Genomic DNA, 144,179 nt, shown 5'->3' on the forward strand with positions numbered 1-144,179 from the left:
ACTTTACCATAATTCGGTTTGACCACTAATTCAGTGAAAAGTAGGTGTATTCAACATTGTCATGCTCCATTTCTGCCTTGTGAGGAAAAACTCCAACTGGATGGCGTATCATAGTTAACGCGGCGAGATGGTTCAAAAACCGTACTGGAGTCATGACCTAACATGAGTTTACCATGTTTTTTCTTTTCCAAGTACCGTATTTGCTCGATTATAAGACAAGTTTTTTTTCAGAGCAAATGCTCTGAAAAAGACCCCTCGTCTTATAATTGGGGTCGTCTTACAATCCGACCTCAAATAGCGCTGCATGGGACCTGGATCCTCCTGCCTTATGCCCCCCCCCAACTTACCGGTGCTTCTGACTTCCCGGTGTGTAACCGGGGCAGCGTGTAGATGTCTACGCGATTCGGGTAGACAACTTCCACTGCAGCCGAAAGGAGGTGCGGTTAGCAGCGGGGGTTGTCTGCGTCCATCACGCAGACCTTCCCCGGCTGTCAGTAAGGAGAGTTCCGGTGCGAGGAATTCTCACTGACAGCCGGGAAAGGTCTGCGCGATGGACGCAGACAACCCACGCTGCTAACCGCACCTCCTTTCGGCTGCAGCGGAAGTTGCCTACGCGAATCGAGTAGACGTCTACACGCTGCCCCGACTAGTACACACCAGGGAATCAGCACCGGTAAGTTTGGGGGGGGTTAAATGGGGGGCATAAGGCATTTCTGTAGGCAGAGTGCTCTATGAAATGCCTTTTAACCCCCTTAATGCCACTCTGCCTCCAGAAATGCCTTTTAACCATCTATACGCCACTCTGCCTCCTGAAATGCCTTATACCTCCCTTTATGCCACACTGCCCCATAATATGTCTTTTAACCCCCTAAATGCCAGAGTGGCATATAGGGGTATAAGGCATTTCTGGAGGCAGTGGCACATAGGGGGTCAAAAGGCATATCATGGGGCACAGTGGCATATAGGGTTAAAAGGCATGGGGCACAGTGGCATATAGAGGGTTAAAAGGCATATCATGGGGCACAGTGGTATTTAGAGGGTTAAAATAGTCATATAATGGGGCACAGTGGCATATAGGGGGTATAAGGCATTTCTGGGGCAGAGTGGCAAGCCTGGGGGCAGATGTGCATAACTGGGGGGGCAGGTCGGAAAATAAAAGGAAATAAAAACAAAATATTTTTCTCAATCATAGCTCTTATTTAAAAAAATAGTTTACATAGTTTACATGAATTAACATTTACTGGTAAAACTTTTTTCCTATAGGGTCGTCTTATATTCAGGCTTTTTCTTTTTTTCCTAAATTAATATTCAGATTTTGGGGGGGTCGTCTTATAATCGAGCAAATACGGTACATCACAAGCTTATATATTTTTTTCAATATATTAAAAAGTGACCATGTTAAATCCTTATCCTCACAGTGAAATACAAGTGGTCTTGATTAAGGCAGATTTCTAATAAAATATGCCCAGCAGGGGTCACTGATGCTTAGGGTGTGAATCCACAGACAACATTCAGGACATTTGTTCCCAGCACAGACCTAGTACCTCATCCTAGTTTGTATGTCCAGAATGTTTGGCAGTATGATGTATTTTAACAATCACAAATTGCAAATGATAGGCTTGGGAAATGCTGCATACAGAAACAAGCATTTAACAATACTTCACAATGTAAAGGCTATACTTTTGGTCAATTACTATAATTATTTTCTTAGAAACAGCGTATGATGCATTCCCCTGTCTGAAAGGTAAGCATGTCTATCATATACTTCAATCCACAGCAAGTAAGGCATGATACATGTAGTTTTATAGAAATGGAGTGTGCGATAAAAAAAGAAAATAAATTTTCTAATATGTAAACCTGTTCTTAGCTAGGTGATGATGTCACGCCCCATACCTTCTCACTAAATTAAATGATTCATGGTGACAGGAGCTGGAAAGAGATTTACAACATTAATAGGCATTTATCACAGCTGCAAAATGCATAGCTACCTATTTCAATTCAATCTACTTAGTAGGACTACAATTAAATGAGGCTAGTCATGTAACAGCCCCAAATTAATAAGGTAGCGCAGAAGCAGCTGGAATCCTGGTCAGTGATTGGTCACATAAAGCGCATCTCTTTACAGCTGGTAAACAGGGCTAGGGTAAGCTTGCGAGCAGGGCTCTCTCCACCTAATGTACCAGTTTGTCTTAGTCTGTCAATTCTCGTCTTGTCATACCCCATGAACAGTGGCGACTCTAGAAACAATATATAGGGGGGGCACACAAGATACCACAGTCAAACTGGGGGGGCATTAATAATTTCCACCATTAAATCATACCACTGAAAAAACACACACACACACAATATATATATATTGCCAAAAGTAATGTGCTATGGAATGATACTTTTGTTATTGGACAATACAATACTTGATCATTCAACATGGGAAGCCTGAAGCTTAGTACGACTAATCCTTGAAATCCTTTAAACAACACAATACCTTAACTTTTCCACTAAATGATTTCAGGGCCTAATATTAGTCCCTGCTGCCGATATATATATAAATATATATATAAATATTAGACCCTGCTGCCGATAGCAGGTATAGATCAACACATTAACACACAAACCCAGCTTTGCATGTATAGATCAATTGAAATTCACTTGTGATCTCAGCACTGAATGTATATATCAAATAAACAGAATCAGACATACAAATCCTGTATTTGCAGGTATACAATAATAATATATGAAATGTAGCATTGTAGGTATAGATCAAATCAATACATGGAAACAGCATTGCAGGTATTAATCAACTGAACAAGACAAGACAAACCCTGTATTTGCAGGTATACATAAATAATGTATGGAAACATAGCATAGCAGATATGGATCTACAGAAGAACACACAAACCAAGCTTTGCAGGTACAGATCAATTGGAATTCACATAAAAACACGGCATTAAAGGTATATTTAAAACCCCCTAAATTACAGGGATAGATCACAGGCTGCACACCTCAACCACGCTGCCCACATAGAACCTGGCCAGCACCCAGATAACACACATAAGATTTGCCATCTTTGTCCCATATACACCCTGCCTGTGCCATCTTGTTCCCCAAGGCTCAAACATCCTGCTAGTGCCGTCTTTGCCCTTCCACAATTATACATCTATGATACACACAATCACATTAACTCATGCTCTCCCTCATTCAGACAATTCATCCATTTTAAGAAACTACACCCCTTGGAGCTTCAAATGAGGGGCTACATGTACCGTATTGGTTCGAATATAGGCCGCACTTTTTCCCCCCACTTTAAGTCTTTAAAGTGGGGGTGCGGCCTATATTCGGGGTCTAGCGCCTGACGCCAGGCAGCGGGGTTAGGATACAGATCCCCCGCATCGGTGCAGGGGACCTGCATCCTACTCCCCGATACGCTCAGACAGCCTCCCCTGCCAGCACTTCCCACGGTGGGGGTGCCGGCACGGGAGATTGTCTAAGCACATCGTGCGGACCGTCCGCACAATGCGTTTTACCTCTGCCCCCCCCGACTTACCGGAGCAGACTCCCGGGTGTCTTGCGGGGCCGGCAGGGGACATCTACGCAATGCGTGTATAAAACTTCCGGTGCCGGCACATCCAGTATTCATCCAGTATTGCGTAGATGTCCCCCGCCGGCCCCGCAAGACACCCGGGAGTCTGCTCCGGTAAGTCGGGGGGGGCAGAGGAGGACAGTGGTAGCATATCTCGGGGAGGGAGGACAGTGGCAGCATATCTCGGGGAGGGAGGAGGACGGTGGCAGCATATCTCGGGGGGGGGGACAGTGGTAGCATATCTCGGGGGGGGAGGACAGTGGCAGCATATCTCGGGGGGGAGGAGGAGGACAGTGGTAGCATTTCTCAGGGGGGGAGGACAGCGTGGCAGCATGTTTTTTTGGTGCTTTTTTAAAGAAAAAACTTTTTCTTTAAAAAAGCACCAAACTTTTAGGGTGCGGCCTATATCCGAGCCAATACGGTATTTCTAGGACAAAAGTTGAGTGCACAAATAATGATGGAATATGTCGCTTTGGCTTGAAAATATGTTTTTTCTAACCATAACGACATGTTCATTTGTGTCTTGCACACTCCAGGTTTGTACTAGAAACACATGCAGCCCCTCATTTGATGCCCCAAGGGATGTCGTTTTTGCAAATGTGTACTTTTTGTGCCATAATTTAACTTCCCACGTGAGCAGTAATGCCATGTCAAGGCTTTAACCCTAATTACTGATCATTCACACGCCTTTCATATCTCCATTCACTCACAGAAGCACTCGCCATTCTTTCCATACATTTACTCACAGTAGCACACACCATTCTTTCCCCTTACAATCCCAAAGAAATGATGGTAAAGAGAGAAGAAAAAATCACTTTTACAGCAAAAATAAGTTTTGCAGTAATAATGCAAGGCGCTCCAGGGATGAGATGGTTACTCACGTACCACACAGGCTAAATGGCTGATTTTAATAATATTTGCAGTTCATCAGGATTTCAAAAATTGCCTCCCTCTACCGTTGGCTAAATTTAACCCCATGATCAAAGGGATCATAGGATTAAAAATTAGTATCGGCCATTTTTAAAAAGGGAATGTGACTTTTTATAGCTATATGATCGCTGTGGTAACATTGGCTACCACAGTGATCATTTAGCTAGAATACTTAAACTTTTTTTTTAAAGTTAAAGTAGTTTATGTTTAAATAATTTAATTTGGGGGTCTCTAGGCAATTATGATCTTTTTTATCTGCCTTTAGAGACCCCCAAATCATTTTTTTTTCCATTTTTAACTTAATATTTTTTATTAACTTATTCTTTATTTTTATTCTACAATCTATATACCATTGGAAAGGTGAGGCGATTACCTTTCCAATGGTATATGTTGGGGGTATGTAGCTGCTTAGATGCATGAGATACAGGCATCTAAGCAGCATGCTCCCATACCTCTTTAACTGACAATTGTCAGTTAATAAAGTTGCGCGGTGACATCATCGCGTCATTGCGCGAGACGTCACCAGGCAGAACGGGTGGCCCCGGTGATGCCCTTCAGTGTGAGGGGCAGATCGCCGGGGTAGGTGGTGATGTTGGTCCACAGTGCCGTCGTTAGCACCTGACTGGGACTGCTAGCGATGGCACCATGCCGTCGTTAGCAGTCAAGGACTGTCCTGGGTGATTACAAATTCGGCTGGGGGGCAACAGGGGGGGCAAGGAATAACCTAGGGGGGGCAATTGCCCCCCCTTGCCCCCTGTAGCAACGCCACTGCCCTTGAATATATTTATTGTATTAAGCGCTGCGTTAAATTGTTGGCGCTATATAAATAAAAGATAATAATAATAATAATAATAGGGCTGGTCTTAGAGCTGGGTGTGTGAGGCACCTGGCCAAAGCAGGGCATGGTGGCAAGCACTACAGAATATACCTGCACGTGGAGAAGTCAGTCTGGTACCTGACAGGGGTACAATGGAATCCTTCATAGTGCATCTATTTCTACACTGACATCCCCAAATGCATAAAAAGCACTCATGTAGGGGTGACATAGGGGGCTATTTGGTCATGCTGTGCACCACAACAATTTGAACTTACACAGCCAAGAGCAGCCAAGCTCACAATTTTATAAATTGCAGATCCATTAAGAATTAAAGTGCTTGGTACTGCCCTATTAATACGCTTTAGCTGACAACAGAGAAATAATCAGGCTGACTACTAGGTGACCCGACTGGTTGTATCCGCCACACTCTCCGTTTCTATGACAGCATGGCGGGTGATTTTGGTGCGTCCTGAGGGAGCTTCTCGCATTAGAGTAGTCTCAGACCGACCGTGCCATTAGAGAGTCCAAGTTCCCGCTATCACTGCTCTGCGCAGGAAAGATGCAGCATTCGTACGGAACTCAAGTCCCATCGTGTTAAGCTCTGAGTTCTCCCTAGTCACATGCTCATATACCGCCCTGTACTTGTTTGGTGACGTCACCGCGCATGCGCATCATGTTAAGGAGGCTGTGTTTTGTTGGGGCACGTGAAGAGTGCGACGTCATCATAAACACTCGTAGGCAAGATGGCTTCTCCTGGCACCGGAAAGGTAACGGAAATGGGAAGCCATGGGATTTCCGTGAACTAGAAAGCGCGACTGTCCCGCGGCTGTCGCTAGCACTTTGTTTGACGCGCGTACAGACTGCTTACATGCGTATGCATGTATTAAGCGTGTTCATGTCATTAATATGTACTGTGAAAGTAACATGTATGTCGGTATGCTGATGTCCACAGGCATGTAGTCTATTGAATGCGCATATTTGAGCCTCCCTTCTTTTTTTAACCTGCATTAGAAGGCAATGAACCACGTATTATATGTGAATTTAAATAAAGTTTGTGTAGAAGCACCAAACACAGGTTATGACATCCATGTGGAACACTGACAGGTCATAGAAATGATTGAATTCACATGATTTACAAAAGTAATTGCTTTTTTAGACATCACAGGACAGGTGTGGACAGTATACCCTATTACACAATATTCAGACAAATATTCCTTCATGTAAAAAGTTTTCTGATCCCAGCTCTATAATTACATGCTTCTTCCCCACTGTAGCGATCCTCCTCCTTATTTATCCGTGAAGTGTCTGTGTCTGTGTCTGGTTTGTTTTATTAATGATCTTTTATTTATATAGCACCAACAATTTACACAGTGCTTCTTACCATACATATAGTCAAACGTAAAGAGGGCCCTGCTTGCAAGCTTTTCTCAACCCGCTTGCTCTGTCCATTGAAAATCATTGGTAAGGAAAGCCGTTTGGGTCTGATATCGGATCATAATGCTGTGTTTAGAAACACTAATGTTTCATTCAAACACATTGAACAGGAGCATTAGTATTTATGCATGGCAAGTATTAAAAAAAAAAAAAAAAAAGGAACTGTTAAGAATGTTTTGTTACAATAGAAGTCTGTGTTTTATTTGGTCATTTATTTATAATGGTTTTGCCCAACCACTAATTATGTTTCTGGACACATAGGTGAACTGTTCATGTCTAGTAATCGTGCCTGGATCCCCTCGGCATGCCATGCTTAAGGCACGACTTTGAGCACAGGGCCAACTGCCAAAGTCCTCTGATCGCCGTGAAAACTAGGAAACGGCTTTAAGTCTATTGTAACATTTCTTTGTGTTGTGACATTCCTCTCAAAGGTGTTGCCCTAACTGCTCACATTATGAGAAGTAATGAAAGCTCTTTTAAAGATCGACTTTAGTAGAAGTCATTGTTCTGGTCATTTAGTGCTCATAAACCTTTCTAATATACTAAACTAATGAATTTCAACATATCTGTCAAGTTGTCCCCCCCCCCAGTTTCTATGGGAACAGCCTATCATTGTTTAATAGATCATATGATTCCCAGCAATAATGTTAATGATATTTTTATTACGGTTAGTGGATTCTGTGGAGTGGGTGGTATAGCATCTTTTTTTATTTAACACATTTAATTTCTTGGGAATCTGTCTATGCTGTATTTTCATTCTGCTATCACATGGTATGTTAATGGTTAAAAACCCTTGGCTGAATACCCAAAACCTTAATATTTAAAAGACAAATGTTATTAGTATTGTTGATGTTATTAATTGCTTATAATAACATGTTCACTTTTATAAAGTACAATAAATATTTTCTTTGTAGTTATACATTAGTTTACTTATGTAAAGTAGTATAAAATCTTTCTTAAACAGTAAGGAAATTCTGCTTGTAAATGTATCTTCCAGTACAAACCTACATCTGATTGCATCTAGCAGCCTTGGCAGGAAAGGCAGTACATTTGAGATATAGTTAATTCTCTTTCTTTTTTTTATTTATTTATTTATTTTTTTGTATTTTTATATACTGACCTCTTCTGTTTTCTCTTCACTTTCCTAACAGGTAGTTTATGAACATGAGGGTGTGTTCATTCATTCATCTTATGGAAAAGACGACGCACAAGACAGCTTAATATCTGGGACATTGCGTGTGATAGAAAAGGTATCAAAATGTTTAGATTGGCAGAAAATACTTGCTACTCTTTCAAAGACATTGATAGATACTTGCGTTGCATCTGGCAGGTTTTTGGATAGCTGTCAGTCTTCGTAAAACAAATATGTGCAGTGTATTTCTATGTTATATGCTGCCTAGCCTTTCGCTGTAGTTTGAAGGCGTATTGGCTTGTTCTGCTGGCTATAGCTTGCAATGGGATGGATATGCAACAGCAAGGTTGGATCCTCGAACCCGTTTCTAAAGAAGATTGCATACTGTCTGACAGGAGACAGTTGCGGGTTCCTTTTAAAGCAAATGAGCAGTGTTTCATTGTTCATTTCAATGAAAAAAAAGACATCACCAAAGCTAACACAGATTGCGAAGGCCAAATAAAGATATAAAAATAATCTTGAAATATATTATTTTAACATTCAAAGTATAATCTAGTAAAAAAACCCTCAGTTATCACTACTATTAGATAAGAGGAAGCATACCAAACCTAAAAAACAACCATTCTATCATGTTTGTTTTCTTTTAGGATGCTGACGTTATTGTAGATTGGAGAAGACTGGAAGAAACTTTGGATTCTTCAAATATTCTTTGTGCTGTGAAGGTGGGGCTGTGTATATTATTGTTTTAATGTAACTGTCCATTCTGAGTATTTATGAAAATCAAGCTGAGTACCCATATATGCTATTTTATTCTCACTGGCTCCCAAAACATGCTTCATAGGCATGGTCATATAATTTGTTGTGCAGTAGCGAACACACAAAAAAATATAATTTTCCAAAGGGGAATCAGCATCAGAGTTTCAGTGAAAGAAATAGGAATGTGGCATAGCTCTAGGTATTTTAAAGAGATTCTCTCGCCATCTCGGTTTTACAGTAGCTACATTCATTTAAACTTAAAGCGTTTGTGTAAGGGCTTAACCCCTTATTTAGCATTTTTACATAGTTTCCTTAACCGTGATTCTCCTTTTTAATTTTTCATGTACACACAAACTATATATTGTTTTTTCAAGGACATATAGAGCTTTCTTTAGATGTATAGTCCAACATTTAATATAAGTAATACATTAAAATAATGTAAATTATTTTTTTTGGGGAAAAAAAAGTTTTTGACTCTTTTCCAATGATAATTGTCCTCAAAGCAGTTGACCAAAATACCATAAAATATATTAAATGTGTCTCAACATGTGTAGGTGTTTTGGACGTAACGGGGGGGCACAAAATGGAACATGTCCAGTCACTGTTGAACATAAAATGTTATTTTCTGAGGCTTATGTCTGTTGGACTGTTTATCTGCCTACCAGCTCAAAACGCCCACAAAGTATATATTTTTGGAGAGAAGACACGCCAGGGTGTTTCACTAGGAACATTTGGATACTTATGCAACTAATTGCCAGTCCCTGGCAAAAGGAGCGTAACATTAATTATTTTAGGATTGTTTGCTCAGATTGCATGCAACTGCAGGGAAACTCACCACATGTATTCATCTGCATCTCCAGATTACAGAAATACCAATCATTTATAGGTTTTTGTATATATTTTAAATCAACGGGGCACACTACATGACATGAATAGGGCACACAGAAAATACAACTTCGATCGCCCTTATCATCAGGGAGATGAATCTCGTTCTCGCTGTGATCATGATCTGGATAGACAAAGAGAACAGTAACATTACAATTCATTCATAAAAAATGTTTCACGTAAATGGATATGGTTTAAATAAAGCCCTACTTTTACTGAACAAATATACAGTGCTGTGCAAAAGTTAGGCAGATGTGAAAAAATGCTGTAAAGCAGGGCTCGTCAGCCTGTGATCGCGGGGGCGCTGCTGCTGCTGTCTGCCCAAGAGTCTGGGCAGACAGCACAGCCACTCGGAGCCCTGAGCCTGAGATCACGCCCACGGAGTGATTCTGTAGGCTGAAGCCGCGATTACAGGTTTTCAGCTGCCACAGGCAACTTCAGGAAAGGGGGTTGAGTGTTGATTGGGTCCCCACACAAGTGTGGGGACCTGACACAACACCCCCCTGCTGCCTGATCGTTCCATGAGAGCGAAAGTGCAGCGTTAACCCATTAACCAGCAACAGCAAAAACGAGCCCCCACAAGCCCTGTGATGACTCCTGTAGGCATGGAAGCCTACAGCAGTCATCAAAGAGACTCCCCCTTTAATGGCTGGTCTATAGACCAGCAATTGCATCCCGGCTGCCACAGGCAGCTTCAGGGACAGGGGGAGAGGGTTCTTCGGTCTCCACATGAGTGTGGAGACCAGCCCCAACACTTCCCTGCTGCCTGATCGCTCCATGATAGCGACAGTGCAGCGTTAACCCCTTCAATGCTGCAATCGCGGCATTTAGGGGTTAATTCCCGTTTTGTACGGGGCTCTGCTGCTGGTGGTCTGCCTGGAAGCCCAGGCAGGCCAGCAACAGCAAAAACGAGCCCCCACAAGCCCTGTGATGACTCCTGTAGGCATGAAAGCCTACAGCAGTCATCAAAGAGACTCCCCCCTGCAATGGCTTGTCTATAGACCAGCAATTGCATCCCAGCTGCCAGAGGCAGCTTCAGGGACAGGGGGAGAGGGTTCTTCGGTCTCCACATGAGTGTGGAGGCCAGCCCCAACACCCCCCTGCTGCCTGATCGCTCCATGAGAGCGACAGTGCAGCGTTAACCCCTTCAATGCCACACTTGTGTATGACACATTTGTGGCATTGCGGGGGTTAACATTTGTCCCCACAAGCTTGTGGGGACTAAATATCAGTCAATGCTGTGCTCCAATGGAACATCAGCATTGAAAGCGTTAAAAAAACAAAAAAAAAACAGCAGTGACCTGAAAGTCCAGGGTGCTTCCAGGTCAAATGCTGTGAGTTTAGTAAGTGGGCTGATGATCATCAGATCACTCCTAACCAACTGTTAGTTTAAAAAAAAATCCTGGCTCCTAACTTTTTTAGCTGGCGCCTAGATTCACAACAAATTTGTCAAGCCCTGCTGTAAAGTAAGAAAGCTTTCAAAAATAGATGTTCATTTTATTTTCATCATAAACACGAACAGAAGAAAAATCAAGATTTTGTGTGTTCCTTCAAAACGGCATTAATTCTAGCTACACTTGCACGAAGTCAGGGATTTTGTAGGTATATAGTTAGCTGTATGGTTAAGCAAGCATACCAAATAGGTGCTAATGACCATCCATTTAAATATGAAGGTGAAACACGATCGTTAACTGAACAGCCCGTATAGGATGAATAGCCAAATTCACTAACAAAGTGAGGTTGTTGAAGATAGTTTAATGTCAAATTACATACTCCATGATGAGACTGAGAACAGCAATAAGACAGTCATACTGTATCAGCAAGGTCCTGTTCAGGCAGAAATTTCATACGTGGGTTTCCAGATGTTCTGTCCAAGCTCTTTTAAAGAAGCACAAAGAAACTGGCAATTTTGAGCACCATAGACCTAGTGGTCACCCAATGTGCAGAAGATAAAAGACACTTCATGCTTACTTCCCTTCAGAATTAGAAGATGTCCAGCATTGGCAGAAAACAGACTCTTCTAAACCCATCTGCTGTTCGGAAATGTCTGGTTAGAAATCGTCTTGTGGCCAAAAAGCCTTACCTCTGATGTGGAAACAAGGCTAGTAGACTTAGCTATTCATTCAGGTGTTGTGAACGAAATGTGAAGGCAGTTTGTTTGCCAATGGGCTGTAAAGTGGTACAAGAATGAGTCTGTGGGCAACGGTGAAGCATAGTGGAGGTTCCTTGCAAGTTAAGGGCATTTCTACAAATAGAGTTGGGGATTTGGTCAGAATGAATGGTCTCCCCAATGCTGAGAAGTACAGGCAGGTACTTTTCAATGATGGCGCTATATAAAACAATAAATGTAGATTCATACAATCATTATTTTTTTATATAACAAAGCACATTATGTATGTTTGGTGCTACAATTCTTCTTGTTATAATATGCATATTTATATACAGTATATATGCAATTGACTTCTGCTATTCATTTCAATTGAAATGCTACACAGCATTTGTAGAACTAAAAGTTTACTTCCTGCTTAGTATTTGCAGCCAGGGGGAGAAGGAAAAATAATTAGGTCACATTTTCTTACTTTAAAAACTGAGGAAGCCATGCAAGAATGAAGCAGTCAAGATACCCCCACACACACACACACACACACACTATTCTTTGGATGATATTTTCCTATAGCTTCTACCTGGGGGGGGGGGGAACTATTTTTACTAAGTATAGCACCTGCTGAATTTTAGTAATGGAAAGACATGTACTGAAATAGCATTTGGTTTCTGGTGTTATAAAATCAGTTTTCATGTCCCCGGGGGATGTTTTCACTAAGGTGTGAATGTTGGCAATTTGAGATTGAGGATAATTCACTATTGACTTACTCCTGCAAAAACACCAAGTTTAATGCTTGTCTGATACAGTGTTGGGAACTCCATGGTGACTATATTCAACTAAACAAACTCAGAGTCATATTCCTTTGTCTACTAGTGATCTAGATTTTGTAGTAGCCTGTTTCGCTTTAATTGTTAACCTTTTTGTTTTTGAATTAATTTCATAGGACTCAAGTTCGGTTGTGGAGTGGACTCCAACTCCAACAGTTGGCAGTGTCCATGGGACATCACACCAAAACAGTTATGAAGCTGAATGGGACATGGTCAATACAGTTTCTTTCAAGAAGAAGCAATTTTCAAACGGGGGTCTGTATCAAGAAATAGTTCTTACCCAAATGTATTGCTTTTGCTTTATCCTTGTTTTTTTTTTTTAACTGTGCCCCCTTAATAATCCAGATATTATTATATTTTTTTAAAGCATAGCATTTCTAAAATAAGTGGAGTAGTTAGGAAGGCGGAGAAAGCTGGGTACATATAGCACGCCCATTTACAGAACTCTCAGCATAATCCCGGTTATATTCATTAATCAAATGCCAAACCCGTTTTGTTTTTATGACCTGGAGCTGGTATCCAAAAATGTTGTATGTTAAATATTATTACAGCTCATGGTAACTACGTTAGCCACTGCGATCAATGCTATTTAGTTGTGTTACATTAGTAACACCTGGCAAACAGTCCAGGATTATTTGTTTCCTCCCTTTGACTTGATGACTTTAATAAAGATTGTTTTAATTCAGCTCTTCTGTACAACTACATAGTGTTCATTTTCTGAGGTTTTTCCATTGAAAAACGATTGCAACTGTTATGGGAGATCATCTTCATAATGTAGAAAGCTATAATGAAAGTTATGGACGCATGGCTAGTGGGCTGTCCAAATCACAAAACTGTTTTAGTGGGTTCCAATTAAGCACTTTCATAAATTGGATATGGTTTAAAACCAAAGGTTTAAAAAAAAAAAGGCTTGGGTCAAGCTTGCCATGTGACCATGAGTGGTATTGACAGTGCATTCGTATACTTTTTTTAAGATTTGAGCTGCATACTAGTGTTAGAAAATCATATTTGAATTTACGCTATAACAAGCCATTAATGTTGCCTATTTCTATCACCAAAGTATTTCACATATTGGTTAAACACCCAGTTTCAGCAAAGTTGTCTGCGAAGGTGAAAGGAGAACATTATTTTTTTATTTAGTGCTTTTATCACATTAAAATTAGTTTTTTTTAAAGGTATTGTGCTTTTCATATTGTGGTATTTTTATTTTAATCAGTTCTAGAACTATAGTAATACATAATATAATGTTTTAAACCTACTGCATTTTAGATATTTGTAAATGTTCTAGTTCTATTATGTTGGCCCAATTCTATTAGGTAAACACTCTGACTCCTTATCAATACTGCCTTGTGGTAAAGAAAAGAAAGGCTCTGTCTTTGTTACCCACACAGCGACTGAGTAATAAAGTCTTATGGAGGAAACTATTTGATTCAACAAACAGAACTTCTTTAGCGTTCCCATAAATGCGTGTTCTCTGTGTGTTGCTGCAGTAGCCTATGGTGACGGCCTCCCTGTCTGCAGACAAAGGAAGTTTATTGGAAAAAAAATGAAATAAACCCAAGTTTTCTTCAATGCTAAACTACATTACTGTATACAGTACTGTATTTAATGCTTAAAGAAAAATTATTTGTTTTCCATGAGACTTCCTCTACAAAAGTGAAAAACAGCTATCTCCATAATCAGCCAATCAACTGTGATCCTATTTGAGTCAAGTGAAATCAGATGGCATGCATGCACTTAATGCTATGGTCACATTAGCTGCTGAAATGGTTATTGGAATTACAACATATTCTTTTGTGTGAAAGGTAATATTTATCTTTTTACTGAGATGCCTGTTACTAGTTAACGCTTTGGATATAAGTGGAACAAACAATGGCTTTCCAAGGGTATTGAGTACCTTCCATTATTCCTTTCGCATATACGGTAGTTCATATTGTTGGTACTCACAACTGTTGTTCGAATCATCTTAATAGAGCATGAGAAAACAAATGATGTATTTATGTATTAATAAAGTTGTAATGACTGCATATTTTTTTTATGGTCCGCCGCACTTCCAGAAAACACATGACTTACTGCATACTAATAATTATTATAATAATACATTTCATGGTCTTTGGCCCCTTGCGCTAATTGATATTTTGTTGTTTTTTATGCTTATGTTTGTTTTCTAACTTCTTTGTCTTGCATCTCAAGATGTAATTTTGTTAGAAATTCGAAGACCTAGAAATTGTCATAACTAGAGATATAAGATCTGACAGCAATGAACCTTAAGATTCCTCCTTTTAAATTGGATTTATTAACCATTTCAGATTACCATATGATTTATTCTACTTTTGGGAAGTTTTGTGACGTATTCATTGCACGGGACTGCCGGTATTTATTGTCTCCACTTTGTTTTTAGGTGTTCAGAGTCCTTTGAACATGCAGAGCAAATGGTCATTCCTCTTCAGCCTGACTGACCTGAAGTCAATTAAACAAAACAAAGCAGGCATGGGCTGGTCTTATTTTGTTTTCTGCTTGAAGGATGATGTTGTCCTTCCAGCTCTCCACTTCCATCAAGGAGGAAGCGAACTTCTGCTTGAATGCCTTGAAAAATATGTGGTGCTGTGTGAGTAAGTATCATGAAACACCTTCGGCATTTTCTCTTCTGCTTGAATTGGTTTAACTTTGTTGTTGGAGACCTCAAAGAGTTTTTCATATAAAGGTTTCCATATCTAGCAGTCACTGTCCTCTCTCCCTTCCCCCTCTCTCTCATTCTCTTGCTCCACCAAATATTCTTCTGTTCGCTTATGTTGCGTTTTGTTAAAGGCTAAAAAGGCTAAGAGGGGCACGCAATATTTAATGGAAATCTTAATTAAAATGGATAATGTGAATCGTATTCATCGTGTATTTTGGAACATGTTCTTTGTGAAGGAAATTTGATATATTTATTAATAAATAAAATAAGGTTATTGATACACGCTCATTAAAGTATTGCCCCTGTGTGTATTTAAAAATTACAAAAAGGAAAGTAAAAATAGCGTCAAAAAGATTATACATTTTTTGGAAGGCAATCAAGACACTTAGATTGTTTGCATAATGTCCTTTTTAATATGTGTCACTTGAATATAAATTTTAACGCATATGGAAGGTCTTACCATAGTTTCAGGAGTATGTTACTTAGAGGAGTGTTGGAAGCCACCTGCAGGTGAAATTTTATTCTGATTTCAGCTTTACGTGTGGAAATCTTGTTTGATTTCCTCTCACCTCATAATGTTGTCCCATCCTGTTGTGTTGAGAAAGAAGAGATAAAACTTATTAAAGATCTTATCTTCTGTTTTAATAACACTCAAGGTAGTCACGGTACAAGGGAAATAAGAAAATTCATTCTTTGCCCCTAGCAAAACAATTGCTGATTATATCAGTGTGATTGCGGTTGGTTCAGGAGAGTAATATCTGACCGGTGGAATAGTGCTATGCTCCAGAATAAACATATTGTTTTATGCAGGCAGCCTACTGGGGCCTTCTTCTCTGCTTCTGTTATCTATCATGTCTATTTGCCTTTCTTGGATGAATAATAATAAAGCTTTGTTAGTTTAGCCATTCCAACATTGTGATGCGCTGTGAATTGAATATATTTTTGCAGGTGAGCACTAAGTAGATTATATGCAAGATGTTTAAGAACCTGGCACTTTGTGTATAGGTTGGTCTGTGTTCCTTTCTCGTCAACATTCAAATCCGCAGCAATTTTTAACGGCAAGCAACACAGATATGAAGCATAGCAACCGTGATGAAGTTGTTATTGTTTATTGCTTTGCTGGCTCCTCTGCTCAAGTCTCAGGACTCTAATTTACATTTGAGCAGTAATTCAAATGAATAATCTTTATAGTATTCTTCACTAGAGCAGACAACACATGGTTCATCTGCCTCTTTGTTTGTGTTCTCTGTCTCATTGGTGTCTCAAAACGGGTTTTTATATAGTGTGATAAACTCTTTGTTAAATTCAGTTTGGATTATTAGCCAATAAAAACTTGTAATAACTTCATACACAGAGTGTAGATTTCAATATTTGGAGTTTTAATCCTATATTTATTAGTACATTAAGTTGCAGAAAGTAGTAAATATAAAGTCATGGCTCCTTAATATAAGCACATTATAGTGTAGTTGGTTCTGTATGACTTCGAACAAATATATGGTAGTTTGTGCATATTGGTATATTAGAGCTGCATAATATGTGGTAAACAGTACTGTGCAAACGTTTTAGACAGGCATGTAAAGTAAGAATGCTTTCAAAAATAGTTTATTTTTATCAATAAACAAATTATTATTATAGATTTTCTTGTTAACCACACTTTTAATAAAAGTAAGTAACACACCGAAATCACACTCCTATCATGCCAAGTCAGCCAGTACATGCTGGAGTCTGGGTATGCCTGGGCATGATAGGAGTGTGATTGATGTTAACAATTATATATATATATATATATATATATATATATAATATATAATTTGCATTTTTGTCCAATTTTGCTGTGTTACTTTTAATAAGTGTGGTTATTTTTATTTATTTTTTTAAGGAGGGGGTTCATTTTCAGTTTCGGCCTAGTGAATCCTGAATTTTCAGTTTCGGTTCCAGAATTTGCATTTAGGTGCATCCCTAGTCTTGGTACCATTGTGGTCTTATGGAAAAAGTGGGTCGTTCTGTGCCTTCTCTCAGTTCACAGTACTAAAGCCCAAGCTTTCCCACCTTCTACTTTATTCACGATTATGTACTGTATGCTCTGCAACAAATGATCACATAGGCTTTATGTTAAATCATTTCTAGTGTCATCTAATCCTCCATCATCTTAGTCTAATTTACATTTATCATGTTTGATGGCAACTTGTAGATGCTAGAATAACGAACCTTTACGTCTTCTACTCAGAACTGAATGAGATCAAGAATTGTATTAAATTTTGTATCTGTAGTTTGAGAACCAAAATATATTTTGTTACCGCTTCTATAGATGTGGATTTCTGTGCATTTTATTTCATATGTGATTTTATTTCTTTTTTGCAATTATTGGGTTCTTGCTATTTCTAATTATCATTTTGTCAATTCATAATACTCTCTTTCAGATCTGAACAGGATGGTAGAGTTCTTCTTGTGAATAACCAAAACAAGAGCCTTTCCCAATCATTTGAAAACCTTCTTGAGGAACCAACATATAATTTACTACAAGTAAGTGCAGGGTCTGTATTTTTAAACATAACATTTGCGAGTTGCTTACTTCGATAAGAATCCTTCTGCCCTGCAAGCATTTACTGAAAGCATCCTACAGAAACTTCTTTGAGTTATTCTGGGTTCTAAGGATGCCCAATAGTTTATCAACAGTTGATGAGTTAGCTTACTACATAGTTAAAGGGGAAATGTCACCATCACAGCTTTTAGGATAACTGAACTAAGTCTACTGTATAAAAAACTAGCTATAATGTGTAATTTTTGCTTATCAATTAGCATACTTGACTTGAAGATAAATGGTATACAAGTAAAGGACTTTTTACCTTGTGGAAGCACATAGATCTGAGACAAAAGATGCTCCTTTTTATCCACATAAAGCTCAATTACCACTAGGTAATGTTTTTTGTTAATCTCTATACGCTGTAACATAAGCTCATTGCACAAATATGATACACCATAAACCTTGACAGTAACTACAAATAGGAGCTCGTTTTTGTATTAGAGACTCTCCAGCCATGATATACAGTTTCATTGCATATGGTAGCTGGTCCCCTTAATGCTAAGTCCCTTTATGCAGATGATAAAAAGGTCTGCGTAGATTTATCAGTACAGGAGGTATGTTTATTTCAGAGGCAAAATATTAAAGCACGAGGCCATGATGTAAAACTGGAGGTTCAGAGGTTTAGATGTAATGTAAAGAAGTTTTACCAGAGTGTGGTCTTCCATCAATAGTGATAGATTGTAAAGCTATCTTGAATCTAAGACCTTAATTAAGGTCTGAGTTTCAGGAAAAAATGGACAGACTATTGCGACACAATGGTTCTTATCTGTTGTCAAGTTCTATGTTATGTTTATGGTATTCTCTGGTCATGTAATGAATTCTTGCTTTATTTTGTGTGTTTATTAGTCATTATTCTAACAGCAACCAGGGAATCTGAACTTTTGTGCTTTTTAGGTTGTGCACGCCTCCATTTTTGTATATTGTTTATATTAAAGTACTTTTTGAGTACTTTAATATATATTGTTTGTGAAGGAGGCTCCCTGGGACACTAGACTACCCCTTGAACCCTTTCGCTGCCAACCACGTATCTCATGTATTTTCTGTAGCATAGCAGAGCTTTCTTACCTCCCCAAAAGATTAAATGTAAAATGTGTTGACATTCCTCTTACAGTGAAGAAGATTCTGCAGATTGTTGTGTGTGATTTAAAGTGCCAGTGTGCTGCCAGCTGATCTATTATGAGATTGTGGGGTGCAACATTTTCTACCTAGGGTTTGTGTCTTTACCATGATTATGGAATTTAACCCCTTTCTCTGTGCCTACCCTGCACTGTTTTGTGTACAGTGACCTTCATGGGCTGCATGTGCAATCTACTTGTATATGCAATCACATATATTGGTTACATTTACTAAAGAATCTTGTGGAATCTTTTAAGAAAATTATTTGAATCAGTTACCCTTGTGCCACAACCAGGTTACCTGGAAGACATTCTTATTTTAATTTTTTAAACTAAGACTTAAGGATGTAAAAAAGGTCATCTTAACACAATCATTAACTGAAACTGAAACAGCTGTGTAGGAAGAATAATACTGCTTGAGGAACAGCCAAACTCACTAGCAAGGTGAGACTAAGCACAGCAACAAGACATAAGGCAGTTTTACTGCATCAGCAAGGTCTCACAGGAAGAAATTTCAAAGCAGACATGGGTTTCCAGATGTTCTGTCCAAGCTCTTTTGAAGAAGCACAAAGAAACGGCAATGTAGAGCACCGTAAATGCAGTGGTCGGCCAGGGAAGCACATCATGCTTACTTGCCTTTGCATTCAGAAGATGTCCAACAGTGCCACCAGCTCACCATTGTCAGAAAACATCAGGACCCTGGTACACTTATCTAATGTCAGGAGAAGTTTGTTTTCTGAAAGGTCAGAAGTGGTCTTCATGGAAGGCTTGCGGCCAAAAAGCCACAACTCCAATGTAGAAACAAGTCCAAGCGACTCGACTATTAATGAAAACGCAGGTACTGGGGTGCAGAAAAATGGCCGCTGTTTCTCTGGACTGATGAGCCAAAATTTAAAATATTTGGCTGTAGCGGAAGGGAGTCTGCTTGCCGAAGGGCTGGAGAGAGGTACAAGAATGAGTGTTTGTAGGTAATAGTGAAGCATGGTGTGGAGGTACCTTGCAAGTTTGAGGCTGCATTTCTGCGAATGGAGTTGGAGATATGATCAAAATTAATGGTCTCATGAATGCTGAGAAGTACAAGCAGATACTTATCCATAATGCAATGCCACCAAGAAGGCATCTGATTGGCTCTAAATTTATTATGCAGCATGAAAAATGTTACTGTAAGTGATAGCATGACCCCAACAAAGCTCTGATCTCAAGATCATCAAACCTGTCTGGGATTACATCAAGTGAGAGAAGCAACTGAGGCTTCCTAAATCCAGAGAAGAATTGTGGTTTGTTCTCCAATGTGATTGGATCAGCCTGCCCCTTGAGTTCCTTAAAAACAGTGTGCAAGTGTACCTAGGAGAATTAATGCTGTTCTGAAAGTAAAGGGTGGTCACACTGACTTGATTTAAAGTTTTTCTCTTCACTCACTATTAACATAATATTTATGAAAGCATTCTTACCTTACAGAATTTTTTCAAACCTGTGTAAAAAATTTGCACAGTACTGTAAATACCATCTCTTTATTTTGATTATTAAGATCAAACTGATTTTGCTGGTACTCTCTAGATACTTTCAGGGTATCCTTTTTAACTTAATCTGCTTGTTCTATAAAAGCCTGTTATTGTCATTACAGTTTCTCTTGACTTTCATGAGTTTCTGAATATAATTTTTTTCCAGGGACGATAGGGCCCACCATTAAATAATACATAACTGTTGCGGTTTGATTGTGGCGTACAACGGACTGTGTTAAACGGAGCGTTGGGACGTCTGCTTGAATGTAAGCAGGTTTTTACTTCGTAATAAAATTTGTCATATTACCTCTTAATGTTCTCTTCTCCGTAACTTGTTTTGTCCCGATTTTTCAGATTGAGTGTTGAAGCAGAAATGGAAAGCTTTTTTCCCTTATGAGATTGAAGTGCCCAAAAGCATTGTGCTGTCTCTGCAGTAAAGTTGGAACCAACTTTAATTGCTCCTATAGGCGACGTTATGACATTTAAATAAGAATATTGTTGTGCTACGCTTTTTTAGTACCGTATTTGCTCGATTATAAGACGACCCCCCAAATCTGAATATTAATTTAGGGAAAAAAAGGAAAAAGCCTGAATATAAGACGACCCTATAGGAAAAAAGTTTTACCAGTAAATGTTAATTCATCTAAACAATTTTTTTTAATAAAAGCTATGATTGAGAAAAATATATATATTTTTTTTTATTTATTTCTATTTTCCAACCTGCCCCCCAGTTATGCACATCTGCCCCAGAAATGCCTTATACCCCCTATATTCTACTGTGCCCCATGATATGCCTTTTAACCCTCTAAATGCAACTGTGCTCCATGATATGCCTTTTAACCCTATATACCACTGTGCCCCATGATATGCCTTTTGACCCCCTATGTGCCACTCTGCCTCCTGAAATGCCTTATACCCCTATATGCCACTCTGGCATTTAGAGGGTTAAAAGGCATATTATGGGGAAGAGTGGCATATAGGGAGGTTTAAGGCATTCACGAGGCAGAGTGGCGTATAGAGGGTTAAAAAGGCATTTCTGGAGGCAGAGTGGCATTAAGGGGGTTAAAAGGCATTTCACAGAGCACTCTGCCTCCAGAAATGCCTTATGCCCCCCCATTTAACACTTCCCCTCCCTCCCTCCCTCCTCCAAACTTACCGGTGCTTCTGACTTCCCTGTCATGTAGCCGGGGCAGCGTGTAGATTCCACGCACTTACGCTGCAGCCGGAAGGAGGCGTGGCTAGCAGCGGGGGTTGTCTGCGTCCATCGCACAGACCTTCCTCGGCTGGGGAAGCCTGGCTTCCTCAGCCAGGGAAGGTCTGCACGATGGACGCAACCAACCCCCGCTGCTAGCTACGCCTCCTTCCTGCTGCAGCGGAAGTTGTCTACGCGAATCGCGTAGACATCTACACGCTGCCCCAGCTACACACCGGGGACTCAGAAGTACCGGTAAGTGGGGCGAGGGGAGACAGGGGGATCCAGGTCCCCTGCAGCTGCGGGGGATCTGGATCTTAGTCGTCTCATAGTCAGACCTATTTGAGGTCCGATTATAAGACGACCCCGATTATAAGACGACCCCGATTATAAGACGAAGTGTATTTTTCAGAGCATTTGCAAGCAAATACGGTATTTAGAGTTTTAAAGTACACGGGTAGAACTGTACTGTGTGTGAACAGCCGTTTTGTCACCTTTCTTATGGATCTGAATATATGTGTAGGCCTATGTGATCTATTCTGTTTATGAAGGTAGCTCTTTGCTTCTGGGATGTAGGCACAAGGGAGCTTCTTACCCGCACACTCAAAATAAATATTTTGGCGGTAATACATACTATGCTCCTCAGCAACATGTTTCCATAAACAGGTATGGTTAGTTACTAGGTTACTAGTGTAACCTGATGAGAGTTCTAATCTAATATATCCCAATACAAGTTACTCTTACTGTATAACCAACCCTATGTTTTATCTTTAATATGCAACAGTTGAAGGTTGTGCAAGTTATTTCATACATATTGTTTCTCATAGTGACCTTTAGCTTTCTAATTTAGCTCCATATATTGTCACTCTGTCTGCTGCCCTTGAGTATAGTTTTTATGAGCTTAGCAATGTATGAGTTCAGGGGCAAAACTTATTTGTGCTGATATCTATAAATTAAAGCAGATGTCTCAGGTAGACCACCTGGGTTAATAGGCGTTGTTGCTGGATTCTTCTTAACAAAAGGTGGATACAAATGGGCAGCTGCTCCAGTTCTTGCAGTCAAATTATAGCCCCTACGAATTGAGTCACACACTTTATTGGGGAAGAACTGGAGCTTTTTATTGGTAGTAAAACAATATTATCTCATGGAATACACATAGAAAAGACTGTAAATTGAACTGGGCAAAGGCATCACCGGCCACTAAGAGTTGGATACCTGGGGTGTGGGGGCTAACCAGTTCCAACTCAAAGTAGAGAAGAATAACCTACATAAAACTCAGGTGTCGCTGAAGCTACCAACCAGAAAAGGCAAGGACACTAGGGAGACAGTCATGGAAAACATGACCAGTGAAGAGGGATACATCTTCTGGCAGGCTGGCACGGTGTAAAACATATATAACATTAATTAACAAGTCCTGTTAGTCACTTTTCCCAAAATTACATGTTTACCGTTCTGTTCATGTAACAATGATCTCTATAATTATTTCCCCCCATTCTGTTATATTTCACCTCCTGTTAAGCTGCTGATCCCTGTTGATTAATTTGGGCAGCCTTCATAGTTGATAAGAGAAAATAGAAGGACTACATAATGCTGGTCCAGCCGTTGGCTGCCACCCATCTCACATTTACATAAGGTAACATTTTAAAAAAAAATCTGTAAAATTAATTAGGGGGGTTTAGCTAATGAATTTAGTAATGCTAAATCTGTGATGGTGACACACTTTTAAAGCACCCCAGATGTTTTAGAGCATGACAGGCAGCATGGAACAACATTGCTTTTTATTAATAAATGAATTACCTTTGTTGTTGATGTATCTGCTTAACAAGCCACAAAGGCTCCGGCAATAAAGTTGCAGGCTGTTTTCTGCAAGTAGTCCAGCCCTTTATATTTTATAAAATACATTTTATTCTATTATTATATATAGTGTCACTAGGTGTTTATTTGTGGCCCTAACTTTGATGTGCTTTCAGTGCCATTAGAGTGATTGTAAAGGCTGAGATGAGTAAAAATGTATATGCTTGAACAATAAATGCACTAATAATTCAAAACAACTGCATGCTATTTAACTTTACACATATGTTGTCTAACGTATATTGATGTTTGGCTTACAGAAATTAAAAAAGGATCCATACACAGCCACTATGGTAGGTTTTTCCAAAGTCACAAACTACCTATACGACACCTTAAGAGGCACAGATCTATCGACACACCGCAGACCTCCCCAGGAAATGGCGGACTTCCTTGGAGATGCGATTCCAGATTTAAAAATAAACCAGCAAGAAGAATCTGGATTTGAAGTAATAACTCGTGTATGTATTGACGTCTTTCAGCTTCTCATGCCGGAGGGTTTCTAGTACTGTGAAGGGGGGATTGTGATGCCGCTCTGAGCCATACATCAATTTTCATTTAGGCGCACACGATGATCATTCAGAATGCTGGCATGTATGAGACATGAAAGTATTTTGGCCGACATGCCAGGGGCACTCGCTGTGAAGCTGTGGTCATTGTGTTTTGATTGCCCCTGGCAATGACATATGTCCATTTGGTACCCAACAGATCCAAGTCTACTTTATTAAATCTTACTAAGGATAAGATTTTTCTGATATACAAATACATCTGTTTTATTGGGTTCCCTGAACATATTTCTCATAAGTAGAATAATAAGATCCACAACACAATATCCATTATATTTATGTATATTATCTATGTACATATGTTTGCATCATAGGTTACCATTAGGTATGTACGTACGTAATGTACATTTAGCATTTTGTATGGCAATAAACTTTTTTTTTTGGTCCATTTACCCCCCCCCATGATTTCCCAAACTGCATTTTAGCTTTGCAGGCTCACATTGAAAACCCACAGTAGTTGATTTTGGTGATCTGTTTGTGGCCAACAATATGATAGATTTAACAAACTAACATGAACCAGCCGCCATTTCACTGAGGGAAACATGCTTAGGGAACATGCTAATTTGTGGGAGTAAAAATATTTCACGTGACGCTTTAAGTAGTGTAAATCTGTTCCATGTTGTCAGGTGAAAATAGTGTATGTCTTTCATAGCTCGTCTCTTGGAGGAGGCGGTAGCACTTTTCATGTTGACTTATTACCTGCTGCTATAGTAAATCAGATGTTGGTTTTCACTTTTGTTAAGTCTTGTCTTCTGTGTAATCTCCCATTTAATGGTATCAATAAACAGAATATATAGACGTGCAGTAATGTGATTTTCAAGTGCCTGTATAATAGAAACATTAACTATTTCTCCTTTGTTGCAAAACGGGAATATATAGACTCCATTTTCACACCGATAATGGATATTTTATTTCAATAACAAAAGCATACAATGAAAATTTTTTATATTTATATAATATTAATATGTATAATATTTATACCCCAAGAATAAATGAAAAACATACCGTATTTGCTCGATTATAAGACGACCCCCCAAAATCTGAATATTAACTTAGGAAAAAAAGAAAAAGCCTGAATATAAGACGACCCTAAAGGAAAAAAGTTTTACCAGTAAATGTTAATTCATGTAAACTATTTTTTTTTAAAATAAAAGCTATGATTGAGAAAAATATTTTTTTTGTTTTTATTTTAGTTACGCACATCTGCCCCCAGGCTTGCCACACCAATATGGCACTGTGGCCCATGATATGCCTTTTAACCCTCTATATGCTACTGTGCCCCATGGTATGCCTTTTGACCCACTATGTGCCACTCTGCCTCCAGAAATGCCTTATACCCCTATATCCCATTCTGGCATTTAGGGGGTTAAAATGCATATTATGGGGCAGAGTGGCATATAGAGAGGTATAAGGCATTCCAGGAGGCAGAGTGGCATTAAGGGAGTTAAAAGGCATTGTATAGTGCACTCTGCCTCCAGAAATGCCTTATACCCCTATATTCCATTCTGGCATTTAGGGGTTAAAAGGCATATTATGGGGCATAGTGGCATATAGGGAAGTATAAGGCATTTCAGGAGGCAGAGTGCTCTATTAAATGCCCCTTTAACGCCACTCTGCCTCCTGAAATGCCTTATACCTCCCTATATGCCACTCTGCCCCATAATATGCCTTTTAACCCCCAAGTGCCAGAGTGGCATATAGGGGTATAAGGCATTCCAGAAATGCCCTATGCCCCCATTTAACACACACACACGCACACACACACCTACCGGGCTTCCAATTTCCTGCTGTATTGCCGGGGCAGCGGGTTGACGTCTCTTTCCGCTGCAGCCGGAAGGAGGTGGAGTTGGCAGCGGGGGTTTGTCTGCGTCCGTCGCGGATACCTTCCCCGGCTGTCAGAGATCAGAGTTCCCCGCACCGGTGCCGCACTGGTGTGGGGAACTCTGATCTCTGACAGTCGGGGAAGGTATCCGCGACGGACACAGACAACCCCCGCTGCTAGCCACTCCTCCTTCCGGCTGCAGCGGACGTTGTCTACGCGGATCGCAATAAAGCAGGAAGCACCGGTAAGTGTGTGTGTGTGTGGGGGGAGGGGGACAGGAGGATCCAGGTCCCCTGCAGCGTGCGGGGGATCTGGATCTTAGTCTCATTATCAGACCTCTATTTGAGGTCTGATTAGAATACTACCCTGATTAGAAGACGAGGGGTATTTTTCAGAGCATTTGCTCTGAAAAAAACCTTGTCTTATAATCGAGCAAATACGGTAATATAATATTAATATGTATAATATTTATACCCCAAGAATAAACAAAAAACATAATACTTTAATAGCCCCCCCCAAAAAAACAGTACATAAGACAGTTCAGCAGTTATAATGTAGTTTATAAGTAGTTTTTTTTTTTTTTTTTTTATAGAATTCCTTAATATTAGCAGTGCTAGGCAATTTCTAGTCGAGTATGAACATATGGTAACATTAGCTTACATGACCCCCTTTTCTGCTGTGAACACGCAACGCAAAATAACCATTATAATGCTGTGTAACAATTGATGTAATATTGATTGCGCTCTCTCGTATATCAAGCAAAAAGAGCTAAGGAGATTTTTTTTATTTTTTTTATTCCTTCCTGTAACGGTTTAATCACATAAAAGTGGAAATGTTAAAGCACCTTTTTTAGTTTCTATGGCAACAGCATATCAGTGCCTGCTTTTGCGGCACGTAACATTTAAGGGTTCTGGCAGAAATATGAATAAAACAAAATTGTAGTTTCACAAATACTATTTCTAGGAGAGGTCTGGGCTTTGGATGGTACTAGGGATGATGTTGCTAATGCTCGTTGCATTTAGTTACAACATTGTCACGTTCAGCAGGCTAGGTGGGCTAAAACATTAAATTAACAAATCACATGCAGTTTTGATGTCCCGTTGATTTTCCAGTGGTGAATATTGAGCTTTCACATGTGAAAAATACTTTTGCTTTACTTAAGATCTATACTGCCAAATGTGCATGTGCTTATTTGCTTGTTCTGCTTCAGATTGATGTGGGAACGCGCCCAGAAGTCCATAGGAGAGATCCAGTCTCAACATCTGAATGGGATATTTATATGGACCCTGAAGGAAGAATCACAAATGTGGACCACCTGAAGAATATAACATTTAAAGGGGTAATTTATTTTCTGGAAAACAGCAGTATATGTGGCCTATTTATTTTCAGTAGCTTTACTGCTTCTTTTAGTATTTTAGATTGTTTAAAGGAAATAATTATGCCATGTCTTTGTATGTAATTATGATACCAGGGCTAATATTGAAATCGTATTGTATTACAAATGTAAGTTGCTATGATGTTTTTCAACTAGATGTTCTGAGTGCTGTACTAGCGTGGAGAGGATTGTGAGGCATTAATTTATTCAAGGTTCTCGAAACCCAGGGTGCACGGAAAAAAAAAAAAACATTAGGGAAAAAGAAAAGCTGGCTCCTGATTTTTGGACTGGTTCCTAGATCCAAACTAAATTTGTGGACCCCTGCAATAATCATCTTGTTGCATTTGCATTATGTTCATATAATGGCTACCTTTTTTTATACATGGACATGTTGCAAGAACAGACCTCCACTGCAGATCCCGCATGGCCTGCCCCTCCCTCCACAGCCATGACTGCAACACACAAAATATGTAGAATTATAATATAATGCTTTTCGTCTGGTTAGGGTTATGGTAACCATTTGGTGTGGTCTGTGGTAATGTTGGGCCATTGGGCTCAATCAATCAATGCTTTCTCTGATGGATAGCATAATATTCTTATACTATGTGCAGCCATCTTTTTTGACAACTGAAATCAATTTCTTTTTTGTTTTTGAAATATCAAATGGCATACACGTAGCATCTGAGATCTGACACAACTACCAATAAGCCTCTGCTCTCGTTGACTAATATTCCAAGTGTGCTCTTTCTTATTCAATGCACTGCTGTTACATGCCTGCTGTAGTCTTTTTATTTAACGCAATGATCCTTGATAAAGAAGTCTACATTGTGACCTACTTATGACTCAAATGTAGTCATTCACATGACCTATATTTTGGAAAACTTATTTCCAACAGGGGCTCTGCCATGCACTGAGAAAGGAAGCTTGGAAATTTCTGTTGGGTTACTTTCCATGGGACAGCACGAGAGAAGAGCGGGCTAATATACAAAAAAGGAAAACGTAAGCCTTTTACATTATTTTAATAAAGAATATGTATTTGAATGTAGAGCAGAGTTATATACACGCTATGTTCACAATATAGTCATTATAGAAGCGTTCACCATCACTAATTTAACGTTTTGCATTTTCTGATCAGTCTGCACTGTGCTATACCCTTGACCTGCGTTTAGCATCAGTACCAGGTCTTCTAATTTTAGTGCATTATCAGAATCATGGTGAAAGGGAGTTGAGGGCCGTTTTCTTTATACTTTGCGCTTCTATTCGCTGCCTCATGCACACTGCATTTGTAACTTCATGATACTTGGTGTTTGTTTGAAGGCTGTGAGATGTGTAGTCTGCATGTTGTTGTGTTCATCCGTTGCCCTGACCTCTTCTGCTTATCACATCCAATTTGGTAGCCTTCAAAAGCCTGTGACTGCTTGTAGAGATATCATTATTACTGCATAAAGTCCCCACTGTTTAACAAGTCTGGATAAGCAATCGCTTGGGAGAGCTATTGATTCCTTGGGTATGGGTAGTCTTTTGTGATTATCTTCACACCTGCTGCTGTTGTACAGATGCACTTTTGTCTGTTTATATAGATGTTTTGTCTATGGCATCTGGCCACTAAAAAGTCAGCTGGTTAGTCGAGTCACATGCTAGCACTGACACAGCAACTCATATCTTCACTAACTTTGCTTGTGGGTGCATCTAAACTTACATTTGGTAAGATGAATGACAGTTTGCATACTCTTGCCTGCAACTCGCAAACTTTTGAAAGAAGAAAAAAAAATAAAAATTGGAAAATCCAGGAAAGAAAAGGATGAAAATCCTTGGACGCAGAGGACGTTAATTACTGTTTTTGGTACTTCCCCCATCAACTCCAGTTGTGTACAGTTTATATACATGTAAAACTGAAAAAAATGTGTATTTCATTTCTTACCCCATTTAAAAAAAAAAAAAGTTTAAGCATAAAGGGATTAACCATGTTTTTCTTAGAGATTCCCCCTACCAGATGGTGATTGAGGGGGGGGGCACAGATAGGCTTCATCCTCCTCAGTGGTAAATTCTTTGATTTGCCCCGTCACTGTGCACAAGATGTTGAAAAGGTGGCATTTGTTATCCTACCTCCCCAGGATTCAAAGGGTTCAAGTTGTTTTTTTTAAAAAACATATATACGGTATATTTTTTTATCTTGTTTGATCAGGGCAGCGGTGCTGGTGGATGACTCTCATTTCACCTTATATCCCCTGGAGAAATTTCTAACTAGCAATCATCTTGTTGCTTAGTGAATCTAAAAGTTACTTTTTTTATTATTATAACCCACATAGACATGCGGTCCTGGGGTCAAATGTTTTTGCACGTTGAGAATAGTGATTAGAGTTACTGCCTTGTGGCAGATTTGCATATTCATGATTAAGTTCTTAGACCTCCCCAAACACTTCTTTTCTTTGGTCTTGACATCGATATACCGCTCTGCCCTTCTTCCAAAGTGATTTCTCCGTCTAATAAAAATTTTAGTGAGCGCTAGACCCGCTAAATTGACTGGCAGTTAATGGGAGCTGAACCAGTGGTATCAAAGAGTTTCCTGTTTGCATTGATCAGACCATTAAAAGATCACAACGGAATCTGCTTATTTTGAAAGGTGTTGCAGAACATTGATTTCTCTCGATTGAAAATAAAAATATTTTCTTTTTAAAGCTAAACATGCTGTCAAATTCCCACTCAACTGTTCAATTTGTGTTTCTGTACTATATTCTCTTGCTTTCTCTATCTATGTAATATATGCGAGTATATAACTTTTCCACTCATCAGCAAGCTTATATACAGATATATTATACCACCAGATCCCCAGCTTTTTGGGAATATGCGTGCATGCATGAGTGGAGCGGTGGTCCAGATTCTCATATTTATCTTATCTTGTTAATATATTAATAGAACATACATGTGAAAAAGGCATGCTCTGGGAAATGTTTTTGTCAATATAGTGTAGCATGTAAGTATTTGTCTCGTTATTTCTTATCGTAGCCTGACAAACAATTAAAATGATACAATTAGATATATATTTAGCATCAATGTTTCTTGGGTTACAGAAGATTGCTTAAATTTGTTTAGCCGCATGTAACTGAAATTCCCCTGCCATAACAACCCAGTGGCCTGAACCAAAGCCTTAATTATATTTCAGATAACATCATAGAGTTGCCGTTCTTCACCAGTAGGAGATGCTTTATCTGAAATATCTAATCTGTTATTCTGCTACTTAAAGTACAATTAAATGATCGTGTGTACTGGTTGTGTGATTGAATCGTGCCAATCACACAACCAGTACATACAGACATACCTTTTGTATGTTAATGGCTCATTACATTAAACATTTTTACTCCACATTGGGCAGCATAATCAGATCAGGAAAGGAAGAAAGTTATTTGAAGTTGGATAAAATAGTCCCTCTCTTCCTTAATTTCCCTATCTGTTTTTTTTTTCCTCTTTTATTTTTCTCATGCACAGTACTATATAAGAAAGATGGGAAGTAATCTTTTGCTCCTGACATTTTTATTAGATCTCACTGCTGCTTCATAATTAAAGTGCCATTTTGCAGCAATGTCTATAGTCTTATTTCAGTTTGTACTGAGGAAAAGCTGGGGAAACAGATGAAAGAGCTTTCTCTACAATAAATTAACTGTGTCTAGGAAGAGCTGGCTTCCTTAATGTCATTAATGTTGAGAGTATTCTTATTTATCTGCCTTAAGTGCAGCATTTATTTCTTAATCACCACGCAATTTCCCCCCAATGATTCTTTTTTTTTTTTTTTCCCAGAGATGAATATTTCCGGATGAAACTGCAGTGGAAATCGGTTAGCGAGGAGCAAGAGAAGCGAAACTCAAGACTGAGAGATTACCGAAGTTTAATAGGTACCTTGCAAATTATTTACTTCTGAATTATTATGTATCCTAATTCTTTAATTAAAAACAGAGGGTCAGGCCTGAAAATTCCATCCCCAATTGATTTTCTTTTGCTGTCATGTTCTGAATAATTTCCCTAGAATGTTCTTCATTATTCATAATCATTGTTGGGCTTGGTGATCTTTTCTTCTGCTTTTACGTGTATCTCTGCACTGTCGCTATAAATAAAAAATCTCAATCAGAGAATTACCCTTTCATATGAACGTGGAGGTAAAATGTATTGATTATGAAATGTTAATGTGACTTATGAAAATTGGGGCCAACACACTGGAATACAACACCACGGAGAAACATTGTAGTCTTGCTCGTTTTTCAGATAAACAAACCTGTATGTGGTAACGGGATTTATGTTGAAAGAGTAAAATGGTAGTGTTCTTATTGAAAATGACAACTAGGACAGTCCTTCGTTTGCTAACTGTAAAATGGATGAGGTATGAAAGTCTTGTGTGAGCCCTACATAATGCATGGTCTTCCAAAATATACTGTCCAGTTGTAGTGCTGTGAATGGTGAGGACACTAAGACCTCTTCAGTTTAAATATAGAAACTCCTTAGAATAACATAAAATATGCTGTATGACGTAGGCCAGACGTGCATAAGATCATTAGTACAAATCTAACCGGTCAGCCAAGGATGTTTGATTTCTGTATGTTTAATGTGTGAGAGTATACTCTTGATAGTCTTGGAAACCATTTTTGGTTACACAAGCAATATGTACATTATCATATAGCAAAGTCAGCATGTAGTTATTGCCTAAACTTGGCATGAATTCACAAATAAGTAAAGAGTTAGACCCCTATTCCTTTTCAAAAATGTTTTTTTTATGAAAGTAAAAAATATGGTAATGTTCTTTAAGCAGCATTGCCCTTTTACATTTCTGAGGTGTCATGCAATATATTCCCCAGTGACATTCACTGAGACTGCTGTCATGCTAAGCTCTTCAAAGCTTGCTGCATATAGGTTTGCTAGGATTCTGCATTTGGTAGATATGGTTCTGTTGAAAATGAGCTGTTCTCTCTCTAATATTTAATGTCATTTTCTTTGTCCCTCATGTTAGAAAAAGACGTCAACCGCACAGACCGAACAAATAAATTTTACGAAGGCCAGGATAATCCAGGATTAATTTTACTTCATGACATTTTAATGACGTATTGTATGTACGATTTTGATCTTGGTAAGTAAATGTTCGTATTACTATTAAATATACACGGTTTTTGATTTCCTTAATTCTTTATCATTGGTAGAAGCATTGAAATCAGGTTTTCACCTATATTTTAGCGTGTCTGTTTCATCCTCATGCTATGTTTTTATTTTCTTTGAAATACTGTGGTCTTGTTGTGCGCGCTGGAACACACAATATAGTTATTGATAAACAACTCTGATGCTCCCAGTTCTCCTCAATAAATATCTGTTAAATCACTATAATGTACTAATGATTCATAGAAAATGAATGAATGAGAATCAGAATTATTTTATATTTTCTGTGAAAGTAAAGTTTCAGAAAGTGAACCACATGTCCATGTGATTAGGGCAGATTCTGTCAAGTCCTGAGCAATTCTCCATGAATGCTCAAAATATTTTATGGTGAAAATTTGTCGAGCACAATGGTGTCCTGGCAAACCATATTAGAATGAATTACTGTCTGATGATTAATTTGTGATATGGTATTGGAAAATAACATCTCATTGACTACTAAGGGGTGAGATGTCAAGAGAATTTGCAGAACTCTTCCACTGACCCTACATAATGATTAGTGACGTGAAGAGGTTGAAACCACAAAGATTCTCCAGCAGGAAAAGCTGAGATGGACCTACATAATTCAATGGACAGAGAGACCTTGGAGAAATCTCAATGATTTAGCTATTCATTATCCAGAGACAGCCAAGCTATTTCTGCAACAGAAGCTCTCTGAGGCTGGACCTTTGTAATTTTTAGAGAAGTCAAGAAGCTAAAACACAGCTTTGCTGACAAATCTCCCTTTTTTGATAAAAAACCCCTTCTTGATTTAGAGATGTAAGGAGATAGATTTCTCTCAAGCAGAGGCTCAGTGAAGCGAACTTCCACCAACACACATTTTGCCTAATACTCCACATCAAGGTCAATTGTCAAACTACTATATTTACCAGTTCAGCTGTCCCCGTATTTGCTCGAATATAAGATAAGGTTTTTTCCAGAGCAAATGTTGCTTACACCTAAAAATGCCATTTTGTGCATATGTTCTTTTAAATCTTTTAGTGCAAAGGATGAGCACCACTTTGCTTTATAACAGGTCACACACCTCCTCAGACAAAGAGGTTCAAAATGATATATATATATATATATATATATATATATAAATTGTTGATCATCATGAGTTATATTTTGATTCCACCGACGAAAGAAGATGAATATTAAAAACAATAGTTTTTTAACTTTAATAGTTCAATGCTGTAGCTTGCAAGATTTTCAGTATAGTCTTCCAAACATCATTCCACACTAGGCATGGGCACCTTTTGTGGTTTATAATGACATTCTTACACTTAGAACCCTGTGTGTGTTTGCTACAAGATGTAGACTTGTATCAAACATAAAACCTCTGATCCCAGTATTGTGATGCCACACTGAATACAAATAACAGGGATGTCTGTTCCCAAGAAAGAATGCCATGGCATTTGAAAGGATCACTAAAATATGTGGTTTTGAAAGCTCAGAATATGAACAAGATTTTTTTTTTTATTTTAAAGGACACACAAAAGGAACACAGTGACATTAATACTATCACACAATATTGTCTTGTAAGATAACAAATATTTTCTTATTATTTGTAGACGATTTTTTAAAGAGGCTGTTCGTATTTATTCTGGAAATATGAACAGAAATGAGAGCTGTACAAAAAGCAGTTTAAATGCAGAAGAAAATGTTTGCTTTTGTGTCCCATTAAGAAAAAAACACGTAGCACAAAACCAAATAGTTTAATAAGTAGAAGCAGTACTTATCATGTATGGGATTGTGTCTTTGTGCGTATATGTATATATGTGTATGTGTGTGTGCGTATATATATATGTGTGTGTGTGTGTGTATATATATATATATATATATATATATATATATATATATATTACACGTACACACACTTACAGTACTGTGCAGAAGTTTTAGCAGGTGTGAAAGATTGCTGTAAAGTAGTAAAAAAATGCAAAGTGAGTGAACAGAAGAAAAATATTAAATCAATATTTGGTACAGTCACACAAGTCAGGCATTTTGTAGGCATATACTTAGGTGTATGATTTAAGAATTACACAAAGTAGGTGCTAATGATCATCAATTCAATCCGTACACAATCGGTAAATTAAACAGAAACATCTGTGTAGGAAGAATAAAAATGGATGAGGAAGAGCTAAACTCACTAACAGGCTGAGGTTGCTCACAACAGTTTCATGTCATACACCATGGCAAGATTGAACATAGCAACAAAACATAAGGTAGTTGTACTGCATGAACAAGGTCTCTCACAGGGAGCAATTTCAAGGCAGACATGGTTCTCCAGATGCTCTGTCCCAGCTCTTTTAAAGAAGCATAAATACACAGGCAATGTTGAGGACCTCTACGGGTAGTTGTGCTATGAGTTTTGTTCCCCGGCCAAATAACTGGTGTGATGGCGTTATTCCATGCAAATTGATGGACTGCTGAATTAAAAACTAGGTGTAATGCTTTAAAAACAGTGTAAGTATTATGCATTTCTTAATCCAACATTGTATCTGGTAATCATTTCATTGAATGGGCTTTAATGTAAGTGTTATAATGGTGTACATGACTGATGTTTGTTTCAGCTGTGTGTGTGTTTGTTTAAATGCCACGCTGTGATGACTTATCCAGATTGCTTCTGTTGTAATGAGAAAATGATTGTTCAGATATTATCAGGATGACATTCAAATCTTCCTTTTTGTAAAAATGAATGCAAAGTACAAAAATTAAAGAATGCAATTATAAGCAAAAGCAGCAGCATTATGATTATGAATTCCAAACCTAACAAAATATTAAATGTGCAAAAAACACAAAATGTACATATAATTTGGGATCGTGGAAATGTTCCATTTTAAATGTTTTTTTGAGTTTGCACCCATTTTGTCCTTTTATTTTATCTGCACATTTTTCATTTTATGTGCGTCAAAAAGTTCACTTGTGTTGATACCATTTTTACTTCTGTCTTTGCCACAGTCTTAACAAATTAATCACTGGTATATAAATTTAATGTGTACATATGCATTATATATTATGTGAACCTTACAAAAAGATGTCTTGCGTTGTTGTGTAACATGTGATTGCAAACTTTTCCCCCCCAGGATATGTACAAGGAATGAGTGATTTGCTGTCTCCGGTTCTATATGTGATGGAAAATGAAGTAGATGCATTTTGGTGCTTTGTATCATATATGGATCAGATGGTAAGTGCGACGTTGAAATACTCATAACTGGTAAATTGTGATACTTGTTAATAAACACTTTCAAATGGCATTTGTACGTATTGGCCTCTAAATTAACGTGAAATGCTGCTAAGATGTATATTAACAATTCAGCTTAAAGGTTTCTTGTCGTCTTGGTCCTTAGTGAATGAGTCCTATTCTTCATCTTACCAAAAGAAAATGTGTGAATAAACTAATATATGCTGAATCATAAAATTGTGACGAGCTGACCACTGTATATTTTGGCATATTTGTGAAATTGTCTTTCAGATCATCAAACTCGTTTTAATATTAGGCAAATATAATCCAAGTTAGGACAAATGCATTTTTAAAATTATTACCGTATTTGCTCGATTATAAGACGAGGTTTTTTCAGAGCAAATTCTCTGAAAAATACCCCTCGCCTTATAATCAGACCTCAAATAGGTCTGACTATGAGACGACTAAGATCCAGATCCCCCGCTGCAGCAGGAAGGAGGTGTGGCTAGCGGCGGGGGTTGTCTGCGTCCATCGCGCAGACCTTCTCCGGCTGTCAGAGATCAGAGTTCAGGGGAACTCTGATCTCTGACAGTTAGGGAGGGTCTGCGTGATAGACGCAGACAACCCCCGCTGCTAGCCACGCCTCCTTTCTGCTGCAGCGTAAGTGCGTGGGATCTACACGCTGCCCCGGCTACATGACAGGGAAGTCAGAAGCACCGGTAAGTTGGGGGGGGGGGGGGGGGAGTGTTAAATGGGGGGCATAAGGCATTTCTGGAGGCAGAGTGCTCTGTGAAATGCCTTTTAACCCCCTTAATGCCACTCTGCCTCCTGAATGCCTTAAACCTCCCTATATGCCACTCTTCCCCATAATATGCCTTTTAACCCTCTAAATGCCAGAGTGGCATATAGGGGTATAAGGCATTTCTGGAGGCAGAGTGGCACATAGGGGGTCAAAAGGCATATCATTGGGCACAGTGGCATATAGGGTTAAAAGGCATATCATGGGGCACAGTGGCATATAGGGGGTATAAGGCATTTCTGGGGCAGATGTGCATAACTGGGGGGCAGGTTGGAAAATAGAAGGAAATAAAACCAAAATATTTTTCTCAATCATAGCTTTTATTAAAAAAGAATAGTTTAGATGAATTAACATTTACTGGTAAAACTTTTTTCCTATAGGGTCATCTTATATTCAGGCTTTTTCTTTTTTTTCCTAAATTAATATTCAGATTTGGGGGGTCGTCTTATAATTGAGCAAATACAGTATTTCATGTATAGAAGAAAAAAGCTAGCCAACCCTACCTGGCCCTATGTGGAAAAATAATTGCCCCCTTAGTTACTAAATCAACAAATTGAATTGATAATAGCAACAAATTCACTAGACACATGCAGAAGGATTACTATCAACCCTGTTAGATCTAAACATCAGTTACTAATCAGTTATAATAAAAATATTGTTATATCTTGTTTAATATGGTCTTCCACTACTAAGGAGGAACTGTAAAAGAGAACTACTCCTTTTTAGTTATACACGAAAATGTCCTAGATAAGTGATCTATCTTTTTTTAATGGCTAAGTATAAAAACTAAATATTTTGTAGTTGATTTTATTTTCTTAATTGTACATTAATTATTAACAAAGTTTGTTCCTTGTCCAGCATCAGAATTTTGAGGAGCAGATGCAGGGAATGAAGACACAGTTAGTCCAGTTGAGTACTTTGCTCAGGTTGCTGGATAGTGGATTCTGCAGCTATCTTGGTATGTATTGCACGAAAGAGACTAAAATGTAATTAAGACTTCTTGCTAAAATACATGTGCATGCTAGTGCCTTTTTAAAATCTTTTTTTATGTGCAAGTGTTTTTTTTTTTTTTTTTTTTAAATGGCACCAAAAACCACCTTTTAATATTTAAGGTGGATTGGTCACCTTGCAAAAAAAAAATATACTACTGTCCTTCTGTGCACAGCAACAATGAATGTATGTGACCCACAGAACCGAAAAAATATACCCGTAGGCAAAGAAGAGAGGAAAAAGGGAAAGTGCTTTGTGCTGAAACTGTCATTTAAAAAAGCTAGTACAATGCTGACTGTATTGCTTGTGATCTAATTAATTATCCCAAGACATGCCTTCACAAGTGGTCACCCAGTGATCTCCAGGATGTCTGATACTTGGTCTGTTTGTTGTGGCTTATTATCTAGCACAAGATCAAGAGTTGGGCACATGACTCAGACAATCTGTATTTATTGTTATTGAAGCTTTCTTTTTTTTTTCTTTTTTTTTTTTTAGAATCTCAGGACTCTGGTTACCTCTACTTCTGCTTCCGGTGGCTTCTGATCATGTTTAAGAGGGAATTTAGCTTTCAAGATATTCTCCGGGTCTGGGAGGTAAGAATTTTTTTTTTCTGTGTGCAGTTACAGTCTAAACTATATTGGACACTCTGCAAATAAGGATTGATTGGGCAGCAAACCTGTTTTTGTTTTTATTTATTTGTTTTACATAGATCCAATAAATACAATAGATAAATCTAGAATTTCTTCACTCTCTAATTTGCTTAAAAGTTTTAAGTAGGGGTTTCTTGGTAAATGCTACTATAGTTATTAGCACCCAACTTTTTTTTAAAGGATTTTCAATTATTGCATAAAAGTGTTTATGTAGTGGTTTAAATAAGACTAACTATGTTTTAAAATTTGATAGGTAATGTGGACAGGGTTACCATGCCAAAATTTCCATCTCCTCATTTGTTGTGCTATACTGGAATCCGAAAAACAACAGATAATGGATCGAAATTATGGCTTCAATGAAATTCTTAAGGTACGTTGTTGTTTTTGTCTTTGTGCACCAGAACCAAATGTGATGGCCATTGACTCCTAAAGAAAAGTAAATGCAATAATTTTGGACTATGTCGCAAAAAGAAAAAGGATCCCAAATTTAACTTTGTTATAAAATACTATTATCCACATACCGAATTTACAGAGAAACATATACTAAACTACTTGAAGAATTTGTAATTTGAAACCTACACAGCTTTGTTATTCTATCTCTCTGTCTTGCTTTAAGTTCCTAATGATCCAGATGCTAGGATATGGTGGTACATTTGGGGTTCCTGAGTCTCGATTTGTGTCTTGTCTATTCCTTGAGAAAATATTGCATAATGGCCTACAATATTTGGAACAAGCTTAAACTATTTGTACACAATGTTGTTATGGGAGTTATTGCTTTACTTGCTAATTTCTATTGGTGATAATGAAATTAGATACATGAGCAAGATGTATTCATCTTGCTAAATTTCCTAAATATTACTTATGGAGAATTCAGTCATTTTGTGTAGAAATATAACTGTATAATCAACCTCTACCTTTCACCAGTCTCCAATACTGTTGTCATTCCAGGTTAGTGCATTTAAAATAATGAAATATACAAAACTGTTGCTTGATGGTTACTGATTTACACTTCCACAAAACTAACATACAACTTGATAAAGCTACTGTTACCGCTGAAAACCGAAGGCTAACATGTTGTTTTTTCTTAATATTACGCAGAATTTTGATGTATAATGAGATTTCTGATGAAACCGTATATATGGAGCGAACTGATACCATACTTTAAAAAAAACAAACATCTAAACTTTTACACCCAGCTGTCTCCCAATATACTTGGACAGAATTGAGACTTTATTTCATTAAAGGACACAGTTAAGTTCACATGCACTGAGTGCTTAGGAGCTGTTTTATAGGAGTAAGAAAACATTGTCGATGTGTGCGGTTTGCAATCCCCTGATATATAGGATGAAATAAAACGTGGTTTTTTTTTTGCTGGAAGACACCTTTCATTTCTAGGCTATTTGACCAGAGGTTGCAAGAATGCTATTTCAACAATGTGTTGTGCTTATGAAGAGTTGTGTCCCTCTTTGGTTATATTAGGAGCACGGCATTAATTTCATTCTTTTTTTATGATTAAAAGTCAAAACAGGTGTATCTCAAAATACAGTGCTTTATGTCAAAGATTCAAAACAATAGCCTACTATGAACAATTATGTGAGACTCTAATGTGTGTTTCCCCACCACCCAATTTCAGACATTAAATGTGTTTACATTTTAGGTATGCAATATAATTGCCAATACTCAATTTGACTCCATATGGAATCATTACTTTCTGTCTTTTTTTTTAGCACATCAATGAACTTTCCATGAAGCTAGATGTAAATGATGTTTTGAGTAAGGCTGAAGCAATTTCTTTACAGATGATGAAGTGCAAGGTATTCCAACACATTATGTTAAATCTAAGCCTATATTCTGGCTAGAACTAAAGCTCAGGCTTTGACTTCTGTATGCATGCTAACTATCATTTGGGCTAACAATCTATCCGTACAATAAAGAAACCACTTTAAATTACATGAGTGATATGCACACTTATAAGAATATAAGGATTACATATGTGAATAATGAAGATATAATGCTCTGGGCAACAGGCACCTCAAAACTAGACCTGATCAAACATGCTCCTTTCCCCTTACCCGAGTAGTGACCGTAATGAGCAAGCTGGAGCGTTCATGATTGTTGAGTGTCTGATGATCTACTAGGTATGCAGAGTCCTTAGAATTATACCTCTTTTGAGAAGAGGAAAAATGCTGATTTTGGTAAAGATCTATTGTATTTGCTGTAACTGAAGCTAGATGATCAATTTCATGAATAGTAAAGATAATAAAGTCAGTGTAACCACACTTGATGCAAACCTCTTACAGTTAAAACATTTAGTTATCTCTTCTTTTCTAGGATTTGCCTCCAGCAGTCTGTGATGTTCTTGGACTTAAGAGCAACACTACCCCTTTTGGAGAACTTTGTGATGAAAGCCTTTTGAGGAAACCTCGCCAAAGCTCATCACCTCAACACATCTCTGTGCCTACACCTTCTGCCAATGGGACAAAAAGCCAAACTCTGCCAGTCAGTGTTCACACGCCGACTTCTGCCTGAAACTGCCGTTCTTCTCAAGAGCACTTTCTGATTAAAACATTGACTTGACACTTGATTTAATATGTGACTTTACCTTTTAATCTTCAAGATTAAAAACTAATTGCTAAACAAACATTTACAAATCATTACTTTCAAAAAGAGCTCATGCAATTATTTTTGTAGTTGTCCTGAACCAAACAGCCTTCTAACATCATTCCATAACTTTTCGGTAGTGAACTAAGCAACTCTAGCAAACTGGAAAATACCTACTTTCAGTAGATGGTTATGCATTCAATAAAGCTTGCAACAATTCAGAGATATAAGGTATTTGTGTGTGTGTGTGTGTATATATATATATATATAATATATATATATAATGTATGTGTGTGTGTGTTTATATATTTCTGTTTTCATTTTTAGGCTTATCCTCGCAAATTAATATAAACAAATTGTTTTCACAAAATTGTAACTGCTGTGTGATAATATAATACAGGGTAACAACTGGATTCTAACTGTTTGGATTACTATTATTTGTACTATAACCTTAGTGTTAAATGTATCCTGATTTGACAATTGCTGAAAATGAATGATAATCTAGGTAACAAATATGAAAATATTGACTGATATGTAATCCATTGTGTAGACAAAATACAGTACCATCCGAGTACCAGAATTATACATTTTGCTAATCTAGAGTAGAATCCAGACATGAAAGGCATCATGCTTTAAATCATGCTTTGTATGCAATTTATTTGCATATCTTTTCTGTGGCCAGTCGTGTGGAGGGAGATTTCAGGCAGTAAAACGTGTACAAAAACACATTCACTGTAACAATGAGTACAAGTGAATACTATAAATCCAATCTAAACACTGATGCATTTTGTTGAACCTTATATTTGAGATAAAAGTTTATTTAAAGGGGTAATACCCTTAATTTTCCTTTTTGAAAATTGGGTCCATAATACTTTACCCTGTGTTTTATTCTGTTTTTGGATGATGCTGAATAAATTGTGATGTTTCCAGTAATTTCTTTTTTTTTTTTTTTTTTTTTTTTAAATCATCTACTTAATTAAACAAATAGTTTCATTAACTTCAACGCAAACCTTGAGATGGATTTACTGTGGTGCATGATTTGTAGTTATGTGATCTGTACATAACTAATTCAGTCTATTAATTGTATAGTGAACACTGTAAATATTAAATCTCAAATGTAATTATTTCAACTGATACTTTTAGATCCAGTTTGTTCCTTTGGCAATAAAGTTAATCTTTAAAAGTGTGCTTGTATCTGTATAAAACAATTTATTTGTTTGCTACGCTACACTACTACATTCAGCACAGGTCTGGAAAGGAAAACCAGCCCTGTGGTTCATAGTTACATTAAATCCAGGGTCCTAGCCACCCCTAGCATTTCTATAATAAATACCCCACTACCATTATCATGCTGCCAAGAGATTCATTGTCCTCACCGTTATCATAAGTTAAACAAAAAATTGACATGTTTATAAGACACACATTTGTATTATCAACTAATCAAAACCGAAACCCATTGCCACCTTCAGCTAACCTGACTGCTCGTAGATACACTGATGTCCTCTCAAGCTTACAAACCAAATGAATACACGCATTATTCTCAAGATAATGACGTGCAATCCAGCATACTCCTTTCACATTCACTCACACTAACCATCATGAATGTCCAACCCTCCCCCAGAAATAACTGGATTCTGTCAAATTTGGCTTGTTTTTTAGGGAGTGCTTAATTCTAATGTCATATAAGAGTAAGGGCTGATTTGTTTCTTAAAACATCTTCATTGTTATTTGCTTAACTTGCTAGAAAGATCAAATAAAAAATTGTCTAAATGGAATAGAACCTTCAAACACATACATGGTACAAAAATAATCAGGCTGGTAACCAGTAATGTTCATAGAATAGAATTTTCTCTATCGGCAGGATCTCGGAGACTGCATTGTGCGGCCTAAAGCTAAATGCTAAAGAATACCATACAAGATTGATATTTCTCCCATCATGACATTTTATCTCCATAAGAAGTTCAAAGCACTCTGACTGCACCTTGGTAATGATTAGTGTTAGGAGAAAGAGTCACATTTTTCATTTGAGCCTGCATACATTTAATGGAACTAAACTGAAATATTTTACACCAATTGTTTAGTATCTTGACATCTGAAAAACCTTAAAGCGAAGAAAGGTTAGATATAACATGTATCACTTCAAATAAAGTTGCTCCAAACCTGTAAATACAATCTCCTTGATGTATGATTGCAAAATGCTGAAATTTAAAATGGCTTCACAGGAAAGACTATGCATAGCTCAAGGCCAAATCAATCACAACTATGGAGGTTACAAAATAAATGAAGGAACCAAAATGTGTCGTGACTTAAAAAGCAGCTTTGTGTTTTTTCGTTTTATTTGCTTGACAGCTGTCACATAAAGAGTAAATGTATACAGAAAAGGGTATGCTACTATACCATTAAAAACAGATTAAAAACGATGCAGTGAACAAGCACTTGGAAAAAACAGCAATTATATAAACCCTCTGACCGCTTCTTCGTTGTTGGTAAACAAATTTCAAAGATTGGCGTTCAGTACCACGTCAGATTTACCTATCCTCCCCCAATTCTCTCCATCCCCTTACATTGAGTAACTAACTGTTTCAAACTTGATGTCCACATAATTCTTAAAATTTAATCTCTCCAAAATCAAACTTCTTGAATTCCCTCCCTTCAATACTAACATTCCTCTAACAGTTTGCCTCAATGTCAATGGTTTAATCATCATCCAATCTCCACGCCCTTGGTGTCACCTTCGACCTCTCGTTCATCCCTCAAATGCAGTCCATTTAAATAAACTGCCACCTACATCTTAAAAACATTGCTTGCATTTGCCTCTACTAAACGCAAAATGCAACAAAAATTATTGTTCATGTGTTTATCTCCCATCTTGACTACTGTAACTATGTCTTGGCTGGCCTCCCTCATACCTATCTTGCCTCCTTGTAATCCATCATAAATGCAGGTGCCAGACTTATCTCCCTTACCAATCGCTCAACTAAGACCCCTTCACTGTCAATCTCTTCTTTGGTTGTCTGTACACATTAGGATTCAGTTTAAAAACCTGACTCACTTTCAAAGCTTTTCATGTTGGTTTCCCTAAGGACACCTCCTCACTTTTCTCCAAATAAACTCTTTCTGGTACCTTCTCATCTGATCATCTGATGATCGTTGTCTGTCTTCAGTTCTGATTTCTACTTCTCATGCATTTATACAGTACTTCTCAAGCTAACCTTCCTTTCACCTACCTTTAGCTCACCCTTTGTAGTCTCCTGCTTTCAGTCTGCTGCAACGAGGTACACTTATGTGGCACTTTTACCTCTTGTGTATTATACCCTTACTCATTCTAGATTGTAAGCTTGTTTGAGCAGGGCCTGCATACCTTTTTTTATTGTATAGTGCAGAAGAATACGATGACACCATAGAAATCAATACAAAATAATACAGGAGTGAGACTAGAATTAGTGGTGTTTTTTCATCTCCCTCCCATTACTTACACACATACTAACATGCAAACTTGCTCTAACACCATACACTAACACACATGCCCATGCTAACCCATATACTAAGAAAATTTTACTTTTTTACTGTATGCTGATATATACTCAAGCTAACACCATACACACTTACTGGCCACTTTGATAGGTACACCTGTTCAATTGCTTGTTAAAACAAGTAGCTAATCAGCCAATCACATGGCATCAACTCAATGCATTAAGGCATGTACACGTGGTCAAGACAACTTGCTGAAGTTCAAACTGAGCATCAGAATGGGGAAGAAAGGGGATTTAAGTGACTTTGAACGTGGCATGGTTTTTGGTGCCAGACATTTATTTCAGAAACTGCTGATCTACTGGGATTTTCAAGCACAACCATCTCTAGGGTTTACAGAAAATAGTCTGAAAAAGAGAAAGTATCAAATCAGTATCAGTTGTGTGGATGAAAATGCCTTGTTGATGTCAGAGGTCAGAGAGAATGGGCAGACTGTTTCGTGATGACAGAAAGGCAACAGTAACTCAAATTGAATGTTTCCAGCACCTTGTAGAAAGTATGCCAGGAAGAATGAAGTCAGTTCTGAAAAAGACATAATCACATACTCACCCTATTCTACCTCATACCTACTTCACACTCTTACCTTGCCCAGAGCTTGCAGGATTTGGAGCAGCGAGGTAAGTGTGCTCACTTTTACCGCATTACGTGACCCTGGGGCATTCCTTTCTGCCCGGGAGGCTGGATCAAACCGTCCGTTGTAAACCGGCTCCTTGAGGAGGCAGGAACAGAGCAGGGTCACGTAATGGGAGGTTACATCAACTGGGCCCCCATCTAGCTTTCTTGGATCAACTAGTAAGATTACCTTAGTTTGCCTACTCTGAATAACTAATTCTGTGGATTTTAACATTCAGCCATATGTTTGAAAACAGTAACATACAGATAGATCTGTTTCTATAGATTTCAAAAACCATGGGGAAAAAAACAGCTCAGATACCGATCCAGTACTTGCAGGGCTGAGTTAAAGGTAAATGCAGTAAGGTACCAATGACGCAAAAACACTAGTTACAGAGAAGTCAATGTTATCATTCATCTGTTAATATTTGGTGAGATTAAGTTCCCAGGAATAGATTAAAAATGTGGTTCTTGCATATCTAATTTCCTGGTTTTCAGGAAATTAGTTTAAAAAATCCTGATATTGTTCAGGAATGACTGAATAGCTGCTAGGGCACCTTGTACCTTGGTATCTCAGATTGCCTGTGTGGATGAACTTCCAAAGTCCTGCAACCCGGCACTTTTGACTGCCACTGGGGATAAGGCTTTGGCACACCATTCAGGATCCAAGAGAACACACTTTATTGCGACTGGCCATAGTTTATATAGCCACTTTACCAGGGAAGGGCAAACACAGGAAACAGGAATGGATTAACATAATTAACACATAACACAATGGCCTCCTCATATATTCAACAATGACAAATACACAACAGAGGTGAAGGGGAAGTTACACTTAAAAGATTAGACGATGAGTCATTCTTAATACACATAGAAAGAGGGTGAACATAGAAAATATTACCACTTAACCCCTGTAATTCAATGTAAAATTGCAGTCTCAATAATTTTCATAGAATGGGGGTCCAGCATTCGTTACGCTTGCGCTTTTCACTTATACCATTGTCAGTTTCTTGTAATCTGTACAATATATCTAAATCTGATACATTATGTTGCTACCTAAAATGTGTATGCCTAAAACCAATTTCTTATACTTATTTTTTTAACAATTTTTATAATTATTTTGTATTAAAAGTAGCATCGTATAATTAGATTTTCTGGTTTGAAATGCACTGGGCAAAGAGATGTTATTCAGATGAAATATATTTTACCTACTTACGTATTTCTAGCATGTGTGTATGGGGCATACGTAAACCCATAATACCTCCTACCTGGTGATACTTGACAATGTAGCGTGGGTTTCGTGTCAGCAAGAATTAACAGTGCTTATGTATAAAAACATAGAAATACTTCTTAGGGTAAGGTTTGAAAAGCGATCTTATTATCCTTTTAACGAATTGATTGGTCTTGTGATTGGATGAACCATTCCAGTCAGTTGGTATGAAAATAAGATCTTCAAACTTTACTCCAGAATCACTTTTTTACACATAGCCCCAGGTTTTCAGTAACATTTTTATTTATCTAAATGTTTACTTAGTTCACTTGCCAATATTTACATCTAAAATCTATCCATCCAGCACAACCCTGTCATTTAATACACGTTAAACTCTTTATTTTTATTTCTACTAAGGAATGTCAATTCTGTTTTAGAGTCATACATCTAAACATAAAAGAAGGTTCCAAAGTTCATGTATGTAAATGTAAAAAAAAAATAATGGACAGATGTAGGTAGCAATTTTGAGAAAATGGTGTTTTGCAATCAGAGTGTCAAACAGAATTGTGCATATGAATTTAGATAACCTGTATTGTTGGTAGTGGTGTCATTGTGGGGGACAAGGGGCACTCCACCCCTGGTGCCACTCATCAGGGGAGTGTTCTGGAAATTCCCACTCTCTCAATATCTTCCTGTATTCTTCGCCAACCACTTCCTTGTCTCTGTCTCTTTTCCTGCAGCTCCGCTTCTACTCTTGCCGCTTCTTCTTCTGTCTTCTTTCTTTGTCCACTTCTCCTTGGTATCAGCTCTGTTGACCAGGCCTTCAGGAGTATTTCTGCAAAAGGATGGAGCCACGACACGCACCACGTGGAAAGCCTCTCCCCTGATTGGAGGAACAGGGTGTGCGCGGAGGCTCTGCCTTTTTGAGGAAACACTCTGTGAGGTATGGGAGAAGCGAGCGAATAAAGAAGAAAAAAGAGGCAAGAGAAGAAGCAAAGCTGCATGAATGGAAACAGGGATTTGGGAGCGATCAGCAGAGATGATAGAAGGACACTGAGAGAGCATGAGAGAGTGAGAGAGCGTGAGTAAGAGTGAGTGAGAGTGTGAGAGCACGTGAGGGTTTTTACACTTTAAATGAGGTGCCAAATATCTAATCTGCTCCAGGTACCAAATACAGTATTCTAGGCACGCCTCTGCTTATTGTTGAAGCCAACTATGGAAAATAAAGTAAAATTGGGATCATTCACATCAGTAACGTTAAGATTCCTCTAAGAAAGGCATAATCACTTTATACGGAGGTGTTTGTATTAAAACAAGTATACACATGTCAGTATTGCAATGTTGTGCGACACAGTGGTCACTGCTGCTTCAGAGTTTTGTTGTCAGTTTAAGTGCCAATGTACATGCTATCAGTAAAGACCTACAGCAGTAAATCAACTGGTCTAGAATTTAAATCTCATTAAAATGTATGTCGTTCAATTAACATTTATGTGTTGGAATTAATCAAAGCTTCAAAGGAGCTAAATCATCAATTATACAAAGGACATAATTTTTACAAGAGATTCAGCATATTCTTCTAGGCCACCACCAAAAAGAAAAATCCCAGGAAACCACAATTCTTCACAAAAAATGAGGAAATGTATTTATTGTTGCTGAGCCATAAAATAAATTCTGCAATTAATTGATATATAAAGAAATGTGTGTTTTAATACAGTTCCCTCACCACTTAGTTGAACATTATGAATAGGAAGTGACCAGTAATTAAAAAGCAGCTACATTGGGAAGTGATCCAGTTGTCAACATTTTTGATTTTGTATGTTTTTAATATTTATTGACAGGGAGTGATTTTTGATAAGGGTCATGGACACAATGGACCATTTTTATTTAGGTTTTTCTTCCATCCCCTTGAATTACTTTATACACAAGCCACTTATTTAATGCTCAGGTCAATAATACTGAAACTTTTATGGCTGTGTTCAGCAAACAAGGGTTAATTCATCATTAGATTCTCCACATCATCACTTGCCTCATAGCTCTATATTTACATGACAACTAGGTTTGTATAAGAAAAAAAGAGCTTGAGGGTGAAAGGCAGCCAAAACAGTAATATCCTGCTTCTCTGCATCAGCTGATGTAGCTTGTTGGAGCTTCTCATATAAAGGGCAGTGTCTAGGGAGCAAGGAGTCCTTATAACACACTTTGGTGACTTTGAGTCTAAGCGCAGCGCCCTCTGCTGTTCACGTAAGATAGCTACACCTGCCCCAATGCAACCTGCAATGATGATGTTCTCTTCCAAATACTGGGTCAGGAGGGGAATGTCATTGGATTCTGCAATCAGCCCGGATTTTCTACATACCTCAACAGTGAGTACTGAACCAACAACTTTAACAAATATATTTAAGGAATGATATCACATTTGTTTCAATAAAGACATTGCATCCATAGCTAGACAATAAACTTTGTAACATTTCAGACATCTTATGATATTCTTAACCTGTCTTATGTGTTAGTGAATATTATGTAGTCTGCACTTTAATTACATTGCATATCTTAATATCAAGTCTTGTGAATCAAGTTATTTGCAGTTTTTAACATCTACTTTTAAACGACATTCATAAATTAAGTCTACATTAGATTTATCAGCAGACATATCCCATTATCTAATGCAGGGACAAAGCTGAAGTCATTTTGCAGTGGAAGGAAAGCAGTGCAAAGCTTTGATGAATTAGTTTACTATGTGCAACTACTTGCAGTTTCTGAGATGGATTAGGATGTCCACATTGGTATGGTGGGTGTTTAGTGCACACATCCATCTTTATAAAAGATACACTAGCACAACATGTTATTCTTGCAATGAGACAATATTGTCTTTTATGAACAAATTAAAATTGGGACAACTTGCTTCTTCAGTTTATAATATAACTATATTTTCATTATCATCATCATCATAATAGTTTCCTTTTGACCTAAAACAGTGTGACCCAGACCCATAAACTATTATTCAACTCAATGACATGTCTCCTAACTAAATATTGTAGCAGTTGTTGTTTAGGGCAAATTAAAAGAATTAAAGGCTGTATAGAAATTTTACAGTTAATCAATTTTATATATTTTTTTTTACTGTAGTGTACAGTAGCTAATGAGCTAAAGTTTGCCTTTCCAAGTTCTAATCTCTAGTGCCTCCTGCTGTAGTATCAGAGAATGTTATGATCCTTCACATCATTTCTGTTTTCTGTTGGAAAAAAATACATGGGCTATTGGTGATATTGGAGAACCAATTAAACTGACTTATAATAACTAGAATAAAATCAAAGAAGTTACATTGATTGCTTTGTAAAACATTCAATTAGAAATCACTTTACACAAGCATTCTCAATCCAAATAGCACCAATCATAGTGTCCATTAACACAGCATAAAAGAAGGGATAAATTATGTGTGAGGATGGAAGGTAAATTCACTTTTTATTATACTTATTTACTCTTGAGAGGCATAATTGAGATGCATTTTGTTCATTTTTTAATAATATCTCATAACCGTTTGTAGATTGTGTTTTATAACCATTCCCAAAATTACAGTTTTCTGGACAGTTAAATACAGGCGTCTAACATTGACATTTGTACTGGCCGCTTTATTATGTGCATACTAACAAAAAGCACTGTTGCTTGTTTTACTTCTATGTGTTCTGAAATTTTTATTGCACATTGTATTTGGGTCATGGTGTCACAAAGACGATAAGGACCTGTGAAGTACTGGCCCTTGAGTTTCCTGATAATAGGCTTCCAAGAAAAGTGCTACAGAAAGTTCTGTTAGACAAACAATAAAAGCAAGATACTAAACTATCAAAGTTCTAACTGCAAACTACATGGGAATATAAATTAATTAGATATATCTCTGGGATCAGGCAGAGTGACAGAAGGGAGGAGGATAACAAGAAAGACAGACACGCAGGTGAGATTATCAAAATGAAAAGTAAACAAATCTGGCTTTGCACATTATTACGGTACATTTCTATAGCATTACCATAACTTACATTTTTGACTCAGCTTTATGTTGAGACTAGAGTTAATACAGACTATATAGTAGCCAGTCACAAATATTTTCTTAAAGTAATACCCGAATGTATCTAATTACATCTTTCTAAAAACCAGTACGTGCCAGGAGGGTAAAGATATTCTGCACTTAATCACTTAAGGACCTCCACTGAGAAAAGCACTAGCCATGGCCACTCATTGACCAACACATTATCTTTACATGGAGAATGCCATTGGAGGCACAGACCATATGCACATGCAAGGGCATCTGTTATACTGCTGATGTGCATTAGTCTTTCTTTCATACATTGGGGCCATTTTTTGGGGTAACAGCCGGGCCCTGCCTGATCCAGGTGTGGATGTCGTAGTTGCCTGCAACCAAGACTGGCCCTGGGACAAGCTAATATACTCAAATATTGTTAATCAGAATAGAACATGAAGGATTAAGCTCCAGATTGCTTGATCGTGAGAATCTGTCCATTCACCCTAAGGGTCCCTGAGATGTTTCTCTTAGTATATAATTAGCTATACATACCACAGCTTAACATACGGTCTCATACAGAGTAGACCAACAGAATGTATGTCTTGTCAATGTAAACATTATAAAAAAGGACAACATGCATAGTTTTCAGTTATCAAATCCATTGCGTTATAGCAATGCAGTAAAAGCTTTATCATAGTGGCACATAAAAGGTTAAACGTAAATAATGCAATTCTGAATGGATCATTACTGTTAGGTTCTTGTCAAAGTCTTATGTCAAGCGATTATATATATTTTTTTGAGACTAGTGCTTACTGCCACCCTTCCATCAATGTATATTTCTGCTTCTTTTTTTTTCCAGCGGGACAAATTGAGTGCTGTGAAAATTGATGAGAACAAATGTAGCAAAACTGAGCCAGCTGTTGAAATAGAAAAAACAGCAGTTGTCCTCACATTGAAAAATGAAGTCGGAGGATTATTACAAAATTTAAAAATTTTCAAGGTACATGTCCAGATCTGTTTTAGTTCAGTGTAGGTTGAAAATAAATCAAAGCTTCATCTCACAATACAGTTCTTTATCGGTTTAATGAGTAGATCCACTTCATGTCTAAATAAAGATGTTATTTTTTTGTGTAGATATAATGATTTCCTGAAATTTTACTGTTTAGATTAATTTATTTATACAATTATTGAGCTGCTTATTAAAGCCACGCTTTCTTGAAAAAAATTTCTGAATGTAAGTTCTTGGGGCACTGCCAGCACTTATTCCATCTCCATTTTAGTATTCCGTAAACCGTAAAACGCTATGTACATCTGTCAGTGCCAAATCATTAAACATGTACATACACAAGAAACTCTCTAACTGGTCTCAATTCTCTAAATTACATTGTATACACCTAGGCTATCAGATAAAATTTGCATTTTTGAAAACCCCTGCCCATTGTTAAATGACATGGGTTATTTTATATCTAATATTTAGGAGTTTGCACCCAAATTGCCACAGGAGTAGGTAAAATAAGGTGTACTTGGCAATGCATGAGAATCAATATGACACATAAAAGGTTAAATACAATAAACCATATATTATAATTCTTATTCCTTTTTTGTTCACAGTAATTGCCAAGCTGACTGTGCTTAGAACATTACCAGTGGATGTTTTTGCATTGATTCTGTTGCCTTAGGCTCATCATTTAGAAGTATGATTTTGGTATGAATAGCAGGGAATCGAGACCAGAGCTAAATACGTTCCCACAAACGTTAGAACTATACTTTTATCTGTCTAGATAAACAAATTACATTGATACCACCCATCTCTCAAATGGCATTAATTCAAAACGATTCATTACCTCTGTGGTGGTAACTAAGATTTAGTCTAATTCATAATGATATTTGCAGATCATCTAGATTTTTTTTTCTCTAAATAAAAAAAATCCTTTAATTGGAATGTGTCCTACAGCTCTCTTGGAATTTTACAAAAAAATAAATTTTTTTTGAATATCCATGAGGCTATAAAGGCCTAAACTATGAAAATGCTAAAATGTAAGCTTGTGAATTAAAAAAATCTTCATTCCATACAGTCCATACTTTTTTTCTGGGGACAGTTATAGAACATCTATAGTACAGGGCTAATGTATTATTTTTTTTTTTTATCCTATTGGGTAATGGTACTTGATGTTTTAAAAACACAGCAATCAATCAATATTTAGTGTTACTAAACTTCCCCACTCTAGACCACCAACAACCAAAATAAATATATAAGAAATAAGAGGGGCAATGCCACAAGGTGCCCCACAATCCTGGCACATGGTCCAAAACATATTTATTATGCTTTTGAGTATAGGTGGGTATAGTACATGTTGGCCTGTGAGTTAAATGGTTCTCACTGTAATTGGTCCAGGACCAGACTGTAGATGTTGGCAATGCTTTCTAGTAGTCGGGCACTTATAGCTATCAGGTTTCCATCAGAGAATTGTCACATCTCAGGTCAGGTGGGCCACACAGAGGTTTGATGTATTTGTTTTTTTGCCATCCATAGCTTAATTATGTCATACTGGGTTTAAACCCAGGCTACTGGCATTCCCGATACAGCCCAAAAATGTAATTTCTTGGTACATACTTGAATTGCCGTTTAGACAATATGACCCTGTTCATATGCATTGCTTGATACAGCAATGGTCCCTGATTCACTTGTTTTAGACAAAATCCATAAAGATACATATCTAAAAGTCTGTGTTTGTTTACTGCTTATTCAAGTATCCTTTTTGTGGCATAATAAAACACAGAGGGCCTACAGAGATACAAAACTGCAATGAAAAGTTGAGGGATGTCCTTAAAGTTATATAAACCACTATATGCACTAGAAAAACAAGCAATGTTTTTGTGATCTAGTATATTCCCATAAAATTGCTAATCCCACTTTGTGTAGCAGAAATTGACAGATTATCAGAACTATTCCATGGGAATCAATCCACTGTTCTTCTGGTAGAATAAAATAGATTAGTTTCATGTGTGAAGCCGAATTGTAATTTTTTTTCGCGTAATGCCTCCAACCTTCAAGTGCTAGGTGCCCTAGGACATGGCTAGGACCCTGCTGTGTGCAAGCGTTTCCACAAAACTAAAAAACAAAAATACAGTACAATTGCCCCAGACAGCCAATTAAAATCCAGGTGAACCCCCCCCCCCCACAATTTTCATGTAGCTTGTCACTAAAGGTTGCCTTTCCAATTAAGATAAATAATGTTGTTAAATACAGTAGACTATGACATGTTTTTTTCCTCCAACAGGAAAAATATGTAAACATTATTCACATTGAATCAAGAAAGTCCAAATCAGGAAATTCTGAAGTGGAAATATATCTAGAATTTGAATGTTCCAAGAAAAAATGCCAGGAGCTTATTCATCTGATAAAGCTTCAAAGTAACGTCCTTTCCCTAAACCCAGCTGAGAGGATATGGAAAGAAGATGAAGGCATGTGCATTTATTTCACTTTAGTCTCGGTGTATGTTACCCTGGTCTGTATTCCTTAAATGTACAGTCAGATCCATAAATATTTGGACAGTGACACAATTTCCATAATTATTGCTCGGCACCCCACCACAATGGATTTGAAATAAAGCAATCAAAATGTGATTGAAGTGCAGCTTACATTTAAGGGATTGAACAAAAATATCATATGAACCGTTAAGAAGTGCAGCAATTTGTATACATTGTTCCCCCTATTTTGAGGGGCTCAAAAGTAATTAACTAAACTAACATAATCATAAACAAAAGGATGATTCTTAATAATACTTGGTTTCAAATCCTTTACAATTAATGACTGCCGGATGTCTAGAATCCATGGCCATCGAATCCTGGGTTCCTCTCTAGTGATGCTTTGCCAGGCGTTGAATGCAGCTGTCTTAAGTTGCTGCTTGTTTATGGGTCTTTCTGCCTTCAGCCTTCAGCTTGAGGTCAGGTGAGCTGTTTTTCCTTGAAATTTCTTTGCTTTTGCATCTGTTCTGTCAAGCGCTGTCCTAACAGTTTTGCAGCATTTGGCTGAATCTGAGCTGAATCAAGACCTTTTAACTGCTTAATTGTTAATGAAGTCGTGAGGAAACAGCCCCCACCTAGCCATGAAACAGATTACTTTTGGTCGCTTGAAAAATAGGGTGCTACATAGAAAAATTGATGTAATTCCTAAACCATTCACCAAATCTGGATGCAAACACAAACAGATTAAAACGGTTAAGACTGCACTTCAATTACATCTTCATTCCAAATCCATTTGAAATGCAGTTACATAGAGACAGCATTATGAAAATTGTGTCACTGTCCAAATAAGGAACATGGAACAAAAATGATTTGGACTAATATTTGTTTAGTCTTTGGTCTAATAGTTTTTTGACAGTTTCCTGCCCTTTGGATGACATTCAGAGAGCTTTTTAATTTGGAAACAATTGTTTTTGTCACTCATGCTCACGCACCTTCTCTCATGCTCTCTCAATGTCTCCCTACCTTCTCTTCTGACCGCCTCCTTTTCTGCAGCTTCGCTACTTCTCTTGCTTCTTCTTGTTCTTCTTTCTTCATCAGCTTCTCCCTACTATCCGTTCCGTGAAGCAGGCCTCCTGGAAAGCTTCCACAAAAGGGTGGAGGCTTTCCCTGTGGTGCACGCTGTGACTCTTGTAGTACTTCTACAAAAGGGTGGAGCCACAGCACACCACCACAGGGACATCCTCTCCCCTGTTCCTCCAACTGGGGGAGAGGGTGCACACAGAGGCTCCACACTTCTGCAGAAGTGCTCCAGGAAGCGCAGGGAGAAGTGGATGAAGAAGGGAGACTGAATTAGCGGAGCTGCAGAAAATGAGACAGGGTCACAGAGGCAGTCGGCGGAGAAGGTAGGGAGACATTGACAGAGATAGTGAGAGAGAGTGATAATGTGAGAGCAACGAAAGGAATGAAATGCAGGAATTATGAGCCTTTTGCTTTGTCTTAGCTTATTTTGTTTGCGTTCCTTTGTCCTTTTCAGACATTTTATTCAAAATTAAAATTTGTACAGATCCGAATGCACAAGTCTAGTACAAATATTTATGGACCTGACTACATATGCATAAAGACAATAGAATTGCACCTCAGGCCTGTAACTTCTATGATTGGGGTGGCAACTGCCCCTGATCCCCCACATTTGAGCCACCCTGCAACAATGCTCCTGTACTTTCTTCTCCTTCTGGAAGTGGGTGTGATGTGACCTCTGGGCCTGGGTACCAATGCGAACCCAGCTTTTCAACGACAGGTCACTACTCTATTTAAAATATATTAATATGATATTCTGTTTCTCTTTGCATAGTTTTAGAGTCAATGAGTCAGTATCATCTCTTGGTATATTCTTGGAAGATAATCAGTTTTCAATGTACTAACTTGTCCAGCTATTATGTATTGCAACTAGGCAAAAATGACATTTCATAATCACCCACAAAGCATTAGCGATTTGATTTCTATTTCCAGTAGAGCTTGATGGAGTCCCATGGTTTCCAAGAAAAATCTCAGAATTGGACAAATGTTCCCACAGAGTACTAATGTATGGATCAGAACTGGACGCTGACCACCCTGTAAGTGTCAGACCCCATTGTCTGCAAATTCTTTGATGTCTGTTTGAATGGTTGAGAGTAGATACTTGGGGTATGTTTGATTAGAATGGAGATTTCCAACATTTGCTAGAATCATGCATAGCACAGCACAGCACAGCACAGCAGCATTTTACCTTAAGCCATGCTGCCCCGGTGGTGTTGGGTAGTGAATAGGGAATGCAGACATTGTGTTGAGGAGATAATACAGATAAACATATTCTGTGAAGGAATTCTACCCCAACTGTCAAATGTGGACTTTAAGCTGCTTCAAACAAATACAAAAAATATATTAATTGGGCCTCATATTATCAAAAGAAAATTCCACTTATTATTGAAATATTGTATGTTGTGGAAGTGTTGCATTTGTGACATTCTCTTAGCCCACCTTATAATAATAGTTAAACGGTAGCACTCTTTGTGACAAGCCAGCGCAGAATTAAGTACAGTGTTGCTGGTATGCATTTCTTGTTCAAATATGTCAGCATTTTAAAGTGTACAGGCTTATCAGAATTTAATTTCATCCTCAAAGTGGCAATTTCCTTTTCAACTGATATTCTGGCTGCCTGTAACATCTGGAAAATAAAGGGGGCTCAAATTAAGATTGATATCTTCCATCTTTTGTTGAATAATGAAAAACTAATTTGTATTCAGTGTATAGCACGAAATGTATGCAGAACACTGACATTTACTGCAACGCTACTTATTGTGAACATGCTTTATGACAGATTTTAAGCCCCTCTGTGTGTTTCTTTTACAACTCCACTGTATATGAGCAATAGTCTTAAATAACAAAAAACAGGCTTTTCTGGAATTTGCTGTGATATTTCCTAGTTTATAATGCAGTTAAATCATTTGACATCCTAATCCAGGCAGACATAAAATGTAAAAGATGCAAAGAATCTAGCTTTACTTAAAGTTCTGTTTAAAGTGAGTTCCTTATGTTTTGCAGATGGGTAAGCTTTAATTACAGCAGTGCTTCCAGTTTTATATAAAATACTGAGTTTAAGAACAATTATTAAATACCCAAAATACTGTACACACCACATACACACTAGATTTGTGCATTCGTATTCGGGCAAACATGAAAACAAACATCAAGGGTTCGTTTTCATTGTTCAGCCCAATACCGAACATACGAACATGGCGGCGGCAAAACGTAGACGAAGATGAAGTCACACAACACGAAGAATTTTCATGTTTGTCTTCGTCTTCTTTTACCAATCTCCCTGGTCCCTTCCCCATCTAGCCTACCTTGTCTATGCAGCATCACAGGAGTCAAAGGGAGCGGAAATCCGTAAGTTCGCCGTCAGGAGTTAAAGGGCTGTGCGAACGACTCTATTGGTCGCCTGCAGGGGCTTCCTCTGGCATCAACCAATTGGTTGATTCTAGAGGAGGCCCGTGCCAGCGACCAGGAGCCCTGTCAATACTTGTTAGTTGTCTGGGACCTGTAATCTCTATTACAACCAGTGGGAACTCATTTGAGCTTTACAAGACTAAGAGCAGCTGACAAAGTTGTATATGTAAAGTTGTATATGATAAGTTCTGCTTTGCACCCTGGCTTAGGGATGTCTTTATAACTAATAGGGCCTGGGGCAACGTTATCCACCTAGCCCGCCCTAGCCCAAATATACCTTTGTGTGACATAACTGCCCCTACAGGCCTATCCATCAATGTATTCTTTATAATCTATGTGCCACTTTCTGCTGGGTGTTGAGATATGACATCATATGCCGACACTATGCAATTGCTGGCCATGAGAAAATGTAAGGGGAAAAATTGGTACTTGCAGTTGCACAAACCTCCACCTCGAGGCTATGGTGCCTGAAGGGCCTCCTCTTTAAGTGGATATTAAAAACAACCCTGTCCAAGTTGCTATGTGTTTATGATTGCTGAGTTAAATATCTGCTCAGCGGTAAGGTAATATAGACCTTTTCTCTTTTCTATAGAAAAGAGAAGCTAATGGATGATATATTTTACCATATGAACATGTGCCCTCAATGATTGTACACACAAGCATGTGCATAGATACTCTGATCAGAAGAAGTGCAGAGCATAGGTGATAATGAGCATAGCTTCACTATGCTTCCTCAATTGTCTTCTAATATACCCCCTAAAACATGGTGTTCTAGGTATGTCTGCAGCTGTACTAGACATAAGAATTTGGAAATCGGTCTATTAAGACATGAATCAGATTTTCCTGTTTTCACTTTTCATGCCAAATGATACTGCTTATTAACAGATTATTTATTTGTTTGATAAAGGGATTTAAGGACAATGTATATCGCCAAAGAAGAAAATATTTTGTGGATGTTGCCATGGGATATAAATAGTAAGTTAGAGTTTCTTGTTTTATAATTGTTCAATTACTATATTTTTATTAGTAATAACTGTATATGTATTTATGTATAATATCATATGTAGTGGACAGCCTATTCCAAGAGTGTAATACAACCCAGAAAATATAAAGAACTGGAAAACAGTGTTTCGGCAATTTACAAAATTGTACCCAACAAAAGATCCTTGAAAACATTTTGTTAACAAAATATTGTGGATACTTGTTACCCAAGTATACAGTATATCATGGTGACATCACTTTGGTCCCATTAGTTTTTTTTTAATTTAAATTTAACATGTATTCATTTTTTGTTACTTTATTATTATTATTTATTTATTCATGTATGATCAGCAGCAGGAAGGTCATCATAGATGCCTGCGGGATTTTGATGTTGTTGTCACCACAGGAAGGGAATGACTAAATGGTACATCACTGTTAATAAACACTTTCATCAAGGGGAGATCAGCCTGCTGTTGTGAAAATAAGGAGAACAAAATAATACTTCCCGTGTTCTTAAGTGTCTGTGAGGATGTACTGTCACATCCTTCATCCTTAAGGGGCTAATTACGGGGTAGATCAATGTATTAACAGAAAATAAGAATTTTCAGACTTGCACATTGGTACCACACCTTCTCCTTTGCCCTTGCCTGTACAACGAAAACCGCAGGAAGGTGGAAGTGCGATGTAATAGCAACTACATGATGCTCTATGTTAACAGCTTTGTTTTGTTTGTAGCGGGCAGCCTATTCCTAGAGTGGAATACACCCCAGAAGAAATAAAGACCTGGGGAACAGTGTTTCGGGAACTTACAAAATTGTACCCAACACATGCCTGCAGAGAGTATTTAAAGAACCTTCCTCTGTTAACAAAATATTGTGGATACAGAGAAGACAATGTTCCACAACTTGAGGATGTTTCAGTGTTTCTTAAAGGTTAGTTAATATTTGTTGATATTACTATTTGATGGAGTTTATTAATCCTTAAAGGTCCTGATGATGCAAGCAAATTAAATATGTTCACTGTGTCCCAACCCCAATTTATGTTCAACAACAGCTCATGAGTATAGTAACATTCCATGTGTATATGCTTATTTCACATTTTGGAAGGCCAAAACATCCCCTTACTCACTATAATATATATTTTTTATATTTTTGGGGGTACATAGACCGTGAAGGTTTTTAGATTTACACCAGGAGGCATATGATATGTGTGGACAGTTTCTAAAATAATTTTTTAACACTTTGTTTTTATATCTGTGACATTTTTAAAACTATATTTTTTTTTCCAACTCTTGACAACAATTAATGTAACATGAATCTTTGCTGTCCTGAATGATTACCACAGTATATTATATCATGGTGACATCACTTTGGTCCCTTTCAGTTTATTTTTAAAATTTAACATGTTTTTATTTTTTGTTACATTTTATTTAATTCATTATTTATTTATTTATTACTTATTTATGTATGTATGTGTGATCAGCTGCAGGAAGGTCATCATAGACCAATTTTGATGTTGTCACCACAGGAAGGGAATGACCGAATGGTACATCACTGTTAATATAACACAGCTTTCATCAAGGCGAGATCAGCTTGCTAATGTAAAAATATGGAGAATATAATTATACTTCCTGTGTCCTTACGTGCACATCATCCTTAAGGGGCTAATTACAGAGTAGTGTTCGATGCTGATCCATGTATAAAAAGAAAAGAATGATTTTCAGACTTGCACATTGGTATTACACCTTCTCTTTGCTCTTGTCTGTACGATGAAAACAGCAGGGAGGTGGAAGATAGAATTTCACGCAATGTAATAGCAACTACATGTTGCTCTATGTTAATGGCTCTGGCAGGCTAGATGCTATCATTGATCTGATAACAGATGGAAATTCAGATCTAGTCTATGGCCTGTATTTTAGCTATGATGTCAAATGAGGTAAGCAAGAATATCAACACAGCAGCAATAGAAAGATCAGGTCTACTAAGGTGTCTGTTTTAGAGGCTTTGAGTAAGGCCTCTTTGAGTTTGCTCTCTCAGTAGGTTGGGTTTATTCTGCTACTTGGTATTCAAGAAGGTACATAATGAAGTAATTCCCTGTCTTTCTCACGATTCCAGATACCAGTGGACTATATGTGTAATTATACCAAGCCAGTTTGTGGCTAGATTTGCTACTAAGAAGTTGCTGGAAAAAGGGAGTTGTATCCTCTTTATAGCCATGCAATATTCACATTAGGGCATCCCTAAGTGAGAATCTTTTTGTGGAGCTCCCCATTTCTCAACAACCAAGTGCCCTCTAGGGACAAAAAACAATATGGTCCTTAAAGATCATATGTCCCCATGGACATCTTGGTTATTTGTTATCAGCAACTCTACAGAACACTAATTATACATATGATTTTTTTGAGTGTGTGGAAATTTGGCTTTTTATTACATTTATGCCAATCTTTTCTTTAGTATTGGCAGATTTTGTAATTTGTACAACAATGGAAGTCAAATTAAAAAACGCAAGCTGAGTTTTATAGATGTATATTGGTTCCATATCTGACAACAATGTTTGACTTAAGGTCCCCTGAAGTTCCTTATTTTTACATAATTTACTAACATTTTGTTGTAAGTGCAAAATGTATTATATCTTATGCACATTTTGGTGTCTTTCACACATTTGAGTATCAATTTGTACAGGGTTACTCTTGTATTTTGTCTTTTTTAGAGTCGATGTGAACAAATGAGAGATGTTATGTTTCTGCAAGGCTGGTCTCGTGCCATCAGGCACCCTATGCTAATATGCCCCAAAAAGATGTACATATGTTGAAACATCCGCTCACTTTAGTATGGGGAAGAATGCTGTCACAGTGACCATTTGGCACCTCCCCATCATGGAGTCCTTTACAGGCACTTCTAAAGTTTGAGTTTCTACATGGACTGTTTTTTGTAAAAGCATTAATATAGTAATTTTTTTGAATAACAATGTTCATCCAGACAACAGGCAGCCAGCATCAATGTTACCCTGAGTGAACATATAAACCCTATGGTCGCTCCCAGCCAAGTAACTGAAAAACCACATACAAAATTTGTATGTAAAGGTGCATCCCTGGCCATTGTCCAACAGGAACCTATAAGAATTGAGCCTAATTTAAACTTTGCCCAATTTCCCAACCTTTAACCCACCAGAAAATAAAATTAGGGTCCTCCTACCGGTATCAAAAACAGAACTATAGAATTAGTACTGTTTTTTTAACATGTTTTTACTTAAGATGACTGTGGATTTTGTTGCTGATGCTTAAGTGACAAAGTGATATATAATTTAAGTTCAGAACACTGAAGTCTTATGGTGCAACTTACCTTTAAACTCCTTAAAAATGTTATATTTTTTTTCTTCATTTGTTTTCTAGAAAGATCTGGATTTACAGTACGGCCTGTTGCTGGCTATCTATCTCCCAGGGACTTTTTAGCAGGCTTGGCCTATCGTGTATTTCATTGCACTCAGTATATCCGTCATGGATCAGATCCTCTCTACACACCTGAACCGTAAGTATGCCTTGTTCCTACTGTGTAGCATGATGAAATCTGACTGTGTAGATTAATATGCAGCTGAGGATGCAGCATTTAAATTATAGCACATTCAATTATGCCAAGGTTCCTCTGTGCAGAATACGGCTAATGAACAGCGTCTGTCATTTTCTATCCAAGAAAATCAATAAAGGTTGGGTTCACTTGATTATAGGAAAACGCATGCTTCCCTTTTCAAGACAACCACCTTCTTTTTCTGAAGACTGTTCCTTTGCATTATTGTTTAGGCTATCTGTACTATTGTTTCTCAAAATCAATACCGGGATATTGTAGCACAACCTAAAATAATGGTCCCGTCTCGGAATCCAGCTTTCTTGTTAACTTAATTGTCATTAATGCAGTCAATTATTGGAATATGTTTTTTTTGTGAGGTTGGGTATTAGCCAATAGACAACATTGGAAGAATGCCAGCACAATATTCTGTTATTATCTGATAATCAGGGTTCTGTTTCATAGAAATATGAAGGCATAAATGGAAAAAAACAAAACTAATTTCAACTGCAATGGATTTGCAATTTAAGTCATAAGATGCTAAATAATAAATGCCTTAGTGTAAAAAAAATAATATGTTTAATGACATTGGCTTATTTCTGGTTGACTAGATAGGTTGTTTAAAAAGCTAGAAATATATTTACATGCATATTAGAAATCTTAGGCATCTGATTTGCATTTCAATGGTATAATTACAGAAATACTACAGCAACTGCTGTATAATATTATAAATGCATTAGACATACACTCCTTGCCACTGTGTCAGAGACACCATCATACTGTGCCTGGAGAAGAATGTGGTGAAATACAGTATCAATGAAGAGTCGCATAAACTTTTGAGACTACAAGACAAAAGGTCTTGTTTTTAGTTAAGAGATCTCTAAGGTTTCAAAAGTGTATACGACTATACATTTTTTTCTATGTTGACTGAACACAACATAAATGGTGTTTTTTCCCCCCAGTACTCTTTAAAAGAAATAAAATGTAAATTAGAGGCCTCTCAAACTTTTTCTGCAGTATAAGCCACCTATGATAGACACTATATATATAATTACAGACAAAGTGTGAAAATGAGGCACTGGACTGATTTTAGAAGCATAACTCTCAGGGGAAACTCGCAGTCACCTTTACTGGAAGTTTGTCCTCTTGTCTAGAAGCTTCATGGAATTTTTTAGCTCTTTCTAGTGTCTGAGGTCATGAAAGAACATGCAAATGCCCACCCTGCCCTCTGTGAATTCAGCTCACAAAGGGAAATTTTAGCATTCTTTCATACTTTGCATGCCAACAATTTTAATCTGCTGGACAGCCTCGCCATTTTCCATTATTGTAAATGATTATCAGGACCACCAAGAGCTCAAAAAAAGGCAAAACTATTCATAGAGAGAGTGTGGTGTGACATCATTAGGGCGTTCACATATTATTGTCTGACACACAAGTAATGTTGTGTGCATTCAAGGAGCCCAAATATAGGTAGGTATTAGAATACCTAAAGAGGTCTAGGCATAGTATAAAATTATTGGAAAACTTATATACAGACCCAAAATGTTTATCAAATGCAGATATATCTTAAACAAGATTAATTGAGTTGAGTTAATCTGTTTATTATTGGTTGTTATAAAATCAGTATTTTGAAGATCATTGTTTCTACGTCAAATATATGTTTTTTTGCGATTTTAATTATGTTAAGTTCAGTTACGATTACATTTCTTTATTAAATAAAGATTACTGTCTTGGATTATTTAAATATTTATAAATAAAAAAGAGAAATAAGAGCAAGTAGATGAAAACATAATGTTTGTAATTTTGCTTGTCTACCATCCCTCTTTCTCTATTTCCCTTTCTAGGAGCTCAGAATATTTGATGGACATGATTCATTATTCATATTAGTAAGGCCTTAGAAACACCCATCCCACATGCATATAAAAAGCCTTGAAAAATCCCTGCTTCCAGACACATCTCTAACTACACTCCCTAAAAGAAAAATGGGACATAGGATACTGTAGTAGTGGTAGAAATATGAATATATATATATATATATATATATATATAAATATATATACAATCTAAGTCACAAGTCACTTAGCATCTGCTATTTGTAGCAATGTATTTAAGGAATGCAGTTTTAATTAAATAATAATAATAATAACACACATGGCCATAATGTTAATAATACTGTAATAGGAAGGCCTAATGAAAAGCTAATTATACAGTAAGTCACTATACTAACGAGGCTTGTTTTTTTTTGGTTTACATTATACAATGCTAATTTTAGCAATTAGTAAACACACACAAATATACATGAGTCATTATAGTATACTTGCAAATAGAATTAAGCTTTATTCCTTAGCAGGCCACAATTTTCTATGTTTACACTGGCTGTAAAATATGTTTGGTTAACATAAATTTTGGATTTTTAAATTGCCTTTCAAAATTGAATTTGATATTTGAAAGTTAATAATGAACATCATAGATATTTTTGGTTATACTTTTACTGCAGCATTTTCTAAAAAAATATATTATTTACACATAAAGGTATGTTATAGCATAGTGTTAGCTCAAGTGACCAGGGACCACAGTAGTGTATCTTAGTGTACCTTTCTGAATACACTGTAGATAATTATATAAAAAAGGAAGAGAAAATTACTTTTTTTTTCCATGAAGCCATAATATTCTCATTTGAAACTGCAGACAGCTGCAGTTTAATGTACCAGATACCAGGTAGGCTTCTCATAATGTAGCTGCTTCATTTGATCACAAATCTGATAAACAGCTGGGTTTCTTCATCTTTGGAATAAAATAAAAGTTTGTTGGATTTGTTGGCTTCTAATTTGTCGGAAAAAGTTAGGATTTTAGCAAAATTAAAACAAAATTAAAAACTTTCCTAAAATGATTTTATATTTATCAACAGTACATTGATTAAATAGTTATTTTATTATATGTTTTTCATTAAAACAAGTTGATATGATTTTAAGTATAATCTTAAGCACATGTTAACCTTTGATTTTTTGTGTGCTTGTTACATTTCTTTACTAAGAAGCAAAAGGTGCAGCTAACAGGGCCCAAATCTTTAGGGGTTCATACACATCTGTCTTTTTCCCCACTGATTGTCCTTGGAATAGAACTACCTCCCAGGAGAAGTATAAAAGTTTAATCAGTGAATTAATTTCAGAATGCATAGGATAGACATAAAGCTGTCCTAAATGTAAGACAAGACCAAGGACTGATTAAGGTCTGACTTCTCACATTAAGAAAAATGGACAGACTAGATGACCTGAATGGTTCTTATCTGCCATCCAATTCTGTTTCTATATCATAACTTCCTTATCTATATGATTAGTTATCCCCATTATGCTGTTACTACTCTATTGTTAAGTTACTGGTTGTTGTAGTTTAGGCGGCCTTTATAAGGTTGGGTGAAGAAATGGCAGCAGGGATTGATTAGATGATACTAGCCCTGGGACAGGCTGCTGCCAATCTCAGCTTCCATGAGGTTAAAGGGAGAAAAAAATGTTGAAGCAACATAATTGCAGTAAACGCTAAATGAAAGGATATAGGAAATACCTTTTTTCAGCTCCCACACCCCCACATATAGTATTCTGGGCACATCCATAATGCAAAAAATATCGGTTGAATCTGACTGAAGATGCGCGTCCTCGTCTGTATGTGACGGTTCGAGCATTTCGCATATGCACGAACCGACACATACAAAAGGGGAAAAACAATTAAGCTGATTGAGAAACAAAGATCACAAGCTGTAAGTAGTTTTAATTAATGAATGGTATGTAAAAATGACAGTTCCCATTTAAATTAAAGAATGAAGTTTATTTCACATTTGTGAAATATAGTGAATTGTAAAAGTGGAATCACCTTTATTGCGCATTGTATGAAATGATGTCAGTTCTCAGTCTTTCATACTAAAAACGTAATTTTATTATTCTAGAGATACATGTCATGAACTACTAGGCCATGTCCCTTTACTTGCGGATCCAAAGTTTGCCCAATTCTCACAGGAGATTGGTCTGGCATCATTGGGAGCATCTGATGAAGATGTTCAGAAACTAGCAACGGTAAGTTAAACACAAAATCCTTACGTAATAATGATATGTTTCTTAATTGTAATGTTTTTTTTGTTTTTTTTCACCCAAGACAAGAGATGGGAAGGTTTGGGAAAAAGAAGGAAAATTTGGGAAAAAACTGTGTGGAATATCTTCTTTTACAATGATAAGTAATATGTTTATAACATGGCAGCTAAACTATATTCCATGCAGACCTTTATGAAAGATGCACAAATGATGCCAGTTACTTTTTAATTTGCAATTGGTGCTAAGGCGCAATTCTGATTGGACAATTGTGATCGCTCTCCCCGTCCAATCCATAGAGGAGATTTTATTTTGTGTGTTGATGGTTGATTCATTTATTTTGTTGGATTTGAGGGCAAAAAGGGGGGGGGGTTAGCTGTTCTCAACATATACAGACATATTAACATATACAGACCTTGTTATTCCAACATTTTAAAAAGCAAATTTAGTTTATTATTTACTGAATACGCTGTACTTTTATTTTAAGCTTGATACTTTTACATACACTGCATATCATGTTCCCAGTGTAACCAAATAATGTAAAATTTGTAAAACTACTCCACTCCGCATTTTTCTTACATTTTTCTGTAAATTTCCATTTTATGCAGAAAAAAACAGTTTTTTCCTGTTTTTTTCCATGGCTTCAAAATTTCCCGAAATTTTACATCTCTACTCAAGAGTGAAATTTAAATTTTAATGACTTTTATTTTCAGTTGGTTTCAGCCTGCCCTTCATCTAGGCCTGGGGCAGTTTATTAACTACATTCGTCATTTGCAAACACATCATACAGGTATGATAAAGCGCTACCATATGTGTGTTTTCACAACTCATATAGGTCCTGGAGCATACTACAGTGAAACACTGCTGTACATGTGGCTGCTGTTGTGTTGATAGCAAACACAAGTAGTACTTTAATTAAATGTGCAGGAAAACTCTCATATACATACTGCTGGTGAATATATCCTGAGGCCTCTTTATAGGTGCAGCACTAATAAAAACCTTTGTACGTTTGTACAGACCAATCCCTCTAGATTGGAAGCCATGTCTTAGTCTGTTCATTCTAGGCTTGTCATGCCCTTTGAATATATGTATAAGTGCTGCATACATTGTTGGCACTAAATAAATAATAATAATAAATAATAATAATAAGTTAATATTCCTTTACTTACAATACAAGAACAATATGATGTAAAATGTCCAGTCAAAAAGATGCCTAGGAATGCCCTCAGAAAGATACTACGTCAAATGGGTAACTTATATATGGTGCCAGAGGTGGGGGTGTAGTTTGAAGGGGCAGAGGGAGGGGGTGTAGTTTGAATGGGCAGTGGGGGGGTGTAGTTTGAAGGGACAGAGGGGGGGTGTAGTTTGAAGGGGCAGAGGGGGGGTAGTTTGAATGGGCAGGGGGGGTAGTTTGAAGGGGCAGAGGGGAGAGGTAGTTTGAAGGGGTAGAGGGGAGGGGTAGTTTGAAAGGGCAGAGAGGGGGGGTAGTTTGAAGGGGCAGAGAGGGCAGGTAGTTTGAAGGGGCAGAGAGGGGGGGCGCCAGAGGAGTAGTCCGCACAGGGCGCCACAACGCCTAAGGCCGGCTCTGTCTGGAGCTGTCCTTGGTGCTGAAAAGCATAACAAAAAATGCGAGTCTCTATGATTTTCCTTTGCAGGTCCAGCTTGTCTGAAACCCCACTGGCTCTGTTGCATTACTTAATTTAAAAACACATATCCCCCACTAGAGGAATAGGATAACTCATGTTTAAATTTGAAGCCACTAGTCTAAAGATGACCAAGTTCTGCCAGCCCTCATAGTATATATATTGATGTAAAGGATTATGATTTTGTTACTGATTTTATTTGCTTCCCTGATCAAGGTAACTGCAAGTTGAAATAGTAGACACAGGCAATTTCATTGCTCGCTAACACGTAACACGTTAAATTTGATCTGTCACCTTTAAAAATGGATACATTAGTTAGAGTTGAAAAGTCAACTTGTATTAAAAATTTAAAACTGTTCAGACTATATTAAATAGATTTATAGTAATAGCTTCAGAACGATAGCCAACTAATAACACATTTAGATAGATATCCAATCTCCTTTCCTTGGTTGTTTGTGTGTATGTTTTTATAATTAATATATGTATAATATTCTAATTATTATAATTTTATAATTTATAAATTAATTGGACTTATGCAGTCATTTACAGAGAGGTAGATTGGCAATGATTGTTAAATTTTACACAGCTGGACAGTTAATTTTTTTTGTAAGCATCTAAAGATTTTGTGAATAGTTGTTTCATTTTTAAATAATGCAGTCTAAAGAGAAACAAATTACATATCCACATGTAATATGATTAATAATAGGCTCAGTCTCTAAAGGGCTTATTTCTAATTTAACCTTTTTTTTAGAATATGAGATCAAAATAAATACCCAGTCATGAAAATAAAACATGGAGTAATTTTTATTCGTATTAGTATGGGATCACAGATTCAACTTCCAACCTCTGTTGGATTGAAAAACCGCTGGAGAAATTTGCTAGCGGAAGATAGAACCACAGTATTTTAAATTCGATATGGAACTGAGCACTTCACTTGTAGCATGTAATCAGGAAATGAAAAAATCAAATGTGACAATACTCAAGTGTATCTGTTGCATGGGTGAATTTTTTAATTCATTTTTTTAAGATTTTTTTTTTTTTTTAAATATGCCATTTTGGTATAATGTCAATCAATCAAATATTTTACATCTAAAAGTTATTGAATTCATGTTATTATGCCGTACAATAACAATACAAAAGTCAGTATTTTTAGTGTATGCAATATCCTTGGATTTTGATAAATTACTTATGTGCCAAACCCAACATTTATCCTCAGAGGCCAAGAGCTGCGTGTGCCTTTTTTTCAAAATAAAAATGTATATTACCATCAGTTTCCATTATACTTGGATTGAGTTTTTTGATAATGTTATATATTCTTTTTTTCAGTGCTACATGTTGTTTTTCACTTTTTACAGAGATTGATGAGCTAGTCCTTCAACCCTCTATTGCTTCAGCAAAAAAATATAAAAAAATCCGAAGCTGATTGTGTGCTCTGACTGCTAAAAATAAGTTATGGAAATGTGACTCATTCTAGAGAGAAAATGGCTAGTCTTTTAGCTGTAGATGTTGGGGAATGCTATTTTACTTAAGGGATGCATTTGGCTAAGTATCACATGGCTCTTGCAATTGAAATAAGGGCACAACATGTTAATTTCAAGATTGTTTCTTGAACAATGTGCTCTGTTAGAGCTCATTTACTCGTACTGGATTAATATTCTTCTTTGAAACAAAATCCAAGATGTTATTATAGCGATAACTCCAAAATAGACAACAGATCTAAACAAAACAGTGTCTATAAGAAGCAAGTGATATTGCCTACATTCTTATAGATTGCTATTTACCTTTTTTGTTGCTTATTCTCCTTAATGCAGAAAACACAATTAAACATATTGTTGTAGGACCTCATTAATGAACAAACGATCAGAAAGCTGCTAGTATTATGCCCTATTTGAAACTCTTCTAAATGGTTTTGGGAGAAAAAAAGAAATGAACCAAGCTCAGCAACAGATTGGAGAAGCATAAGCATGTATATGAGCAACACGTTTTTATGCTATAAGGATAATAAAGCTTTTTATCAATCTGTGCTTGCCAGGCCCACAGCCAATACAACAGCACTGTTGGAATGTTCAGCAGTATAAACTGTTACTATTTACAAATCCCAAAGTGCTGTGTTGTACCATGTCAAATAGCTTTCATAATTTAACTGTTTTTCTTTCTGGAACATGATAGACCTGCTTTGGCATAGTCCTCTATAGCTGGTAGAATAAGAAGAAACTAGCTTCCCCTCAATGACCTGCAGGTAAATTGAGATAAGACTAACAAGTACTATAATTATTGGATTAGTTTATTTTGTATAAATTGGCAATACTATCAAACAGTTGAGGAAAACTGGTTGCTGGTTTTTACTTTTGCGACCAGGCCGTTTTGTTTAACCCCTTAAGGACAATGGGCGGACCCTAAACCCAATGCATTTTGAGCCCGTACATGTACAGGCTTGGCCATTAAGGGGTTAAATATAGTTTCAAGCAAATTACATACAGTGCTGCAACATATTAGGGGCCACTTTCAATTTTCCATATAATACAACTTTCAGTAGGGGTTGGTTTGCAAGAAGGGTAGAAAAGCCAATGGACATATATTACTGGGCTACATAACTGGGTTTGCCTATGGATGACAGCCATCACTGTTCTTTTGTTTGTTGCCTTTTGCTATTTACCCTTTTTGTGCAAGAAATATTGTTAGGTAAGCTTCTCTGAGTTAATCTGCTTAACTAGCATCAGTACATAGAGCTGTATTTGTTGCATTAACTTTTTTCTGTGAATTACACTATTAGTATATTTGCACAAACAAATATTTGAAACAGCTCATATATACAACTATTACATAAGTTATGGTGGGTAAAGGTGATGAAAAACCCTTCCACTTAAATTTAAGGGCTAGTAGAAGTATTATTAAACACTCATCTACAGACACCAGAAAAGCCAGGCGGCTTGTTGTTCCCTCAGAAATCTCATGGTGCTGCCACAACCACAAGGCATTCTAGGTAGGCGCATGCAAATATGGCTAACAATTATCACCTTTGCCTCTATATCCATTTTATACATGGATCCCTTGAAAGTAATTGCCCGCTGTACAAGGCAGCCTTTAGACAAAACTCGGGAAGAGGTGCAATAGCTTATGTAATCGTATTTCTTGGCTACCCCAAGCCTTAATTATTAAGTCAGTATCACAACCTCATGCTGACAAGTCCCATTAGTGGTGATCTGGCTACTGCACCTCTTACCCGAGTTTTAGATATGTACAAGGTATACAAGGTATCATCATTTAAAGTATAAGTAGGGAAATTATGCTGCAAAGTGCTAAACAGGCTGTTAAGAAGCCACACGCAAGTGCTTAAATTAAACAAAAACACTACCTTAGGGTTTTGTGATTTATGTATGCGGTTGTGAATATATATTCACACACATATATTAAATAAATAGACACTAGATATTAAATTAGATATTAGATAATAAATATGTTTACTACCTTTACTGTGTTCCTTTGTAATTATAGGACATTTACTGTTTCCATGGTTAATGCTAAAATATTAACAGGTTCCTTTTTTACATTTATTGAAATGCATGCTATGAGTTTTTTGCAGTCGGATTTGTATTTTTTTAAAGCAATCATTGGGTAATTTAATTCATACTAAGGGCACCTTTCAGATGAAGTAGTGCTGCATTGTATCGTGTAATTGAGATACACATGTTTGAAGGATTAGGACACGTCTAGAAAGGACAATGGTTTCGAGCAAATTGATTTATTAATTCTTCCATAATTTGTTGCTGTCGCATGACCTCTATGAGCTCAGCACCTGCTTTCTCTGCACAGATTTTTGATTGCTTATTCTTCTCTTATAAAAATGGCCATTTTTTTTTACTATTTCTGTGACATTTCTTTGGTAATGCAATTGATGCCCCAAGGTACCTAGATTATTTTTAATCTTCCTTACAAATATTTAACCCAAAAATGTAGCTGCCTGCAGAATAATTGCTTTTTTATGACTGTGCTAGTTGCATTATAATTTTTACAGATATCATATTTGTGTAAAATCAATATTCCTATAAAAAGCTATGCAACATGAAGGGGTCTTGGCCTTCCAAATCTCCTTTTTTGTTAAGCTTTGTCTTTTAAGCCTGGTTCATTGAAAATGGAATGGCTTCTTCTTCTTCTAATTGTATTGATTTTGGTACATGTTTTCCAAAAATCAATCTGTTTCTGTATGTTCAATACCTTTGGGGTCTCTGTTGGTGTGTATTATTGGTAGCATCAATATTAGTGTAAGACCTTTGTACAATTGTCAAAACAAGTTTACTCATGGTGGTTTGTCAATATCAAAGCTGAATTATTGCAGTTATTTTTAAGCTATATATTTTAATAAGATAAGCAGCTTTTTCTTCTACAAAAAGCCCCTTTTACTTTGATGAACAACAGGCATAGAACTAAAGTAGTTTGCCTCACATCAAATTATTTACTCAACAAACCAGGCTTTGCCTAAATAGGTAATATTTAGGCAAAGCCAGGGGAGTGCATATTGAATGAACCATCTTGGGTTAAAGAACTAGATAAACATGGAAATTTACATTTTTAACCGCTCGCCACTCTCAACAATCTGTGGCAATGCTGACCAAAAGGCAACGTCATCTAATGAAATAAAGGTGTAATATCTATTATTCAAGGTGTAGCATTTGTCCAAAACAATTTCACAATGCATCTGTATTTTGAAGTCACCTTGACAAGGTCCAGTTTATGAAAGAATACTCTTTTGCTTTTGTGCCCAAGTTGGACACATGGAAATTTTAATATCACCCTACCTGTAAGTATAATATATATATATATATATATATATATATATATATATATATATATATATATATATATATATATATATATATATATATATATATATTGATCATTTAAGCATTATCCCCTATTGCATTTTAATTTTGCAGGCACAGAATGAACAAAAGGTTTTTCTGGACAGAACACTTTTGGATGTTTGCATACCTTAAGATATTTCCATTGGGTTCATTCAATCCTTTGAGTTCTTTTTGTAACTTTGCAGAGCTAAGTATAATAATGATCACAAACAGAAGAAACTCCAAAATACCACATTTCCCACAAATTCTTTCTTGCAATTTTGTTTGCTGTACTCCAATCATTTCCTTTATCTTCACATTCATATTTAGTGCTTGCAAATACCTCTTAACTGTGTAGTTATGAAAGATGTTCATGTTTTTTTTCTTTTCTTTTCTTGAAGCAGGAGACGACAAATTATATATAAACCCAGTGCAAAACTGATATGCAGTCTTATCACTGAGAAAAGCATTAGAACCATTGTTTCACTGCCGTCCAAGCCAGAAGTAGATTAGCTTTAATGTAACTAGATGTATCAACCTTTTGTGTTTATTTCTTTTTTGGTAAACTACAAAAAAAAAGAGGAAAGAATTTAAAAAAATGGCAAAATTATATATATAAAAAAGAGTAATAGCCCGAGACAAAAGCTAGATTAAGATGCAGAGTAGGCAACTTCAGAGTAAATACTGAGATAAATGAACAGACAGATAACATGCATATTAATGAGACTGAAAGTACTTTATTTTAAATAGGAATCTATTATTTTGACTCCTTCTGAAAGCCTGCCGTAGAGCAAATATGAATGAGCCTTGAATAGAAATGTTTCCCTTAGAAGGTAGGGTAAAAAGTAAAATAAGGAAACTAAGGTTTCTTTTGTACTAGCTACGGGGCTCTGATAACTTTCTCTACAAAATAGATGCTTAGCAGGACTACACATTTTCAGATAAGACATAATATGTAACTATTGTGTTGATGTGCCTGTGGAAAGTTTGAGGCCGTATGCATATTATAGTGTAGTATATTTTATATAACTGGGTAGAACTGTGATAAACGTAGTGGTTTGTGATCATTCCTTCATGTTCACATAATTACATTATTTATTTTAAAGCTTTTTTAATAACTCTGTCCCAAGTTGCTCTTGTTCTACACTGCAAATGTATCCGTCTAAAAATATTTTTTTAGACGGTGTTCCCTGATAGTCGAAAAGATTACAAACACTTTAAATGTTGAGAAAGTGTTTTTTCAAAGTTAATCCATGTATTAGGTTTTGTCTCCTTTGCTAAATTACTATAACATACTTTATTTTGTGCAATTTGGCCAACCTTTCCATTATGCAGTCTAAATGTTTGGTCTATGTGCGATTCCTATGAAAAGAATGACACAGTATTATAATAGCAGCAGCAGCAGCATCTCGGCATTTTGAGACAAAGCTCTTGTTTGTTATTACAAGCTCACAAGCCTCTAGTTATTAAGCACTAAATAATGACTATTCATGAATATCGAGTGTAATTAGCATTCATTTACGTGGTGAAGACACCTTTCTTTTGCATGCAGAACCTGAACCACAAAAGGTAATATGAACAGTCTTATCTCAGCTCATGCATCATGCATTAAGAAAGGTTAATCCCCACATTTTTCATCTTTAAGAATGGGCAGTATTTGCCCTTCAGGATGCATTTTTATGATGAAATGAAACTCCATATCGCCACACATCCTACAGATAATAGAGTGGTGATCTCAAAGACTTTTGGAAGCTATAACTGGATGCTTCCTGAGTGAAACAATGTAGGATTACAGGACCCCCATTTGGCACATTAAGTCCCATTGCTCTCAGCACAAGGAGGGAGATAGAGGGGTGCACCAAGCAACATCTCAATTGTTAAGAGGGACCCACATTTTGATGCTAAGGTAAACTTTTTTTTATTTTTTGAAATAAGCCTTTTGTGTATATGATGAGAGCAACATCCTGTTTTAAGGATCTTCCTTGCAATTTTGTTGCTGGTTCAGTCAACCCTTGCAAGAGTTACAGAGGAGAAGGCACACAAAACTGGTATGTCATGGAGTGAACTTCTAAACCACCAATCTCCAAAAGACTTGCAGTAATTGACAAACAAGTAATAATCATTTTCAAACATAAATTTAGTTTGCAAAAGCTGTGAACATGATAATTCCTCTCTAATGATTCTAAGGTTTTTAAAAATAAATTCTGAAGTCATCTCAACCAGTTCTATTGTTACATGTTACTAATATGATTAAATTCAAATGTAAATCAATTCAACATATTATACTGTAAGTAAAGTTAACTTTAGCCTAACCTGGTGAATTTTTGAGGTGGAACTTTAACTGATGCTGCCAGGTCTCTGCTGACCAATATACAACATAAAGTCCAGTTGATTTTCCCAAATATCTCTAAATGTTTACCAACTGAATCAAGAATATAACCCAGTCAGTGTAATTTAGTCTAACTGGAGTTATGATCAAGTATAGGAAAAGAAAAACAGCCAACAAAAAGATTTTGAATGTGTTCCTATAATTATTTTTTTTCTACATCAACCTACGCATAGTTTCACATTTCTTTACTTGTATTCAAATGCATCTAACAACTTTCCATCACACTATTCCCCCCTGTGGATTCAAGCTTGACTTGAATTAAATTCCTTTTAATAGTATGGATTAACTCTATTGTCTTTACTTTATCTAAATCATTACCTCCTGCATGGATAACAATCACAGCAGGAAACATTTACCCTTACATTAGATTTGTTCTGTAAACACACTATTAAATGTGAACTCTCAAACACCATAAAACAAATTTACAATTTGATTTAGAAATGTTTCAATCGAATCAGGTAAGGTCAGTTACTGTAGTAGTCAGATGGTCAGTGATACATTTTACATGTTACAGGCATTAAAAATAGTAGCATACTAATGATCCTGTACATAATGTGCACCTGTTTATCCTAACCTACATATATTTTTTTAATGAAAATATCTCTCCTCCAGTCATACAATGCAGTTTTTTGATGGTTTACATTCTTAATTGCTGATGAGCATTTGATTAGAAAACAATCCCCTACTCATGCTTCTGCCCTATAGTCCATTACTGTTCTGTAGCTGTGACAAACCATCTGGTATAAGAATTAAAACAGTTTATGAAAATTAAACCCTATTTTGCTGTCAGCAAATGTTCCACACTCCAGGACCTGCTCTTGATGCAAATTCTCTTCTGACCTATACAGAAAATAATAGAAAACATAAATATATAATAGTTAAAATTAGACTCATTTAATCAACCCAAGGTGCAGTTGCTGGACATAATTGTCTTTGCCTGCAAATCAGCTAATAATGTCCTTGTGCTTCTTGGCACCTTGTCTTTCATATTATTGTGTGAACTAGTCAGGTGATTGTGTTAAATATTGCTCATGTAATTAATCAGGTAATACAACAGTATTTTTCTCTTCTAAGATCTTGTTTTTTCCCAAACCATTAAAAAAGAAATCCAGTTAGATAGTTTTAAAAGAACTCATCCTCTTCCAGACAAATTTTTGTCAAATAATTTGGCCAGTGATCCATGCATGGATAACAGTGCCAGTTGAAAATCAATTAGTAGTAGATTAACACAAATGGACAGACTAATCTTCCATGATATCCCCTGTAAATTGTAAATCTTTAATTCTCGACTTTTATGTTATACCTACAATCCCAACATTTTGCCCTAATTTCGTTTTTTTCATCCACATTTGTTCTATTTTTTGTTCATTTTGGCATAACAAACTGAAAGCCTAACACTTTTATGAATATCTAATATTCTTCACTACTCTTAATAGTTTGAAAAATTTTTAAAAAATTAATAATATAGTTATTTCCCATAAATTACATGGGATAATAAATGTCTTCAAGTATAATGTTAATGAAGATATTATTTATTGCCTCCTTACTTATTCATCTGTGCCAGGTTGATCGGCAGGTGAGCTACATACTATGAAAGCGGATCTGTTACTTTTCCAAATCTTACATTGGACAGTTCTATACACTGATTATTCAAGAATATCTAGGTATCTTCTTCAGGCATATTATGTCTATTAATAAGTTAGCCAATAAAGGTATCATCTTGACAACATTTGATTTCTCTCTGTTTGTATGGCTAACATGGTACAACTCTATACTTTTATACATTAATATAAACAATATATATGTATTACAAACCAACTTTATGAGTATACCAGCCTTATGTAGAGTCATCTATCTTAACATCCTTTTCTTAGGATCTCCATTATTATTTATCCTTATTAAGTTATCTCTCCCCTCTCCAGCAGGAGGGAAAGAACTTGTGGATAGGAAATTACATAATGTTGCCTCTTCCACTATTTGCCAGAAAAAAACCAGAAAGTATAGGTAGTTTTAGGAAACAAATTAGGTAAGGGTGAAAGCTTTTATGATGACCATTCCTCTTTAAATGACTTACCAGGCCAGGCTGACAAACTGTTGTGCTAATCTGCAGTAATAAATAGACTTGTGCATTTGGACTCCTATGAATTGCAAATTTCAAACATTTTGGTAAATTCTGTGATTTTTATGAAGCCTCGAAAACAAGACCTCCCACATTCACTCATACTCTCTCACACTCTTATTCTCTCACACTCACATTCTTGTTCGGCAGAAGTGGAAGTGATCAGCAGAAAAGGTAGACAAACATTGAGAAAGCGTGAGGGAGTGAACAAGAATAAGAGAGTGAGTGCTAATTTGGGCGCCGGGCAATTAATTTCATTCCCAAATAAAAAATGTTTTTGGCACATGTCTAGTAATAATACAGATTTTTAACAATGAACGTATCTGCCTGTAAAGGTTGTTGGTGCAGATTTGGGATCCTTAACTTGAAAATATACAGTCTAATGATGTTGACTAATGCCCTGTGAACAATTCCATGGGGGGATTCTATGTGTGACTCCCATGGGTGACTCCATGAGAAGAGGTCCAAACCAGCTGTCAATGGAAAGAAAATGCACAAATTATAGACTTGCAACGGACAGTGACACTGGGTTTCTTGTATGTCAAATAAGCTAGTGCTTAAAAGCAGAGAGATATAGTTCTTGGTTGGGGCACTTGTTTTGACTGTAGAGGTGCCTATATAAATATATATATATATATATATATATATATATATATATATATATATATATATGTGTGTGTGTGTGTGTGTGTGTGTGGTTTTATGTGCAAATTAAATTTTTACTATTTGCTTGCCATACTAATCAATTCTTAACTTGTTTCAGGATGTAGGTTTATTATTTAAGTAACTCACACTAAGGTGAATTACGATATTTTTAAATGGACAGATGCTGGTTAAGCATAATCATTATTATCACATCTGGAAATGCCAGTCAATGTATGCTAATGTGACACTAGAAGAGAAAATTATTGTTTTTTAATTGATCACCTAGATGTTGCACTTCTGTAAGCCATCCGCTGCTGCTAGAGAGAATTAGGATCAGAGAGGAAGAAATATTGTGGTTTATTTATCAAAGATTAAAATATGTACTTAAAACACAAACGGTCCTGTTTTACTGAGACAGTTTAACACGTTTACATTTTTAAGACTTTTGTTTTATTTCACCGAAAAGGATTCAAGTCTGTATTGTGAGTCAAGTATCACTACAAAGCATAATTAGGAATACAATTATTGTTTACAAGGTTCACTTGGCAGATTATAAATTAATTGTGAAAGATTTCATAGATTTAAAGCAGAAGATCCACATTAATTATGTCTTTCACAGTCTGCACCTCTTATGGGCAATGCTAATATATATCAATCTAGTTATTGATTTATTTTCATTGCAGTGAATACTCGTGTCACCTGCAGATAAAATTAGCGCTTTCTGATTTATAGCCCAAGCAGGTATTGCTTTTTTGTAATGTTTTTCTTTATGTTTAGTTTATCATTATCAGTCTATCCCAGTCTCCCAATGGTTTGCACAGTGAGAAGTCCCTGGTCTGTTAATGACATGTTAGTCTGATCCTCAAGATGTGTGTAATTGTGCTGGATGGGTGCCAGCAGGGTTCAATCTTAAACCCTGCATCTAGAGAATGTATTGCGAGCATACATGCAGACACAGTAGACGTAGAGGCGGTGCCATTTCTGAGTATAACACAGTTTATTTAACAAAAAAAGGGCAATAGCAATGCAAACACTCTGTTGCTCAGCTGTGCTGCAACTGAACTTATTTGGGTGATTCTTACATTTCAGGTGATATTTTACTCCCTTTACACTGGTGATTCAATTCATGAATGTGGTCAAGACTTACCTGATAGTCTGGACTAAAGCCATATTACAAAAAATCATCAGGATATAATAACCATAGAATTTATTGTCCAAAAAATCACATGACTTCCAAAAATTATGCATACAGGATAATAAAGAGCAATTTAGGTTTTGCATAGGGGTTTGCAAGAGAGCTGAACACTCTGATTTCACTATGCATTATATCATTATATCAGGCCAAAGCTAGTGAACTCCTCTTGTGAGTGGCCCTGCACAGTGCATAGTTAAAGTGTGTGTGTGTGTGTGTGTGGGGGGGGGTAATCTCACCATTTAAACAGGATTATCTCAGGCCTTCTTTACACTTTAAATTCCAGCATATTATGCTATTATAATAGGGGGATAACAGTGAAGTTGCCAGTGTACAACATTGCAAATACCATGACCATACTGTACATTAAAAACTACTGATACAGAAGGAGAAGAGGGACCTGCCCTTGCACGTTTACAGTCAGAACAAGCTCACTAGGGATCAGTCTGTCTTAATACAAAGTTATGTCTGGGAGTTTAAATATTGTCTTACAAACTCCCAGTTTAGTGAATAAGCCAAACTATGACTTCAGTCTACTTGTATCATCATTCTAGGAACTTCTGACATTTTACATGATACGGCTGTTTTATTGTATGTTTGTATGGTTAAGCATTTCACATTTCTATTATAGAGTAATACATCAAATGAACACTGATACAAAGAAATATGGCATAATATTATGGATTTGACACAATGTTAATGTGAATACGTATTTGGTATTGATAGAAATCAGAGGAGCAATGTGCAATTTTAAATCATTATCTTACAGCTCGTATCTCTATGAAATGATGAGTGTGGTAAAGAACAATAGAGACAAGGATAGTGAAAATAATCTCAAAGAAACAATACTTTCATACAGATAATGTTCTTGTCCACAATCCAGTTAATATTTATTAAGCAACTAGGGTTAGTGTTCAGGTGTCCTTGGAAGACATGAAAAATAAAACATAGGAAGTATGATACTGCTCAAATAATTTATGGAACATAATCTCAAAATCAGTGAACAAAACAAAATGCAAAATACTGTTGCTGGCCAGTGATAAACTCATGGGCACAATATTTTATGCCTGTGTGCAATCTCTAAAGACTCTCTAAGTATATTTTCTTATACTATAATTCCCTAAAAGCATAATATGTATTTACCTTACTTAGTATCTACCTAACATGCATAGCTCTAATTATGCCCAGTCTCTACAGATGTGCTCTATGAACAGTTATACTCAACGCCAACAACCGTTCCCAGGAGGTACACTCCTGGCATTATATGCACTTTAACGCATACGATGGCTGTGTGTAAAATTTAAATTAAGATTAACTTTTATTGTCTATTAGTAGATACATTCAAGCGAACACACTTCTTGCTTAGCAATGTGTACGCATGGGATACTCACGCGCTAGCCATCTCCAGTAGTGGCTGTACACACATGCGCTTAAAGCACTTTCATTGATTTCAATGAAAGCACTTTCCTCTTAGTAGTAAGAGGAGGGAGCTTAAGAAGGTTTAAGTGGCACTTTTGTTGAGTTATTTCCTTTTGTTCAAAGTAAAAATAAATACAGGAGAATCAGGGCAAGCATTTTTCCAGTTGAATGCAATGAGGACAAAAGCAATACAAAATATATCATGTAGTTTATTATCTGATAATTGTGATACAGGGATGCATACAAGATGTACTAATGGAATAATTTTGCAGTGTAACATAAAACTTGTATTGGGGACTCAAAGTGCTTTTTAGCACACGTTTGCCGGCAGATAAAACCCATTCAGCATATCTAGTCTGCCCATTTTTGAACTCTCTCACAAGTTCAACTATCACTTTTGGGGATGTTCCCCGATGGTTTTGTAGAGGGTCAGAATTTTAGAAGTAACGTAAAGTGCTCGTAGTTTAATGGAACAGCCTCTCATTAGAAGTCGTAGAGGCTAGACTTGTGCATTAAGATTTGTACAAATTGCAAATTTACAGAATTTTAGCAAATTCTGTATGAATCGATGAAAATGAGACTAGACGCCTCACTAAGAGGATGAAAACAATTTTGCTTTCACTCTCATTGTCGTTCAATCTCTCTCTCAAGTTCTCAATGTTTCTCTACCTTCTCTGCCGACTACTTCACCTTCTGCATTGTCTCATCTTCACTCTTTCATCTTCTCTCTTTTATCTTCATTTGCATCTCTATGGACATAGCCTGGAGCAAGCTTCCACCAAAATGGTGGTGCTATCCGTTACATCCTCTCCCCGATCCTCCAATCAGGGGAGAGGACGTTACTGAAAGCATCGTCATTTTGCCCTAAGGTAAACTTCTGCCCAAACCATTGTCCTTTCAGTGATCTTCTCTCCCTCGATTGGATTAATGGGGGAGATGACTTCACCGAATTGCACCAGGTTATGTCCATGGATATGCATACGAAGATAGAGAAGAGAGGATAAAAGAGAGAAAATTAAAGAGAGAAGATAGAAGAGAAAAGAACAAGAAGATATGGAAGTGGAAGCAGAAGCAAAAGTGGTTGGCAGAGAAAGTAGGTGTTACGCGCGCCGCCGCGGCTCCCTCTCCGGCTGCTAACGCCGGCTCGCCGGGCGCCGGCAACCCCACCTCCGTCCCGCACGCGGGTTGCCGACAGGTAACACGCACCGCTGCTGCACTTACCTTGGCCGCTCACGCTGGGTCCCCCGACGTCGGCGGCTCCACCTCCAGTACTGCCGCGGTCACTCGGGAGGCTTGCGGTCCTGCTTCATCGGGGGCGCGCACCCGCTCACGATCCAGGCGCGTCGCCACGCGCACACGCCGGGAAAACGCCGGAAGTGCGCCATTTGGTGGTGGTTCCAGCCAACGCACCTGAAATCAATCTAGGGCGCGACACGCTCTACGGCGCGGCTGATGACGTGAGTGGTTCCTTTTCTATTTAAACCCCGTTTGTTTGCCTTGTCTTTGCCCGTTCTAAACGTTCTCTAGCGTTGGGTGTGCTATAGTTCTCGTTCTATTTGATCTCTGCCTTGTGTACCGACCTCTTGCCTGTTTAAACGATCACGATTCTTCTCTGCCTGCCTACGAACCCGGACCTGTTTACCGTTTTGCACCTGATCTACCTGCCCTGACCTCGGATTGTTTTTGACCTTGCTGCCTGCTGTTGCCCTCGACCTCGGACTGTGTTCTGGACTTTCTTTAGCTGTGCTTTCCTGCATTGTTGGATCCCTCGTCTACCTGACCGTAACAGTAGGAACGGGCCATACATGGATCCCGCGGATATGGCACGGCTGCAAGCCCGGCAGGACCTCCAAGACCAGCGTCTTGCCGCGCAGTCTGCACAGCTCCATACGGTGGAACAAAAGGTCGACGCCATGACTGATCTCCTGCGTTCTCTGACCGCCCTTCCGTCGGTTCATAGGGAGGTCTCCCACGAGGGCATGGGGGCTGTTGCTAGGTTCCCGCTACCCGAGAAGTATTCCGGGGACCCGAAGGAATGTTGCGGTTTCCTCAACCAGTGTATGCTCCACTTCCGAAACCATCCCCAGGCGTTCCAAACATCATCCAAGAGGGTATCATTTATCATATCCCTACTAAAGGGTGATGCATTGCTGTGGGCCTCACCTCTGGTGGAGCAAGAATCCTATCTTCTTGAGGACTGTCCCGCTTTTATGGAATCCATACGAACTGTTTTTGATGCTCCGGGTCGTAAGGAGACCGCCGAGTCCTCTCTGCTTGAACTCCAGCAAGGCCGTAAAACCTTGGGCCAATACACCGTGGAGTTTCGCACCCTAGCCCATGAGACCAACTGGGAAGAAGGCGCCCTCAAGGCCGCCTACAGAAAAGGACTCAACGACAAAATCAAAGACGCCCTCGTGTACCACGACACACCTACGGATCTCGAAGAGTACATCGCCCTCTGTCTCAGGGTGGACAAACGGATCCAGGAAAGGACATCAGAACACAACAGAGGAAAACGACCTGGGTCCTACACTCCAGTACCCTCTTCCGTCCGTCTCCGCTTCGGATGAGCCCATGGAAATAGGAACCGTCCGCAAACTCTCCGAGGCCGAGAAAAGATACAGAAGAATACAAGGACTCTGTCTCTATTGTGGTCAAGCCGATCACCTGTTGCCTACCTGTCCTCTCAGACCGGTAAAAGAGAACGCTTAGGGATCACAGATGGAAGCTCCCTAAGCGCATGCCGTTTCCCTATTCCTCCCACTACACGCATGACAGTACCCATAACGCTCCGTTGGGAGAACCACTCCGTGGCCACTCGGGCCTTCCTCGATTCCGGAGCGGCTGGCGTTTTTATGGACCAGCAATGGGCACTGACACATCGCATACCACTCCGCACCAAGGAAGCACCCTCTCTGGTGGCTTCTGTCGATGGCTCTCTTTTGGGAACAGGAATCGTCACTCAAGAGACCGAACCATTGACCCTGCGAGTAGGGGTCACTCACCAGGAACGACTCACGTTTGAGTTAATCAAATCACCTCATGCCTCTCTTATCCTGGGATATCCGTGGTTCCGTCACCACAACCCGATCATAGACTGGCAAAGAGGCGAGATCCTATCTTGGAGCCACCAGTGTCACAAGCACTGCATCATACCCTGTCGACGCCTCAATCTCATACTCGAGATCGCTCCTACTGACCCCAGGTCTCTTGTCCCAAGACACTACTGGGACTATTTGGATGTGTTCTCCAAAAAAGACGCGGAGAGACTACCTCCACATCGGGCCTATGATTGCGCCATCAACCTGTTGCCAGGCTCCGATCCACCACGGGGCCGTACCTATCCGCTGTCTGAACCTGAGAACAAGGCTTTAGAACAGTACATCAAAGAAAGCCTGGAAAAAGGCTTCATTCGTCCGTCCTCATCCCCTGCTGGTGCTGGGTTTTTCTTCGTGGCCAAAAAGGAAGGTTCATTGCGACCATGCATCGATTACAGGGGATTGAATCGTATCACTATAAAGAATCGTTACCCGCTTCCCCTCATCACGGAGATCTATGACCTCCTGAAAGGAGCGAAGATCTTTACCAAGTTGGATCTCAGGGGTGCGTACAATTTAATCCGTGTCAAGTCCGAGGACGAATGGAAGACGGCGTTCAACACCAGATTCGGGCATTACGAGTACAACGTTATGCCCTTCGGGTTATGTAACGCCCCTGCTATATTTCAGGCCTTCGGCAATGACGTTTTTAGGGATATGCTCCTGTCCCACGTCATCGTGTACTTGGATGACATCCTTGTGTATTCTCCTACACTTGAATCCCATCGACATCATCTGAGGGCCGTGTTACAGAGACTACGAGAGAACGGTCTGTACGGCAAGGCTGAGAAATGCGCCTTCGAGAAAACCAGTCTGCCCTTCCTAGGATATATCGTCTCTTCCGACGGTCTCCATATGGATCCGGCTAAACTCGAGGCCATCACAGCATGGCCTCTCCCTCGCACACTCAAAGCCATCCAACGGTTCCTTGGCTTTGCCAATTACTACCGGCGCTTCATCCGGAACTACTCCGCCATAGCAGCTCCCATCACCGCCATGACAAAAAAGGGGGTTGATCCTACCCTATGGACCCAAGAAGCCAGAAAGGCGTTTGACAATCTGAAACAAGCCTTCATCTCGGCTCCTGTCCTTCTACGTCCGGATCCGACAAAACAATATCTCCTGGAGGTCGATGCCTCTGAAACTGGTGCCGGGGCTATATTGTCACAACGCAAAGAACAAACCACGAAATACCATCCCTGTGCCTTCTTCTCCAAGCGCTTTTCCGCAGCCAAACAGAACTATGACGTCGGCAACCGTGAGCTCCTGGCCATCAAAATGGCATTTGAGGAGTGGCGTCACCTACTGGAAGGTACCGAACAACCTGTGGTCGTTGTGACAGACCACAAGAACCTTACGTACATCGAAGGAGCTAAACGGTTATGTCCTTGCCAGGCACGGTGGTCGCTCTTTTTCACACGTTTTAACTACTACATCAACTACAGGCCAGGAACCAAGAACATCAAGGCTGACGCTCTATCCCGACAATTCGATTATCAAAACGATCGGCGCTGTGACGACCCCATCATACCCTCCACGCGGCTCATCGCCAGCTTGTCTACCCACACGATGAGCCGAATCCGTATGTCCCAAAGGACCATTCCGTCCAATGAACGTCCTCCTCCAGGTCGTCTCCATGTGCCTCCTAAATATCGCACAGACGTCCTTCGCTGGGGTCACGATTCCCTGCTGGCGAGTCACTCTGGCTTTCGGAAAACTATGTTCCTCATCCGTCGTTCCTTTTGGTGGCCGTCCCTGGCCAGGGATATCCGGTCCTATCTCGCTGCCTGTCATACATGTGCACGACAGAAGTCCCCCCGGACGCGTCCACAAGGTCTCCTGCATCCACTTCCCGTTCCTACAGCTCCCTGGACACACGTCTTTCTGGACTTCGTCGTGGATCTACCTAGGTCCCAAGGAAACACCATCCTGGTGGTTGTTGATCGCTTCTCCAAGCAGGCCCACTTTATCCCTTTGCCGCGCCTGCCTTCCTCTATGCAACTGGCCGACATCTTCATCAAAGACATTGTCCGCATACACGGACTTCCTCTACACATGGTGTCCGATCGAGGCACGCAGTTCATATGGACGCAGACCAATGGGCAAACGGAAAGAACGAACCAAACCCTCAAGCAATACCTGAGGATGTACAGCAATATACGTCAAGACTACTGGGCATCTCTCCTCCCGCTCGCTGAGATGACGTACAACGGGTCCCTGCACGAATCCATCGGCAGTACCCCTGACATGAGAAAACATTGGAGTTCTCTTCGCAACGTTCTCTCCAGTGCCCAGCATCGCTGTAAGCGGGCGGCTGACGCCAAACGATCGTCTCCCCCGGATTACAAAGTGGGTGACAGAGTATGGTTGTCGACTCGCAACATCCGCTTGCGCCAACCGTCCAGGTCCTTGGGCCCCCGTTACATCGGGCCCTTTCGCATCAGTAGACGTCTTAACGACGTGTCCGTGTCCCTTGACCTCCCCCCTACTATGCGGATTCCTCGGTCCTTTCACGTCTCCCTGCTCAAGCCTTACGTCTCCAACTGTCACTCCGTTCCTGTCCAGCCTCCTGCTCCGCTTGTCGTCCGGGGCCATGACGAGTACGTCGTCGATCGGATCCTCGATTCCCGTTGCGTGCGGAATGGGCTCCAGTACCTTGTTGCCTGGAAGGGGTACGGTCCTGAGGAGCGGACGTGGGTGCCTGCTCGCTTTGTTCAAGCTCCCCGTTGCTTTGCTCGCTTTCATGCACTTTGCCCTCTTCGTCCCGCTCCGTCGCGCTCAGTGCGCGCTCCTGGAGGGGGGGGGTACTGTTACGCGCGCCGCCGCGGCTCCCTCTCCGGCTGCTAACGCCGGCTCGCCGGGCGCCGGCAACCCCACCTCCGTCCCGCACGCGGGTTGCCGACGGGTAACGTGCGCCGCTGCTGCACTTACCTTGTCCGCTCACGCTGGGTCCCCCGACGTCGGCGGCTCCACCTCCAGTACTGCCGCGGTCACTCGGGAGGCTTGCGGTCCTGCTTCATCGGGCACGCACACCCGCTCACGATCCAGGCGCGTCGCCACGCGCACACGCCGGGAAAACGGCGGAAGTGCGCCATCTGGTGGTGGTTCCAGCCAACGCACCTGAAATCAATTTAGGGCGCGACACGCTCTACGGCGCGGCTGATGACGTGAGTGGTTCCTTTTCTATTTAAAACCCGTTTGTTTGCCATGTCTTTGCCCGTTCTAAACGTTCTCTAGCGTTGGGTGTGCTATAGTTCTCGTTCTATTTGATCTCTGCCTTGTGTACCGACCTCTTGCCTGTTTAAACGACCACGACTCTTCTCTGCCTGCCTACGAACCCGGACCTGTTTACCGTTTTGCACCTGATCTACCTGCCCTGACCTCGGATTGTTTTTGACCTTGCTGCCTGCTGTTGCCCTCAACCTCGGACTGTGTTCTGGACTTTCTTTAGCTGTGCTTACCTGCATTGTTGGATCCCTCGTCTACCTGACCGTAACAGTAGGAAAACATTTATAGAGCGTGAGAAAGTGAACAAAAAAGTTAGAGTGTGTGAGAGTGAGTGAAAGTGAATGTTGGCACCGGGCAATGAATTTCATTCCTGAATTAAAAATGCTCTTGATTTTCACCCAAATGGAAAACAAAAGGGCCAGAATTTTTTTTTTAGCTCATTTGCACATGTCTAGTAGAGGCTAATACAGTAAGGGGATTTAAACATTCATGGGATAGGCATAAAGCTATCCTGAATCAATGACAAGATCAAGCACTGAGTAAGATCAGAGTCTTAGCAAACATGGGCAGACTAGATGGGCTGAATGGATCAAATTCTACGTTTCAATGTTTCTCTACTCAGAAGGCTATGTATCAGAGATATCCCTTGTACCTGGTCCAATTAGTGTGATCTGCTCTTACCCCCTAGACTTTCCACTCTAAGCCTAGATGGCTGAGACTACAATATGACATTGAATATAGTATAGTATTGTGTTATGAGTATTTTTGCTGAACTGTATTTAGTGTAACTGTTGTTTTGATACACATCATTTGTAGGAACGCTGTCTGCTGCCCTCTCTTAGACCTTCATTGCTTAATTGATCCCGCAGAGGCTTAAGACCAAATAGGTCTATTTTTTTGGAATATATAACATACTAAAGAGCAGCTATACATTTTAATTGTTTCAGGGGTTAAGAGGTTGAGATAAAGTAACTAAAATAGTCGAATATGCTGTTGTTTCCAAAACTTTTTAAGACTGTAAAATGTTGTATAGTAAGTAAAAAAGTTGATAAATATAATTGTACATTTTTCAAAACTGCTTTATGATAGTACTTGTCTAGGAATTCTCTGGGTCCAAATAAAGGGCTGTGTTATTACTTTCAATGCATGTGCATTATTACACATAATCCTCAAGTTTACAAGGGCCTGATATAAGTCTAGTTATATAGATTGGTTGTCATATAAAAACACATTTTCATCCTCCCTTGTACATGATTTATGGCTGAGTATAACATGCTTCCTGTAACTCTCCACCTCGATGGGTGAAGATTGATTTCTAGGTCAGGACACACAAAACATTGCACCAGGTTGACAAGTGGCCATTTATGGTTGGCCAGTCAAAATCATGAAGGCTACATTTGTAAACCAAAGGAAGGAACAGAGCTCTATCTTCAAGAAGAACTTGCTGACATAGCTAAAATACTATTATGAGCCTGTGCTCAAGAAATTAGATTAGTGCACCTAGAACCATAGTCTGCATTCAATCACAGTCATTCTTTTTTTTTTCTTTCCCCTAGTGAATTGGAGTGTTAGCGATTAAATCACAATGACAAAATACTGCCATTAGACATTAGCAGGGTACTTTGCAGACTGTTATCAATTTTATATGGTTCATATCTTAGCTTGAACTTTTCGACCTTTATTGTATGATATTTTCATTTCAAGCTTTCAAATTGTAGAGCAAATTATTAAGTTTGGATTGCATTGGTACTTAAAAGGTCAGAGCCATTATTGATGTCCTAGTCCTGGAACTGGAGATTTAACAACGCATGCAGTTTTGGACAGTGCCTGAGCTGTGCGAGAATTAAATCATGTTGTGTCGTTTGTAGCAATCCTGCCTTATTTCTCAGTGTTTATTGTAAGAAACATTTATATGTCTGTTTATATAAAAGTATAGCTTATGGTAATTTACTTTTCCAAAACACATAGCTAAAACTGTATTCAATTTTTAAGCTGTGGTTTGTTTTGACCCTTTTATATTCTAAATATTGTAATTTAAATGTAGACAAAATCTTTTAGAAAGCGGCTCACCAATTATGTGCAGTCTTACATATATGGCATCAATAAATCAAATAAATAAACAACCCTCATAACAGTTTAGAGCAGACAGGCCACTTTTGAATATTCTTAATTTTCATGGTTATCTACACAGGAGATCAGGCTGTATAATGATCTGGCTTACATAAAATATAGTTAAAAATGAAAAATAAATAAACTATATAAGGTGCTCAGTGATGTAACTGTGACATCAATGACATAAAAAAAGATGCCCAAAAGGATCTCTGTCCAAATTGCACTGAGAACAGTGCACAAATAAAGATAAAACAAAATAATAACGTAATAAGAGTGGCCACAATTTACGCTCAAAGAAAAATAATATCTGACTTCAGTGGGCTGGTCCTGTGGTGTTATGGGCAGGTCTAGCCCCAACCGCTTTATATTTCTATGGAGGTGGGAGGGGGAAATTAGTTATGGGGGAGGGGGGCTAAACACCACTCCCTTGACTCTGAGATTTCAGACTGTGACCCAAAGACCCAGAGAAGGGACGCTTCACTAGGAGTCTCTGGGTAAAATCCAGAGAGTTCCCAAGTATGGTGATATGTGGTTGGCAAAGTGGGCCACAGGAGCCAACCCTGTATCTGAAACTGTTTCTGTAGTGTCTACCTAGAGGAAAAATGAGCCCCAGCCAATGTTAATATAAATGCTACTTAATTGATTAGGTGTGCATTTTTCAGCTCTCTTAAATCCAATTAAGGCTTAGACATGTCATTGAATCAGGTCCAAATGCATACATGCTGTATTACATATTCAAAGTATTTTTTAACAGAAGTGATTTAGAGGTCCAATGCACATCTTTTAGAAACTCTTGAAAGGTGGCGCCACTTGAGCAAAGTAAAAAATGATTTGACATTTAATTCTATAGTAAAAGGATTGGATGCCTTGAACAATATTAGCTATGGTTGGCATTCACCAATTCACACAAAATCACCCTATTGCAATAAGGTTTTAAAATCAATTAGAACACACAATCCTGTAAGGCTTTGAGTCCTAAGACTAAGCCCATGTCAAACTCTTCTTTCTGCCCAGATATGTTCTATAGATTTTGTGGAAACTGTAAGACATTTAATCAGACAGCACAGCTTTCTTGTCTGATGTGCAATTGTTCCCTGTAGAATCATATGATTTTGTCCCATACTTGTCACCGATGTAAGTAATCAAAGCTGTTGGAGAGGTATGCTCTAGCACAGATTCTACGTGGTCATTTTTTAAAACTTCATCTAATGCTATGGCCCCTCCCTGAAACCTAGAAAACAATTATTAGGGCTATCAAAAAATGCCATGTAAATCCCCCCCCCCACACACACAAATACCCTGATGGGGTTAGGTGTCAACTCAGGAGCCAGTAGTCTTAAGTTCAATGGAAATAATATTTTTCTTTGAGCATAAAATACAATGCTGCATACAGGGATATCGATTTTTAATGAAAAAAAGCTTGGTTTCATATAATTTGTTTTCAAATTAACTTTCTTCATCTGCAAACCTGGTGGCTGCCATTGTTGCCAGTTATGAGATAATGTGTGAGACATTCCATGCTCAGGCACCACACAAAGCTGTTTATAGCAAAGCTAAGGAAATACTTTCTTTCATAGACTTTCTATATTCAAAGTGTCAGGGTCTGGATGATTAGGAATAACCAATTGACTTGTTTACTTCAAGGCAATATAAAAAAGAAGTGTTTCTAACAGAGCATAGCTAGAACTCATACAAATTACCATACCTGGGAAATTCTTGTAGGCTTCCCAGATCCTTCCCTCTTCTGGGAGAATGGCTTTGATCAAGTGCATGACTAGCACAGATGTTGACTTTTTCAGGGCCAATTTGATTTTTCATTTTTACAGTGTTTGGCTACACCAGTTGAAATGCAGTGAAAATACAATTGGTTCTATAACGCAGGCTAAAAAGAAAAAATGCATTGTTCCTGATATAGCAGTAATTCAGTTGTTTATAATCACAAGAAATAGTATATTTAAACAAAATAACATGCTATTGTAATACACGTTACTGTAATGGTGGATAACCCACTTGTGACTTTAAAAAAAGATATTACTAGCAAAACAGAGTTCATGTAAATTTATATATTCATTTTAACTGTCATGTATCTGGTGACATATTCTGGCCTAGGCTGACTAAGCCCTCATATGTGATCAAGTCCCGTGGTGTGCTGCTGTTTAATGGGCCAGTTACAAAGGAGATCAATCTTCCCAATTGTCCGTTTATGCTAAATCAGATTATACTGAGCCTTTAGAGCTTTGTGGACAGCTGCCATGGTGGGGCTAGCTGGGGGTTCTGGATCACTGCATGTATCCTAGTTTAACAATAAGGAAACCTTGGGTGCTTATTATTAAAACCAAAGAGTTGATTGACATAGTGATCCATGTGATCCATACATTGCACCTTGTAATGTATGTCAGTGCTCTTGGAGGTATTTCTAAGTATCAAAAGTAAGACATCTGAAGACCAATGACAAAACAAAATTAGGTTCACAGGAGAGTGTTGCACTTTTATGTAACGGATGCCATGATTACTGTGTAGTTTACTCCTCCACTGCTGATCAGTTGCTTCTTATGTCTATGATTTCTTGAGAAGGTGGCAATTTATTTGGCTTCTAGCAAGATCTAAATATGTGACATGGACATGTTTTCTGAATACTTAATTTGCTGCTTCCCCAGTGTCTGCAGGGAGCTAATTTTAAGTCCTCTATGATCACATTAGACTATTGATGTGTTATTGAGGTATCATTTCTGTTTTGCTATTACCATTTGCTGTTACTTTCCATTTATTAGCTGCACTGCAAAACACACAAATTTGCTTTTATGGGCAGTTAGTAGCTAAAGCAATGCAAACTCTAATAATATGTATTACATTAGCAGCTAAAGTATATAAAGAGTGTTTCTGGAGCTGAACAGGTGCTACACAATGTATATATGACTTGTCTGGAGAATAACTGTTTTCAAAGATAGCTTTTCATTATACGATATTGCTCCTCTTTAAAGATCTATGAGCTAACATGTTATGACAGTTCTTAGATATCATTAGAAATATATACATGGGAAGATGCTTTTACTGAGCTCAATCTACTGTACTCTATATATAATATATGACCTTCAGGACATGGGAAGCTTGAACACAACTTCAACAATATCAACCATATAGACTCTCTACTCTAAACTGAATAACATATACACACATACACTATATGGACAAAGGTATTGGGGCACAGCCTTCAATCTTCTGGGAAGGCTTTCCACAAGATTTAATTATTTACTTAAATGGTGAGAGTTGTTTGTCACCCATTGTGGTCTATAGGCAATTAGCCCACTTTATAATTAATAGCTTGTTTGCCCCACCACTTTTAGTTAAAGTTACAATTTCTTTGCACCCAAGGACTCCTTAATTATTTTCTGTAATCCAGCCACTAAGCAGGCATTTTGATATGAAACAGCTGTCTGAAAGTCACCAACATGTGTTATGCTATACTATACAACACCAAGACTTTGTTGTTTTGCTGTGGGAGCATAGTGACAAGATTTTTTTCTCATGCCAAAAAAATATAAATAAAGCACTTACCTGACCTAGAGTGGCTGCTAGGAGCAGTCAATCAATGACAGGAAAATGCTCTCATTTAAATTAGTGGGAGAAATTTACACACATGTGGGTCTAAACAGGATTCTGAACATGGGTTCCTACACTACAAATGCAGTTGTTTGTAGACAACTATATTATAGTCTATTTAAATTAACTTTGTGAATAGGATTTAGAAAGAAAAGGAGACTTTAAAACACTCTAAAACATAACAAGGGGAAATATGTGGCTTGATTTAGAGACTGTCTGAACTTTAATTTGTGTTACTAGTCATGGAGAACGCATAGTTGCATGACTGTCTTTCTTAATTGCCTTAATTTTGTGGTTTCATGCCAAAAAAGTAAATAAGAGACCACCCTAAAGAGAAAGAAAATACTTAAAATGTATACATTTATAGCAAACAGTTTCACTCAATCCCTTTGAAGTGGTTTCACCCATTGAAAACTGATACATTTCTGGTAGAAAGCACCTAAAAGTAACTACATCAAATGGAAAACGTTGACAGATGTTTTACAATGTAAATATAGTTAGAACTAAATGCGTAATTTAACAATATATGCAACATGGGAAACATGGTACTGTGTACCGGAGGACTAAGTAGTCCTAACTACCCCTGTACCCAGCTCCCCAAAACCAGAACCCCTTCCAAGGCCAGGGCCCATAGTCTGTAGGGAGGAGGCTAGGCCCTAGGCCCGTCCAGGAGTCCAAGGCACAGAGCCCTCCGTGGCAGAGAAGATGGAACCTTTGCTAAAAGTTGATACTTTTTATTCGGCTACACAGAAAAAAAATATGTTGCATAAGCTTTCAGGACCTCAAGGTAAAATAAATGTCAATCTTTACACATTTACAGCTTATTTAACATTATTGAACATAATGTGATCCACTATGTTTTTTTAAAATATACTTTTAATTGTGTGTTTTAGAATCGAAGCCATTTGATGAAGGTTATTTTTTAACTGCATTAAGAAAAACAAACCCCCTACTACATAACTAGTTCAGGTATTAAACATCACGTAAATATAAAATGCAGGCCCCATTGTTTCAATAAGAGTACTTTAGAGTTAATGGGAAAATATTTTCTTATTACTTTTAAGCAGAGGGCAAATGGGTGATCTATCACTGCTAGCAATTACTAAAATATTGGTACACCATCATAAACTCCATTATGTGTCAGAAGAATCTGACAAGAATTAATGAATAGGAATTATGAAAATAAGGAAATATTGCAATTTTTTTTTTGCTGCTTGCGTTACCATGCAACAGGAGCAGAATCCTTGTGGTGAGACAGCTTGGTGCAGAGCACAGTGGCAGTGGAGCAGAGCAATGCAAGTTCAATTGCTCCACTGCCTGCTGCCTCTGTAAAACGAAATATATATATAAATAATTTATCCAGGGGGGCATTTCTCCATTATCCGCCCGCCCACATGATTTCCTAGGGGAAATCTACCCCCCCATCACCCCCAGTTCCTCCGCTCATGGAAGTAGGCATGACCTTGTGGGGAGCCCAGGGCTCTATTGCCATTCAAGATGGTACTAAATCTAAACTGGTCCACTGAGTTTGACACCCTTGATCTAAGCTAAGTTGTTACCCTAGAAAAAAAACCCACCCTGGTTTATTGCAAAGACTGGCTTATGGGAATTCTATTGAAAACCATCTACTTTAGAGTTCTTTTTGAAGGATGATTTATTTTAGAAAGTTATCAGTTGTATTCATCCAGGTCCCTCACTTCCTTTTTTTTCTTCTGTGAGCTTGATATAAAACCCTTAAGCCTTTTGTTTTTAACACATTCATTAAATATAAAGTTGACCCACAAATAACACTACCTCTCTTCATTTGTGGTGCATCATGTCTCCTACTATGAAATGCTACTTATTGAATTATCCAATATTATCCTTGGCTTCCATTCCTTAGCTTCTGTTTAGACATCATTGTTCTGATCATTGGAATGATTTTTGTGCTATCTTATAAACCTCTGCAATGAATTATTTGGGCTTCACTGCACTTTGCCATTACATTGTCTACATTCTGTCTTGGGATTGTAATACTTGTCTCAATTTGACCAGATTCCCATTCAAACGTGAACTCTCATTTCATCTTTGTGTAATATGAATTCATAATGCTGTAAGTGTAAGTACTCCAGTTCTCACAGCTAATATTTAAATTAAATATTTCGTCATTTCATTGGTGCTAACTTAAATCTGAAACAATTTATTATATCCAAAATATTATTTGGTTGAAACAATATTGGCTCTGCACTGATAAAAATGAGATCAGGTTTTTTTATTATTATAATTTTAAACTATAGTATTATAACAGGTTAACCCTCCATGTGTTGTCATATTTAGGACTAAATCATGTAAATATAAGAAAACATATGCGTTCTTATTCGGGCAAACATGAAAATGAACACGAAGGGTGCGTTTTCGTTGTTCAGCCCAAATACCGAAGAAACGAACATGGCGGCGGCAAAACGTACACGAAGACGAAGACACACAACACAAAGAATCTTCGTGTTCGTGTTCGTCGTCATTTACTAATCTCCCTGGTCCCTTCCCCATCTAGCCTACCTTATCTACGCAGGGGTTAACGGGAGAAGAAATCCGTAGGTTCGGGCGAGGAATTAAAGGTCCGTGCAAGCGACTCTATTGGTCGCCAGCAGGGGCCTCCTCTTGCATCAACAAATTGGTTGATGCTAGAGTAGGTGCACTTCATTGGTTGATGACAGAGGAGGCCCCTGCCGGCGACCAATAGACTTGCTCATACGGACCTTTACAATCCTGGGGCCAAAGCTGCTGCGTAGTGCATACCGCGTTAACCCTGTATTAACTCATTCTAAAAAACATCAAAAAACTAATAAAAAAACGAACATGAAGAATGTACACGAATATTCACCCGAACCGAACACAAGAATGGGCGAATATTCGTGGAATCCGAAGTTTTTTTTCCCCACAAAGACGAATACAAACACGAACACGAACACGAACAGTTGACCAGCGCCCAAGTCAAAATATAAGTAAGTAGTTAACAAGGATTGGGTAGTTCCGGGGAAAATTAAATGCTAAATTACATTTTTTACCTACTGTTAATAGGAAGATAATATTGCTGTGCTGGTTTCAGAAAAGACTGTGACTTGAATGATTTACCCGAAGAGGAGACGGCAGATCTTAGAAGTTTATGTTAGTACACATTTTGATATTTGGTTATTTGAATATATTGGTCCCCATATCATATAACCAAATAGTTATAACCATATAACCAAATAGGATGTATTTCTAAATATAGTCTGATAAAATGGTTGCTGCCTAGTCAGAGTTGCCAGAAATAGCCAGGCCAAATGTATCTATGGGGAAGGATGAAAAAAATAAAATCACAGTCTACCTTGTATGTATAAACAACCAAATAGGTATAGCTTAATTAAATATAGTTTAATTATAAATAAACCATTTGTACAATTAAAGAACATTTACTAGCTAGAAGATCTTTGCTTACAACTTAACATACTGGAAAACCTTAGAAAAATAGTTTGAAAAAATAACTAAATGACTCGTAGGAATTTATCAGTGTGCAATTAGATACAAAACAAGCAACTGAACAAGAAACGAGTCTCAATGTATGTATTAATTGTCTCAAAAAATGTAAATGAGCTAACCAGATTAGAACACACAACTTGGTCATACATTTTGCAGGCTTTCTTTCAGCCTTGGATACATGTACTTAATACAGCATTGCGTGAACTGAATTGTTAATTTGCAGAACCTTTATTGGCCTTTAGCTAAACATTCAAATGACATATGAATACATTAATACTATCACAGACATCTAGTTAGTGGTAATTGGAATGCATATTTTAATACATGCCAATCTTGGGAGATTTCTGACTTATTCTACTTTATGATATTACTTTGTTAGACCATCTGTTCCGTCAAATCAGTCTGTTTTAAATGTCCAAATCTCTGCTCTCATTTTTTTAAGGCAATTAATTATTTTTGATGAACGGTAAGGGGTGTTTAAAAAGTACTCTTTAGAATCCATGGGGAATGGTTTCATTTAATGCAGTATTCCCTCTGCAGTATATTACAGTCTATGCCAGTCAAGGACTGATCACGCTTTTTTGTTTCTACCACTAACTAATGAATCCAGTATCTCACTACTGGATTGTTTTCTCTTCCACATTTCCACTACACATTTTGTATGAAAAATAGTTACTAACACAGAATTAGTATACAGTCTTCCAAATTAATATTTGATGCTAATGCACTAATCCATGTTGTACATCAAATTTTAATGCAGTTTATTTAGGCTGGTTATTTGTAGACTGAAGTGATTTAAAAAAGATGGGGTAATGATTGCCAGAATTGCAATGATTGATGTCAAGTAGAAGGCTTTTACGATTACCGTATAAAGATTTATTTTTTAGGGCTTTTTACATTTTCAGAATTCGGTCAATCTTCATTGGGAAAACCATCTTGTTCTTAACACTGTTACATTGTATCAAGTTTTACAATAGTTTTTATGATACTTTGGATCTTTTATGATACTTTAATAGTAAATTGCTTGCAAATGTCACAGAAATCAATAGTAAGAAAGGGGGAAATATGGAAAAAAAACATTCTAACACAGTCAAAATGTTTAACTAGTAACACTAGCAAAAGCTGGTACCAATTTAATTTGTAATATTAATGAACCCATGCTATGCATGCACTACATACATTACGCTAATCTGTACTGCATTGCAATGCTGACATATATTACATTCCTGGCAATGACAGGGTTAATTTGTCTGCATTAAAGTGTCTTTAGATGTTTTTGCTGTGTGTGTTTGTATTACAACTTAACAATTAATTGTATTAGTCTAGACCTGTTTTAGGTCTTCTACGCATTATTTTTGTCTGTTTTACAGCATATTTAGTGGTCATAGTCTAGATTCTACAAATGAAAACTTCATTTCAGACAGGTCACTGAATTGCTAAACATGCATTTTCACCCCTGTTAATTCCTGTTAACATTAAGATGGGTTATTGAATCAAGACCATTATGTGTGCTTTCACTATCAATTTACTGGGAGGAAGCAATGGCATGAAACGTTGACAAAGAAGAAATAACTGGTGCTCAAATCCAAACCTTGAAATGCATAAACTTTTCAATAAACCTAAGGCTTTTTTTAATATACATTGGCCAAAGTATATAAGCTTACCTGCCATTTTCAGGGTGTTCCATGATGTCTGGGTTATAAGTTAAATACATTAATACTACACTAAGACGAAATGGTTGGGGTTCCAAACCAAGTATCTGTGGTAAGATAAGGAGTTGACTTTTTAAGACTCATTTATTCAATCCTTAGAAGAGAGCATAAATTAAGAGTGGAAGGGACTTCTCTTCTTCTATCTAAGTATGCTTGTTTTTTTAAAAGAACAAAACATTTTGTTAGTTTTGAGAGGTTGACGGCTTCTAGGCTTACACAGTTAAAAACAGGTAACCTTATGTGCTTTGGCCAAAATATACTATTGAAGCCTTGTGTTTATCGAAGATATGTTTATAACTAACTGGAAACAGTAGATGGAAAGCATCCAATCTCCATATAGCTTTTAAACCATTGGGTTTTGTTTTATTTGCCAGAAGGAAACATCATGTTCATAAGTCTGAAATTGTGAGGCTTTTGGGCTATTGCAGATAGTTGTCATGTATATAATAATTAATAAATGATGTGAATATGCAATCATCTTATCCCTGCCAAATCATCTTCTTCTGTATTTCCTTCCCTGGACCCTACCATTCTGTCAAACTACTGCCCCATCTGTCTTTCCCTTCAAGCTCTTAGAACAGATTTTATATACCCAGCTACCTAACTTCACTTTACTTCATCTTTACACTTGCTCTTGATGCTCTTTTGAGATCACCCAGACTAAAGTGGCTGGTTTACTCACTGCTAAGTTCAAGGGTTGCAATTCTTTCTGCCTCTTCTGACACTACTGATCACCCTCTTCTTCAAACCTTTCTCAATCTTGGTCTCCATGACAGTGTTCTTTTTTTCCATCCTACCACTCTTATGGCTCTTTCAGTGCATCCTTTTCTAAGAAACTCATGCCCTCTACCTCCTCTATAGCTGTACTCCAAAGCTCAGTTTTAGGATTCCTTCTTTTATCACTTTACACTGCCTTCCATGACAAACTAATTACTTCCTCTGGCTTACATTCCCACCTGTATGGTGGTGACCCTCAGATCTGCCCTTTTCCCCTGGCCTCTTCCCTTCCCTCTCTGGTTGTTTTACTAATTGTCTTACCTCTCACCTGAACGTCTCTACAATTCCAACAACTCAATATCTTTAAAAATGAAATTCTTATCTCCCCTTCCTCCAATGCTATGATATTGACAGTTTTAACTTTGACAGTCACCCTCTGTGTCTATGGTGCAACCATCACCCTACTCTATACGCTCGCTGCCCTGGTGTCACTATTGACTCTGGCCTCTCATTCTATTTCCCAAAACTACCACCTACACAAATGTATGTATTTGTTATCTCCCATCTAGTTTTAACTAGTCTCTCTTATACCAGTCTTACCACTTTCCAGTCCATCCTGAACGCTGCTGCCAGGCTTATCTTTCATTATTTTAATTCACTCAGTTGATACATATGTGTGGTAATATTATTTTCCACCTCAAACATTTGCATGTTCACCTTTTGTGTAATATACCCCCACCTCATACTAGATTGTAAGCTCATTTGAGCAGGGCCCTCTTAACCATGTGTTTCTGTAAATCCCAATTACACCACCTATTATGTTCTGTACACTTATTATGTCCTGTATAGCCACTGTGAAATACTGCAGAATATGATGGCACTATGTAACTCAATTAACAATAATCACCACATTTGTAGTTTATCAACAAATAGGTGGTGATGTCCACTGTCATTTTAGTTCACCAACATCCGTTGACTTATAATTAGCAGCTGCAGCTAAAGGGACACTATTAAAATCTGTCTAATTTATAAATTTGACTAAATTATAAAATTTCAAGTTTATGATCTGTCAAGGTTATGTGACACTAAGTTTTTCTTGCTCATTAGAACACTTCCTAAGGTCTGAATGAGGTTACTAAAAGATGGCAGGTATTTTGGGAGCTAAGTCAATTTTCTCCCCATTCTGAGCAAGAGAAATTGAATTTAAAATATCTAAACATCCTCTATGCCTGCACTTTGATCTCACAGCCAAGTGTTCCTTTTATAAAATGTTTGCACTTGTCTGCCTTTAATAAATATGGGTGACCTTTAAGTGCAAAGCACAGAGCAATTTAGCCATGTTTTCTTAGAGAGGTATGGTTGTTGCTATAGTGTGTAGATTTACATGACCTTTAATTTAAAATTGATTATAATGAGTATTTCTGTGGACTATATTTTCCTATCAAATTTCAAGTATGCTACACCAGCCGGTTTCATTATATTCTATCCACGCCAAAGAGTATATTTTCTTCCATGCCTCTCTATAAGTTCATTTCTCATTAAACTGTGTTACATGGTGTAATTTATTCTTTTCATGCTCAAGTGTTCAGGAAAGCTTATTGACTTTCATCCTTTGAGGCTGGCTAGTCTCCATATTAAATGTGCTTGTTCAACGTTTTGATTGTTTCCAGTTCAGTTTTCTTGCTTGTTTTTCCATCACGTGAAAATATTGTCCACTACAGTGGCAAACACTATCTGTTAAAAACAAACGATGAGCCTTAAAATGTGTATGTGTGTGTGTGTGTGTGTGTATATATATATATATATATATATATATACACATTTTATAGCTGCGAAGGGGGGACCAACCACATATTAATGTCTATGTACAATAAGGAATTTTATGTGGTTGGTCCCCCCTTTGCAGCTATAACAGCTTTCACTCTTCTGGAAAGGCTTTCCACAAGATTTTGGAGTGTTTCTGTGGGAATGTTTGCCCATTCATTCAGTGGAGCATTTGTGAGGTCAGGCACTGACGTTGGACCAGAAGGCCTGGGTCACAATCTCCATTCCAGTTCATCCCAAAGGTGTTCAATGGGATTAAGGTCAAGGTTCTGTGAGGCCAGTCAAGTTCTTCCACACCAAATTCATCCAACCATGACTTTATGGACTTTGCTTTGTGCCCTGGGGCACAGTCATGCTGGAATAGAAAAGGATTTTCCCCAACCCACAAAGTTGAAAGCATAGCGTTGTCCAAAATGCTTGGTATGTCCCCTTCAGCTTTGCTTTGCTTAGCCCTCAACTGCTGTCTCTGATAATTTTGCATGTGTATAATGGCAATAACCCTGAATTTAACCGGCTGACTGATCTTTTTCATTTCTTACACTGTATTCCATCCCTTCTGTATTGTTTATACAATAGATCCACATTCATATTGGTGCGGTTTGATTTGCTTGATCAATACTAAGTCACAAGTTTTGTTTATTATTATTTAGGGTCTTCTGATTGCTGAACGTAATTTCCTATTATCCATGAAGGTAATGGGTAGAGATGTCCTAACCCTACCTTAAAGTGTAATAAAAAAATATCATTGCTTAAAATGCCTTTTAGCGCTGCACATCAGTTGTGGATTTTACTCCTTTTGCATGTGATATACTGCCAAGCTTAGCAGTAACGATTCCGAATGCATTGCAAATGAGCAGTGGTTAAGAAGCGTATCAGAAGAGGAGCAATTAAGACAAGAAATGTGAATAGACCATCTAGCTCTGAAACCGTTTTGGATAAAAATTTGACTTTTAGGGCTTTTATACCTTTTTTTTTACGCAGCCAACCATAAAAATCATTATAAAAGAGGATTATATGTGAGCATTTTAAATTTTAAAATGTGTAAAACAGTAATACTATATCCATCTCCTGTCTTATTACAACAAGCTGAATGAGGAGACTAGCTCAGCATCTCAGAAACCTTTTTAGATCTGTTAATATTGCATGACGCTTTTCCACTTAAAGAAATGACAATAAATTATACTTTGTGTTAGGGATGTCTAAGTAAACAATTGTTAACAATCACCAGTACATTTAAGGAGTTCAAAACCAAAATGTGCATATTAATTCATTAGTTATCTGTGTTTTGTATGTTATCTATGTTGCTATAAATCAGGGTTTCTGAGATTGGTTTTGGCTTCTTTGGTACACTCACAGGAAGATAAATTAACATTGTCACATATCTGTATACCTATGCAATGCAGATAACATGTAAAAATAACTTAAAATGAATAGGTTACAGTGCTATGAAATCTGCTGGCGCTATATTATGTAGGTTAATACTTAAGTGGAATTAGAGTTGACAAGTATTTGGAGAATTCATAAAGAGACAGGCACTGAAAACGTCTTTGTTTACAGATCCAGAGATATTTCTTGAAATAATATGCAATAGTATGGGATTGCAAATTAAACATGTAAAATAATGAGTAATTATCAGTGTTTATTAAACTTAGAGATTATCATTTTGTGTGTCTGAGGACTGAACTTTGGAATGTGTGGAGCAAAATTCTGGTATGGAGGTGAATGGATGTACCATACAGTACTCATTTTGCTTTATTACACATTAATAATGCTACACTATAAATGCACTTCAGGTGGCAGTATTGGGTGATTTATTCAGCTTCCTACAGAATACAAAATAAATAAGTTGATTCATACAATTCTTTTTCCAAGGGTTATTTTATGCATAAGATTGCCATACATTTTAATGCAGAGGGGAATTATACATTTATACACAGTACAGTTTAATACTGGATCATCATTGTATCTTAATTGAAATTGTTTAAACACATTGAACAAAGTGTTTTCAACAAGCAGAGTAGATGAAAATGTTTTTTTCAGTATGTGTGCTTTCAAGTTTGGTAATCAGTTTTGCAGTGTCAATGTGAATACACTCTGTGCTTTGGAAACTTCCATTTATTAGGATCTACATACTTAAAATGGAGTTGTTGTGTAATGTACGTGTTCAATAATAGATGCAGCAAAAAAGAGAAAACACCAAAAAAATTTAAGACCATAGGGTTTTTCATTAATAATATGGCTTCGGCTTCTTAAAATGCACAGCAGATATTTGTCATCTTATTCATACAGAGCAGTATTTCCTTTAACATATCTAAGAGGAGGTCTTGCAGCTTCTGGCCTGGGGGCAGGTAAAGCCTAGTGTTCCCTTTGCTCTTTAGCCCCCACAATACTGCACACTTACACATACACATGTGTTTTCTCTTTATTGCTGCATCTATTATTGAACACGTACATTACGCAACAACTCAATTTTAAGAGTATAGATCCTTAATACACATTTATGGTCACACATTATTTCAAATAGACATTCATGCTCACACACACATTCATGCTTACTTACATTCATTCATGCATACATATTCTGTCCCTTACCCTCTCACTAACTCACCACTAACTGTTACAGAAAGACTTATTGGTTTTAAATGCCTCGGTGACTATATGTAGAATTTCAAGGAAACCGCTCTAAAAAGCTTTAGACGGTTGTCAAAAATATGTAAATCAAAGCAGCCCAGGGCATGATCCCCTCCCTGCTGCCCTTCCCAGCTTTCCACTGCTAGACTACTTAACTAAATTTGTATTAGCTGCCAATTGGTTAAAAACTCCTTAAATGAACAGTGTAGCATTTGTGGGGAAATGGAAATTTTTTTTTACATATAAGTGTCATACAGGGTTTAGGACTTTGACCTCATTAAGAGATAATTATAGCAGTGGTTTGCCAAATGACAAACCATTATTATTACATGTTACAAGATATTTTGCACAAAATGCACTGCACACTTTTTATCGTAGATTCAGTCAAAAGAAAAAAGTTTCATGTTTAAAGATAGTTTTAATCGTAGCTAGCATAAGGATCTGGTATTTATAGATTCCCATGAGCAGATTTCTAACAGTGTTGATCTGATGTCCGAAATAATATGACATAAACACAGTGGTAGATAGCCTCTAGCATTCCAGCTGCTGTGGAACATGGGAGCATGAGGATGATGCAGGCCATATCCTCCATAACAGCTGGAACACCAGAAGTTGCGTATTCTTGAATAGGAACAGACCTAGACAATTTAATCAGAATCAAACATAGCTACAGATTTTGAAGATGGTATTTTTTGTGGAAGTCTATTTCCTTTCATGAAGCTGCATTATGATGTGATATATACCTGCATTGATATTGTATCTAGAATTTGGTGGCTGGTAAAAGACATTTGGCCCTTCTAGTCCGCTCATGTTCCTACCTGCTGTAAGCAGTGACATAGTTAGACATAGGTCAACTAAGCCCATGCCTAGAGCGGTAGGCCCAGGAGGGCAGTAGTCCCTCCACCAAAAACCGTGGTACAGATGCTGAATGGGCTGGTTACAGGGGAGATCTCCCCAACCAGCCCATTTATGCCAAGCTTGCACTGCCTTCATAGATTGCTTTACAAGGTGTTTTGCTTTTTTGCATTATTCTGGCCTTTTCTGAGTACTTCCACAACAAGGTTGGCTCAGTGCACACCATGGGAACAACCTTTCCCTTTCTTGCAACTAAAAGTTTTTATTTTTTAAATACTTTTTATTTTCATATACAAAAACAGAAAAAACAACATCAATAAGTATACCAGAAATCTCTCTCTCTCTCTCTGGAATGTGTCAATTGGGCCTGTCAAAGTGCTTGTAATTATGCAAAATAAATAATTTTTCATCACATTTATATAACTTAAATGACTTTAATCTCCATTATTATGTATTGCTAGGGCATTTGAGTTGTGAGCCACAAATGCTAAAGTGAAATAATGGACTTGATGAAAAGCTGTAAATCCAGCAATCTTTGTTAAGTAAGCTAATCGCGGAACTTTTTTCTGCAAATCTTTTTCTTGTTCCCAAGAGTGTAGACTTTACAAAGTAAGACTTTCAAAACAGAACGCAATGATTCTCAAAGCCCAAAGTGCTAAACACAGTAATATCCTAAATAGTTATATATTACCCCTCATCAATGCATCCCACATGTACACTGACTGTGAATGCTATGGAGAAACTGTACAGTATCCTGAAACTTGTTGACATCTTAGAATAACAATTTAGGTCACGTCTTGACAATTGCAGACGAATAATAACAGAATTTTGGCCAGAGAACATTTTGTCTATAAATACATATATTTGTTCACTCTAAATAACTGTTTTTAAGTTTCTTTAATATTCATGTCTGACTTGAGCTTCCTTTTCAGCAACCATACAGTTTCTGCTTTAGGAAATGTCAATATAATATTGATAATTATGCCTTATGTCTACAGTAAGGTTTTATAAATCAGCTTCGATCTGAACGGACATGTACAGACATTCCATTAATTAACAATATTATGTGCTTCTGCCTTCAGTCACAACTACAATCAAACCTCTGCCATAGCTGATTAACTGACAGCAGGTAGAGCATTACTAATGAATCATCTTTATAATTCTACAGTCACACAATTGAAATTACACATTAGGAAATATTAAAAGCTGTTGAGAAATAATAGGTACTTTTGCAGGTTAGATTAAACTAGAACGTTTCTTTCTTGATCTGCTTTGGGCTGAAGATAAAAAATGAAAATGTTTTACTGTAAAACAAGCGTATAAATACACATTTTGGGGTGCTGCTTAAATGACCAGTATATCCATATACAACAAAACACGGAATCAGAGCACACCCAGTAGACATATACTGCAAATACTATAAATGGCATTTAAAAAACCTTTTATTAGATGTAAATATTGGGGATTCAGTCAGGCGATATGGATGTATGTTGCTTAGTCTGCCAGTACCCTATCAAATTCTAACATGACTGTATTGCTTGCCATAGGGATGTTCCTGCAATTTGTAGACCTTTGGACACCATTGATAAAGTACCCCTGTGGTGATAGGGGTGCTTACCCAGAAGTATATATATAATATATATATATATATATATATATATATATATATATATATATATATATATATATATCTAGTAGTGGGTGGGCTAAAAAATGAATAGCTGGAAGAATAAGTGGAACAGTTTAGAATAGCCTCTCCTGCCCTTGTGTGTCCCACAGAAGTATAGATTAAAATGATCAGCAGGGCTGTCTTAATGAGAGGCAAATGGGGCTACTGCCCTGGGCCCAGGCTTACCTCAGTGGCCCTTGGAAGCTGTCTCTTGGGCTCTCAACAGCCACCATAGTCTGGAAGTGGAGGTCTGGGCAACTGTGGGTAATTGCCACTCTGGTAACACTTTCCCGTGGCCTGCACATTAGCTGGTAGTGCAGTGCATTCCTCTCACATCATCAGAATATGAGTCTGCCTCTCATATCTGATACTCACTACTCCTGTTTCCCTTATGTCATGCTGCCTTCCTCCATTTGCAACCGCCCTTTCACTTTAAGATATGGTTCTAGGTAGCATGTACAATGATTTTAACAGAGTGGTCAATTGCATGGGGCAGAAAAGCCATATCGTCCTACACAGACTTGCTTTTGGTGTCATAAGTAAGTTCACTGTGGAGTCTATGTGGGTAGGTTACAAGGTAGATCTTTGATCTCTCTAACTGGCCCATGTAGCATTGGCATAACAGGAAGCCTGATCTCCCAATGGGGAAATCTGGAACCAGAGTTTTTACAGGGGGGCTGCTGGACCCTGGAATTGCCGCCCTAGGCCTTGTTGGCCTACTTCAGAATACACCACTGGCTTTAGGTTGTCCCAGGAAGTGGATCACCACAAAGTTAAGGACATTGGTAAAACGCAGCACATACGCCATGTCACCAAGCCTCAGTGCAGTGATGATGCTAGAGCTGTTATCTGCATAGATTAAGACTGCTTCCAGGGGCTACAAAACAAGGCAACTACCACCAAAAGACATAAGGGTGTTCTCACAGAAACTTGATTTCCGACATCCAAGGCACCACCTTCTTTTCAAACCATGTTCCACCATTTAGTCTTGATTGTCATAGCAGATCAGAAAATATCATTAGCCTGTGTATCAGCAGTAAAATACTTAAATATTGTTGCTTTCTTCCCTATTTATTTTGCTGTCCTACTCATGGGTCTGGAGGACATGTACTAGCAGACACACTTACACATACTTACACATACACACTCAGTCCACAATAACATACACACTCACATTAACACACATGCACTCTAATGCATAATAACACCAAAACATACTACCTATGTAACGTAACACCTTATTATTCTAGTTTACCACACACCATTACCTTATCTGGAACCTTTCTTTAATATATCTGGTCACACACTCTGCGAGCAGCCAAGCTATTTCTGCAGGGTCACATAACATTGCGTTACTGTTTGAAGAATTTAGACTGGGCCAGCGGGCAATTGCCTTCAGTCTAGCCTGCCACTGCTAATAATTTTTTTCCATTTTGACACACATTTTCACCTAGCTTTACTTAAAAGAAATTGACACTTAAAAGCTGTCTATGAGCTGAGATAGAAAGCTTATACTATTACAATTATTAGTTTGGCATTATTAATAAACCCATTAAATTGTCTAGAACAACATGATCTCCAGAAACAGAAATCAAACTGATTTACTAATGTACCTGTGCATATTAGCTTTTCTACTGTAAACACTGCTTACATTCATCCAGAACTTACTAACCTAGTATGGTCCCATTTCTTATTTTCATTTTTATAAACATCTGTGAATTTAAAATGGTACATTAGTAAAGCTTCAATGAATAAGAATGAGTATATTTTGATTTAGGTTTAGCTAACCTGATGGTTAAGTCAACAGCTTCTAGTTTCAATATTTCATATTTCACGTGTAATGGGAATTTCAGCTTAGTAAATCTAAAAATTTGGGTTGTCTGTAAAAGCCACTCAAAATTCACAACCTACTATTTTAGCTTTTAGCTGGAACTGCAGTGATAAAAAGTTATATGGACTTAAAATAGAAGTTCTACCACTTTGTGATGTGAAATATTTAATTACAATGAATCTTTTTTTATTTTATAGTGCTACTTCTTCACAATAGAATTTGGTCTTTGCAAGCAAGATGGACAGCTGCGAGCCTATGGAGCAGGACTACTGTCTTCTATTGGAGAGCTGAAGGTAAGCTTGGAGTCATGATGCTATTTTAAACTAAATTACAGAATTTATCAAATATCCTGTCAGGTACCAAGAAGAGTGGAAATGTATGGCATCTGATATACATTTGATTCCCATGTAGATTTGTTGAAACATTTTAGTATGGAGATGACACAACATGACATCAGTGATTATTACTCTGTTTAGAATGTAAGTAAATTTGATGAAAACATGAGTTGTATGAGCACAAAGACAAATATATGTAGTAGTGATGAATGCTCAGAACTAGTCAGAATGACTAATGACCCTTCCAGCCATAAAGTATAAATAGTGATAAAAAAAAATGTATTATGGATATAGAGGTCACAAAATACTATCAAGCACACAATATCAGCAAATAGTACCAGCTAAAACCATCCATGAAGTGAAATGCACCATGTGGGTTAGAAGATCCCCAATATTTTGTCACTTGTTTGCCATTTCCTCATGTACAGTACACAATACACATTGTATTATACATTGTATGGTGCTTCATAATATATTCCATGCCAATCACCATGCAACAAACATTAGTGTGAAGGCAGTGCTTATATATTGCAATATAAAGGGACTGGTAAAGCACTGATAACAAAGATGTCCAGACATTGGATGTAAAGCTTCAGATGTCAGCAGGCTGAAGATAAAGATGAGGATTTAAGCGCAATTAGTTAATAACCCTAGACGTTCCTCATATGGTCAATTATTTTTACAGTCTGTATCCTTTAGTTACCAAGGGTGTGGACAATACAATTGTCATCACTTGCTGTATCTCACCTCCTATTCCACTGGGCTGCCTGGATGATTTATTTTTTTGTTCATCTTTTATTTAATTAATGAAGTTTAAGGTGGTATCTTGGGCTTTGAATAAAACCTCCAGGTGTTTAAGTTACCATGAACTCTTTAGCCCAATTAAGTTACAGAGGGGCATCCCTGGTTAGATACACTTTATTTAACCCATCCCAGAACATGGAGTGCATGAAAGGGGTAAAGGGCAGCCCTCTGCCCAGATTGTCATAGACCCAAGAGGGTCGGTTAAATCTCCTTTCCAACTGTGATCACATTCCCTCCGGCCTTTAGAGTACTGGATTTTCCATTAGCATTTATTTTTAGAACTTACAAACATATGAAGTGTGTCGGCAAAAATAATTCCTATAGATAACTTTATAAAACCTGTATGAAAAATCCCCAGGGTTCTGCCTCATGTTCCTCACTACTAAAACATTAAGTTAATGAGTGAGACTGGTGTCAAATGCTTTCAGCGTTAAATTACCTTTAGGAAAAGTTTGAATATATATTAGATGAAGACACTTTTTAGCCTTGTGAAGCTTCGCAGCCTCAATACAAAATGTGTAACTTACACGTTAAATAACTTCTGATGGAAACAACAGACGTTGTCTTAATTAAAATGCGTATAACTTAACCGAATGTGCAGTTTTGTTACCAAATACATAACACCCGCAATAACGGGTCTTTAAATAATAAATAACTTGCCCTTAATCAACAGTTAGATCGTTTACTGCTGGAAATATCATTAAATTATCATAACTATACAGCTGTACATCTTATTACAGTTTAGTTCAGAGCATTTAAAACATTTAGTAGGCATTCTATTAGAGCCTCCATAATGCAATATAAGAGAATCTGATTTTCCCCCTAAATGCTGCATGCCATCAATCCACATTAAATTAATTTTAATATGTGTTCTTAATAAACCATTATGTAATATGTATCCTAATAAACCATTGTATGTTTGCTAAGGTGAATACACCGAATTATGGGGAGACGATCCATATGACAAAGTGATATAAAGAACCATTTTTAATACAACAAGGAGAAATCGCAGGGCAACAGTGTGAGCAGAAGGAGCACAAATATAAATTTCATTTCCTAGGAATTTATCATCACAAAGTAGACAGTATCTTCCAAGTGCCCAGTAATTTTAAAGATCTATAGTTCATAAAGAATAATCACCGTTTTACAAGGCAACATCACCCATTATCCAGGGAACACTAAAGCACATATCACTTTTTAGTGACAAAAATTTTGTTGCAGGTGCTTTGTAAGATTTTAATGTCTACAAAATATATACCACACTTCAGCTTGCCCTATATATATATATATATATATATATATATATATATAACAGTAGTGTGCTAATACTCATAACAAATATGAAATTTTTGTGATGAACTATGACCCAATTAGTGTTCATTCCCTAATTAAAGACATACCCCACATTTTGTGTATTTAAGTATACACAAAATATGTATTTTTTTAAGAACAAATAGGGCTGTACATCTTAATATTTTTTTACACTAAAAAGTAAAAACTGCTCAAACCTCTTTTGCAATTTTTCTTCTGCAGGTAACTACAATATTAGTTAAGTACTAATGTTATAACAGACACATGGGTTTTTTCTTGAGAGGGCCAAAGTTCCCTGATACTATAACAGCAATCTAGGACACATACATCATATAGTCAAGTATTTGAATACATATGCATGCATGTATGTGCTATATGTATAGTGCATTCTTCATTGGAGGGGGTTTCACCAACAAAGATTTACAAGCTTTTGGCATGAAGCCCAGGCAAATGTATTTTTCATTGAAGATTGTTACAAAATATGCTGTGCAAAAAAGAGTGGTTTGTTAATTTAATGCTTGTTACTTTTCTTGCAAACCTCCTAGAAATATATTGAGACTATATTTTAAGGGGACAGTTAGTATCCCAAGAAGCCCTACCAACAAATAATAACCTAAAAATACATTTTGTGGATATTTTAATATGCATTTTCCATCTGTTAAAACATATTAATAAAGCCTTAAGGAGAAAATGCAGCTGCAGACCTGCGGCACAACACCTACCTCCATGGTCCTTTCCTCATGCCAGTCATTAACAGGAAATTGATACCATTGAAATCAGGGAGAGCTCTTTCTGTGCATCCACAATGGGGGGAGGGGGGTCTCATTATACATCTTTGGAACTCTCATAGGAATCTGCTCTAGAAGCTGTTGGCCAAACACATCTAATGGATTCTGAGGATTCTGGAGGGTTAAGAGAAAAATCCACATGAAGAGATTCAGAAGAATCCCTCTATGCATTTGCAAGGGGGGTACATTTATATTTAAAGTGGATATGATGACTGGAGATGACTGGAGTGACCCTTTCATAATTTTCATAGTGAAAAACAGATTTAAAATTCAATCTTAGCAACACTAGCACCTATTGAGTTTTTCACAGGCTAACCTAGAACTATATAAATTATTTAAAATAAGTGAAACCAAACTACTTCCAATCTCAGTTTCAGTGCTATAAACCACTACTTGCATTGTGGATTACAATAATAAAATAAGATATTTAATGTTCGTGCCTTAATAACCACCTTTTTTTACTTATTCTAAAATAATAGAAATTACAGTTTTATATACACAATAACTTAAATATGATAGTATGTAGTTATTTAAATATATATTCAAAGGTTGTCTTGTATAAGTTTCAATTTGTATCAAAGTTAGCTATACATATTTTTATGGCTAGTTTATATTAATTCATACTTATTGATATAAATTAGCTGCCTACAGGTTTGCGTTAATCAAGAGGTGATTTTACAAAACGCTGTTCACTAAAATTTTGATTTTCACTGTTCAACTCCTTCATTACTCTATGGCAGGGGTGTCCAAGTTTTTTTTTGCAGTGGGCCACTTCATCAGAAATGTATGAGTGCGTGGGCCGCACTCATTTTTCACTTAGAAAAAATATGGCCTTTTAGCTTTATAATGCATATTAATACAGGGTTAATTTGGCAATAAGAGAAATCAGTGGACAAAGTTTTTTTTTAATCAACCTTTATATGTCATTCTATCAGTACTAAATTACAGTAAAACAAAGTCAGTCCATTTAAAACAAGTTTAGCCAAAAAAAAACGCACAAGGCTGGAGAACACTGTGAGTACAGGCTGGATTCAGGCTGGCTGACGCACACTGTGGGTATTGACTTGGGCAGGACCGATTTTGGTGGCCTATTCATGGATATAAATAAAATAGACAGAATCGGCATTGATGTGTACTGGATAAAAATTACATCAGTGTGAGGCAGATAGTATAAGATAGAATCTTATGTGATGGAATTGGGAGTCCATCAATACACTAAAAAGTCATCATACAGACAACCACTCTGAGCAACTTGGCTTGGGAGGAACGGGGATTTGGTGCTTCTTCGTGTTGTGCTTCTTCGTCTTCGCATACGTTTACCCGCCACCATATTAGTTTTTTCAGTATTAGGTTTGAACAATAAAAAAGCAACATTCGCAACATAGATGTGGCCCTCTAGAAGATAAAAAATATCTATGTGAGATGTAATCAAGGGATGTTGCTGAATTTAAATTGGGTCATTGTTCATCAGTGACACCTACTGTGTAGATGAAATTCTAAGCAAAAGTGCAAAAGACATTTTTTTTATCTTAGTATAGGTTTTTTACTAGTACTCACAATTTATTTTTCATATTTCTATGGTTTCACCGTATTTTTTTCCCTGAAGAATAGGATGTGTACTCCATGTGTGAGTACATCAAACATGGAAAAGGTGAATCTTGATTAAACCAATATATGGTAAAAATGGCAAAAAATGTAGAGTTCTAAAAACCTTGGTAAGGAAAGGATTAAATGTGTACATAAATTTGGGAGATTGCACTTGGATATATGCTGGTTAATATGATCGTTTTTGTTTTTGAAATGTCTGATTTAAGATGGCTCATTAAATGAAGACCAATGTTTCTAACAATGTTAGAATGCAGAATGATATAGAAAGCTTAAATTGTTAGAACTGCTGGGAATACTGTGGAATAGAGTAAAGAAAAAATAAACTACAGATAATTTATATAGTGATCAAGCGCTAAAGTATACAAGAATATATAGCTCCAAAAAAATGTAAATACTACTCAAAAGAATAAGTGGATGCCGCGAGCACTAGAGGTATACCCCCTATACCCAAAAAATAAATAAATATATAAAGTGTTGCGCAAAAAGAAAAAAAAAAAAAAACAAACAAAAAAACCCCCACAATTTAAAGATATAAAATTCACCAAAGTTGTGACACACACAGTGTATAATCCACCAGAAATATAATTGAAAACAATACTTATATCCTCAATTAAGTGGAATTGGCATCCAACCGTTTTCAAATGGAGGCTTGTTGACATATGAAAATCAAAAACAAATAATAATCATAGTGCTTTCTATATTATATCAGTGAAAGACTTCCCCCCCCAGGATAATATTGCACTCACGTAAGGTTGAGCAAAACAGCTTGCTCAAACTAGACAAGCGTTGTGGGATTTCTCTCCCAAGTTGTATCTCCTCCGTTGTTTACGTTTGAACCGTTTTCTGATCCATACAAATAGCGAAATGCAGATGGGGAGACAGGATATGTATTGCAAAAAGATTTATTTGCAGCAATAAAGTGCAATGTGCTCTTGAATTAAAGTCTCAAAGTATCGGAGTCCTCTTTGTAGCTCCAACCGGCGAGAAACAGCTCCCGGGTATAACGTCAAACACCTAAACGCGTTTCGCCCTATCAGCAGGCTTCTTCAGTAGTGTGATGTTGCTCCAACTCCACCTCCCTTAAATAACTGATTCCATTTAAATTGTGTCCATTCCTGCAGCTCGTTAAGATGTATCACAGGTGTAGCCAAGTCCATATCACAGACTCTTAAGTGAAACAACAATTAGAAAGTAGTTTGTTCCAAAAAAGACACGGGAATCCGATATCAAGTACATCATATATAATATAAATATAAATATTAAAGACATAGTCATATTAATTCATATATAATGATTTTAGAAGACTGGTTTTAAAAGAGTTTAAATAAAATGTGTTCAAAGAGCATAGAGTTAAATCTAAAGTGCATATTAAATACTATCATACAGATAACAATTGTATAGCAGATAGAGTATTTCAGATTAATTTAGAGTATTATAAATATTTTAAATAATTTCAAATAATCTTAAAATGCACAAATAGATACCCATCATTGTTGCCACCAATAAAAATATATAGAAAAGTAGATAAAAACATTTTATTAACACTTTAAAAAAATATATAAAAGTATATTAAATTAAAAATAATTAGTTTTATTAAATATAATGCTAATATTAATATTTATGATGTTTAAAAATCCTAAATCAACTTAAAAAATTAAACAAATCAAAATCCTGATTCAAACCTTTTGGGGCTAGGGTTTTAAGGTTATAGACCCATTGCATTTCTATCCGGCCTATTTTCTTCTCATAATCACCCCCTCTCCAGTCCCTTCTAACTATATGAATCCCCATAAAGGTTAAGAATTTTGGATCACTACCATGGAACTCTCTAAAGTGTGACGGTACGGAGTGATTATCTTTTCCTGTTTTAATCGCCCTAACATGCTCGTCCAATCTCTTATGTAATGGACGAATAGTTCTTCCTATATATTGTAGATTGCAGGGGCACTGTAATAGATAGATGACTCCTTTTGTATGGCATGTTATCATGTGTTTAATATCATATTCTTTTCCAGTAATGTTAGATTTAAAACTACTGACTGCACCATTGCTTCTAGTACCGGTACTTTTGCAGGTTGTACAGTGGCCACATCTAAAAAAGCCTTTTTTATCATTTAAAAAATGTTGATTGTCTTTGTTGTTTTTATTCTCTGCCCGTGTGTAACTAGATGTTAATTCGCAACCTAGATTGGGTGCACCTCTAAAGGTTACTTTAGGTTTTTCTGGGAGTAGTTGTCGTAAATCCTCATCTTTTAATAAAAGGGGCCAATGTCGTCTAATTATTCTTTTAAGGTCCTGATGACATTTGGTAAAAGTAAAAAAGATACCGGAGACAACTTCGTTCCTTTTTTAGGAGTTGCACCAGAAAGAGGCCAATGGTGGAATACCACCCCGACACCACTCTCAAAAAGGGGGAGAACACCAGAGGACGAGGGTGCCGTGGGGGGAAGAAGTTATGGAGAAGGAAAAAGAGGACGCCTGTGGAACCAATAGGTTTATTTAACCTATCCACATATGTCCTCTCACAAGATGAGATCAGACTTTTGAACAGAGGTCTGAAGTTTGCCCCAAATAGGAGATTTAACCCCTTCAATGCTTATATAGACATACAGAAATTCTCAAGACGTTTAACCTTAAAAAAATACTTCTTGAACAATCCCATAGTACACCTGAATACACCAATTTATGAAGAAATTAAACATACAACATTAACTAAGAAATCTACTTTTTATCCAGTGTACTATAAATCATCAGCGATAGACATATTTGAAAAGTCGGTTATGGAGGAGATTGAGAATTTATCTAAAAAGAAATATCATTATTCCACTAACAATTTAACTCCAGGTGAAACCCTTGCGCTAAAAAATCTTAGACTAAATAGAGAATTAGTGATTAAACCGGCCGACAAAGGAGGGGGTTTGGTATTACTAGATAAAGAAAAATATGTTGCTGAATGTTACAAACAGCTAAATGACAACTCGGTTTATAAGAGACTTAATAAGAACCCCACTATCGAAATGAAAAAAAGCTTAACTCATATCTTGGACCAAGGAAAAATGCAAGGTATCTTAACGAATAAAGAATATCATTTTTTAAATGTAACATATCCTCGTATTCCAACTTTTTATGTATTACCCAAAATACATAAAGATTTAATAAATCCCCCTGGTCGACCAATAGTGTCTGGAATAGGCTCACTTTCTGCAAATTTATCCAAATATATAGACATATGCTTACAACCCACGGTGATAAAAACAAAGTCCTATTTGAAAGACACCATGAGTTTATTGAATTTATTAAGGGAGATAGAATGGAAAGACAATTATTTATTGGTCACTTGTGATGTATCTTCTCTATATACGAATATTGACCATAATAAAGGGTGTGAGGCAGTGGAATTTTTCTTGAATTTGGAAACATCTATTCCAAAAATTCAGGGAGAATTCATAATTTCAGCAATAAAATGGATACTTCATAACAATTATTTTATATTTGAAGAAGTTTTCTTTTTGCAACAACGTGGGACGGCGATGGGCACTCGCTTTGCCCCCAGTTATGCAAATTTATTTATGGCTTTTTGGGAAGAACATTTTGTTTTTTCACCACATAACTGGAAGACAAACCTGATTGCCTATCGCCGCTACATAGACGATATGTTTTTTATCTGGTCAGGGACAACTGAGGACCTAAATTTATTTTTGACTCACCTCAACAATAACGATTGGGGGATTAACCTTACTACCGAATATAGCTCCTCTGAAATCTCTTTTTTAGACCTTTCAATCTATATCCATAATCTACAACTCTACACTAAAACGCACTTTAAAAAAGTGGATGTAAATAGTTATGTGTTATACAACAGTGGACACTACAGTCCCTGGTTAACCGGTATCCCAAAAGGAGAATTTACCAGAGTTAGACGCAATTGTACAGATGAGGAAGTCTTTCAAGAGCAGGCCAATAAAATAAAAAGTGATTTTTTACAAAAAGGTTACCCAAACGATTTATTAGAAAAAACTCTGGAAGAGATATTCAAAATAGAACAAAAGGACCTATTGCAACCAAGAACAGGACAGGCGAACAATAGGGAGGATATACCTCTAGTCTTGAATTATGACAAATGTCATCAGGACCTTAAAAGAATAATTAGACGACATTGGCCCCTTTTATTAAAAGATGAGGATTTACGACAACTACTCCCAGAAAAACCTAAAGTAACCTTTAGAGGTGCACCCAATCTAGGTTGCGAATTAACATCTAGTTACACACGGGCAGAGAATAAAAACAACAAAGACAATCAACATTTTTTAAATGATAAAAAAGGCTTTTTTAGATGTGGCCACTGTTCAACCGGCAAAAGTACCGGTACTAGAAGCAATGGTGCAGTCAGTAGTTTTAAATCTAACATTACTGGAAAAGAATATGATATTAAACACATGATAACATGCCATACAAAAGGAGTCATCTATCTATTACAGTGCCCCTGCAATCTACAATATATAGGAAGAACTATTCGTCCATTACATAAGAGATTGGACGAGCATGTTAGGGCGATTAAAACAGGAAAAGATAATCACTCCGTACCGTCACACTTTAGAGAGTTCCATGGTAGTGATCCAAAATTCTTAACCTTTATGGGGATTCATATAGTTAGAAGGGACTGGAGAGGGGGTGATTATGAGAAGAAAATAGGCCGGATAGAAATGCAATGGGTCTATAACCTTAAAACCCTAGCCCCAAAAGGTTTGAATCAGGATTTTGATTTGTTTAATTTTTTAAGTTGATTTAGGATTTTTAAACATCATAAATATTAATATTAGCATTATATTTAATAAAACTAATTATTTTTAATTTAATATACTTTTATATATTTTTTTAAAGTGTTAATAAAATGTTTTTATCTACTTTTCTATATATTTTTATTGGTGGCAACAATGATGGGTATCTATTTGTGCATTTTAAGATTATTTGAAATTATTTAAAATATTTATAATACTCTAAATTAATCTGAAATACTCTATCTGCTATACAATTGTTATCTGTATGATAGTATTTAATATGCACTTTAGATTTAACTCTATGCTCTTTGAACACATTTTATTTAAACTCTTTTAAAACCAGTCTTCTAAAATCATTATATATGAATTAATATGACTATGTCTTTAATATTTATATTTATATTATATATGATGTACTTGATATCGGATTCCCGTGTCTTTTTTGGAACAAACTACTTTCTAATTGTTGTTTCACTTAAGAGTCTGTGATATGGACTTGGCTACACCTGTGATACATCTTAACGAGCTGCAGGAATGGACACAATTTAAATGGAATCAGTTATTTAAGGGAGGTGGAGTTGGAGCAACATCACACTACTGAAGAAGCCTGCTGATAGGGCGAAACGCGTTTAGGTGTTTGACGTTATACCCGGGAGCTGTTTCTCGCCGGTTGGAGCTACAAAGAGGACTCCGATACTTTGAGACTTTAATTCAAGAGCACATTGCACTTTATTGCTGCAAATAAATCTTTTTGCAATACATATCCTGTCTCCCCATCTGCATTTCGCTATTTGTATGGATCAGAAAACGGTTCAAACGTAAACAACGGAGGAGATACAACTTGGGAGAGAAATCCCACAACGCTTGTCTAGTTTGAGCAAGCTGTTTTGCTCAACCTTACGTGAGTGCAATATTATCCTGGGGGGGAAGTCTTTCACTGATATAATATAGAAAGCACTATGATTATTATTTGTTTTTGATTTTCATATGTCAACAAGCCTCCATTTGAAAACGGTTGGATGCCAATTCCACTTAATTGAGGATATAAGTATTGTTTTCAATTATATTTCTGGTGGATTATACACTGTGTGTGTCACAACTTTGGTGAATTTTATATCTTTAAATTGTGGTGTTTTTTTTTGTTTTTTTTTTCTTTTTGCGCGACACTTTATATATTTATAAAGAAAAAATAATAATACAAATATATATATATATATATATATATATATATATATATATATATGATAAAGACTAAGAAAAATCAATACTTTTTTTTGTTAAAAGTTAAATGTTTGAGATGACATATCTAAATATAATCTTACATCTTTTAAAACCTTATCAAACTTCCAAAACATCTAACTTCCAGATTTGTACTTCTTTTGAGCTCATTGTTAATACATGTATTTTCTATACAAGTGTATTTCCTTTTTTTCAGCACGCCTTGTCTGACAAAGCTACTGTGAAAACGTTTGATCCAAAGACAACTTGCATGCAAGAATGTCTTATCACTACCTTTCAGGATTCTTACTTTGTATCGGAAAGCTTTGATGAAGCCAAGGAAAAAATGAGGTACTTTTAGTTATTGTATAAACTATACAGAACACCTAATATACTGATCTGATTTTTTTTAATGGTATTCTGCCCCCCCCCCTTTATTTTTTTTCTAGGGAGTTTGCCAAATCAATCAACCGTCCATTCTCTGTACACTTCAACCCATACACAGAAAGCGTGGAAATACTTCAAAATACTAGGAGTATTGAAAATGTTGTACAAGACCTCCGGAGTGATTTAAACACAGTGTGTGATGCTTTAGCTAAAATGAATAAGTATTTGGGTATATGATTTTGGAAAGAAAATAACTGGTCTTCATGTGTTTGCAAAAATAACATCTTTTAACCTTATAATTTACACATTATTGATAACATTAACTGTTGTTATTCTGGCTGTTTGAATATAACATTTATGGGTTTTTTTCACACATGTGTGTTTTGCCACAAACTAAATAATATTAATTTAATACAACTGAACATATTTTATATATAGGGAGAGAGAGATTAGAGACTTCCCAGGCATGAACAATGACTTTTATACCCCCAACTTGAACACCTTGAAGCCAGACGTTATTCGGATATAAATAGTAAAGTGAACACCAGCAATCCCAATGAGTTAAAATTCAAACATAGAATGTGAATAAAAAATAACTTATTTGGGTCCCATAAAAGCAAAAAAGAATAAATCCAGCAAGTAAAATATAGAGATAGCCAGCCAGACAGGCTAACATAAAGAGACAGATGATGCTTAACATGTTTCGCACATATATGCTTTGTCAAGAGCTTACATAAATATGATATCTGTGTCACGGTAGATCTACTTATCCTTAATCATTAACTTTGCCATACTGAGATAGATAATCCATGCACTTCACGTGTAATTGGGAATACTATTACTTTTTGCACTCATATTTCTTTCTTTCTGACTTCTTTGGAAAGCTTTGCAAACTATGCTACTGGTATGTTGGCTTGCCAGTGTGGGTGCCACCTGACTTCATACAAGTGCAACATGTTAAACCTTTTTTAATTTTAAGTAGGCTCTTTTTCAGTGTTTTGTACAAGGTCATCTCAATTTGGAATGGCATTGTGTTTCTTGCCTGCTTAATTTTTAATTCAACAATGGGTTTTATTAAAAAAGTTTCAGTTAAATGTCATCTTAAACCATCAACTATCCACTGAAAAGGTTGACGTATGGGTTTCCTACAAAAAGGTATGTTTATTCTGTGAAATGATATTTTTGTCTTACTGCAACTAACCTACTTCTCATTGTTTAAAACTAATACAGCTTCTGTATGATGCCATGAGTACACTGAGTATGGTGAAGTTAAAGGGACACTGCAGTTCTCCATGCAGTCGCACTGATAATGAATGTATATTAAAGTACTTTGTAAGTACTTTAGCATGCATTATTTCCCTAAAAGAAAAGAAAAAAACACTTACCTGACTCCAGATTTGCACCCTTTTGGCTGATTGAAGCAAACAATAACTAACAGGAAAGCACTCCCATTGATATCAACATCATGTACACACAATTGGCTTCATTAGACCCACTAGCCTGTGTTGGGTATGGCTGAAGGTGAATATGGAGTGCATGCACAGTGGAAAGCAGTAGATGTTTTGACTAAATGCAACTCCTGCAAACCAAGTAGTTGGGGCTGGGAAAACAGGACAAATGCTGTGTTCTCTGTACATCGCATGTACATATCGGTGTTCATTTAAGAACTCTGTGTCCTTCAAGTGTTACATGTACAAACCTGTATCTGAAAAGAAGAAGGACACCACCATGATTTGAATGCGCATAGTAAATAAACTATAAACAGTCAAAAGAAACACAGAACATAAACCATAAATAGACCTTTAAAACTCATAAAAAACACATATACCATATAAGGATAAAATAACTGTTAGTTAATTGCCCAAATTTCTAAGTTGTGTGTTGTCTAAATGACATGGTCTACTATATCTGTTTTATTATATTTACATGTTTACCAATATTACTCTATTCAGTTTTATAGAAATCACATGTTCCAGTAATGTTTTACTGATTAGTATGCTTCCTGGCATTTTCTAGACTGTCAACAAACAGCTGTGTTTTTACCCTAGTCAAAACCTGATGGTATAACCATTTCTGAGATTACCTAAACTGCTTTACCATTGATAACAATAGAAACACAGCTCCGGTGCCAACATGATGGGGATATTTCCATGAGTTAACCAACTGAAGGAATATTACAATGTGCTGTAGAGTGTTCTTGTTAAGGTTTATGCTTTCGATTGACTTTTGTGAAATATGAACTACAGTTGTGTTGGCCCCAAATCTGACCTTGATAATTTCAGAGTTATGGAAAAACATTTCTCTGTACATTTACATAATCTGAGGTCACAAAATCTTATAAATTAAGTTATCATCTTTTTCTATGTGAGCCCAATAAAAAGTGTCAACTTAAGTAAAAACTATATTTTTCATTTTACTTAATAGTTTATTAAATGTAAAGAATAGCATAAATGTCCCTCAATCCATTACTGTTTGGCAATATCTATATTAGGTGTTTATAGTATTTATTATATGTATTTGCACACACAGTGTTCTGTCACAAAGCTGCTGTAAGAAGTCTTCTGGCGTTGCATTTATTTACTGCCTCCTGCTATCTCAATAACCAAATACGCTGCAGACAGTATAAAGTGAACCGGTGGGTGGTATGTTACGAAACATATGGGACATGCTTAGTATTATGTTATTGCAGTAAAGAGCCACTATGGTCGATCCTTAACAAACTGTGTAGGTCATATGTAATAACCACAGATACTGGACTCCATGCTATGTACGTACATCATTCCACATTGTGAGGCTTTGGCAATGCATGAAAATAAAATCTGCTATTAAATCCTCTCGTCCCTGATGTGATACTTTTAATACCATTCTAGTACATGCATTCCCATACCATTAAAATGTAAATGTAATCAGAATTGAAAAAATGATGTATGGAAATGAATGCAAGAATTAAAATTCTAGAATTTTGATGATTACATGTGAAAAATCACGAACAGACAAAATGTAATGTTTTCTTTTTTTCATTATGTCATCCAATGTTTATGTAAATATTGTATATTTAATTAGTATGTAGTTCTACAGTGGTAGAATCAATACATGGCATAAATTACTAAAATACTTTTCGTTTTGCTGGTACAGGAACAGACTGTCTTTCCAAGTCAACATGAGCTGTCGCCTGTCCTTGTCCCTCTTAGTTATTTATTTGTTCCCAATTTCTGTCCATTTTTTGAGTTTAAATGTTTTTTTACTGGCTTTTAAGCACTGTGGTTAAATGGATCCTAGAGCTATCCTTATTGCTTCTGAAATGTTCCAGTTGTTGCTTTATTGCAGGAATTATACTATCTGAACATTGAGTAATAAGAGATTTGGTTGACAAGTGCTTATACTTAGGAAAACTAGGCACTTTAACAAATCAGAAAAGCATAGACATGTAATCTGTTGGAGAAGAAAAAAAAAGAACCGAGAGAAAGAAACCCAACCATATTTAAAGATTTTATAGATTTTACTACTTTTGGATAACTAAACCAGTTTTGCTACCTCTGGCCTGGGCTGGTTTTCTGAAAACCAAACCATAATGGATTTTGGTTGGTTAGTCAAATTCTAGTGTTATGTCAGAAAAATAATATATAGTACATATAAACCATAATTGCTTTAAATGTGCTATTTTTGTTTTGCATATTGTATAAACAGGAGAGAATGTGTATATGTGTTATACAAAAATAATTGGAGACATTGGTTGGTATAACTTGGTTCTTGTCCCTGGTGCAAGAGTTGTTAATGTGATAGTCATGTTTAAATTTTTTGATAATAAAAACAAATTTCCGGAGCCGCCATGTGCTTGCGGAGTACTTCTGTGAGAAAGACCCAAAGCTGCTGAGCATGCTTCCTGGATGCTAGCCCTTTAATCCCATTGACATTGACAGGGTCATGGTGGGTTCTCCTTGAACTGAGTAATGCACTGGAAACACCAAGTAAGTATCCAGGCATTCTCGGTAGGGTTTTTTCATATACTTTTCTCATTCCGCCATGCTCATACACACACACACATATATATATATATATATATATATATATATATATATATATATATATATACATATCCCATTCAGTTAACACCCTCCAATGCCTTCTCTGATGCAATGTGGGTAGATTTTTTTATGAGGAGAAACAAATGTGATTTATTGTTAGTTATTTGTCTAAATAATAATATAAGAAAATTCTATAGGGACAGTTATTCTCAAATTTGGATGTACTTAGAAACTTCTTTACTAGTTATGGTGATTAATATTTATACAACCAATGTGTGGATGTATGTAAAAAAGGCAAAGCCTAACCCAAAAGAGTAGTATTTTTCTGGGGTTAGCTGTTTTTTTTCTCTGTATCCATTCTGAGAAAATTTAACCATACACTGTGGTATTGTGATGTAATAATTCCATAGGGGTTTCTCTGCCAGCAGGATGTGTGGAGGTATGTGTGACATGGTGTTAAGCGATTTGGTTTTTTACCCTTTTACTACTGAAATTTCTAAGTTTGTAATATTTGTACATGTTTATATTTGGAAACCAAATATTAAGCACTGCTTGATTTCTCTGCAAAATAAGCATGTTTTTAAGGAATGCTGATATAGACTTCTTTCTAGCAAAAGCAAAAGAACACTTTTGTTTGAGGTATGCAAAAAAAGTAAACTGTCAATCACCAGTTAACATATCCTTTTAATCATACTCTAGATAATCAGCATGTGCTACATTTACCTATGAGCTGTAATCAGGTGCAGTCCAGCTCCCTAATTAAAAAGCCTTACGTCCCAATTTCTAGTCTGTCTGCACAGTTGTATGCGCCTTTTCAGTTGCCAACTAATTCTATTGGTTTTGCAGTCAGCCGACTTATATTGTTAACCTTGACACTTTTAAGAAACAGAAAATGATTGCATTTGATTCACTGTTATGTTCCTTTCAGCAAAAAAACCCACATGTTTTATTGGATGACCATGAATTTAGTGCATGTAAGTGGGCAATAATTAATTAAATTATAACGTGGCTGACTTCAATATATATACTAAGAAAGTGATATATATTTAGAAAATTATACTTTCTTTTTTGTGTTATAGATATAGATGTAAATATAGTGAGAAAAAGGTATAACATTTAACACTTGATTGTTCATTGACAATCCTCAGCGCTTGCGAATGGAATCCATGCCCCCTTTGCATACATGCATAAGTTAGTAAAGAACCATTTGCATAAGTTATGAAATCCTGCCTAATAGAAGTGCCAAACATAACTTCACATGAAGATACTTATACCGCGTTTTTTTTATTTCACGGTTTTGTTCAAAAGAATCTCCCAAAGAAATAAGTTGTCCTAGTGACCCATGACTTCATAATAGAAGGACCCCATTTTTATTTGTACATTTTGATAACAAAAATTAGTCCCACAACAAACACCAGTTTAAGATTAGGAATCTGGTGTAAAATGTGCACTGTTTTTGTTGTATGTGTTTAATTGTTATATAAATGTAAACTACTGATATGCTCATCAGTCACTCATTAAAACCCTATGATACTGTAGACTGTATGCACAGTAACATAAACTAAATATTGACAATTTGTGATAATGATAAAATGTAACACTTCAGGGATATGAATGATACAAAGGAAAGGTATGCATTTTATAGACTCAAACTCTCTGTACTCAAGATGTGCCCCTGGTGTCATGAGAATAGAGGGTATGTGGCTGTCACTCACATTTAAAATGGTGATTTGTCATGCTAAATAAAATGTAATTTAATTGATTCCATTTTATGTGTTGTTATTTAATAGTTTTTTAGCTCTGTCTTTTAAAGTGTTTGATATATGTTTGTTATGGCTAGCATAATGCACAATGGCTTAGAGAAGAGAAATGCTCCAATCACCACACTTCATTGTCTGAGCTTACAGGTTGACCTTTGTGGCATATGGACTTTTATGATCCATGGATCTTTCTAGGTCCTTTTGCCAACAACAAAGGTAACACTACTGTTAAGTACAGATAGAAGTAGGTGCAGATCGTACAGTCAGAAACAGGCTAAGGTTTGCATAGAGGCCATGGAAGAAACAATAGATCTTGTAAAGAGGTTGGAGTTGGTTTTAGACAGGAGCAAGGGTAGACATGCTTTTCCATTTGGACAAAACATTAATTAAGATTTCTAGTATGTTAAGCAAACAAACTTTAGCAAATAATAACAACCTATCATTGTCTGCTTTTGTGTCTATTGTTATGTCAGTTAACTGTCCCTGGCAATTATGAAAGTGATACATTACAATTGTTTGGGCATTCAACAGCTCTGGTAATTATAAATCTTCATTTACTTACAAAAGTGCTAAATTCAGCACTAAATTTAGATTAGGTGGAATGAAATACATAATTATTATGGGGGGGGTGAAAAACAAGCACCAATATCTAAACTTAGTTTGCAAGTTAAGTCTTAAAGCTATGCAACAAGCAGCGACTGCATTTTTGGAAACAGAAAATTCTCCTAAAGTGTTCCATAAACCATCATAATTTTCTGACAATAAACTTTAAAGTATTTCCACACTAATCATCTTCTGAGTGAAATGAATCAATCCCAGCAATAATAGCATATATTCTGTGTGTCTTCAAAATTTATGTCACTTTTCTCAAATACTACATTTTATAGATCTGTACACTAAAACATAAAAACTGTGCTAAGATGCCTTATGATGTACTAGTATGTCCTCACTTCAGGCTGTCTATTGATCACGTGATTGGGCATTCCCTTCTGGTAGGTGTCAATGCTGACACCCACCAAAAGGTCACATCAGGGAAGGAGAGAGAGAAACATATCTCTCCTGCTTCCCAAAAAAATAAAAATAAGGAAGAAATGAAATATAAATGAACTAAATAAAGTTTATTTTGAGCCCAGTGATGTCTCCATGACATAATTGGCATCATTGGGATCCCCAAAGGCACCCTGATTCATATTGCATTGGGAATAATGCAAAAAAAAGAAGGAAAATATTTTTTTTTTAAAAAGCTCCCCAACATCTCTTAGCTTTACCACTACAAATAAAAAAAATATTTAAAAAACACTATCTCCAAACCCCTTAAACCAGTAATATGAATAAATGTATGAATATGTAATGGATGTACAGTATGTGGCCCTCTTGGACATATATAAAATATGTACGCATGGTATTCCTGTAGTCAGCTGTGGCACCTACAGTGTAGAATAAATTCTAGGCACAACTGCCATTTCCCCCCTATTTTACTATAGTTTTTTTTTTTTTAAACTATTATAACTAATATTTATGCTTAATGTATTTCTATGATTTTTAAATCTTTAACTCAAATAATCAGTTTTTATGTTTTTGTGCTGCTCTTTTGCAAGTTGAAGGGCAGTAATTATGAGTAGCATAGAGCTATTTCAATTTTTTTTTCAAAAGCTGATCATACGGCACCCATGTCCTATTTGAGGGTATTTCAAATGCTAGTACGTTTAATGGGTTAATTCTACTACCACCATTTGTCAAACTTTGTGGTAGTAATTTATTTTGTGTTTTTCACACATATTGTACTGTAGATATGCATTCCTGGTATGTGTTACTGGCAAACAACACCCCAATATGTGTTCAGCAACATTCTGTAAACACAGTGATGCCACTCTTTATACATTTGTTGGGTTGTTTGGGGGCTAAAAGGCCTCATATGGGAGGTGCACATTTTCTTGGAATTTTGACATTGGATCAGTCTATGTCCATGTCCTATTTGGGACCCGACCAGTTAAATTCACCCCATTAAACCAACTAGACAACCCATGAGTATTTAAAATGCTAGTATTTTAACTCTTTCCATGCAAGTACTTTCAGGAAGTTACAGTGCTAATATTAGGACTTGCTCATAAAAATAAACTTTTCTTTTGGACTGTTGGAACTGGTTGGTTTCCCTGATGGAAAATGAATTACCACATTTTTGTTTATTTTTTTAAATATTCTTTTGCTTATTTTTTTTTTACATTTTTTTAAATATTTTACCAGCTGGAGCCCAGCTTATGAATCATCATTGACTTGCATGTTTGAATGAAGTACGTGGGAACTTTTTTGCCATGCCCGTTGCCATCTTGCGAGAGGCAACATGTCTCTCGCTATAGTGCATCCTCGGATAGGTTTTTGGTGAAGCTTAATGTCTCGATATCAAGGCATTTCTGCAACACCCTTTGAGCTTAGAAGGTCGTTGATTGCCTCCTAAGCTCTTTTAAAGCAGACAGGGAGCGATCATATGGGGCCTCTGCAGCAGTTTTAGGTGTTGCTGAATGCCTCAATATTGAGGCTTTACAGCAACACCATTTGGGGGAAGAAAGCGATCTTTAATCATTTTCTAAACCCAGTTATCCCCATGTCGTGCCAGACATGTCAATCGTCATCAAGGGGTTAAAACACATGGTAAAAATCATAAAAAAAGATATGGTAAAAGCTGGATTTTCCTGGCAGTCCAGTCACTTAATTGGAGTCTGAATAACATATGGTGGCTTTGTAGAGTACAACTACTACATGCTAAGTGTTGTCTATTTAAGCAAACAAGATTACGTTTTAGATCTGTATGCAAACGTTTATAGCAAATAATATAACAATTGTAGATATACGTTTAAAGTACTTATATTGATCAGTGATACTTCTGCATAGGTACAATGTGTGTCTGATGCTAGAAACAACTACCTAAAATAAACTTGTAGTGTTCCTAAGGGAAAAAAAGCTAAATAGTCTGCAAAACGTAAACATGTACATACATACATATATGTAAAAAAAAAAACAACTCTCTTTTCCTTCCTCCCTGTAGTTCAGGTATAGATCAAATAAACAATACATGTAAACAACACTTGCGTGTATAGCATTGCAGATATAGTTCAACAGATTAACACACAAACCCAGCTTTGCAGGTATAGATCAACTGGGGATCACATGCAAACTCAGCACTGAAGGTATAGATCACATAAACAACACATGGAAACAGCACTGCAGGTATAGATCAACTAAATAAAATCTACAAACCCTGTATTTGCAGGTATACATAAATAATGTGTGGAAACATAGCATTGCAGATATAGATCAACAGAATAACACACAAATCCGGCTTTGCAGGTATAGATCAATTGTATTTCACATAAAAACTCAGCATTAAAGGTATAGATTAAAAAAAATTAAATTACAGGCATAGGTCACAGGTTGCACACCCCAAAGCCAGCCCTTGGGTCCACATAGAACTTGACCACCACCCAGATTACACGCACAAATTACAGCCCAGCATGAGCCATCTTTGTCCCCAAACAGCCCAGCGTGAGCCATATTTGTCCCATAAACACCCTGCTTGCGCCATCTTTGTCCCATAAACACCCTGCCCGTGCCATCTTGGTTCCCAAAGCTCAAACACCCTGCTTGTGCAATATTTGTCCCATAAACACTCTGCTTGTGCCATCTTTGTCCCATAAACACCCTGCCTGTGCCATCTTTGTCCCATAAACACCCTGCCTGTATCATCTTGGTCTCCAAAGCTCAAACACCCTGCTTGTGCCATCTTTGCCTTTCCCCAAATTACTTATACATCTATCATACACACAAAACACTCATTCAATCTGTCATTTACACAATTACCTCACACAATTATTCATTCTCTCCCTCATTCACACAAATCATTTACACATATTCATTAATGCATTCTCACCATTCATCCACACATTAGTTCTCTAATTCATTCACACAATTCATCCACACATAAATGTATTAATGCTCTCTTATTCACACAATTTAGCCACACATTAATTTATACTCTCACTCATTTATGCAATTTATCCACACATTAATTCACTCATTATCTTCCTTATTAACACAATTCATACAGGCATTAATTAATTTATTATCTCACGCTTTCACACAATTCATCCACACATTAATTCTCTTACTCATTCTCACTCTTTCTTTCAAGATTCTTACAGCCTCCCTTTCTCACGATCTCCTCCCCTTTTCACTATCTATCCCCTTCTTACTATCTACCCCCTCTCCCCCTTCTTACTATCTAACCCCTCTCCCTCCTTCTTACTATCTCCCCCTTCTTACTATCTATCCCTCTCCCCTTCTTACTATGTACCCCCTCTCTCCCCCTTCTTACTATTTACCCCCTCCTTACTATCTACCCCCTTCTTACTATCTAACCCCTCCCCCCTTGCAGTTCACATACCCTAGGGAAGTCCTGTGGTGGGAGCACGAGGCCTCAGTCTCTCTGTCCTGGCGTGGTGTGTGCAGCTTCACTGATTCATCATGAAGCTCCTCAAGCTCCCACCACCACAGTCAGGGCAGTGGTAGAGAGCTGAGGAGACAAAGGGGGCTGAGTGGTTGCTTAAAACGTTTTCATGTTTGACCAGTCGGTGCCCCTTTCTCTCCTCCTCTCCCTGCCGCCTCGGACCTGGCGTTGGTGATGGGACGGCCGCATAGCGCCCCTGCTGCCGTGGCGCCCTCGCACACACCTCGAACATTTATAGATCAAAATATGCAAATATCTTAATTTCATAAGGTAGGACTGGCTCTTAAACAAAGAGGTCAACTGAGTAACACATGCAAACCCTGCATTGTGTGCATAGATTAAATGACAACAACATGGAGACCTATAGATCAACTGAGTTACATATGCAAACCCTATAGATGCAAGCATCTATACCAGCAAATCTCAGAGACAGTGGGATATTGTTGTAGACAAGAAGAATGAGACAAGTTAAAAATATACTGTATTGCGCAGAGGCAACTTAGCCCTTTTAGAGCTTTTTGGAGCAACTCATCATAATGCATAACAAACCAAAGCAGTTGAAACTGTAACTCTCTTGCAAACTCTCCTTCAAGCTATAAGTTTAGTGAATAACTTTAGCTTCAGTAAAAAAATCTGTTCACGTTATGTGATAAAACCCCCCCCACTATGTACATAATGTTCACTTTTTTCTCACTCTGTTCCATTTTACATTTTAAATTACAAAAGTAGCATGTCTGGCCAGACAGCATTATAGAATGAAACTGTCAAAAGCTTCAAAGAATCATAATTGCTCTTCAGCCTTTAATGCTAAGGTTACTCTTTTTTACCTTTTTGTGTGACATGCTGCCTTCAGTAGAAATAAATGCATGTAAAAGCACTATAATAATCTAAGTACCCATAACTATGATGGACAAGGGATACCTGACATTCCTTTTTTAATATTGCATTTTTAGAAGAGCAATAAAATATGGTACTATATTGAACTGTCCGCAAAATTCCACTAAGACTCAGTAGATGACTTTTTGGTCATTAGAAAAAATATTACACTTGTACATTTGGATTCGTACGAACTTGTTTTTTAACGAAAATTGCCTGCATTCAAACAAATCTTGGAAAACGAGGGTGATCCTCGACACAACTGCTTAAAATGAATTGCAAAAGTGCTGAAATTTCATTAGGATCCGTTCATGTGTCATCACATATAGCCGCTGCCATAATAAGCCATTTTGATGCTATTACAAGCCGTTTTGGCACTTCCTGGTGAGGTAAAGTGGAGATGGACTGTGTATAGGAGGGTACATATCAATGACGGTAGAAGTAACATAAAAAAACAAGAGTTTATCTCATTTATGTTATGGCTGTGATGAATGGGTCCAACAACCTGTAGGAGTTTTTACTTTCTTCTTTTACTCTGGTATCCTGTGTCAACCCTCCACCCTGCACCATCACTGGGCACCCCCCTGTTGAGTGCCACCTGGGGTACACCTTTAGGTACGTCACTGACTCTGGCCAATAAGAATTTGCAAGGGCAAGGAACAAGCATTAGATATATAGGTGTGCTGATGTGATTTTAACTTGTCAGTAGCAGCTGTTGCAAACTGATTAGAGTTTGAAACTGTAACAGCTTAGCAGAGGCTAATTTATTTGGGGGCAAAACACAAAATGTTTTTGTATCTTTCTATCTTATCATATATAATTCTTTATCTTCATTGATAAATATTGGTGACAAAACTAGGCGTTCTACTGGCCTTCCGTGGTCTTTCAGTTGTTTATTACTTAAAACATGTTCCTGAGTAGTTAAGACAAGTGTCCATTTATGCTACAAGCCAAACCTCTAATTTGTGGACAAGTTATTTTTTTTGTTATTTTTCTATATCATATATTATTTTTCATGCATAAATTATCATTATAATATTTATAATATATAATGAGAAAATTCAGTCCTGCTCCAAGGGGCTGCATCTGCCAGTGTTTGACCGGGCCAAGTGCCTTACTTCTATTGCTGTTGCTGTTCCTCTTTCACTGTCCTTACTCTGGAGAACCTTTCTTAATTTCTATAATATTGGGGAAATTCAGTCCTGGCCTATGCCCTGCTCTATGCGTCAATGCTCTTCCTCACTTTGATGGATCCATTCTTGTTCTTCTAGTTAGCTCCAATTTATTTTGAGGAGCTACCAGTTTATTTTCTTATGCCCACTGCTGCCGCCGCTACTGCTCTCAGCATGAATATTTATAAGCCAGACCGCATCCTCGACTTGGCAGCATCGCTATGGAGGACACAATCACACCAATGATGCTCCAGGACCTCCCCCGGGCTGTTTAAAGCTGCAACACCATAGTGCTGGTGCTCAGTGGTACTATGGCTCCCTTGTCCTGCTTCTCAGTATACTTCTGACTCTTCCCAGCAGTTTAGTTTTTGATTATCCTGGTAACCTAACCCCTGCTATGTTATATGACTTTCCTTGACTTCTAGTACCTTGACCTTGGCTGTGTATACGTTTTCTGCGATTTCTGGTATCCTGACCCTGGGTATATTATATGATTATTCTTAATAATCTGATTTTCAAGAGGGCAAAATGACAGCACTTGTGCTAACACCTTCTCCTCCTATTGGAGGATCAGGGAGATTATATCACTGCAGTTCCACCATATTGCCCTCAGTGCACCTGGAATGCAAACTGACAGTATTTTCTGATAACATGCTGCATTTATCTTGCCATCAATTTTCACCCACATGCTTCACAGCGGGGATGGTATTCTTTTTGCTATAGGTCATGTTGACCCCTCTCCAAACATAGCGCTAATGGCTGTGACCATAAAGCTCTATTTTGGTCTTGCCACGCCAAATTACAGTGTGCCAGAAGCTGTGAGGTGTGTCAAGGTGTTGTAGGGCCTATTGTAACCGGGCTTTTTTTGGCATTGGTGCAGTAAAGGCTTCTTTCTGGCAACTCCATGCAGCTCATTTTTGTCCAAGTAGTGTGCTCCTAGAAACAACCATAAGGTCCTTTTCCAGAGCAGCCTCTATTTCTCTTTAGGTTACCTGTGGGGTTTTCTTCATATACAATTCTTCTGGCAGTTGTGGCAGAAAGCTTTCTTGGTCTAACAGACCTTGCTTGGTATCAATAGATCCAGGGGCGTAACTAGACGCCTCAGGGCCCGGGTGCGAGAATCTGTTAAGGGCCCCCCCACCCCCTCACCCCCCTAAAAAAACCATGATTTTTACCCAACAATTTTTTTTCAACAAATTCAATTTACATATTGAATCATATCTGTAAAAAAATCAAAGAAAAAGGGTCGCATGTACAAAGGGCATAATCCAGGGGTGTCCAAGTTTTTTCTGCAGTGGGCCACTTCATCAGAATTGTATACGTGCGTGGGCCGCACTCATTTTTCACTGTGACAAAAAATATGGCCTTTAATAAAATATGCAGATTAAAATAAAGTAAAATGACACAAAAACCTTTACTCTTCCTCTCACTGATTTCTGGGCCTTGAAAGTTTCAGGATTCCCTAGATTTATTCTAGGGATGAACTAAAATGAAAATTCTGGACCAAAACATTCAGGGTTCACTTAGCCAAAACCGAAAATGACCCCCACCTTTAAAAATAATAATAAAAACTCACGTTTAATAAAAGTAGGTAACACACAATTGGACAAAATTAGCAATATGACTTGGCATGATAGGAGTGTGATTGCTAACAGCAATCACACTCCTATCATACCCAGGCAACCAGTAAATGCTGGTACCTAGGCATGATGGGACTGTGCTCTCTGTGATTGCTGTTAGCAATCACACTCCTATCATGCCAAGTCAGCCAGTACATGCTGGTACAGGGTGGCTGTAAGTGATGTGCAGACCCCATACTGCTGGCAGCATCACTACACAAGGGGGGCAGCTAGCTAGGTTTCAGCATGTACTGGCTGACTTGGCATGATAGGAGTGTGATTGCTAACAGTAGTCACAGTGCCATCATGCCTAGGTTCCAGCACTTACACATCCATCCAGTAAATGCTGGAACCTAGGCATGATGGGACTGTGATTGCTGTTAGCAATCACACTCCTATCATGCCAAGTCAGCCAATACACGCTGGTACAGGGTGGCTGTAAGTGATGTGCAGACCCCATACTGCTGGCAGCATCAATACACAAGGGGGGCAGCTAGCCAGGTTTCATCATGTACTGGCTGACTTGGCATGATAGGAGTGTGATTGCTAACAGCAATCACAGTCCCATCATGCCTAGGTTCCAGCACTTACACATCCATCCAGTAAATGCTGGAACCTAGGCATTATGGGACTGTGATTGCTGTTAGCAATCACACTCCTATCATGCCAAGTCAGCCAGTACATGCTGGTACAGGGTGGCTGTAAGTGCAGACCCCATACTGCTGGCAGCATCACTACACAAGGGGGGCAGCTGGCCAGGTTTCAGCATGTACTGGCTGACTTGGCATGATAGGAGTGTGATTGCTAACAGCAATCACAGTCCCATCATGCCTAGGTTCCAGCACTTACACATCCATGCTATCACACACACACACACACTCATTTATTCATATAATCATTCATTCACAGATTCATTCCCTCAATCACACACACTCATTCAAACACCCTCCCCACCCCCTTACCTGCACTACAGCTCCTCGATGCCGCTCACAGACTTCAGCAGGGGGCACGGCCTCCCTCTGCCTTCTCTGCTAAAGCACAGAGGAAGTAGGATGTCACGTGAACTCCGCTTCCTCTGTGCAGTCCAGAAGACCCTCCCACAAGTAAGTAGCAGGGCTTGAGGTGCGGCTCGTGTAAGATCGTTTGCCCTGGCTGCCGATCTTACGCAGGCCGCACCTCGAGGTCTCGCGGGCCGCATTTGGCCCGCGGGCCGCATGTTGGACACCCCTGCCTTATTTAAAAAAAAAAAAAAAGGAAAAAAGATTTCGGGCGGCCCCTTGGCTTGGGCCCCCCTGCCGCCGGGGCCCGGTCGCAGTCGCGACCCCTGCGACCCCGGTAGTTCCGCCACTGAATAGATCCCAACATGTTCCACTTCTTAATAAATGATTAAATCGTACTGACTGACATTTCAAGGCTTTGGATATCTTTTTATATCCTTACCCATCTTTATAATGGTCCATTACTTTGTTACACAGGACTTTTGACAGTTCTTTTCTTCTCCCACAGCTCAGTATCTAGTCTGCTCAGTGCATCCACGTAAGAGATAATAAACTCATTTAAACACAGACACTAATTACAATTTAAAAAGCCACAGGTGTTGGAAACATGTAATTGCCATTTTAACCTGTGTGTGTTATCTTGTGTGTCTGTGACGATGCCAAACATGCAAGGGTATGTAAACTTTTGTTCAAGACTACGTGGGTACCAGGTATGCCATGCCCAAGAGGGCTCATTGGTTCTGTGACATACCTGGTAGTCATGCAAAAAATCATGGTGATTGCGGGGGCACTGCTGTTGATGTCTTTCCAGGTGTCTGGGCAGACCAGCACAGCCCCCCCAAGCCCCCAAACCTTTGATCACTCCCACTGGAGTGATTCTGCAGGCTCATATTGCGTTCCCCAGTAAAACGGCAATCAGCTGCCATGAGAACGACAGTACAGCGTTAACCACTTCAATGCCAGGTAAAGAATAACATAAAATAGCCTGTCATAAAATAATCACTTGGTGGTTACTCAGTAACCAGTCAAAAAACACTAAAATAAATAGTGAAAATAATATCTGGTGCCGTTCCTGTATAAGTATATAACTGATATACATACACTACTACAGTACACTACAGCTTCTGCAATGCACCTCAACAGTACATTTTCTGCACTAAAATAAAATATTAATTAACTTGCAGTATGGTAGATGAGCAAAAACAATCAATCAATCTCAGTCGCTGCTAAGCTAACTGTCACTGTCACTGACTGCTAGGGATGGACGGGAAATTAAAACCAGCGCTGGAAATAATTGAATACCAGCCTCATATTTCATGATGCCATTTTTTAGCATATTGCACATGTTGGTTCTGACCCCATATTTATTGTTTAGAATAGAGACAAACCCTGCATTTTAAAGTAGAATTTAAAATAAAAAAAAAACCAGTTCCTAGTATCACTGCAGCCCATTACATATTTAATGGGCTTGGAACAACTGTGAGAGCAGTGATATAGTTTGTATAATGCAAAAAAAAATAAAAAAATCTTACGTATGACATTAACCGGTGTTTAAATATATTTTACTGAAAACAAACAAAATTCTTTTTTAAATTCTATGGTTTTACATATCAAGACATAATAGCAATCATCTAAAAATTAGGTCTAAAAATTCAGATGAACAACAACACATTAGATATATTACATACAGTGTCATGATTTATTTAACAAAAATAAAAAAGCCAAAATGAAGAAGCCATGTGCGTAAAACTAAGTACACCTTTTGATTCAATAGCTTGCAGAACCAACTTTAGCAGCAATAACTTAAAGTAATCATTTTCTCTAGAATAATTTTGCATACAGAGGAGTTCATGGTCGACTCAATGACTGCAAGGTTCAAAACAAGTCCAAATAATCACCCCTCTGCTACTGTGCTTGGCAGTTGGTATGAGGTGTTTTTGCTGATATGCTGTGTTTGGTTTTTGATAAACGTGGCACTGTGCATTATGGCCAAACATCTCACCATTCCAGAAGTCTTATGGTTTGTTCAGATGCAACTTTGCAAAGCAAAGCCATGCTGCCATGTTCTTTTGAGAGAGGAGGGGTTTTCTCCTGGCAACCCTTCCAAACAAACCATACTTGTTCAGGCTTTTTTCACATTGTACTGTTATGAACTTTAACATTTAACATGCTAACTGAGGCCTGTAGAGTCTGAGATATAACTCTTGGGATTTTTGCAAACCACTGTAGAATGATGAGCTATAAATTGTTTGGAAATGGCCTTATAACCCTCCCCAGGTTTATGGGCAGCAACAATTGCGGTTGTTTTTCCTACTTCGCATTGTGTTAACATGTACCTGAATGCTCAAGACCAGCAAAACAAACTGCTAAAACAAAACTGCTAAGTGATCACACTTACTGATGATCAATTAATCATGGGCATTTGATTAGCAGCACATGTCTGCTGCATAGCATATTCATTTCTATTGTTAAGTTTTCTTTTGAGGGAACTAGGGAATTGTGTTATTGAAATATCAATCAGATGGATTAATGCTTTATCTACAGCATACCATCTAAAAGACTTATGAATGTGTTATGTGCTTAAGATTACAACTGATCCAACAACAGATACATCCAAACACATATCAATGAAATCCCAATATGTATTCGGATATATCTCCTGAAGGCTAATGTGTTTTCTAGCTACAATAACTACACTTATCCAGGTGAATGGGTATATGGATACACTTATGAAATATGCACCGATAAACCCACCCACTGGCTTATTAAGTTAAACAATCCCTGTTCTATCTCTTCTAACTTTTAAGGTTTGAACTGAAAACTTTCGCTTCTTCCAGAATGCAACAGAATATTTTGAAACAACAACAGGATATCCAAGAATCCACAATGCGGCTATGATATAACAATACAAACTTTTACTAGAACGTTCCAAATATAAAACAATACAAATAACAGTACAATAACAATAATCCCCACATTAATTGACACACTTACAACAAATACATATATATAAGTTCCTATTTACAATATTCAGACATGCATGTTCATAGTTACCTTCCCTGAGAGCTCCAGGTTAGTGATGTTCCTTTGTCTCTTTACTTTCTCTCCTCTTTCCTTTTTTCACTACCTGTCCCTTGATATACTAGAGGGTCCCAATTGAGTCTACTGGGAGATCCCTGATAGGACCCTGTGGTTGCCGTAGTTACCCTTTGAAGTTATTCCCTTTGGCCAACACCACACCCTGGGGTCTTTACAATCATGGGGCAGTAAAACCCAAAGATCTCCTGACCTGATTCAATCTATTTCATGAGAAAACCTGTCTTTTTTCCACACACCCTTCATCACGCATATCAGTGTTATCTAAACTAAGATAAAAGGTTTCCCAAATATTTATCATTCCCGGCCACCTCCCATGCATCTTGATTTAACTAATATTAACAGAAACCATGATTATATATATATATATACACACATACACATACATACCTACATATGCATATCTACACACATGTACATCCATACACCCGCATACACGTGTCCATATACATATTTATTCACACAACTGCTTATAGTGTAACACTATGGAAGCAGTAAGGGTGTATTTAGTTTTATACGGTGTAATATGTCATATGTTGTTGCCTAAGGTTGTATTTACTTGATTTTTAGACCTGCTAAGGAACAGATGATTGTTACCAAAGAATTCACACAATAAAGTAACATATGTAAGATGTGTGTATGTGTAATGTACCTTGGAGGTATGAGGACCCCGCAATGCAGAAATAAATAAAGTGCTGCAACTCTGGGAAACAGGAGTGTACCAGTCAAATCCAAAATGCTAACCTGAAGCAGGACACAGGAATCAGGGTCAAAAAACAAGCCGGGTCAGGTATGTGTATAAATAGACTCAGGAACAATTCAGGGATGCCACCCAAACAAAGGACAGTGTGAAAATGAAGTCCAGGTGCTAATATAGTCCAAACAGTAAATTAGGTATCTGAGGACATAAAGGGTCATCTTGGGTTATATGAGGTCACACGCACATGTTACGTGATTGTGCATTGCTGGTCGGGGATAGTTGCGGGCTATTGAAGGTAACGGGTAGGCATTGGTGCTCCCTGTTACCTTGGAAGATCCGATGGAGCAAGGGGGGGTGACCCGAAGCAGGTCGCATGTCCCCAGACCAAGGAGGATCAGCTTGGAGGGAAGCACATCGTGGAACCCCCCAGATCCCAATTTATTCCAATACTCAACCACAATAATTATCGCCCCAACCACAATATTCATATTTCCCTACTATCATTTCCATCCGGTACCATTATCGCCCCATATTGTATCACAATAATCCTCCTCCATTTTCATGCTCCCTAACATAACATTCATCATCTCTATACCCATCATTTCTTTCCCCATTATCTTAATATCTTTACCTTAGCATGCCCCTTCATATTCATACAATATTCAACAATACTTTTCAGCCAATTTGACAGGAGCATAACTACAAATCACAGGGCTCCAGTATGAATATTGCCCCTGCCCCCTGACTTTACAAGCAACACGTCCCACAGTGTCACCTTTGCCCCAAAACAGCTTGCTTGTGCCATCGTTGCCCCTCAAGCAGCCTGTTTTTGCCATTTATGTAACCAGACTACCTTTGACATATTTGCCTACATGTCTGTGCCATATTTGCCAGCGAACAGTTTGTCATTGCCCCCAAAGAGCCGGCTTATGTCATCTTTGCCTCCAAACATCTTGTCAGGGTTCCCAAACAGATTGTCTGTGCCATCTTTGCCACCAAACAGCTTCTTAGTGTCCCCAAGCAGCCTGCCTGATCTATCTTTGTCCCCACTTACACATCCATGCTAACACACAAACGCTTACATATCCATGCTCACATACACACTCATGCTCACACACACTTAGACATTCAAGTTAACACACAAACCTATGGATGCATTCTCGTTCTAACACACTTTCCCTCGCACCCCTTTACTTTACCCGCAGCTTCTTCTTTATCTGCCCTTTAAAACGGCTCTCCCTTTACGCTATGGGTCCATAAGTAAGGAAACCATCCACAGGTTGTTGGACTCATCAATCACAGCAATAACTATTAATGAGCCCACCTTCATTTCAGGGGCTTCTATCTATCAGTCATTGATATGTACCCTCCTAAAAACAGTCCATTCCTACTTTACCTCATCAAGGAGCACCAAAACAGCTTGTAATGGCACCAAAGCGGCTTGTAATGGCGGCTATATATGGCAACGAATAACGAATTCTACCAAAATGTCAAAACTTCTTCACTTTGTTTTCTGCAGTTTTGTTAGTGACCCATACTTCTTATCGGGAATTCACACAGGAAACAGGTGATTTTCATGAAAAAATAAGTTTGTATGAATCCACATGCACAAGTCTAGATATAATAGTACATTATGATTTACAAAACCTTTATCAATGGCATGTGATGCATCCCCTTTTGCGATAGGAACAGGTGTGTCCCACATTATGGTTAATGGCCGGGAACAGCCAATTGTCCCCACATTCATTAACCTACACAGAATGCAATTATTCACAAATAGACAAAGAGGCACTGGCTATAATTTGGGCAGTAACAAAATATTTATACTTATATGGCAGAAATTTTAACCCTACGGAAGGAATTTTACCAACAACCTCAGCAAGATTGCAGAGATATACTTTGTTTTTAGGTGCATACTTTCATGATATCAAATATAGGAACATGGGAATTATACAAATCCTGCTTCAGCAACTGAATTTCACCAATATTATATATTACACATATTATATAGTCACCAATATTTATTTATCAATGAAAATTGATAAATGGGCAGCTGTCTTAACCAAAAAACTCTACTCAGGAACAGGGGAAAAAATGTCTGATACCGTCCCTGTAAGGAGTATATAAATTATCTACTCTACAAAAGTAAATGTGCTGCAAAAAAAATAAACTTGCAGTCAAGTAGGTGAACAATGAGTACCTGATAAAGCCCACCTATAGGGTGAAACGCGTAGTGTCTATTTCTGGCCAAACAGGAACGGACGTCTCTGCATGAGAACCTCGTGAGAACCTGTCTCGTGGCTTCCGGTTTGACCGGTTTCTGTAAAGTCCACACTACACTACTCGGAGTGAGCTGAGCACTTCTCGTCCCACCTTATGGAGCAAGTTTTTTACTACTGTATATGTAAGCAATGGATATTTTTTGATGCAATAAATTGTGATTTTGTTTAACTTCCTGCTCCTCCATTTTCTCCTATATCTGCCATATTGCGACCTGGAGATTATAACAAAGTATCATACCAACGTTTTGAAACTGCTAAGTTTTTCATCTGTTGGTCCTACGTGGGTCTCCTTGTGCCTACACTGGTGAGCAGCTACACTACTCAACCATATGTGAATCAATATTTGCTGTGTTGGCCCTTCTTTTTCAAGACCTCTGCAATCAGCCCAGACATGCTGTCAATTAACTTCTAGGCCAAATCCTGATTGATGGCAGCCCATTCTTGCATATCAATGCTTGGAGTTTGTCAGAATTTGTTGGTTTTTGTTTGTCCACCTCCTCTTGAGGATTGACCACAAGTTCTCAATGGGATTAAGGTTCTAAAGAATTTACTTTAGAAGGATCCATATTAGCAAATGGCTAAACCTTTAAAAAAGTAGCATTAGCAATGAAAGTATCCCCCCCCCCCAAAAAAAACAATTGTCCTGATATTATCCTCAAGCCTATTAGAATAGAGTGGAACATGTTTTGTGCCCCGTGAAGAAGGTGTTGGAATAGAACGGATGTCCAAGCAGCCAATACGTATCTATAGAAGAAGTATACTTTTTGGCAATATAGTTTGGTTTGTTATTTGTGAGAAATACATACTTTACCCTACTGAGTTTATGATGATCTACTACCTTATTGTTTATATCTCTCCAGTTATTAAAGGGGAATAATATGCACTGAAATTGCTGTGTAGGCTTTCTTTCCAACATCATACACAGCGGTTCAGGGAAATGTAGCATTCATTAAGAAGCAGGATACATATGTACTGTGAACTCCACTTAAAGGACTGGCATTAAATAACAAAAAATATTATTGCAGTCAGTGTGAACTCTGTACTTAAAATACAAATGCTGTGAGAATGAATAAATTGAATTTAGAAAAATTCAGGTTTTCTGTTCTCTGTGTTGTGGTAATGCTGGCTGGTTGGTGGTAGGAAATTGGAATATTATGCATTGGTAAAGAAAAGTTATTTTCATCGTTGTACCTAATGGAGTGAACAAAAAGTGAGCAATTTGATTCATATCATGATTCACCAACACTTTAACTGACAATATTCTTATTTTCCAGCCTTGTTTTTTATTCAAGTTCAAAGTTCCAAGCGATAAGGATTGAACAAATCCAACTAAAAAATACTTCTAGTCTCTCATGTAAACAATACAGGGTCAAAGATTAATTTAACATTATGCCATCTAATTAGAGGTTGGCCAGCTGACAGTAGTGACCTATGACATAAAAACCCATGCATGAGCTGACCTGACTAAACCTCAAGATTCTCAAGAGCTTCTTTCTATACGTACCAGAACTGCCTTCTGGTTTAGCTACCTTGGGACTTAGTCTGACCTGAACCCATATCATTTAGACTACTTTACAATAGTGTGACCACTTGCACAGTGTGCAAACAGAAAAAGTTCCTAGCAAGGAAAGGTAAGGGTGCAATGATGTGTAAATGTGTGATAGAGGAGTGTGATAGAGGACTGAGGTGCGATAGAGAGAATGTTTTAATGTGAGTGGATATGTGAGTGTTAGTGTGTGCTATAGTGAGTGTGTATATGTGTTAAAGTGAATGTGATGTACTACTCTTATCCACTCTATAACCACACAGGCTGTACTTTTCCTTCTTCCCCTCTCAGTTCTAAGATATGGCAGGAGAAAGGGTACATTTTGGATATTAAACATAACACTGCAACATACAACATGAGCATACCTGGGAACTTCTCGGCTCCGGCTACCCGGAGCTTTCACTTGCAGGACGCGGCCAGGACTGCACACTGCACATGGGCGGTCCCGCTGATGTTGGGGGAGTTCCCGCTGATGTCGGGGGAGTTCCCGCTGATGTCGGGGGAGTTCCCACTGACGGCAGCGGGAAACACCCCCATTTAAAAGGAAAAATGGGCGGGGAGCGGAGCGTGTCAAGACCCCGCTCCCGCGACCCGGAGACCTGGAGGAGCAGCGCTTACCCGGCATGTTCCCAGGAGTTCCCAGGTCATGACGAAAGCCTGGTGACTGGATATGAGACATTGATGTCTGAATAACAGGATTTAGGGAACATTGGCTGCATGGAGTTGAGTGTAACATAAATTTGTCTAAGGAGTGAGCCTTGGTTAGGTCTAGGGTAGCAGAATAATTATAAATACATTTCTGCTGCTTAGTCAGGGCACTGTTTAGATTAAAATGGCCCCGGGCAAGCTTCCCTCCATGGTTTTCCCTCCACACCTGAGTGTGAGGTAGAGCTCTGTGTATACACTAGCACAGATCTCTCCACAAACATTTCCTCATTTGAGGTCAGCATGGTGTATCCTGCTGAGTTTCAGTATATGACATTATATACCAGTGCTCTGGACTAGCAGATGATGTGGTCACAAATCAATGTACCTTTGTTTAGTTTGACAAACCACCAAGCAATAGTGGCTGCCATGAGTCCATAAGGGCCTATTTTGCCCTACATAAAAGACAGTCCTGTGCTTAAATCAATTGCAAGCTATAACAGCACACTTCACATTTAAGCAGGTTAAAGTAGTATTACAACACCACATTATACAAAGATAGAGTTTTACAATATTCAATTAATATTTGGGTGCATTATGTCTCTCCTTTTTATAGACAATAACCCCCTTTTCCATGCTTATTACCACTGTCTGACAGGTAAAAGGGAACTGTTAAAAATGCCATTGCTGCAGGTATCTGCAACTAATTAACATAAAATAATATCCATGCTTCTGGTACCAGAAAGGTTAATGGTAATGTACATATCAAGCCTTTTCCTTATACAAAAATAATTCAGGATGCTACAAACATATTGGTGGCTTGCAGCAAAAGTTGCTTAATTTTGTGTCAAATTGTACAGTGCAATGATACCAGTTTCTGGTCACTGCATATACCGTGGATAGGAAGTGCTGCAAGGCATTCTCTTCAGCTGCAATAAGGATTATATATTTTCCCATTTTCATGGATTTGTTTACCAGCCTTCAATTATAATTTGTTGGCGTTACAGTTTAAGTTACATTACAATTAGTAGGTACAATTTGTAGGTAGAGAATAGGAAACCACTGCTCGTTCAACTTAAGCTTGCAATGTAAAGAATAATTATGCATCCATTCACTCACTATTTTTTAAACCAGCTATTTTTTTCTTCTTCTCCGGATCGCTTGTACAGTTTTCCAGTGGTTTAATTAAGGGATTACTGGACGTACAACTGTGACTGGTTCCGCCTTTCAACTGCTTGTAGCATCTAGTGGGAGTGAGCATGAAGACCAGTGTCTCCAATAGTACAGTGTAAAGGCTGATGGTCTTTGTGAATAGGAGTAGCTTTAGGCATAAACAAAGGGAGCTGGGAAGAGTTATCTCTGTGATACAAAAACTGGCAGTGGCAATAGCTGACAGCTGTATCATTCTCCCAAACATATTATAAATTAATTTGTCAGTTCTTTCCTGATTTTGTAGTGTATTCTTCCAAACATGCTAGATTATGATAATTAGCTAACCATGCAAGTCACAATGGGCGTTATTCATTATTAACCCATAGGATTACACTTTACTAGTCGCAAGGGATACTTCACATTATATGATTACTTACTTCATCATAAGACAGAGTTTTGTTAGCTAAAAGTTTTTACTCTTTTGTCTTCAAGCTGTATAACTTGACCTAGTTTAAAGCCTAAATGGGATATATGTAGGTATTGAAAGGGCTGTGGCCCACTTAGAAAGCACTAAAAGGTATTGTTTATGACATAATTAGAAAGCCCTATGTATAAAACCAAATCCATATGAGTTTTAGAAAAGCAAGCGATTCCTCAAAGAGCTTTTCCAAAAATAAATCTCTCATTTTGTATTAGTTTATATATTGTCAGTAAAAATTGTTATTTATTGTAGAATTATTTTATAGACAAAAAAAGAAAACATTTAGCAGAACAGAACAGTTTTAATGCTCTGCTGAATAATGAAATGCATTTAGGTGGCAAGTACACTGTAAAATCCTATTGCACACAGGGCATCTGGCAGCTGATTATACCAAAATCAGTCTTTGAAGTTAAGCATAATTAAAACCATTTGCACATGCTGCTATCGAGTGGGAGCTTTCTCCATCTTTCGCTTTATTGTTACACATTGAACCTTAGAAGACAGTAATTCTATACACCAAAAAATACTAAATTATTGAGCAAAACTATTTGCACAAAAGATCTTCCCATCAGATGAAAGATGTTATAGGTGAACTGAAATCCCAAAGACAAAATCCAAGTTTATATTATTGCCAACTCAAAGTCTATGTACACCAAGTCTGTATTAATCATCGTTATAAAGCCCAATGATCATTACTAAACCTCAGATACTCAAAAATTATGTTACAGTGCAGTCACTTTTTAATGGATGTATTCTCCCTTGGTCATTGTTTCACTGCTATTGACTTAGGGTTCTTAGGGTCAACACATGGCAGCTGCCTCCTAGAGTTGGGTGAATCAGCTGTTGTTGTGTAGTCTGAATTGACCAGTACCAGGTACTCCAAAAACAGAAGAGAAGAGGGGTTTTACAAGGCAGAACTTGGCATGCGTACAGCTCAAGCCAAAGCTCCCCCACCCAGTGATACTGCCTCCTGATGTTACGCAACAACCCCAAGTATGCAGATGCAAAGGCATTGTACAAATAAAATGTACAATATAAGATTAAGAAATAGTTCAATGAACCCACATCTTGGAACTTTCGAAGAAGGTTGCAAGGTGACTTGAGAGACCCCTTTCCACTTAACAAACATCCAAAAATGATAATATTAAAGATAATAACAATTAAAGTGATGACCCACCCACCTCCACATGAGAGGGGTTGGGGATTATGTAGTAAAATCAACTGTAGGGGTTTAGTCCCCAACTTGATATCTCTCTTACCTAAATTCACTACTCAGGAAGATAAGCATTAATGAATAATAATATATCCATCATGTGCCTCGCCCTGACCCCATCCCACCTCTCTAAGTTTTCAAGATAGAGTGGATAGAGTTCATCCAAGCAGCATTTGGGTGCCAGAAAGGTGGACAGTGAATATCACAGCCATAGACAGTCAATAGTGCCTATTCAAGTCCATAGTCAATGCAATGCATCTTCGATCATTTTAGGCCACTGGTACACAAGAGTATATATACATGCTCTCGAACAACCCACAGGCATTTAAAAACTTCTTGCTTCTGGGCATAAATGAGGCTCCTGCTGTGCATCA

General features: G+C 37.5%; 2 protein-coding genes across 2 annotated transcripts; both read left to right on the plus strand.

Moving 5' to 3' along the window:
* The first annotated feature begins 6,067 nt into the window (after nucleotides 1-6,067).
* LOC149302723 (TBC1 domain family member 15-like) lies at nucleotides 6,068-40,470 on the plus strand. Its single transcript, XM_089482053.1, has 17 exons — nucleotides 6,068-6,091; nucleotides 7,910-8,008; nucleotides 8,538-8,612; nucleotides 12,579-12,717; nucleotides 14,864-15,074; nucleotides 17,560-17,662; nucleotides 23,644-23,841; nucleotides 26,979-27,107; nucleotides 28,039-28,142; nucleotides 30,939-31,033; nucleotides 32,140-32,256; nucleotides 35,405-35,505; nucleotides 37,160-37,259; nucleotides 37,787-37,884; nucleotides 38,195-38,311; nucleotides 39,669-39,755; nucleotides 40,273-40,470. The coding sequence occupies exons 1-17, from the start codon at nucleotides 6,068-6,070 to the stop codon at nucleotides 40,468-40,470; spliced, it is 1,995 nt and encodes a 664-aa protein (XP_089338179.1).
* Nucleotides 40,471-48,159: 7,689 nt separating this feature from the next.
* Nucleotides 48,160-117,976, plus strand: LOC149302724 (tryptophan 5-hydroxylase 2-like). The gene is made up of 11 exons (XM_089482029.1): nucleotides 48,160-48,258; nucleotides 50,770-50,910; nucleotides 53,192-53,375; nucleotides 55,392-55,492; nucleotides 57,772-57,839; nucleotides 58,581-58,777; nucleotides 61,237-61,372; nucleotides 65,346-65,472; nucleotides 106,708-106,803; nucleotides 117,570-117,703; nucleotides 117,802-117,976. Exons 1-11 carry the CDS (start codon nucleotides 48,160-48,162, stop codon nucleotides 117,974-117,976), a joined length of 1,458 nt encoding a protein of 485 aa, XP_089338155.1.
* The last annotated feature ends 26,203 nt before the right edge of the window (nucleotides 117,977-144,179 follow it).

This window comes from Sceloporus occidentalis, unplaced genomic scaffold (genome assembly GCF_023333645.1).
Source record: "Sceloporus occidentalis isolate IW3139 unplaced genomic scaffold, rSceOcc1.0.p SCAF_17, whole genome shotgun sequence".
Lineage (NCBI taxonomy): Eukaryota > Metazoa > Chordata > Lepidosauria > Squamata > Phrynosomatidae > Sceloporus > Sceloporus occidentalis.

Bases quoted from the DNA above. Each gene is read 5' to 3' on its own strand.
- LOC149302724 (XM_089482029.1), top strand. From the start codon at position 48,160: ATGCAACCTGCAATGATGATGTTCTCTTCCAAATACTGGGTCAGGAGG. The intron at 48,259-50,769 runs GTGAGTACTGAA...TTTTTTTTCCAG, and splicing joins ATTTTCTACATACCTCAACA to CGGGACAAATTGAGTGCTGT. The intron at 65,473-106,707 runs GTAAGTTAAACA...TTTATTTTATAG, and splicing joins ATGTTCAGAAACTAGCAACG to TGCTACTTCTTCACAATAGA.
- LOC149302723 (XM_089482053.1), top strand. From the start codon at position 6,068: ATGGCTTCTCCTGGCACCGGAAAG. The intron at 15,075-17,559 runs GTAAGTATCATG...ACTCTCTTTCAG, and splicing joins AAATATGTGGTGCTGTGTGA to ATCTGAACAGGATGGTAGAG. The intron at 39,756-40,272 runs GTATTCCAACAC...CTTCTTTTCTAG, and splicing joins TACAGATGATGAAGTGCAAG to GATTTGCCTCCAGCAGTCTG.